The 141,536-nt window shown below is 49.9% G+C and overlaps 3 protein-coding genes and 1 long non-coding RNA gene across 12 annotated transcripts; 2 read left to right on the top strand and 2 right to left on the bottom strand.

Annotated features, from left to right (window-relative positions):
• Positions 1-3,446: 3,446 nt before the first annotated feature.
• PTMA (prothymosin alpha) lies at positions 3,447-8,407 on the bottom strand. 2 transcript variants are annotated; one of them, XM_031452395.2, is made up of 5 exons: positions 8,184-8,407; positions 5,398-5,469; positions 5,039-5,132; positions 4,483-4,556; positions 3,447-4,200 (listed from the first exon to the last, which is right to left on the bottom strand). In XM_031452395.2, the coding sequence occupies exons 1-5, from the start codon at positions 8,226-8,228 to the stop codon at positions 4,153-4,155; spliced, it is 333 nt and encodes a 110-aa protein (XP_031308255.1). In that variant the 5' UTR covers positions 8,229-8,407; the 3' UTR covers positions 3,447-4,152. The 2 variants fall into 2 exon arrangements, with proteins under 2 accessions (XP_031308255.1, XP_031308256.1); XM_031452396.2 differs by having other exon boundaries at positions 5,039-5,135; positions 8,184-8,376.
• A 54,619-nt stretch (positions 8,408-63,026) lies between these two features.
• Positions 63,027-118,738, top strand: NMUR1 (neuromedin U receptor 1). Of its 2 annotated transcripts, none has more exons than XM_064485259.1 (4): positions 63,027-63,171; positions 71,613-71,756; positions 113,755-114,640; positions 117,008-118,738. In XM_064485259.1, the coding sequence occupies exons 3-4, from the start codon at positions 113,917-113,919 to the stop codon at positions 117,388-117,390; spliced, it is 1,107 nt and encodes a 368-aa protein (XP_064341329.1). In that variant the 5' UTR covers positions 63,027-63,171; positions 71,613-71,756; positions 113,755-113,916; the 3' UTR covers positions 117,391-118,738. The 2 variants fall into 2 exon arrangements, with proteins under 2 accessions (XP_064341329.1, XP_064341330.1); XM_064485260.1 differs by lacking the exon at positions 63,027-63,171 and adding an exon at positions 69,789-71,514.
• Positions 82,611-83,687, bottom strand: TEX44 (testis expressed 44). Its single transcript, XM_010985676.3, has one exon. It carries the CDS (start codon positions 83,685-83,687, stop codon positions 82,611-82,613), a length of 1,077 nt encoding a protein of 358 aa, XP_010983978.3.
• Positions 118,739-126,679: 7,941 nt separating the features above from the next.
• Positions 126,680-141,197, top strand: LOC105093749 (uncharacterized). Of its 7 annotated transcripts, XR_010380716.1 has the most exons (9): positions 126,680-126,970; positions 127,416-127,523; positions 127,964-128,051; positions 130,661-131,059; positions 132,063-132,150; positions 132,386-132,524; positions 134,690-134,804; positions 137,451-137,599; positions 138,621-141,197. It is a non-coding gene; the product is annotated as an uncharacterized LOC105093749 (long non-coding RNA). The 7 variants fall into 7 exon arrangements; XR_004136900.2 differs by lacking the exon at positions 127,964-128,051 and having other exon boundaries at positions 127,419-127,523; positions 138,621-141,196; XR_010380718.1 differs by lacking the exon at positions 127,964-128,051 and having other exon boundaries at positions 130,849-131,059; positions 138,621-141,196.
• The last annotated feature ends 339 nt before the right edge of the window (positions 141,198-141,536 follow it).

The following is a 141,536-nucleotide window of genomic DNA, read 5'->3' as shown; positions in this document are numbered from 1 at the left end:
CCTCACAAATCTTCCAGCTTGGGCTCCTTGGGCACCCTGTTCTTGCTTTTGGAGACTTTGGGACTAGGATCAAGGTGACCCTGGACCCTGAGGCCATGTCCCAGGCAGTGATAAACTGTACTAAGCTCAGGACTAGAGAAAAGTGGGTTCTGCTGAAGGTAGCAAGGGCTGTTCTAGGCCGAATCTTTAGAGGGGTGAGGCAATGCAGATGTTACTGGGTGTGCAGGGAGTTAGCACAGATGTGGGACCCTATGAAAGGCAGCCCTAGGCCATGGCACAAGCCGCATGCTATTGTTCCCATAATGCAGAGAAGACTGAGGGCTAGCAAGGTCCAGTTATTTGCTCCATATTAACATATCTGCATGTCTGTTTCTGTACAAGACCTTCTAAAGCTCTGGCCTCCTTTCTGGGGGTTTGGGGGGTTGTAGTTCCAAACTGGGTTAGATCTGATCCCAGCTCCGTATGCTGTCTGTTATGTGGTCTTTCTGGACCCCTTCCCCTGCCTCAGGAACCCCCTCTAGGCTTTGGGCCTTGGGAACATCTGCAGGACTGAGCTGCCCTGAGCGGCAAGACAGAAAGCAGCTGGGCAGTCTTGCCTCGAGGGGCAGCAGCACAGCGTTGCAGACACATGGGATGGACACACAGGTTCAGAGGGTCCCTCCTACCAAAGCCTTGATCTGACCTTGACCCAGCTTGATGTGAGATGGGCAGCCAGGCCTCCATACTGAGTCCTCACTCCACATTCCACAGGCTACAACCCCTGTGAAGGGCCAGGCCCTCCCAGAGCGTGGGCACCTGACAGAAACCACGAGTGTAGGCACAATGAGGTATGGAATGGTGTCCCACCACCAGGAGGTGCCCTGTCATGTGTCTCCTGCCCATTTCTGTTATCTCTGGAGCCTAGAACGGTGCCTGGTACAGAGAGAACCCTCGGTGCGAGTGGATGGATGGATGAACAAATTAATGGAATGGACAGAATACTCACCAGGTGCTGGAGAACTTGGTGAATCAGACATGGCCCCTGACCTCGGTGGGCGACAGCCAAAAAAAAACACAAACTGATAAACACACATGCTCACACTGAAAATTGCTGTGACCAACAGAGAGAATTGGGACGGGCCTTCTTTAGACTGGAGACCAGGGAAGGCCTCTTAGGGAAATCATGTTTGTATTGAGACCTGACATGGAGTGAGTCCTGAGAACTCTGGGAGTCAGGCATTCCTGTGGTGAGAAAAGCAAGTGCAAAGGCCCTGAGGGAGGACCAAGCCTGCCATGGACACAGGAGGTTGATGTGGCTGGTGAGCAAGGGAGGCCCAGCTTGGAGCAGAGGGAGAGGGGCCCTTGTCTTGGAGCTTTCACTTCCATGGAGTGACTGAACCCCATTTGGTGGGCTCCCTGGTATGACCAGCCTTCTGTCTTGATCTGCCCTCTCCCTGGCCCACCTTGGTCACACCTTATCCTTGATTCCCCTGGCCCAGCCCAGGCCTCCAGACCTGTGCACCCAACAGCCTCTGACAGTTTACCTCAAAAGCAGTGAGGCCACCACACAGCACCAAACCTTCATCCCCTGCACCTTCCAGATGGTAAGACTTCTCCCTGGGCTGGAGGGCTCAGGACTAAGTCTGGGATCCTTGGTGGGACCTGCCTCCAACATCCAATTCATCCTTGAGTCTAGACATTTTATCCCATGTGATGATTTAAATATACCTGGTTCTCTCCCTCCTAGCATCTCCCCTCAATCCAGCGCTTCCCACCCCAACCTCTGCAGATGTCACTCCAGTGCTTTCCAGGGATTTTTCCTATTTAAAACCTCTATGGCTTCCCCAAATCCTACCTCGGTACCTGGCTCACAGAATGCCTGTCCCTGGCTGCCCTGTTTGCCCATGCGCCCTCCGTCACCTCTTGCATGAGGGATGCCCACGCACGGCTCATCCTCCCCACCTTTTCTTCATCCTCCTGGCCCTACCAGTCTCAGCTTCAATGCCAATGCCCCAAGGGAAGCCCTCCCTCCTTTGTCACGTCCCCTTGTCCTTGTGTTCAGAGCACCCTTATCAGTGGCCCAGGATAGCAGATTGTCCTTAAGGAGTTTTAATGGGTGCATGGTTATTAACATCTGCCCCTCCTCTCGTCCCAACCCCCAACTTGGCATCTTGAAGACAGATGACTCCTTCATGCAAATGGTGGAGGCCTGAGAGGCTGGAAGGGAGAAACGTCAGGATGGGGTGGGAGGAATAGATGAAATACCCAAGGTCTCCTCCCCTCGGGAGGTGCTGGAGTCCCAATGGCTCGTTCTTGTCATAGGCAGTAATGTGCCCCCACCTGTCAACTCGGTCTAGGCAAGGAACCCCCACATGGCCACAGTGCTGGAGGGTACATGGCTTCTCTGTCCCTATCCCCTCCTCTGCCCACAGCGACTTGCAAGACTCAGAGGTACTCCAGGCTGAGGAAAACATCCCTGAAGAAGTAGGGATGACCTTCCCTTTCCTCACCCCCGTGATTATCTCACTTAGACCGCTTGACACCAGAGAAGCCTCTTTAAGACCATGCTTAGGAGGGACAGAGGCCAGCATCACCCAGCCAGCAGTGGCAGAGGAGGCAGGTCCTGCAGCCTCTCTTACCTTTAAATTGAAGCCTGTTCCCAGCACCCCCACTGCTGTTTCAACTCCCCCTGACCCCCCCGAGAGAAGGTACAGCCACACTATGGTGCTTGCAGGGGGCTTCAGATTTGTGGACCCCAGAAGGTTCTTAGAGGGCTCTTATGTCACCTGAGGGTTCAAGCTTGAGGTCACTTGATCTGCTGTCACTGCTCACTTGTCTGAAAATCAAAACAGCTCATCTACCACCTCCATCTGTGTTCAAAGGGCAAGGTGGCCCACCCCTCAACTAACCAAGTCACTTGTTTCTCCTAGAGGCCAGAGATTAGCGAATGCAGGGCAAGGCTACACTAGTGACCTGGAAGAGAAGTCCTAGAGAGACCAGAAGGTGCCACATGTCACCACCAGGGGGAGCCATTCTGTGGCCAGGACAACCCAGTGAGGCCTTTGAAGGCCACATCAGCTGAGGAGGCGGCATCCCTGAGATCTTTGGACATGGGTTCACACTTGGCCTGTGCCACCCCCTACCTCACCCTCAGGACCCACCAAGGGCAGCCCCTCCAAGTGCCTGTAACTGTGTACACCTTTTTCCAGGGAACCCAATGACATGGTTTTACCAACCTGTCTCCCCCTTTAGCCGGTAACTCCAGTGCCCCCACCATATCCCACTAGCCAACTGCAGCTCAGTCCTTGACCACCATGGTCACCCACCCCTCCCTGTTGTTTTCAATCCACTGTCCCCAAGGACAGCTGGGCCAGGGCCAGAGTTAAGATCCTTCCCTCCTCTCTCCCTGCCCCCTCCCCCAGAAAGCCTAAAAAAACCAAAACAAAAAAAAATCAGGCTCGAGACAGTTTTGTTAGAACAACTCAGCAAAATAAAATTCCGGTTTATTGTTGGACAACATTGTTTCACACATACATCAAACAGGCCAAAAAAAATAAACAGCAACTTCATAGACAAAAAAAGGAAAAAAAAGAAACCTTTTATCTTTGGCCTTTTTAACCATCTCATACAAACCAACTACTTATAGTACAGCTAAGTACATACACAAAAAAAGTTACTGGAATGCTCGGAATAAGATTGTTTTTTTGTTGTTGTTTTTGTTTTTTTTACAAGGTTTTTTTTCTCCTTTGAGATTATAATGAACATGGTCACACCACAAGTAAAGTCAGAAGCAGGACAGAGAACGCTCCGAAGGCTGGTTTGGTCATCCGAGATCATTAAAAATGGCTGACCCCTAACAATATGTACAAAAATATAAAATGTAAATAAAAAATACAAACAAATTTTCCTTTTTAAAGTACTTTAAGAAAAAAAGCAGGGCCTTGGATGTTTTGGTTCTTTTTTCTTCCCCTGTTGCAAATTCACGTTGTGGTTTTGGTTGGGTGGTGGAGAGCGTGTCATCTGCAGGTGGCGCTGCCCGTGGCAGGCGGGTGGGCGGGCCTCTCTACTCGAAGGTGACCACGTTTAGATTCTGAGACGGGAAGTGGAGGGTGAATAGGTCACGGTGGCCTTTTTTTTTTTTTTTTTTAAGTTTAACTTTTCCTTTTTTGCTGTCTAGTCATCCTCATCAGTCTTCTGCTTCTTGGTGTCAACATCGTCATCCTGGGCAGGGAAAGATTTGTCAAGGCCCCTGCCGACCCACCAGGCCCACCCACCAGCCTCAGCTCCTGCTGGCAGAGCAGAGCCCAGGCACAAGCAGCCTGGGGGGGGGGCCCTCGAGAGCTCTGGGAGGCTGGGCCCAAGGTCCTTCCTGTTCCTGCTCAAGATGAGGAGGGAACCACTCAGGACCACACATCACACCAACTACAACTATTGAAATCCCACCAGCCCCTCCAGTTTTTGTGCCTCAGACTCCAACCCTCTCCCAATTCACCCCAGACCCACCTCATCATCTTCAGCTGCCCGTTTGCCCGTAGCTGCCTCAGCCTCCTCATCTTCATCTCCATCCTCTTCCTCACCTGGAGAGAATAAAGCCCAGGTAAACCACTCTGCCTTCCTCAGCCAACCCAGGGGCAGCCAGAAACGGGGACGGGGACAAGACGACCGCAGCTCCTTGGGCAATCTGCCAGTAACAGACTTGCCAGGGTTGAGTGCCCCTGATCTGTCTCTGCTGCCTGACAAACTGGGTAGTCAGGGTACCCACCCTGCCCACCACAGGGGTCGCATTTTCAGAGGGAAGAGGGCCCAAGCTGCTGCACACAAAGAAGCCAAACCAACTGATCTGTCTGTGAAGGGCTCTCTCCAGCAGGAGTGAGAATCTGACTGTGGAGCATGCGGGGCACAGCTTCACATCACTAGCCTAAAGCAAGAAGGAAGATGCTGACCTTACAGGTACAAGCTCAGCTGTAGGTGGTCCACTGGCCCCCCACCCCTGAGGAGCCCCCAATTCCTCCCCATCTGCTGGAAGTCCAGGGGAAAGTACGCAGACAAGGCTACTCACCATCACCTTCCTCTTCCTCCTCCTCTTCCTCCCCACCTTCTTCCTCTTCTTCATCTACCTCATTGTCGGCCTCCTGCTCCCCATTTTCCTCATTCTCCTCGACAGAAAGCAGACCAGAGTATTTACAACGACAGAGCATCACTCTGTCCTCATCCCTTCTTCCAGACCTTGGCCATGCCTCTACAGACCAGACAACCCAAGAGACCATCAATTAATTGGCACCCCTGAATCTCCAACAGGAGATCTTGACGCAGGACTGTGCAAGGCCTTGACCTCCTCCCCCACCACAGATTAAGCTCAAAATCTAAGAAATGTTGCCCAGGAGCTGCTACAGGGTCATGAGCAAAGTAAACACTCACAGCATTCCCATTAGCAGGTGCCTCTCTCCCATTCTCCGCCTCCTCCACAACTTCCTTCTTCTCTTTTAAGTCCTTCAAAAAGGAAGAGGGAACTAGTAAGTTTTTTGAGCAACCCAAGGCTGGCAGAGGCTCCCAGGCCTACACGTAGGAATGACGCAGTGTTGATCTGGATGTCCAAACTTAAGAAGCCTAAGTTACACAGGATACTTAGTGTCTTTGTGGTCAGCATTTTATCCTACTTTTCAACCCTTAAAAACACACTTAAAAAGGGAGGCCCACTACGGCTATTCCCACCGGCCCCATACTCATGCTTCTTAGGAAAGGAGCCATGTGGCACCACAGCCCGAAACCCGTCTGGCCGGGCAGACGAGCCCGGAACACTTCACTCACACACTCATTACAGATTTGTTTCCAACCAGAGGGAGCTCCGCCTCTCACAAATCCTTCTTGGAAAACAGCAGGTATGCGCCATAAATAAGGTAAGAGGGGAGGGCCCTGACACTGCGGGAGGACTCCCGTGGGCGGACCATCCCGGGAAGGGAATGGGAGGGAGCTAACAGGCAAAACTGGGGAGGCCGCCTCATTAGCCGAGGCCCCGCAGCCAAACTCAAGTTCCAGGCCCACGGTACCCTAGGACCTGGCAAGCGCAGGTTTTCTGAAGGAACCCGAATCACACCAGTTCCCCCATACCCTACAGCGGTCCCAGGAGATAGCCAACCATTCCCTAGAAATAGGCGCGAGCTCAGGCGACGCTCTCCTGGGCCCTAGGCCTTTCTCGTCCCAAAGGTGCGCCACCCAGAGCGCCCCGTTTCCCTCCCAACCTCTCTAGCGCCTCGCCAGGCGGACACGGCCCGAGTTCCGGAAAGCAGTGCCGCCATGGGAACCCCGAAGCCCCATAACTTTTTCCATCCGGCGCGGCACTCTGCCACCAACAAAAACAGGCGTCGAGAGGCCCGGGTGCGGGAGATCGCTCAGCCGGGGCACCTGCCGGGCCAGTCCTCCCCATCCGGCCCACCGCGGACCCCGGCGCCGCCCGCTCCCGCCCCCTGGCGGCCGAAGCCCCGGGGAGCTGTGGGGGCGGGGAGGTCGAGGCGCGCAGGCGCGCACCCCCGCCCGGCGGGCTTTGCGCGCGGGCCTCCGCACGCACTGCGCGCGCGGAGCACGTGGCCCGTGGCTGCCGAATGCGCCCCTGACCCTGGAGACCCGGAGTCCGCAGGTTGTACTCGCACCACCGAGCGCGCGCGAGTTGCTTGCCAGTCTCTCCGGGCCTCTGGACGTCCCTGCTGCCTCCGCGCACAGGCCTAGATACGCGGGAGTACGTCTCTGCATTTGGCGGGCAAAGTCCCGCGAGAGGCCACCCCTTAGTCCGCGGGGCTTTTTCAGTCCCGAAGCCTGAAGCCGTCGGAGACACACTCCAGAGGACTGTTTATTGCTCCGAGCGGGAAATCACGTTGGAGGAAATCGAACCACCGCACTGGGGAGGGCCGACCCTCCCCTCCAAACTAGTTCCCGGGCAGGGCCCAGAAAAAGCTGGAGGGAGCCCCTGCGGAGATCCGGGTCCCAAGCTCCGCTCCTCCGGGGAGTCGCCCCTGGGAAAGAACCAAAGGTGACGCCAGGGCCACAGGAGTTAAGGAGACGCCAAGGTGACTCGCCCCCATCCCCGCAGGGACAGGAATGCGGTGCGGACCAAGGCAGAAGGATAAAAAAGCGACCCTGCTTTAAAGCGCCCAGTTCCCGCCGATGGCAGACACTCCCCAGGGCAGGCAGCGGGACCGACGCGGCGCGCAGTAGCAGAGCTGCGCCAAAGGCGCAGAACCTCAAAACCGAGGGTAATGAATCCGCAGCACCGGGCCCCAACAACCCCTGGAGACCCGCTCGACCCCGCAACGAGCCAACTGCAGCCGCAGGTTTTTGTTCCCCCGCGTAGTCCCCGGAGATGCCGCACATTCGGTGCCCCTGGGCAGCCGCGGGGGGCGCCCATCATCGCCCCAGCGCGCCGCTCCTTCACTTTCCGTTTCCTCCCCTCCGGCGCGTGGGCTCGCCTCCTCCTCAGCCAAGCCCGGCACCGCTGGTGAATTATTGAAGCTGGGCGGCTGCTCCCGACACACTCCCCGCCAGGATGCCCACCTCCGCCTCCCCGAGGGCGCCCAGGGCGGAGGAGAGTTCACACCTCTGCGGACACAACCGACGTCGCGGCCCGCCGCCCCACTCAGCCTTATCATAGCTTACTCCAGATAAGCTTCCTCGGACCCACTACAAGGCGCGAAATGGAGCGGCCCGGCGCCGAACAAAGAGCAGCGCCGCCGGCGGGAGCTCGCCGCGGAGCCGCCACTGCCGGCAGCCGACCCACGCCCGCACGCGCGCTCCCCCCCAACACTTCCGATTCTAAACGCGCTCGAGTTTCAAAGTTATTTCCGTGAGCCTCGCGGGCCGACGACCCCCAGCCCGGCCCCTCTCCTCCCGCCGCCGCTTAGACGAGTACAAACAAGTTTCGGGAGCTGTGGAGCAGCCTCTCTTCGAGCCGCTCAGCCTCCGCTCCCGCTCCCCTACCCGGGTCCCCGAGGGCCCCCAGCCCACTCCTCCACGGCTTCACGTTTTCCCGCGGCTCTTCCCGCCCCCCCCCGCACACAAAGAATGGGCTGCCTGGGGACCTAGGCCGGGGGCTGATGGGCTCCCCGCGGAAGAGAGCAACAGAGAACTCGGGGCACCCGGGTGCCGCGCGCCAAACACTGTTTCGGCGGTGGCAGCGCACGGACCCCGAAGGGGCGGGCGGCGTCTACCCTCACCTTGGTGGTGATCTCGGAGCTGGTGTCCACGGCCGCGTCTGACATGATGGGCACGCCGGTGATCCGATGCAGCGGATTAAAAAGAAAGCGAGAGTTCGAGGACTCTGGCGATAAAGCTGCCGGAGTCCGCGGCGGCGGCGGAGGAGACGCGCGGCGGAGGTGGCTGCGGCGAGCGGAGAGCCGGACACAGGAACAATGCAAAGATGGCTTTTCAGAGCAGCCAGTGGGGAACTCACGCGGCGCCAGAACCTTTAATATAGATTAGTGGGCGGCGCTCAGCCTCCCTTGCCCGAATGCTATTGGCTGAGAGCAGGGAGCGGGCGCTCGCTCATTGGCTCGATTCCGAACAATGGGCAAGCGTGCTTAAAGCGGCAGTGCCTTGGTGCGTCCCGCGCTGCGCAGCCGCCGTTCGTACTGTCATTCAGGGCCTGAGTTTGCCGGGTCTCGGCGGCACCAACGCCGCGGGGGAGGGGCGCGCGCGCGCGCTCCGGGGGCGCGCTCCCGCTGCTGTTTTGCCGGGGCTGCTGACGCAGAAAGCCAAAGCGCGGCAAAGCAGCCCGCCCAGCCCCCAGTCCTCACCCCTCCCCGCGGCTGCTCGGAAGGAGGGGGAGGGAAGAGGAGGTGGTGGGCGGCGCACGCGACGGCTGCCAGGAGGGGGAAGGGAAGGCCGGGTGCTGGGCTGTGCTCGCCCGGGGCGGTGCTCTACACAGTGCCCTTGGAGATGCCCACCTCCCGCCCCTTATAATATGCCACCAAGAACTGCCCTAGCCCAAGTCAGCGGAAGCCCCACGATGAGCGATGAGGGCGTGAGGTCAGGATCCGCGCACCTGGGTCGTCCCGTCCTCTACTACGTCCACCCCCTTTGCACAGCTCCGGGCTCCCCGAGTCTTTGGAGAGGTGTACCCGTCGCACACCACCAGCCCCGGTGTCTGCCGCCTAAGCCAGCTGACGAGTGGGCTCTGTGCCAAGCACGCACACTGGGGAATTCGTGCGTCGAGGGGACTCGAGGACCGGTGTGGGCTCCGCCCTCGAGCAAAACAGCCCGCAGGCGTCTAACTAAACAGCGGTCCCCACACTTCAGGATTCTGTACTGCGCCTGCCCCGAGCGGTCACGGCCGTCGCGACAGCCTCTGGGATCCTTCCAGGGCCCGGCCTTCGAATCCCTCTCCCACCCCACTTACGGCGCTGCCAAGGGCACATGAACTTATTCATTGCAAGGGCTATTGAGGGAAAATAATCGTCCCTTAGACTAGTTGGGCTAGTCCTTTGGGGCTCATTGCACTTCGGGACGCTATTTAGGGAACCACGCGAAGCCCCGAGAAGGGAACCATCAAAATGCCACACTCAAGATGGCGTTGGACTTGGCAAGCGTGGCGTGACGTCGTGTCCCATCTCACGCAGACGATCCTAGAACACTAGGCTATAGCCTCCTTATCACCACCGCTCTTGGCTATCGAACTAAGAAACCAGCTATGTGGGAGGAAAGATTGAAATAAGTGGAAAAATGTCACCCCTCAAAAAAAAAAAACTGTGCCACACACAAGATGGCTACAGATAGGGTTCATCCCTGTGTAGCCAGAAGGGGGCGCCCGACACGGAAGGCGGGACTCCGGAGAAGCGAGCGCACACTGGCTGAGAGTGGCGGGCGAACACAAAGTTGACGCTTTGCGTCCTGCCATTGGCAGGTTCCGCTGTCTGTCTCTTGAGGCCGCCGTTTTGGGAATGGAGAAAACCCGGAGCCTGGGATCATGGAGTAAGGATGGACGCCAAGGCCAGCAGTGCTTGAAGTCAGGGGCGGGAGGAGGGACTGAGTAGGTTGCTCTTCTTGGTTTTCTTAGGCCAGGGGCCAAGTGACCCCATTCCCACCGCGAGACCCCCCCCAACTGAGTTCACGCACTCGCCCGGCTGCCACCCGGGACCCTGGACTCCGCTGCCCAGCCGGGAGCGGGTGCGGATTGCTGGGGTGCCACCCGGGTCTGGGCCCCCTCCCACTCTGCCTATGCCTCGCGCGTCAGTCCCGCATCTCGGTTCATATCTGCCAGTCTGGCTGCTGGCTTGTGGTGGCTTTCCCGAGCGAGTTGTCCTTTGGGGAGAGAGAAGCCCGGGCTCCCTGTACTTTGGCCGGGAGAAACGTCGGGCAGGTTCTGGCCAGGGGCACCGCGCCCCGTCCCGCTACCTGGCAGTCGCCATCCTGTTCAGGGTACGCGACGACCAAGGGGGCGCCCGTTGGGTCTCTGCCCTGCCCCAAGGGCTCCCCAATGGCTAGAGGTGGGATTCTCCCCAGGGTGGGGCGCGCGCCAATCCCAGGGACTCGCAGTGGTGTCCCTGAGGACCACGCGTCGAAACCCTTTGTTCGGTCCCCTCCCTCCCGCCGCCAGCTGCCTTTATTGCGACGCGCACCTGGGGCCGCCATTCACCCCAGAAGAGGAAGGGACTCTGGCCGCTGCTGCCGCGACCCTTTGTGCCACATTCTCCAAGCGGTGAAGGGATTCTGCGGCATCATAAATAGGGTAGAAGAGCGCCTTCTATCTGCCGCTCATCCATTAAACTCTGGTTACCGTGGAGAGGATTGTTTAGCCCACAAAACCCGGATGCAGTGAGAGCTTGTTCTGTGCTATATTTAAGCGATTGAGTCTTCTTCCCTGTCTGGATAGTGGCCTTGGGCAGTTGTCTCTGTGTCTACAGCTGAAAACTGGACATGACTGTTCTAGATTCTGGCCATTATGGGCTGGGAAGCGGGGAGCAAATATCCAGGGAGGAACTGGGTGAGTGTGAATTTCCCTCTAAGAACTGCTTTGCCTGACCCTGTCCCCGTGCAGCTGACTTTGCTAGAAGTGGGTAAAGAAAGCTCATGCCCACCTGGTTCTAGAACCAGCGTTTACCTTCACCAGGTACTGACTGAGCACCTGCTGTGTACATGGCAGTGAGCCTTTGGCTCATGCTTCAAGCATTTTCATTTATTCTCTGCACCTTGCAAAGTAGGTAGGACAATTACAGGGTTGAATCATAGGAGACTGATGTTTTTACAGGTCAAAACGAATTGAAAATCGGCAAATACATAGGTTCAAACTCTTATATGATGTCACTCTCCGTTTAACAAGTCAAGAAAGCAGACCAAGGGATTATAGCAAGGGATTTGGAGTAACCAAGTGAATCAGTGACCAGGCTGGGGCTAAAACCCTGCAATGGAGGGAGCTGTGTTGCTAGATGAGCCATGGATCAGAAGTGGCCTTGGACCACCATCTCACCACAGGAGTGTGGTGTTTGACAGCTCATGAGTGGAGGAGTTATTTAAGCTGTAACAAGCCTCATTCCTCCAGTAACAGGCAACCCCTCACCTCCTTTGCTGCTTTTGAACAGGCTGTTCTTCATGTCCCCTGTCACTTACACTTACTGATGCATCTCTGCCCTTTGCTGTTCTTGTGGCCTTTCAAACCCCCCAAGACAAACTGGTGTGCCCCTGACTGCATGCATTTCCTGTTGCAGTTTTGTTTACAGCCTGAGATGCCCTGCACTTAGGTTAGAGTTGCTCTAAGCCAGGGGACCCAAATGGCCTCCAAGCAGGTTTTGTTTATAGGGAATTTGCATTGAGGACACCTCTGGGTTGCCTACCCAGTCTCAGTTGGACAACAACTGCTGGCCTGAGTCACGCATTTATTTCACTTGCCTGGCCCTGTAGGCACTTACGTTTGCAACCCTTGCTCCTAAGCCATTTCCAGTGTATTCCTAATTGGTCATCTCACAATTTTGATTTCCAAAAGACTAGAAGGAAAATAAATGCTGGTAAAGCTGCCTGGGTTCAAATCTCAGCCCTGCCACATGCTAGCTGTGTAAAACTGGGAGAGTTACTTCCTCACCTCTAAAAAATGGAGATGACAAAAATAGTACCTACCTTCCAGGGTTATGGTGGGAACTGAACAAGTTCATATTCACAAAGTGCTTAAAATAGGGTCTGGCACATCCAGAAAAACCATCAGTGTTCTCAGGACCCTATTTCCCAGCTGCTGTCTGTACCTAAGTGGGTTGGTTTCACAGTGTTTGCAGGACTCTGGACAAAGGAACAATGTCTTCAGCAAATTCTTCCCATATTCGGTGGGAAATGAGGGCAACAGCCTAGCTGAGTTTCTGGAAGCCTATGATTTGGTGCCCAACATGCTTGGCAGCCCCTCTGGCCTCAGAGGAATGACAGAGTCTGGGAGGCAGCCTGAGTGGAGCAGGCCTCAAAAAACTCCCGCCTTCAGAAACCCAGGAGTTTCAGGCTGAGGTTTCCTTGCCCAGCATCACGGCCTGGGGAGCTGCCAGAGGCCTTTCAACTCTCCCGCCCTGCCGAGCCCGGATGGGATTGTGTAAGAACCACCCCCACACGCCTGCTCTCTGGTGCAGCACGCCTGGGCCTGCCCGTCCTCCTGGGGAGCTATGCCAGAAGGCCCTGGTACCCACACAGGTCTGGCCACCCCGAGAGGCAACTGCCTGGCAGGGAGAGGGTGGGGAACATCTGTTGAAGTTCAGAGTCTGCCATCAACCGATGCCAAACTGGAATCCTGGTTGGAGAGGAGCTGAGGAGGCCGGGGGAGGTGTGTGTGCTGTGTACACGGCCCCTGCCGCCCTCTGAACACACTCGTGCCTTGGTGTCTCTGAGAATCTTCTGCGCCTGTGCCATTCCCCTGTCCCTCTTCCCTGCATCCATCTGCCTGAGTGCGTGCCTATTTGCGTAGCTCGAGTGGGTGTTTGGCTTAAGCTCTGGTTACCGTTTGTGAGTGCGTGGGCCCAGCATCACCGTAGCAGGTGAAGGTGCCCTTTGGGGGAGCACGCGTGCGGGGACACACCCGGTCACCCTGCCTGGGAGTGCCTGTGAGAGCAGTGCACCTGGTGGTTAAACACCTATGTGACTATGAAGAGGCATTTAACTATGCATCTCTACACCTGTCCCCTCCTGCCACCTGACCTCACGTGGAAACCCAACAAAACAGGAGCCAAGAGCAGACCCCAGCTGAGGATTTATCTGCCCTAGGCAGGCCAAAAATCCCAGCCCAGGTAAGCTTGAAGTTGGGAGAGGCAGGCTCTTTGATATCTTGAAGCTTCCTCTTTCCTCTTCTCTGTTAAGCTCAAATAGGTCTTCTACCTTTCCTTCAGCTCTGGTGGAGGAGCCACCCCCAGGCTTGTTTCGGGGGAGGTATATGGGATGGGTGACACACCACTAGCCAGGATTTGCTCACTCTCTCACACTAAATGGAGTACAGACAAGGTGACCAACTGTCTGGGTTGTTCCAGGACCCAGAACTCTTCATGCTACAACCAGGAAACTCCTGGGCACATGGACACATTGTTCACACTGGTCCAGTCCTTATTCACATGCTGGTTAATGTGGCATTTCTCAAAAAAGCTTTAACACGCTGTCAGGAGAAAGGGTCCTATAGCCCTCAATCCAAAAACAGTTCCCCGCTTAGATTCTGCCTCTCTGCCATGGAGAAGCCGAGGTAACACTGGGAGCACTTGTTTTGCACATGACAGAGCAGAAGGACTGAGGGGCTTAGTGAAGATCACGGAGCAAGCTGGCTATCAGGACCTCCCGCACCCGCCGGGGAGGGCTCTCAGCTGCGCTGTGCAGTGATGTCGTGATCATGGGAATCCTGTTGGTTTCCAGATCCAGGTGGGAACAAGGGTCTATAGAACTGGGGGAGAGATTCAGCTTCCTTTCAGCAGTGTTGTGTCATCCAGGAGCTTTTCTGAGAATCGCACAGAGGAAAAAAAGTGTGGCTCTCACTTGGACTATTCTACAGGAAAATCTCAAAACTGGATGAAACATTACCCCAGAACTGAAACATCACCCCAGAACTCAAACCTCCCCAGGGAAAGGAGAAGAAGGTGGCAGCATCTTTTCTAGGGAAGTGTGAGCTGCTCCTGCCTTGATAGCCCGAGAGGAAAGCCAGAGCTCCCGCACCTGAGCTAAGAGCCTCCCTGGGCCTCCTCAGCTGAGGCGTGTTCTCAACGTGCTGCGTTGTGGCCAGGCCTGGAATTGTGACCATCTGTTGGCTCTCTGCAGCTTTCTCCAGAACAGGCCACTCTAACTTGTCACTTAGGTGCTTGAAGGGTGTTACCTCAAAAGCACTGGCCAGGCACCTCCCCATTCACTTGGCTTCTGGTAAGGCCTCAGTTTCTCCACTTGCTAAACAGAGGGAAGAACGTGGTCTAGGTCCCAGGGAGAGAACAGCATGGTTGTGTGTCCCCACTCCATCCTGGGTTGTTCACAGGGCCACTGCACTTGGAGTTTGGCCAAGACACCAAACAGCAAACTTGGTGTCATGGCCAAACTCTGTTGATCACCTTGGGCATAATCAGTCTCCTCCTGAGCTTCGTGTGTTAGGTTGGAGATTTCCTCAATTAAGATTCTCAGGATGATAAAATGTTCAGAAGTGACCACTACTTGGGGGAGAGTATAGCTCAGGTGGTAGAGAGCATGCTTAGTATGCACGAGGTCCTGGGTTCAATCCCTGGTACCTCCACTAAAAATATAAATAAATAAATAAACTCCACGCTCCCAAATAAATAAATAAAAGAAGTGACCACTACTATTAAACAAGGGGCATTCATGACAGAAGTAAAATGTGTTCTGAATACAGATAAAAGGGAAATCAGAAATTAATGATTAACCTTCATAAGCAGCCTGCATGAAAAGCTCTCCAAGCAGGGAAGGACGAGCGTAAAGAAGCATCCTGGCGGGGAGGGTATAGCTCAACTCAAGTGGTAGAGCACATGCTTAGTATGCTTGAGGTCCTGGGTTCAATCCCCAGTACTTCCTCTAAAAATAAATAAGAAAGAAACCGAATTTCCTCCCCAACCAAAAAAATTTGAAAAAAATCCTTAGCTGAGAACCCCAGCTTAGTTACTAAAGCTTTCAGGGTCCTGGAAGGATGTCACCTGGCAATGGTGGTGGTTCTCCACACTCTCTCTTCAGTCCCAGCCTCTCTTCCTCAGAAGGCCACCAGTGGGAAGGGGGCACTCTAGGGACTGGGGGATCCACTGCTAGGCTGGTTGACACTGCTTCTAAGCAAGTCTCTTTACCCTCCCCACCTTGTTCCCATCATGCAGACTGAGTGAGAGGGGATTTCTGGGCATGTTGTGTAAGTGTCCCCCTCCCTGCAGGCTGGAGGTAGCAGGCACAGGTCTGGTTGTGTCCCCACTTGGCGTGGCCCAGTGCCTTACACATCTGACTATACTTCATCAAGAAATGACCATTCAGTTGCTCGGAATTGGGCCCGACGTGCCACTGAGCCAGCCCCGGGTGTTCACGCCTGCTCCACGCCAGAAGAGAAGAGAAAAATTGAACACACTTCAAACAGTTATGGCAAGATAAGCACCCTGCAGATGGAGAGGATGGGAAAGAGCCTCATTTTACAGATGGAGACACTGCGACCCAGAATAGAATCCTGATTTGCCAGTAGAAGGGCCCCTGGCCGGGAAGAGCGCCCCCCTTGGCCTGGCTGCTGGGGCTTCATGCCACCCACCCTCCCTCCACTGCCTGACTCAGACCCTGGCTGATACCAACTCTCAAAATTCAAAGACCAGGGCAGCCCAGATGAGTTGGGGTGCTTCCTGGAGCAAGTAGGGCTTCGCAAGAGCCTGGAGTCAGGGTAAGAAGTAAAGGAGAGAGCAGGGGCCGGACAGTCTGGGCAGCTCCAACACGGAAACAAGCTGGGCATGCGCGTGAACAGAAAGTGGGCTGGAGGGTCAGTGGGAAGAGGGCCCTTCTGAAACCTGATTTGCCCCAACCAAGCAGAGACTCATTCCAAATGTGCCCTTCCACCCTGGGGCATGGCTACTGAGCTAGACCCCACAGACCTGCCCCACCAGGGACACAGCAAGTGATACAGCTACAAACCAGGACATTGAGACATGAACAGCAGAGAGGCCGGGTGAGAATGGCAGCTGCTGTTTACTGAACAAAGTCTGGGCCAGACATTGTTCTGAGTTCTAGACCCACATTAACTCATTCAATCCTATGAGGAGGTCGTTGTTTCCACCTTACGAAAGAGGAGACTGAGGCACAGAGTGGGCGGGTGTTGCCCGGAGTCCATGGCTCAGTCCAGGTGCAGCCCCGGCTTTCAAAGGAAAAGTCACTGGTCACAAGAAGTCCCACCCCCATCAGCCCGGGCCCGCCCCCACCTCCTCAAAGGTCAAGGGCAGGATCTTGGGCTTTCCTCTGTTGACTGATAAGGAGTTTATTTTCACCAACTGAGGGCCTCACCCCGCAGCAGACATCTCTCAGGTTGCAGAAAGAGCAGAGAAACCTTCCCAGATCAGTGACTTCTGGTTGTGAGGCAAAATTTTTTCTGGTGGGATATGGTGACGGGGTGGAGGGGAGGGAAAGGCATTTTGCAACAGTCTGTTGCCAAGGGCTCACCAGAAAGTTAGCCAACTGAAAACTAAGTGCTCCCAGGCTGTTTCATTGAGCTTTTTTGTGACGTCAGTAGACAATTGGTAACAATGCCTTGAACATTTCTCCAGGCTACCACTGACTGTGGCCTTGCTCTGGACTATGGAAACACAACATTGCACAATATTCCTTTTATAGTGACCCACAGGACAAATTTCTCTCTGGCCTTAGCACCAGCAGGGCACTGTGGCCTGGGGGTTAGGAGCACAAACTTCAGGTCCCTCTGCTGTCTCCCGTGGGGGAAGGCAGGAGCCCATCAGACAAGTGTTCCTCGCCTACCCTGTGACTTAGCGTGTGGGTCCTGGGGCAAGATTTAACCTCCGTGAGCTTCAGTTTTCTCACCTGTAAAATGGTTCTCAATAACACCTTCCTAGGACGTCTTCTGAATAACTTGTTTCAGTTTTTCTTTACAGACCCTCTGCTTCTTGTAGCCAAGCCCCTTTCCCTCTCTGTCTGGGCTGCCAGAAGTCCAGCGCCCACCCCGAGGGCACTTCTGGGTTCCAGAGCTCATCCCAAGGGTGATGGATCTCACCCTCCCCTCTTACTTCCTGCCCTATTTCCCTTAGCCCGGCCTCTTCAGGGATTTTTCTTCCTGTTGGCCTTTAGGTATTTCTATAAACTTTAGAACCAAGGCCTAAACTACAGTGGTAAATAATTAAACAAGCTGGAGCCGTTTATAACCAAAGCACTTTCTCTCAGGTTCTGCCCTTTAAGCCTCACACCAATCCAGGTAGGTGCTTCATTTTAGAGAAGAGGAAATGGAGACCCCTGGAGGGAGCTGGTGGGGTGGAGACAGGTCATCCCACGCCATCCCAGCTGCCCAGCACCAGCCTCCCTTGACCCCTGCTCTGGCTTTATAAGTGACTGCCCCCCACCCTTTCCCAGCCCTTCCCAGCATCCCACCCTCTCCAGGACTCAGCTGGGTGATGCTGCCCCTCTTTCACACTTCCCTTCCATCCCACCTCCATTTCCCTGTTGTCATTCTCCTGTCTTTTGGGGGACTTTCCAAGAGATGGTAAAGTTCATTGCATTATTTAAGGATGAATGAAAAAACAGCCACCCCTCTCCGTGGTACTTACACCAAATAATTCAGATTTGGCTCTCTCCTCACGTGACAGGCGTGTTCTGAGTGCTGGCACACTGCTCAGCCCAAGGAAGTATGGTCCAGCCCTCCCAGGAACAAGCCGCAGGAACTCGGAACACGGGGGCATCAAAGCCCCACTTCCCCTCTCCTGGGTCTGTCATTCTGGGCCTTCCATGGCTGGGCCTAAGTTGGTCCCTCGGAAAACCCAACAGCAGACTTGGAAGAGCCACCACCCAGCCTGGCTCCCCCTCACTCCCTGAACTGGCTTCCTGACGATGGTCCAGGACCCAAGCGGCTCAGATTCCCAGTAAAATGTGGAAGGGACCCTCTTCAAAACCCCAGCTGCCTTCTGAGGCTCAGAGCCTTCGAGTCCAGGTGACACCTGAAGCCCCGGACACACCAGCGTGGGCCTGGAGCTGAGCTGGGGGTCAGGTGGAGAGAGCTGAACTGCTCACAGAGAACAGGGAGCATTTGAACTTTTCCAGGACACTGGGCGGCACTCATTGTGTTCACATCTCAATAACAAAACAACCCACAACTTAGAACTTGTTGGCAACTTTTATTGTTATTACTTGGTGATAAGTTCTCTTCTTGGTGTACAAAACTCATGATTGTTGCCTTTTAAGAAGCTGTGGCAATGTGATTGGTGGTATTAGCCCTGAGGTCACCCCGTTCTGCCCTGAAGGCTCTGATCCTTGCCCTCAGGCCCCCTTCCCAGGGGACTCAGTCCTTATCTGTCCACGGTGGCTGCACTGGTGTGTAAGTCTCCCAGGAGTCAGGGCTGCCTGCTGCCTCCGCGCTGCTGGAGGCTAGAAGAGGCAGAGGGGCCAGTAGGAAAGGCCAGGGAAGAGCCAAGTATCACAGCCTAAAACCCCAGAAATAGGGTCAGGGAGCCCGCACCCTGGTGGCTCACTTGTGGGCTCCCCACAGATGAGGGAGTCTGCCTTCCCTATCAAGACAGAAGCACAGAGTGAGAATGGCGGCCGAGGACAGGCCTGCTGCCGGCCTGGAAACCCTCAGCAGACAGGCACACCCCTGGCCTTGGCCTAGCTTCTCTCTTCTCTGGACCAGGCCTCCCAGTTATGGGTGTGCACATGCATTGTAGTACAACCATGAACATATATCCATGTCTAGCGACATGTTTCATGAGTGTGGGCCAGATGTGTGTTTGCGCATGTGCAGACATGAGCATGTGCCTGTATGTCTGCAGTCATGCCAGCACCCTTCCCATCTAAGGGCTGGGGCACAAAGCTGGACTCTGCAGGTACACAGTGTTTGCTTTATCTTCCTTTGTACTTTTCTGTATTTTTCAGCCTTCCCAAATTTTAGCACACGTGCACGCCCCCTACACACATACACAGAGGCTCTCTGCCCTGGTCATCAGCCAGTGAGGGAGGCAGGCACAGTCAGGAAGTTCCACACTGAGAGTGACAAGGGCCGCAGCAGCGAGGACCCAGAGGAGAGAGCAGACAAGCTCTGCCTAAGCAGTTAGGGAGGACTTCCCAGGGGAGGCATCTTCTGAGCTGGGACTCAAGATAAGGAGGCTGCTCCAGGTGAACTGGAGGCCTTCCTTGCTGATCGCGCCTCCCTGCCGCACCCCCTTTCCTCTGGCAGAGCCCTCCCTGCTGTGGCCCCTTGCTTTGCTGTCTCCATCTCCCATTCTCACCTTCACTGTGCCCTTGGGACAAGTCCATGTACCTCCCTTGTGCCTCAGTTTTCTGACCAAAACAACAACAGCAAACATAAGTAAATCACACAAACGGCTAATAATGCAGCCTTATCTGGGTGAGAATGGATCCTCAGTTCCAGTGCACGTATTTCATTTGGCTCAGTCTTTTTCTAGAAGTTTCTAAGTCACTAAACCCAAGAACAGAAAGGGATTGTGGAACTAACCTAGTCCCATATCACACCCTGGGAGGCATGATCCCTAAATAAGCCTCCTTTAGGGGTCACGTGGTCTCAGCCTAAACACCTACTTCTACACACAGGCAAGCACACAATCCTGCATGGACACACATACACCTAGAGCAGTGCCCACCTCCCCATCAGCCATCAGGTCCCAGGTAGCCTCCTCGCCTCCTGCCTTCCTCTCTCCCTCTGCCTCCCTTCCCCGCCTGGAACTGGGGACACAGTGGCCTGGGGAGGGGTGAGCTCTGCCTCCTTCTGAGTCATCTTAGAGAAGTCAGTTAACTTCTCTGAGCCTCAGTTTCTTTTTGTAAAGGTGATAAGGGGATGAGGGAAAAGTTACAGTCTGTAAACTGTATACTGCCCTGCAGATGCTACTAACTATGAGGAAACCGTTTGAGAGCAATTACAGAGCAGCCATCAAGGATAATAGAACAATACAGGGGAAATTGCACACATATGTGCTAGGGAGGCCCCCCAGGAAGAGCACTTTGAGGGTGTCCTCTATGGCTGCCTTTGGGTGGTATCTCTATGTCCTGCGTTCTCTGCATAAGACATAACGCCCCTAATCCCCAGAGCCAGCCTGGGGGAAGGGATCAACCCCACATGACCAGGAGGACCTGCTGGCTCAGAGAAGTGATCATCCAGCTCAGAGACAACAGGCCGGCCCTGGAGTTCAGGTCTCTGGCCCCGAAATGTGGGTGCTTTCCACTCTGTAGCTGCAGTGGGACAGTTTTCAAGCCAGAGAGATTTGACAAGATGTGAGTCACATGAGTTGATGAAGAGACATCACATTTGCTGTGGGGGAGGGCATTCATTCATTCCCTCTGCAGCACCTGCTTCTGAACACCTATCTCCTGTGGCATAAGTGGGTGAGGACGGGGGTCATTGAAGGGACGCGTGTGGGCTCTTACGGGCTTTTGTGGCAGAGACCATCCCCATCCACCTTAGTTCTAAAGCAGAGCCCAGGCCTGGGCTGGCAGGGACCAGCCCCACACAATTACCAGGAGCCTCCTGGTATACATGGGCAGAGCCTCTGTTTTTCATCAAGACCAGTTAAATGGATCCCAGGGTTCAGTTGAGGGGGGCAGGAAGGCACAGCGGGAGGGAGAAAAAGGATGAGGGGGCTTCCCTCGGGTCACTCAAGGTGCCCAGGGAACAAGGGAGCAGGAGACAGAGCCTGGTGGGGCAGGCCAGGTTGGCGTTAGCAGGGCCGGGTGTGGGTTCAGGGCCACCAGGCTTACATATGGGAGGGGCCAGCGGATGGAGGCAGGCGTCACCTGAGGGAGCAGGGAGCAGCCTGATTAATAGGATGATAGGGGCAGATGGACAGGCAGCCAGGGCTGCTCTGGGCACCAGCCTCCCACTCCCCGGCCTCCAGTCAGCCTCGTGGGCTGGGGGCAGGGATGCCGCTAGCCTCTGGTGGGGGTGAGGCTGTGGTGAGTGAATCATGGGCCGGTGCCAGGAGCCTGCAGGCCTCGGCGCTCACTCCCTGAGGACCAGCTAATTCACTTGGAGCGAGGCTGGCCGCTGACGATGAGAGCAGCCTGCCTGAGCCCCGCCGAGCCCCGTGCACAGCTGACCACTGAGCAGGGAGCCAGGCAGCAGGGGACAGGAGGGCCTACCACTGCCACAGGCTTGGCCAGGGCTCCCCACATGCCTTGAGGAGGGGCAGAAATGTTCCCAAGGGAGGGGAGACCCCTATCTGGGCAAGTCTGAGTCTGGGGGTGGAGTGGAGGCACAGATACCCCCTCCTGAGCTGCAAAGAACCTAATTATGGTGGACAACTGCAAAGGGGGTTAGGAGGAGTGGATGGGGAGGATCAGCCTAGCCCAACATCCCCTGGAGAAGAAGGAGGAGGAACCAGGTTGAGAGTTCAGCCCCACCAAGAATAGACACTCACATCCCCGAGAAGCCAACCACGTGGAAAACATGGGCTGGCGCCTTGCCAAGCTCTCCCTGACACATGGTGTTTGCTGAAGGTGCAGGTGCAGCATTCCCGGGTTGACCCATCCTGTTCTTGTCCCTGGATTTAGTGAGCACATATTGCATGGCTCTCTGCTGGGGTCCAAACGCTGTCCCAAAGGCTCAGCCAGGAAAGGGGTCATCACACAGTAATTACAACAGGGATAACAGCCAACTTCCACGCACTGTATGTCAGGCCCCAAGCCAGGGCTGCTGGTATGTCCTTGTACCCACCCCAAGGCAGGGACTGTTAAGGATGCCCATTTTACAGATGAGAAAACTGAGGCCCCAAAGATTAGAGCACTCACCCAAGGCCCTTAACTTGTAAGCAGCAGAGGCAGGTCTGGAATGACTCTGGTGTGTAATCTCTGTTTAGCACAGCTCCAGGATTCTGGGTTTCAGGGTGGGGCATGGGGGAGATCTTGGGCTTCTGTCCTTAAGGGGTCAAAGGCCTCACCAATGGCTCGATGGGGCCTGAAGAGCTGGGCACTGGCAAAAGGGAAAGACTATAGGGCTTGGGATCCCTGCTTCTATTTCAGTGTTCCTGGGACCCACTCCCAGGAAACAACACAAACTCTGGGAGAGACAGTGTATGTGTTTGGAGGGGTGTTTGTGGCAGGGGTGGGGCTACAGGCCTGTGAGGGGTATGGGCTTGCCAAGCCCTGGGGGCTGCATGGTCCTTCCTGGATGGGCAGTGGGTGATGGACTGGCTCTCCCTCCTTGTGGTGGCTGCCATCCCGGAGCCCGGCACAGGACATAAGCCTCGGTCCTCTCAGTGCCTGGTGCCCCCTCCCAGGCTCATCTCCAGGACCCAGGCGACTGCAGGGTCTGGAAGACTTCATGGCCTTGTACTCCCCAGGCACAGTGGTCTCCTTCCGGGTGAGGGAACAAAAGGGACCTTGCTTGGGATAGCGGGTGGCAACCATGCACTCTACCTCCCGCAGGGGCTGTGCCTGGAGGGAAGGGGCCTCGGGCGCCCTCTACCGGCCTGGGGGCCCTGGGAGGAAGGAGCCGGCAGCTGCGGGCCTAGATCAGCGGTCCCTCCTCCTGCACCTGAGGACTAGCTGGGTGTGCACTGGTGGGTACCTGTGTGTGCATGTGTGTGTTGTGTGTGCAAGCATATGTACATGTCCATGGGGGTGTGCTTTTTGTGAGTGTATCTTGTGTGCATGTGTCTGCAGATGTGTCTGTGGGTGCTTGTGTGTGTATTTGAGTGTGCATGTGTGTCTGTGTGTGCATATCTGTGCATAAGAATGTGTCAATGTGTGTGCACACCTGCGTTTATATTTGTGTGTGCAGATGTGTATGAGTGCCTGAGTGTGCCCGTGTCTCTGTGTGTCTATGTGAGTGCCTGTGTGAGGGTGTGTGTCTGTGCACACATCTGCCCCCAGACTTGCCTTGAAGCAGTTGCTGGTTCTGAAAGCACCCTGGTCAGGTGGTCCTTGGAGTGGGCAGCTCACATGGGCATCTGGGAGTCTGGGAGCAGCAGAGTTGGCCACCGGCCACTCTAATGTTTGTTCAGTGCCTACAAGGAGAAACAGAGGAAGATACTGAGTCCTTCTGTCCTTAAAGAACTTTGCTTGTGAGCAATTATAATCTAGCATGATAATTAGGATGATAAGGACACTAGAGGTGCCTGCAAAATGCAGGGGTAGCCTAGGAGGGCCTAAATTGGCCTGAAGCAATCCCAGAAGGCTCCATGAAGGAGGCAAGACTGAGCTGAGGTTTGAGGGGTAGATAAAGCCTGAGAATTGGACAAGCAGGCAAGGTGGATGAGGATGTGGGGGCCCAGTGGGCTCAAGGTGCAGAGAGCAGAGAATCAGAGCGGAAGGTGGGGGCATGCCAGGCAAACAAAAGATCTTCTGGGAGCGCAGTGGGGAAAAGCAAGGCTGGAGAGGTAGGCCAGGCCCAGGCATCGCAATTCTGCCTGATGGTGGAGGCTCACTGAAGACGTCTCAGCAGGACTGAGACCATCTATTATGGAGTTGGAGGGTAGATGGGGGGGGCCCTTTGCCTCCTGCCAACACCTGGGAAGGAAGGCCCACAGTTTCTCATTCCAAGGGGAATCTGGGCACTGAGTCAGGCACCCCTGCCTGCCACGGAGAAGCATCTCAGGACGAGGATGCCTGGGGCACCCACACTGACCACAGAGGTTCAGACGTGGGCCCTGGCGCCCAACAGAGGCCTGGGAGCTGCAGAAATCATCCTGCTCCCCCTCCAAAGCCCAGTGATGCCCATGCTGCACCAGCTGCAGTAGCCTCTGGGCGCCTCTTTTGCCATCAATGCCTCCTCTGTGGCCTGGGCGGGTGGGCCGGGTAAGGCCTTGGGCCCCAGCCAGCCTGGTCCCCTCTCAGAGTGGCACCGGGCTGGCCTCCTCAGCACTGGTGTTGGGGTCTTAAGTCGGCATTCTCCATCCTTAGGGCTCGGTGGCCCTGAATCCCCAGCTGAGGCTGGTCCTGGGCTCACCTGTGAGATCCCTGAACACACACTCATTCAGGCTCTGCAAAACAGGCACCTGTGCTCACATGCTCCGCATACGGGGATGGGAGAAGTACAGCTCATTTCTCTCAATCCAACAGCCTTTTTCGTTAAGCCCCATTCACCATCTAGAACATTGAGGGGTGTGTTCTTGACCCCACCCCACCTTTTCCCTGTGGCACCCAGGCCTTGGATGGGGGGCCCTGGAGATCTACTCCTCTAGCACCCCTTGTTCTTGCCCAGCCACACACCTGCTCAGGCTGAGCTTGGGCTCAGTGACACATCCTGAGCTTCTGGGCCCCTGCTAGAGGGCCAAGGCCAATGCTGTGTGGCCCCCAACCCCACCCCGGGAGCTCGTCAACATTCTCACAATCTGCACCGCTGCTCCTCCCACTCCCAGGAAGGGAAGCGAGCAAAAGTGCACTCCTCTGACCACGTGGAGGCCACCTGTGACTCAGGAGCCCAAGCACCCAGTCAAGCCACTCTTCCTTCCCACTAGTGACAATAGTTCACTTTCAAGAGAGCTCCCATGTAAATTAATCTTCTAGACCTCCCAACAAACCCGAGAGGGAGGTCTCATGTTGCCCTCAAATTACAGCTGAGGGGGCTGAGGCCCAGAGAGGTTCAAGGTGTGGAATGGAACCCAGGCCTGGGTAACCCCAGGCCCCCTGGTGTTATCCCTACGCCAGGACCACTGTGCCCCCACATCCAGACCCACCTCACTTCCTGTCACTGGACTGTGGCCCTGACTCTCCACTGCCCTGTCCATCTTATTGCTCCTTGCTCAGCATCTTCTGTGGTTCCCATGGACTCCAGGATAAACTTCACATTCACCTTGGGGTTCAGGACCCCTCTGTCATCTGGTCCCATGCCCCCAGCTCACTGTGAACCTCTGCTCCTGTGCTCTCTCAGTCCCGTCGCCAAACCTTTGCCCAGCCTTCGCACCTCCCCAGACTGCCCTATCTTCCCTCCCACTGCACCTGATCTCATTCCACCCTCGAGAGAAGGAGAGTGAACTGCTGAGAAGGAAACAAGGGAACTGCCCCCCTCCCAAATGTGCTCTGGCCTGGGGCTCACGGTCCGCAAGATGGAAGTTTCCTCGCGGCTGCTTCTCATAAAGCTCGGCCCCCTACTCCTTAGGGACTGACCCGCAGAAACCCAAGGCCCCGAGATGTGCAGTTTGCCAGATCCTGCCTCTGTCTTTGGTGCCTGGCGCCAGGCTGACCCCTCTTTTGGAGCAGGTGTTGACAGGGAGCTCAAGCTTTGAGGGAAAAAGGAGGTAGTGGGGGAAGAGGAGTGCATGGGAGCTGCCATCCCCTCCTGGTGCTGCCTCTCCCAGCCCCTGGGAGCTGGCCCCCTGCAGCAGCCACAGGAGCACACCCTCTTGCACAGGCACAGCCCACGTGGCAGGAGCCGGCTGTGGGCAGGGGACAGCTCTTTGCCCAGGGGAGGTGCCAAGAGGCCAGCCAGACCGTGGGGGAGGGGAGATGGGCATAGATGGAGCAGGGCCCTGGGGCCACAGGAGGGGAAGCCTTTCCAGGATCCTCTAGGCCTGGGTGACTAGTAGAGGGTCCCACTCCTGACACCCATTGTCCCAGCTGGTCTTCCTGGGGCTTTGTTTATCTGCATCCTGTCTGATGGCCCACACAGGGGCCCTCCTGGTATTATAGTGGCGGGCTGGGCCAAGGGGCTGACAGGAGCTTCCTGGCTTTCCCCCCAGCCCGGGTCTGCTGCTTTGCCCCTATGGGGAAGCCCCAGGGCCAGCAGACTCTTCCAAGCCTCACATCTGGGAGCCTCTTTACTCCAGGCACTCAGAGCTCCTTTTAGGGCCTTCATATGGACTGGCAGGTCAGAGACCAGGAGTCTGGGGCTGCTCTGAGTCCTCAGGCGCCCTTGGGCTCCGGCCCTTCCTGTGGGCTTCCCCAGGGCTGCTCTCAGGATGTGTGCGGCCTGAGGGGGAGGATTTGACCCTTGGGCTGAGAGGGCCAGATCACCCAAACTAGGCCCTTCCTGCTCTCCCCTGCCACAGTCCTAGGAGCAGATGTAGGGCTGGGTGCAAGTAGTGAGGGCCCAGAGTCGGGGTGGCCAAGGGAGGGGCATGATGCTTCTGGGCAGACTCTTCAGCTGGCAGAAGCTCCTGCCAAGACATTTCCCCACCCCGCCCCCGCCCCTCCACTCATTATCAACTTGAGGTTTGTGTGCAAACAGCAGCTGGTCTCTTTTGTCAGCCTCCCCTCCCCCTCTCTCTCCCCTTCCCCCTTCTCTCCACCCCAAGGCCTCCCTACTGGCTCTTCTGTCTCAGGCCCTGCCCCTCCCCCAGGTGATTTGGAAGCTGAGACTCTGGGGAGTACCTGGGAGGGGAGGCAGCCCTTGCCCATTCTTGGCCTTGGGTTCTAAGTTCTCCTCTAGCCCTTCAAAGAGGCAATATTAAACCCATCGGGGACATGAGAGCCAGAGAAGGTAACAGAGCCAAAGTCACAAGGTGGTCAAGTACAGAGCCAGAATCCAGGCCCAGGTGTGCTTGTTTGCAGAGCCTGCTTGTAGAGCCTGTTTGCTGAGCCAGTCTACTCCCTAGCCTTAGCTGTCCCTCTGATCGCCCCAGTGCCTGGCATCACTCCTTTAGGGGACCCTGGGAATGTGGACCCACTCCCAACCTCCTAGCCTGTGTCAAGGGCTTCAACTGAAGTACTTCTGTGTGCCTATGGCTGACACAGGAAGGCTGGCAGGGCTGGATGGCAAGGCCCTGTCAGTTACACCCAGGAGTTGGAACTGGACACTGACAGCATTGAGACGGGGAATCTTGCAAGCAGTGAGCCCTGCACATCGTGGAGGCAGAGAGCAAGAGGCCAGTTAGGAGAACAGGCAAAAAGTAGATGAGTGTGGGGCAGCCACACCTGAGAGCCACAGACTTGGTCAGAGTGAATGGTGAGTGGGTGGGGATGACACCTGGGTCTGTGGCCTGGGCAACAGCTAGGATGTGAATCCTATACAGATATAGGAGCAGGTGTGGCAGAATGAGGCCCTTGAGTTTGAGACAGACTGGATTTGAGATGCTTGAGGAATGTCCAGGTGGAGGTCTCCAGGGGGCCCAGGAGACAGGTTGGGGCAGGGCAGGTGGAGGTTTGGGAGTGGATGAGTTCCTAGAGGGAGGGGGAAATAAGGGGAGAAGGGGACTGACGTTGGAGTCCTGAGCAGAAGGCTCACAGGTCAAGGGAGGGGAATGCAAAGAGAGGGAGGAAGATCAAGAGGAGTGTCCACTGGAATTGGGAATACAAAAGTGGCAGAGACTCTGGGAGGGCAAGTCCATGGCATGGCAGGGGCTGCGGCCAGTGTGGGTGACGTGGCAGCTTACCAGGCACTCACTCCGTTCTCCCTCCCAGGTTTTAGCTCTTTTAATCCTTAAGCAGGCCTGAGATAACAAGCCTCAGTCTCAGGTGGAACTAAGATTAGGCTTGAAGGTGCTGTGTGACCCCCAAGTGTTTGGGGATGAGGGCTCGTTGCTGCCCCTTGAGTGGAAGTTCACAGAGCACCGCGCTCTGCTGGGTGCGATGGTAACTGAGTTTGAGCCCCTCTGGGGTCGCTGTGGATGCCACAAATCCAGACTAGAGGAGACCACGTGCTGGGTGAGTGGAGGGAACACAGGAGGGAGGCACTTACCACTCCCAGGGGGTCCACAGAGGATGAAACCCCCAAGGTAAGTCTGGAAGAAAGGCCCCGAGGTCATTAGGTGCTAGCATCTGAAAGGCAGCGGGCAGGGAAGCAGCCTGAGCAAAGGCAAGGAAGTGTGAGAGAGTGAGGCGGCCCAGAAAGGAAAGGTGGGGCCGCAGTTGGACCACTGCCCAGTCCTCACCCTAGCCCCCCGCCCCTGGTCAAAGCCCAGCCTCTCAAGAGCTTTTCTGGAGCTTTGGCCAGGCCCTCTAGGGGAAGCTGCGGGCACACGAGTGTGCAAGGCCCGTGCTTGGCGGCCAGGGCCAGAGTGCCCCTGGGGCAGGCGAGGCGGGCCCGGCACACATGCGCGTGCACACACGGAGTACACCGGCGCGTGTACGCGGCCGAGCCCGCGACGGCCGGAAGTCGCAGGGCCGGAGGCCGGGAGCCGGGCCGCCTGGGCAGCGCCTGGGGCCGCCGGGGCGAGCGGGAACAAAGGGCGCGGCGGGGCGGGGGCAGCCGGGCCGGGCCGTGATTGGCGGCGGGGAGCCAAGGGCAGGCCCGGCCCGGCCCGGCGGTGATTGGCCGCGGCCACCGCGGGCCCCTCGCGGCCGAAACCCGAGTCTAGAACCGCGGCCCGGGACCCGTCCGCACACGGCCATCTGCGCCGGGGCTGGGCGCAGGCGGGGCTCAGGCTCCTGCCCAGCTTCCCTCGGCTGGCCCTTGGCGGCGGAGCCCCGCAACCTGTGCGCCCAACCCCACCCCACCCCCAGTGCAGCTGCGCTTAAGGTCCCCCGGGGCCCGGGCAGGGAGGCCTGGGCCACCGCCCCGCGGGGACGCCCGAATGGCAGGGTTCCTGTCAGGGGAGGGCCGGTGTGTCCAAGTGGAAAGGGTCTAGGACTCAGGCAGCTATCTCTTCCGGGAGCCTGGCCCAGCGCCTTGTGGCAGGGCTGGAAGAGGGGTCAGCGAACAGGGGACACTCAGGACAGGCTGGGGGTGGGGGGAGGTGGAGGAGGCTGCAGGCTGAAGGATGGCTCAGAGGAGGGATGTTTAGATAACCTGAGGCCCGGGCGCCCAAGCCTGACAGCTTGGGTAGTCGCTGGAGTTGATGACGGCGACAGAACGCCAGACAGGGTCCTGGCAGGGCTTAGGGCTGGAGAAGGAGTTAATTGAGCCAGGCCAGCGCTTGCTGCTTAAGGATTTAGGATAAGGGGCCGTCTCAACTCCAGCCCTCTTTCCTGGCTGCCTGGGAGGTGAGAGAGAAGGGGTGGAGCGAGGCACCCGGGCCACCAATCACAGCCTCGGCTCCTCTTTGAATCTGGCCTGGCGGGCTCGGGCTGCCGGGCGGCCAGGTGTGCTGGCGCCCTCTTTGTCCCCACTTCCCTGTTCAGGCATGTCTCACTCCACCCCCACCCTTCAGGAGGCTCTGTGCCCCACCCAGTTGGTTCCCCTGTCCAAGACTGAAGCTGGACCTGCTTATGCCAGAGGAGCCCCAGTGACTTGAAATGATGCCTCTCTCCCAGCCCCATTCTCAGCTCTGCAAAGAGTCATAAGCTACAGGGCACAGCTGCCTCCATCTCCCCAGGGACCAAAGTGCTGGGAGTGGAGCGGGTAAGAGCCCAAGATTTGCAACAAAATTCCTGGCAGAGGGCTGGTTCAGGCACAAGCTGTGGGACCCAGGGCAAGCCCCTTACCTCCAAGGTGGCTCCTTCAGTTATGAAACCAAGATAATAAGGGCCTGATAGCAGGTTTTTGTGAGAATTACAGGAGAGCCTGTAGAGGAAGGGGCTTTGTGAGCCTGAAGTCTCAACATGTGGGAGGGGAGGGGGATGTTATCACTCTGTCCCAATGCTGGGGAGCAAGCAGCCAGACACTGTGGGTGGGACTCCTGGGCCCTGCCCTGTAAGCAAGGGCCAGGGTGCCAGGTGGGAAGGGAGAGACCAGTGCAGTCCATCCCGTGGAGCCCAGGCCCTGAACAGAAGGGAGCCAGAGTTTAGGGTACTTGGCCTTCACACCACTCCCAGGCTCTCCAGGAAAGATGGTGCAGAAGGATCTGGGGGCTGCTTTTCCTTTATCTTCAGCCCCAAGGATGTGGAGCCCTCCCGCAGGTCGGGGGCCCACACACTGCTACCCTCTCCCCACTCTGTTTCCCCATCCACTGCTTTCTGCCTCCTTCTCCCCGCAACTGTGGCATGAAATTGGTCACCAAGCTACTAGGCTGCTACCTTCATGTCTCTGAAATCTGTCTTCTCTCTACCCTCCACTGCCGTCCTAGTCATATCTGGGGTTGTGGTGACATCCTCCACCTCCCCAGTCCCTGTACCCAGGCTGGCCCACCCTACAGCCAGCATAAAATGCAAGCTAGGTCTTTTCCTTTTCCTGCTAAAATTCTCTAGTGGCTCCCCACTGCCCCCAGGGACCCCTGATTGGACATACCAGGGAGTTTTAGTAAGTGGGAAAACCCACACTCTGGAACAAGCCTGCTTACCACTGACTGCTGAGGCTGCTCCTTGCTAACTGTGCCTTGTTTTCCCCATCTGTAAAATGGAGATGATAACAACTGGGCAGCGTTTTAAGTGCTTTGCACATAATCATATTGATCCATTTACTCCTTACAATGACTTTATGAGGTAAGTAACTATCATTATACCTGCTTTACTGCACCCGCAATACCCACAATAAAAGGAGAATAATGGAGCACCTAGTTCACACAGTTATGGTTTAAATGAGTTAATGCATATAAAAATCTAGAAGAGCTTGGAGCACAGCTGGTGCTCAGTACAGTCTAGCTGTTTTGATCCAGCCCCTCCTGCCAACGCCTTCCCCATTTAACTTCCCATCCTGCTGAAGCATAGGTACGTGCCTTTCTTTGCCCTAACCACCTGCCCTCCACCCTTTCTTTTCTGGGTCCTATCACCTTGCACAGAATGTGTGCTTAATACATATTTAAGGAATGAATGAAAGAGGTTTTTGGTAGGAGGCTGGGTTGAAAGGGATTATTCAATGCTCATGCACCCCCTGGTGGCCATCCTGGGCATTCCAGGCCTTGGCGCATCCTTTAAAATAAATAGGAAGACAGAAGACAGACTCAGAACCTGGGAAGCTAGGAGGCTGCCATCTGAAGACAGACTGCAGCCAGGGGGTTGATCCCAGGACTTAGGCACCAAATGTCAAAGTGGTTGCAGAGATTTTCAGCCCCCAGCCAGCTTGACCTTTCTTCCTGTTCTCTGAGAACTCTCTGTGTGTATTTGTCAATGTGAGCTGGACTGTGTGCTCAAGAGGCCAAGAGTTCAGCCTGTCTGCACAGAACAGATGGTGGCAGCAGGTTCCGTCTTCAGAAGATGTATGTGTGGGTGGGGCATGTGTGACTGAGCCCACGTTCATGTATGTGTCCCTGCTTGTGTGTGGCTGTCACCAGAACCTGTCTGGGTTAAGGATGCCGGGCCTTGGCTGCCTCTGAGCCTAGGATGGGCTGCAAGCCTGTCACTGGAACTTTCTGGATCTCAGTGTACTGCATGGTGTCCAAGTGTCTGTGTTCTAGAAGGACCAACAACCAAGCCTTGAGCCTTCCTGCTCACGTGGCAGCTATCTGGCCGCCCTGGGTCTGTGTGTGCACCTGGGAACGAAGCTGGTTTACCTCTCCCTTTCTCTTGAGTGTGTGTATTCACTGTGCCTGTATAACTGGCCTCTCGTAGTTCCACCTGTTTCTGCCGAGCCCTGCTGTGTGTGCTCCTGGGGTAGGAAGGGGTTGTATACCCTCATTCAAGAGCATCTTATGAGCATACTTGTGTCCCTCCTATTTATTTTGCCAGATTATCTTCCTGTGCATAGGCAGGCTTGCATAAGAGTAGGGAATTTGGAGTCAGACGTGTTTGAGTTCAAATTCACACTTCACCTGGCTGTGTGATTTTACATCAGGGATTTAAGTTTACGGAGCCTGTTTCCTCATCTGCTAAGTGGAGATAATAATAATGCCTGTTTCCTAGGTTGTGAGAAGTAGGTGAGATGAAGGATGGAAAGCCTGCAGCATGGTGACAGGCACACTGAAGGCGTGTGATAGACGGTGGTGATTGCAGGTGCTGGTGTGCTTTTGGCTTCTAACTGGGCCTCTCTGCTCTGCTTCCTGCTCCCATGTCTGCATCCTGTGACCCTTGACACAAGGCAGAGTGTTAGGCCAGGCCCTGCAGACAGTCCTCCCCCAGTGTTTAGAATGGCTGCAAGCAGTTCCCCACAACCCAGCTAGGAATACTTTACACCTAGACCACATGCATTGCTTGCTTCATACAGATGCGAATACACATCCAGGTGACCTGATTTTTCCAAAGCCCGAATTGGAACACCTGGTCTGATCAGGCAGCTGTATTTATGGGGCTGAATGTGCAAGATGTTTGAAAAGAGCCCTTACCTACTCCCCATTTTCTGGCCTTGGCACATTTGGCCACCTGGGGGAGCCCTCTGTCCCCTTCGGTCAGAGGGAGTGGAGGGGGGATGTGTGAAAAGGGGAGGGGTGCCGGCTGCTCTGGGGACCAAGGAAAGGCCAGGAGTGGAGTGGGGAGCTGCACGCCCTAAGAAGCGTCCCTTCTAGGATCCAGGCCAAGAGTTAACCCATCTGCTGCTAGCCTCCACCCCTTACGCTCCAGGGGCCTCTGGTTCTGGGTAGAGATGCCTGAGGCGGGGAGGGGTCTGGGGGGATTTGACCTCCTTGGGAGCAGCGGCAGCAGAAGAGAGAACATTGCATTCTGTGCAGATGACCGAGCCCCTCAGTGCCCACCCCGGGATGGCTCAGGATGGGTACTGCGTGGGGGGTGGGGGGTGAGTGTGTGTGTGTGACTTCTCAGAGCACTGGGATTCGCAGATGAGCCAAGCTGTCTGAAGCCCTGTAGAGCCCTCTGGGAACCTTCGCCTGGTCATCTGGCCCATGACCGTCTCAGCGTATCAGTGCTGGTGTTCACCAGGCAGAGCCCAGAGCCAGTGCTCCCACCGGCTCCTCTGAGCCTTGGTCGTCCTGTGCTGGCCCCTGATAAGGGAGGTCGCTTGCTTCTAAATTCTCATGGGACCTGGCAGGTCACTTCCAAGTTGTCTTCCCCATTTTACAGCTGAGACTGAGGCACAGAGGATGAAGGCGCTTGCCCAAGGCCACTCAGCTGGTGGGCAGTAAGGCCTCTTGGAACCCAAGGTGTCTGATGCCCCACTCCCCACCACCCTCTGCCACTCTTGAGGGGAGAACTCGAGCACTGAGACCCAGGCAAACAGAGGGACCCACAGGAGGACAGAAGAGCCAGGCGAGCAGGGAAGAGGAGCCTGCTGAGCAGGAAGTGGCACTGCAGAGACAAGCCTTTGAGGGGTTCCAGGGTGGCCATGGGCTGAGGAATGAGGAGGGCAGGAGGAAGGCATGGACATCCTTTTCTGGAGGAGGGCTGTGAGGACAGGGAGCCGAGAGGCAGGTGGGCTCAGGGCACTTGTGTTAACATGGAGGGACTTGGTGGCTTCAGTGTTGATGGGAAGGAGCCAACACTGAGGAGAAAGGTGGAGTCAGGTGCTCTGGAATGGGGAGGGGAGAGGAGGAGCCAGCAAAGCAGCAGAGCCACCTCTGCTTCCTCACTGGGGACAGGGATCTGAGCTGTTTGCAGGTGACAGAGGCAGGAAGTGGGCTGCCCTTTGGAGAGGGGCTCTCTTTTCTCTGGGCCCTGGATGGTGGGAAGGAGCAAAATATGGGGTGCAGAAAGGGGAGGGAGTGGGGCTCTCCAGTGCACTCAGGGCTAAGAGCCCTGAGGGGACAATGCCCAGAGACAGCCTCCCAGGTCTGTAACCGTCCCCTGTGCCTCCTTCCTCTGAGGCTCTCCGTCAGCTCTTCAGGGGTATTCCAAGGACCCTGAAGAACTGAGGCTCATGGATTTGGGGAGAAAACAAGAGTTTCAGTAAAACGAGGACCTCTGTCCTTGTCCAAGGTCTGAAAGGGCTTTGAAACTGCCAGGTGGTCTAGGTCTAAGGTGTTTTTGGTGCTCTCCACTAGGCAGGGGGAGGGAAGAAGGTGGGGGTGGACCCCCCATCTTCTCATGGGGGGCTCTGACTGACCCTCCTTTCCCCACCTCCCAGCAAATTCCCAGGGTTTGACTGGGGCTCATTCTGTACTGAGGTCTTGGAAGCTATCTCTTTCTCAATCCACTCAGCCCCCAACCAAGACCCCCTGGAGCCCACTCCCAGAGTAGTGAGGCCTGGAGGGTGGCCCTGCATGCCAGTGCTTGGAAGCCCCTCCCTGTGGCCCATTCTGCTCCCTGACGCCCGCAGCCTGGGGAACAGATGGCCTTGCTCTCCCTCCCTGACTGTTCCTCAGTAAACCCCATGGGCCCTTTGGCTTCTTCTTGTGGCCTACCCAGTCTCCCCCTCCCACTTTGGGAAGCAACGAGCTGAAAAGAGACAACATCTGGGTCTCCCCAGGGCCCCAGTGGCCCGGCTGCCTGCGTGGGCAGCAGTCTCAGGAACACCGCCCCCTCTCCCAGGGCTGGTGTCAACCTGCCCAGCCTCATGTGAGTGTCTGGCATCCTTTGAGGCAGGGTCCCAAGCTTGGCCCCAGAACCTAAAGGGCCTGGCCTACAGAGACACCTACTCAAAGGCACAGCTGTCCCTGTTATAGTGGGTGGCCAGCCAGTTCCTCAAAGGTCTTTGGCATATGAGCCCCAGACCCACAGGGCCGACTCAGCCCCAGACTGAAAGACATTCTTCTTTGAGCCTGGTTGGGGACAGATGCCACCCACAGTCTGTGGGATGACATGGGACACAAGTGACTGCAGAAGGGGCAGAATGCTGTGCATTTCATTGGGCCAGGGACCAAGGACCCTGGGCTCAGGCAGGGGAGGTATGGCTTCCAAATGGACTCTCGAACCCATCAGGTCATTGCCACCATGCATTGGTGCCCAGTCTACTTCTCTCTTCCAGGACACCCAGGTGCCAGGCCACTGGCACTGAGACATATAGTCTCCCTGGGTCTTGTCAGAAGGAACAAACACTGACTGATTTAGATATTGGGCTCCCATTTGCATTTTACCCAGGCTCTGGCCTTGACCTTCTCCACCCTGCTCCTTCTCACAGGCTGTCTCATCCAGCCCACTCTCTGAGAATCAGACAATTACACATCGGCAGGCAGAGCTAGGATCCAGGGACTGAGGGCCAAGGAGCAGAGTGACCTGCCTGAGATCATCGAGCTAGTGAGGGTCAGAGCTAGATCTCAACCTTGGCCCTGAAAACCCATCCAGGGTTCTACCCCTCTCCCCACCTCCCATGCCCCGCAACCCACAGCCTGCCTTAGATGGGCCACACAAGGTTCCAGAGGGCTCTCTCAGGCTCTCTAAGTCCTGGGGCAGGAGCCAGGGGCCTGGGCCTGAGCCTGTCTGCAAATCCACACCACTGTCAGCAGGCAGGGAGGGAGTCACCTGCCTCCACTTGGAGTCAGCACAGTGGGGAAAGGTTGACAGAGTGAGTGTGTGCGGGAGCTGAGTGGAGGGCAGGAGATGGGAGGTAGTGTCTGGATGTGAAGTCTGCTCTCCTTGGCACATCTGGGCCCTGCCACTGAGCCCTGTGGTGTGGGGGCTGAGTGGGTGTCCTCCTGGAGCTAGGCTGAGCCAGCGGCCCCAATGCCCTCCCGGCCCTCTTCTGGGATAGCGTTGGATTCTGCTGGCCTGAGAGCCTGTGGAGCTGGACGGCCAGGAAAGCCGCCATCACAGGGCCTCTCCAAAGCCTTCCTTTCCTTCTCAGACTCGGGAGAATTTTATCTTCCTTTCAGTTGCCCTGCACTGACCTTGTTGGTTTCTGGGGTTTCCTCTGTGTCACAATGATCCTGCAGTGGGTGTCAGCAGGAACAATGTTCCTGCCCCTCCCTCCTCCTCTGGCCTCGTGCCCCTCCCCCACTGGCCAGGCCGCTGCCTGCGCTCCGCCCACCGCTGGGTCAGGCACCTAAGACCTGGAATGATGCCTGCCCCCTCCCTGGCTGACAGCCATTCCTCTTAGAGGGTAGCCATTCTGGGTGGCAAAAGGCTCCTTCAGGGGAGGAAAACCTCTCTGTACAGAGGTCCCTGTCCTTCCTGTGTGGAATTTGTAGACCTTCATCTGCCTTCTGTCTGCAAGTTCAGGGCAGGCCTAGGCCCAGGTGGATTCCCAGGCCACCAGAGGCAGCCTCAGGGCCAGAGCTGCCTCTGGCTCAGAGCCTCCTCCACCCTTCAACAGATCCACAAACTTAGGACAGGGGGTGCGATTATGCCCTGGCCCTAAACTGCAGTGGGGCGGAGGAGCAGGCGTCCAAGGTGTGGACGCTGACCAGGGATTGCTCCCCATTGCCTAGCTATCCAGGAGTCAGTCAACAAACACATATTAACCCCTAGCTGTCTGTTCACAGCTACCCTGCACTGTTTAGCTTTGCGGGAGGGCAAAGCTGAGCCACAGTGTCCAGAAACCCTGGGGCCCTTGGGACCTCCACCATCATGGTCAGGGGTCTGCTGATTACCTGATTACGAATCTTAGCTGGGGAGAGCCCTGAAGCTTGCTGAGCCAAGGTCACGTTCTGACATCTTTGCCCATAACCAGAGTCTCGGCCCCATGAGCAAGTCCCGCCCAGGAGCCCCTTGAGATGCCACCTGGCACCAAGGGCCCTTCCCAGGGCACAGCACCATTGCCATGTGCAGCAAGGAGCCCTCCCCTCTGTTAAAGTTGTGGAAGTTAAAGTTACAGCTGTGCCACACAAAGGACCAGTCTCAGGCTCAGAGAGATGCAACCACAGTAGGATGCTAAAAATAAGGCCTTGCAAGGTCAGGCCGTGTGGATGAGAATACAGAGCACACATTGAGAGGCATGCCCCACTCTGCTTCAGGCACATCTGGGGAACTGCGTTCACTTCAGAGTCCACTGCTGAGAAGAAGCACTGCCACCAGTGTAGTAGCGGGGTGGGAAGGATGAAAGAGGATTCTGGAAACCTGGTCACATGCGGGATGCGGGGAAAGCTGGTGTGGTTTGGCCCAGAGTGGACGGTTTCAAGGTGGAACTTGGGCAAACATTCAGTATTGCTTCATCATTAATTCTAACAACACATTCACTGAACAACACCCCGCCCTGACCCAGCACTGCGGGGCAGCGGGACTCACCGGGACCTGGTCGTCACAGAGCACACACTCGGACAGACAAGGACCATGGAGATGGACATTAAAGAAGGCAGATTTCAACTCTGTACAAGACAGAACACAGCGAAGTAGTGAGTTCCCTGCCACTGGAAGCAATCCAGGAATTCAGTGGAAGAGATTTCTGCTTCAGGTAGCTGGGGTGAATGAGAAGACGACTAAGATGCCTTCTAATCTAAGACTTGGCCTTTTTATCCGTGTGTGGATCACACAGTGTCTCCTGCTTTTGAGAACCCATTTCCCCATCTCCCTTCTTCAGATTTCTTGGAGATCTCTCCCCAGTGTGAAAAGAGAATCTTAAAACTGGACAGTCTATCCATTGATGTCCTGTCTCAGTGCACTGGGCAACGACAGCCATTGCCATCTTACTGTCAGGATTCTTTACTTCAGCTCCTGGAGCCTCATGTCCCACAGAAGAGTGGTTCTCTAACTGGGGGGCTCGAATCCTGCCGGGTCCCACTGAACCAGGGTGGGGCTGGAGATGACTTTCCCAGTATTGAGCAGAAAGGCGGCAGTTGGGGCATGAGTGCCCCAAGACTCAGGAACAGACCCCAGGGAGCCAGGGATCAAGGGCTGCAGGAGGAGGGGTGGGAGTCTCAGGGAGCTGGTGGGGAGGGCCTGGAGCCAGGCCTGGGGAGTTTCTTCTCCCTCAGCCTGGTGGGGGTGGTGCTGCTCTGACTCGACCGGGATTATTTCTCAGATGCAGCCTCAAATTATACTCCCTGAAATCGGACCAATTAGTCAGTCACTGGGCTGAGCAAGGAACCCACTAAAAGCCCCATTTTAAAAAGATCCCATAGGGAACCTGCCCTGACAGATATCAAAGTCTGCTCAAAGGCTGCAGTACTGAAGTGAGATACTAGCCCAGGAATCCAGAATCGTTCAGGGGGTGAGAACAGACACCCCCAGAACCTGGCCTGCGGGGTGTCAGAGCTGGGGCTGCACTAATCATGCTCTGGGAAGTGGGGGTACCTGCTCAGGTCGCTGTCCCCGTGCCCTTGGCCCCCAGTGCAGGGTCCCTGGAGTCCTGCCCTTGCAGTAGGAAGGTAGCTTCTCCTGCCCCATGTTTTGATGTCAAGCCCTCTGGGAGGGCTAGAGCCTGAAGCCTGCCTGGGACAGAAAGGCATTTCCAGTGATGCAGCTTACCCACTTCCCATCCGCGGGCTGTCCCTCCCATGAGTCACCCTGTTATCCCCCATGGCCAAATACAGCTCCCAAGGCCAAGGAGGGTACAGTATTGTGCTGCATTGTGCAGATGGGTCAGGGAGGGGCCAGGCTGGTCCCCTGTACCATGGGTGCAGGTAGCCCACCCCTCCCTTGCCCAGGCCCGAGGTCTCTGGCTGAACCTCAGACCTCAGGGACACTTTCCCACAAGTGCAAGGGAAGTTGAGGAGAGACAGGATCCGGCAGAGAAGCAGTGACCACTTCCTCTGAGGGGAACGTGGGACATGGTCCAGGGGACAAAGAACAGGGCAGGGGGCCTTTCCTCTTTGTCTAGTCCACATGAGGCCGAGATCCCACTGAGCAGTGGCGACCCTGCCTCTGAGAGCCAGGGTGGCCGCGATCACCCGGGGCGTGTCCGGCTGTCCCCAGCTGCTGCCTCCCCCATCCCGGGCACCGCCCCGGCCCTCAGAGCCACCACATAAGGAAATGTTTGTGCCTCGGCGGCGGCTTCTGGGCAGTGGCTCTGCTGGCTCCCTCCTCCCTCCCTCCCTCCGGGAAGGGGCCCCAGACTGGGGCGGTCTGACCCCAGAGGAACCGCCCTGAGCCGGGGCAGGGAGACCCGCCCAGCCCCGGACTGGCCATCGCAACCAAGGGTCCGGGAGGTGGAGTGTGGAGAACTGTGAGGTGGGTGGGCGGGGGCCAGGATTGGTGGTCCTGCTGGAGGGGGACCCCCTGCCCAGTCGGACACCTTCCCCTCTGTCCCCTCTCTCCCCAGCCAACTGCTTGAGCAGGGCTGCCTGAAAGGGGTGGGGGATGAGGGTGGGGGAGGGGGGAGGGCCAGACACAACTGGGACAACCAGGACCTGGCTTTGCAATCTCAGAGGCACCACGCTCTGGAGTTTCTGACCATAGCCGAGGGGGACAGCATGGACCGATGGTCTCCCTGAAGAAATCAGCCCACTACCCCAGCTCTCCCACCCCTGGAGCCAGAGCAATGTCTAATTTCTCTGGGTTGTGACTTAGGCACCCTGAACCCCAGCCACAGCTTAGAGAGGAAACATTTTATAACCTGCCTGCTGGCTGGCAAGGTCAGGCTCACATGGGCTGACTCCCCTTCTGGAGTTTTCCATTAAATTATTTACACAGAACAAGCCCACAGACCTCTGCAGGAAGTCGGCAGACACAAGGTGGCATTTATTCTTCTGCAAACAGTCACATTTTTCGAGGGATCCATCCTCTCTTAGATGTGACCCTTTGGAGGTAAGAAGCCTTCTAGCCTTCAAGGGGTGGAGCCTTCTAGTTCCCTGTGGTTACTCTTGGGAGCCAGAGAAATTCGCCACCAGGTGTTTCCTGGGCCATGCCCAACACAGAATTCAAAGGGGGCAGCTCTGGCCCCTGCTGAGGGGCAGGGGGTGTGGGGAGCCCACCTCTGGAGCCCATACTCCAGGGAAGTGCCGCTGAGGGATGATGACATCACCCAGATCCTTAGGCCTTTGGAATGTAGAGCAGTGATCCAGCGCAACTTGCCCACTCAGCAGGGGAGGAGGTGGGACCACCTCACCTACTTCCAGGTGACACAGAGTTTATTTAGATCAGATCTCAGGCTTGGTTTCCTAGGAGGATCCAGCCTGTGGCTCTGCTGGTGGATTAGAATGGAGGAAAAACTTGCCCCAAGCCTAAGTGGCAGGAACAACAAACTGCTTATCCCCAGGCCCCACCTCCCAGGCAGGCAGGGCCGCCCAGAAGTGGCTACCGAGAGGGCTCAGCAGAATCGCCCTTAAGGACAGCCCAGGGGTGTCCTCCAGACCCACAACCTGCGCACCCCAACCCTGACTCAAGTCTGAGGAGGGTCCCTCCTCATTCTTTCTGTATAAAGTGGCTGGTGCTTCTGAGCATGTGTCAGCTCCCCCCACCCCCCACTCCCTGGTAACATGGACTATGGACCATGCCCAGGCCTGGGCAGCTGTGAAAAGGATGCAGGAGAGGGAGGCTGTACTTGACAAGGTCACTCCCCACGTGGGGAGCAGGGCATGTGTCCATCCAATCCACAGGCCCTTTTAATTCAAGATGCGCAGGGGCAGCCCAGTGTGCTATAATACACACTGCATGGACTTCCCATGAGCATATCAAGTATGAAGAAACTATTTGTCCATTCTTGGACCCTGGTATCCTGCAGTTTGGGTCTCTAAGGTCCTAGAAGCCGGAAGTGTCTGGTTGCCATATCCCTAGCCCTAACACAGGCCTAACTCACAGCATGTGCTCTGAAAGTATCTTTTGGGTGACGGGGGGGGGGGGGGGCGGGGGGGGGGGCGGGGGGGGGGGAGAAGGCCTTCATTTCAGTTCACAAAGATCTGGATCTCACCAAAAAGGCTATCCTGTGAAACGGCCCTTTCTCCAGCATGAGACATTAGGGGAGCAGGGGATGATGTTGTAGAGGGATTTCCAACGGGAACGTAGAAGTATGTTAGAGGAGGTGGACTTTTATGCCCTTAAAGGGTACCTAGGCATACTGAACACAACAGGAGAATATCTGTAACCATATGAAAGATACACAAAGGAGGTGGTCCTTTGATGGAAAGGAAAGGAGGGCCAGACAAGGAGACTGCTAGAGTCAGTCCACTTCAAATGCCATCATCCTATGTTCACTAAACACTTTGCAGTATCTCCCTCCATCCCCACTGTCAGATGCTTGCCCAGGTACCCAGCGGTAAAGGGCAGTGCTGGGGCTTGAGTCTGTGCCCCTCTCCTGGGAAGAAGTGTGTGTGCAACACAGAAAGGCCAGAAGCAGCAGGAGGTGTAAACTCGAGGCCACAATCCCCCATCCTGCTTTCCCTCCCTGGGGAAGCCACTTTCCTGCTGAGCTGGGTCCCCAAGTCTTTTGCCCCCCTGGGCCCGACACACCCTCCTCTCCATCCCCTGTGCTCTCTCAAATAACAATTTGGTGGCACCTCCTGTTTAAATGCCTCACCTGAGTCGGAATCTGGGGCTTGACCCCTGATACCCTCTTCAGTTAAGGCCTGGCCAGGCTAGACTGGCCTTGACTCATGGCTTCCTCCAAGAACCCTTTCCTGACCTTTGTGGGCCTGGCGCTTCCTTCAGAGCTGCATCATGATGCCCTTAACTGCCCATTTCTCTGTCAGTTTCCTCACTAGCCATTAGTCACTACATCATGGTCACTATGTACCCCCAGTGCAAAGTCAGGTCCACAGCAGGAACCCATAAATGGGCGGAAACAACAGAGAAAAATTTAAGAATAGCATAGGGTAGCGGACAGGTGGTGATGATTTACATATAAACCCAGCAAGAGTGAATGAGTTCAAAATAGGCCAGAGACAGTGACAGTTTTCTCTGATGCTCCAGACTGCGGGAGGCTGGGACTGCATTTCTGGGTCTGCAAACATCCTGGGCCACGCAAACAGATTGGTGTGGAGCCCACAGGCAGTCTCTGAAGCCACCCCGCAGTTCATGAAAACCCCTACTCCTGGGCTCTCCGTGTGCCTGGAGCCACGGACACCTTACCCCCTACTCCGCACTGCAGGACCCTTTGCATACCTGCATCTCTGCAGGATATAAAACATCTTCTCTTGATGTGTGTTAACCCTAACAAACTAAATACCCCAAGGAACAGCCCATCTCACAATGCCTTAGGCAGACAGGCCTCATATCCTGCCCTTATTAGAGTTACAAATCTTATTGTTTCAGAGAAGTCCCTGACAGATCTTACAACTAATCAGGTACTTGCTCACGAATTCATCACGCAGCCGCCTACTCCTCGTGTGCACAGCCCTCTCCCCACAATAAAAGACCCTGCATGGCCCACTGTTGCCTATAGCAGGGTATCTACTAAGCTTTCCTGAACTCTTCTCCGTCTCTGATAATTCTACCAACCCACGTCACTGGCCCACGGCATTGTGCCCAAAACAGTTGGAGCATACACCAGATTCATCTGTGCACGATCTGTGCACACAGCAGGTTTGTGCAAACACAAGTCCATGCACACCTGGAGCTGTGTAAGCAACCAGGTGATGCAAACAAGAGTCCGTATACTCAGGTGCGAGCACATTCTCGAGGTTGTTCACACAGTACATGGAAAATCCACGGGTTGGTGCATGCTGGAGGGCGCAAATAGGAGTTGGGGCATACTGCAGCCCTGCAAGCTCCGGAGGTTGAGCATACACGGAAACGTGCACACCCCTGCTTGCGCACACACGACGCCGTGCGCGCCCCCAAGGCCAGTTTGCAGGCTCAAACGGAGGAAGCAGAAGCGCCCGTTGCCCCCACGCTTGGGCACAACCGCAGTCCCTAAGCGCCATCTTCGCCGGCGGGCAGCGGAAGGACCTGCAATCCGCGAAGCCCTAGCGCTCAGGCCTTTGTTGTCCCGGTTTCCGGGCATCCATCACGCGGTGGCCGCGCGCGCCGGAGCACGAAATGGCGGCCGGGAGGCGGAGCGAGGGCGGGGCATCCGGGAGCTGCACCCACTCCCAACTCCGGGTAGGGCGCGCCGCCCGCCCTCTGGCGCAGGCGCACGGCGAGGCGCGCGTTCCCGCGTTCCCTCTGACGCGCGCCGGGACACAAAGGGCTGGAGGGAAAGCACGGATCACGGCAGAGCCTACGGAGTGGCTAGGGGTCCGGAGCGGCCTGGAGCGGACTGTCGGGGCTGGAGCCGGGCTCGCCGGAACCGCGCGCTTGGGAGCGGGGTGGGGCGTTGTGTGGCGCTCCTGCCCCTCCCCTCGCCTTCCCTCAACGGCCGGAACGGCCTCGCTGGCCGGGGCGGGCGCGCAGGGCGCAGGCGCCGCGCTCGTGGCCGTCGCGGGGCGGGCCTGGCGCCTCCATTTTCCCTCGCGCGCCCTGATGGCTTAACTGGTGGCACCTTTGCCCCAGAGCGGCAGCAAGGGCTCTCCTCCGGGAAAGCCCGAGGCCTTCACGAATTTTTCCCTCGGTCGGCGCGCTTCAGCTCAAAAGCAGGGCGTTGTGGTTCTTTAGAAAGTTTTCGGAATGTGATTCCCATAGTTTTTCGTAAAAGAAGAGGCAGATGCTCTCCGCAAGTTACTATAGTTTGCCACTTGCTACGGCAAAGTTGGAATGTGGATTTTCGGGAAGTGTGAGGACACTGATGAACAAAAAGTAAATTTTTTTTTCCATTAAGGAGAGGTTTATTATGAGCAGTAATCAAACCTTTATTAAAAATTAATAATACATGTCCTTGGTAGAAATTTTTGGAAGAAATGATAGCTGACGTTCCCTGATTAGTTATATGCCAAGCCCTGTTTTAAGTTTAATTTTCATAATCAGGTTCAGATGGGGAAACAAGCACAGAGAGGTTAAGTACCCGAAAGCACTTAAAGTACAGGAAAGTAGAAAAAGTAGTAAACCCACCTTCCAAGACAACCACTCTTTTAATAAGCTGGCATGGTTCTTGCCAGTGTTTTTCTGTACCTTAAGTTTGTTTCATGTTACACATGCAGCCTATGGCATTTTTGATTAATTGGTAGAGCTGCTGTTGAGCAAATGGAAAAGAGCTCAGAGGCTTGGAGAAGTTCCTGCTGCTTCTAGTCCTCCTTTCCCTCATCTGTGGGGCGTCTTGGTCCTGCGCAGTTCTGAGATTGCACTAGGTGATGTCTGAGGAGCACCCCAGCTCTAGAATGTTGGCAGCCGGTGACTCTAGACAATTCCTGTGACTTGTGATCATTTCTGGGAGTTGGGAGGAAAAGCCTTCTTACTCCTTGATCCCTTTCTTCCCTGCTGTAGCACATTCTCAGGTGATAACTGCCTTACTTGGGTTTCCTAAGCTCATTTGACTCTGAGGAACGTATTTTTGCGGATCAGAATGGGTCAGTTCAAAGTGGAGAAGGCAGGGCAGGGATGAGTCCTCCTTTGTAAGTGAAGTAGCTGAGATTGAGGGTTATGAGTCTTGCCCAAATTTATCAACTAATCGACAGTGGAGCAGAGATGCTTTATCCAACTTGAGGCATCTGTCTGGCAACGTCCGTCTCCAGGTCTGACACTTCCATAGGATCTATAATTATGTCCATGTTTATTTGTCTAAACTTTAACAAGGCGGGAATCCCAACACCCAGCATTACTGATAAGTGGTAGGTGCTTCTCTTACTAGGTAAAAGTTTGTCTATTCTTAACAGCTGCGGTAGGGAGGGGACAGCTCAGTGGTTGAGTGCCTGTCTAGCATGCACAAAGTGTTGGGTTCTAGCCCCATGACCTCCACCTCCCCAGCAAAACAAATCAGAAATACAGTTGAGGGGAAGGCAGCTATAGCACTTCCCCAACTCCCACATTAATCCTCTGAGGACTCACCTGTTTATCAAAACTTCTTATGTTTAATTTTACTACTCTAAATTAGCCTGGCCTCTGAGTAGTTTCTTTTATTGCAGTATGAATTGGATTTTCTTTGCCAAGTAGCATATCACCTACTTTTATTCATTATTGCTTCATTAATATGAGGAAACTCAGCTTTTAATTTTGGAAGTGGCAAAAAAATAGGAAGTAGAATCAGAATACAATTTTAGGTCTGACACACAGAAATATCCTGTCTTCTTGTTCCCTTTGTTGAATCACAGATTCCTAACAAGCATTTGATCCTAGAAAATTAAAAACTTCCAGCCACTGCAAGCTTTCTAGCTAATTGCCTTTCCTTACGTTTGTTAAAAAAAAAAAAAAAAGGTACTTTAAAACTTGCTAACTTGTGGCTTTGCCAAGTTAACTTACCTCCCGATTCTGTCTTCTCATCTGTAAAATGTGGAAAAGAATATGTCTTGCAGAGTTTTGGGGGGATGATTGGAGAACAACATATTTGTACAGATACTTGGCCCATAGTAGGTACTTGATATAAATCAGTGGCAGCAGTTGTATTTGGTTCCTCTACTATCTTAAGAAAGCAGCAGGATGCACTAGCTGGTTGCCTTTGAGAAATCATTAATAGAGTTCCCTTCAGGTCACAGCTGTGTACCCAGTTCCACTCCAAACAACATCTAAGATTGCTCAAAACTTTAAATCAAGGAAAGAGAACTTTTTAAGTTCACTTCAGAAACAAGTCGGTTGCCTGCTTGATTAATCAGTCATAGGCATTATCTGGAGTAAATAACAAAAGGGCTTTCTGAAATGGACCCATGTAAGGCCCCCTCCCAGCTTTGAGAGGGCTGGAGAATGGGGTTCAATGTCAATTGCAACCCTGAGAGGGAAGGACCCCTGCCCTCCCAAAGCAGCAGGGCCCTCTGAAAGCCACAGTGCTCTCTCTCTGCCACTGGGCCTGTGCTGTCTGTTCAGCAGATGTAAGTTCCTCGTCTGTTTGGGACCTGGTAGCAGGCAATAGAATAGTGAGCAAGACAACCCCATCCTTGCCCTCATAGAGCCTAGAGTTTAAGAAGGAAGCCAGACCCGTAGCGAATTACCAGGGTGGCAAGTGTAGGATGGTGGGTGCTGCACAAAGTGGTGGTGGCCCTGACCTAGGGAGAAGGCCAGGGAGGCTTCCTGGAGGCAGTGATGCTTCAGCTAAGCCCAGCATTCTCTTAGACTCTGAAGAAGGAAGGGGCACGTCAAAGTTGAGGAACTGAAGAAGTCCCGAAAGGCTGGACATGGGAGGTGGGGGGGCATGAGTGACTGGAACTCCTGGTATGTCCAGGAGTGAGACAGAGAAAGGAGCTGGACAATGGAGATTTCTGCAGGAGTAGGAGAAGAAAAAGAATCTTTTTCCTCTACCTGTAACTTAGACTAACAAAAGACAGATTACCAAGAGAAAAATAAATGGAAGGTTATTAAAATGTGCATGACACATACACGGGAGCACCCAGTGAGGAGTAACTCAAAGGGGTGGTTAGACCTTGGGCTTACATGGCACCTTGACACAGAACGATACATTTTTAGAGAAGTGTCAAGAGAAAGGAAAAGGACTTTGAGTTTCCAGGGGGGAACTGTGGGAAGGTAAATATATGGGGGAATTAATGGTAGATAAGAGCTAGTTTTAACAAGGTTTGTTATGCAGATTCCTCTGTTGCCATTTCCAAGCTAAGTGTCTAGAGTTGTTGCCAGTGATTAACTTCTGTCCTTCCTGGTAGAGAGGAGAGGGGCCACCTCTGCAAATTTATGTCCTTCTTTTAGGCAAGTAGGAAGAGGGCAGAGAGCTTCTCTTGTATCTGCTTCTTCTCAGTTGCCTTTAGCTCAAAATAATCCTGCTAAAGTGGCATATTTGGGGGATGCATATTCTGCTACCCTTCACCAGTTTTCATTTACTAAATTGTTAAATATTCTCCACGTTAGATTATTGAGAATCCTCAAAAGACCTTTTTTTTTTGAGATATAACTTACATACCATAAAATCTACCCCTTTAGAAGTATATAACTCAGTTGTTTCTAATACATTCACCAAGTTGAGCAATGACCACCACAAATTCCAGAACATCTCATCACCCCAAAAAGAAAGCTGGCACTCATTAGCAGTCACCCCTCATCTGCCCCCCCAACCCCTCCACTAATCTACTTTCTGTCTCTGTGGATTTGACTATTTCATATATTTCATATCAATGGAGTTCACAATATGTGCTCATAAGTATCTGGCTTCTTTCACTTAGCATCATGTTTTTAAGTTCATCAAGGTTGTAGCAGGTATCTGCACTCCATTCCTTTTTATGGCCAAATAATATTCCACTGTGTGCATGTGCCTCAGAAGACTTGAGAGTTGGGTGTTTGTATCCATGTCAGGACGAGTGCTGGGGCCCGGCGCAGCATGAGAAGCACTGTGCTTAGAGCAGCAGTGGACTCTCTTCTTAGGGTCTGTGTGACCTCAGCAAATCATCTAAGAGCTTCATTTTCCTCTCATAAATGGGGATAATAGTAGTAACTCTCTCAGTGTTGATGAATTAAATGAGTTAATACATTTAAAGGGCTTAGAAAAAAGCCTAGTGCAAAAGTCCTGTGGTTACTATGGGGAAGAAAAGACTGGCAGATGCAGAACTCCCTACTGACTACTTAGTGAGCACATTGCCCCTTATTCCAGAATCTTCCAAATGGCTACAGGGCTACTTTCTAACACTGGAAATTACAACTAGGTCTGATTATAAGAGGGAATAAATTGAAGATAGCAGTTTCTGTGCCTTCCTTAGGCATCTAGGATTTTGTAGTTCTGCAGAATTTCAAATTTGTTGTAAGTAATGATGAACCAAGAGACATTTTCCATTTATGTACTTTGTTTGTTTGTTTGTTTGTGGTAGGGGGAATTGGGTTGATTGATTGATGGATGGATGGATGGATGGAGGTACTGGGGATTGAACCCAGGACCTTGTGCATGCTAAGCACACATTTCACCACGGAGCTATACCCTTCCCCAAAATATGTACTTGTAAGGTCATCTGCCTTGAGAATAAATTGCTTTATATTTTAAAAAATTTATATAAATGTTCAACACATGAAAAAGTGGAAGACTATGATTCCACATGTACCTTCAACAACATTTTTTCCCATTTTCCAATTCTTGACTGATGGTTTTTTGTTCCACAACTGGAAGGGGGAGGCACACCCAATAGGTAAGAACTACCTTGCAAGGACCTGGGGAAACTGATTTTATGGGCAGGTTGAGAGACATATGCTTGCCTAGGTTGCTGAGGCTTTTCTTGGAAGGTACAGGTGGGGAGGGAGGGCTGCAGTCCCCCTATGGGGCCAGGCACTAGTAGCATGATGAAGTTGTTTCCAGACTCTGTTAATCCATCAGGAGTAAGGGATGTGGCCGTCCAGGTTATATTGATGGCACCGGGAACTGTCTGGCAGCCACATTTTAATGGACATTGACAGACTGTGAATATGCAAAAGAGCAAGATCAGGAGAGTATGGGGCCCTCCAGGTTAAGTACTCCAGACCCTTCCTACTCAAGTGAGGCCTGGGAGCTGGTTAGGAATGCAGAGTCTCAGGTCCTACCCCGACCTACTGAAACAATCTGCATTTTAACAAAAGCCTCTGGTGATTCCTTGCACATTTCACACTGGAGAAGAGCTGCTCTAAAGCACTCAAAGTGTGACCTGTTGTAGGGAAGATTTGGGATGCTGGAATCCCAGCAATGCTGGGTTGGCAAGCAGCTAGTCTAGCTCTTACCTGAAGATGCATAAATTCCTTCAGCAAGATCCTGGAGAAGTCTCCAGATATTCCAGCAACCCCTCCATTCACAGGCAACTCACTCACTGGGCAAGAGCTTTCGTCTTTGATAAATTACCGTTGGAAGGGCGGGCTGTGGGTTCACGTTACATCCGGGTTGGCACTGGGAACCTTCTTAACTAAAAAAGACCCAGCTGAGAATATCCCTTTCTGTTGTCCCTGTGGGAAATTCCAAGCCCTCAAGCTAAAGTTTGAAGAAAACTTCCTGTGTTAATTATAAACCCATTTTCAGCCCCACGTTCAATGGGCTAATATTTGAGGAAAAGAAGGTATTTGAAAAAGGCTTTTTCTTATTTTAATAACTTTTCGTATCCAACAGTAGTACATGCTTGCTGATTTTTTTTTGAAAAATGCTGACATGTATAAAAATAAAATGTGAAAGCCCTTGTCTCAGCTCCCTGCTCCTGCCACCCACCAAGGTACACACACCTTTAGGAGTGTGCTGTGTCTCTTTGCAGATCTATTTCTTTGCATTTAAAAAGACCACACACACACACACAGGCTTCCTGAAATCTTCCCACCTTGATCTAACTCTTCTCTTTCTCAGACTTTTCCACTTTCTTCTTAAGAGATAACTACTTGAGTAAATAACCCTCTATTGGCTAAACTCATTAACTGATTTTCAAAAAGTGGGTGAGTCCTCTGGATTAAGCAGCTTTAAGGGAGGGATGCACAGAATGCAGCGTTTTGTAAAAACATTCTGTGCTAAAATTTCTATGTGTGTAATTCGTTAATCCTCACAACTGCCCCATGAGGTACTATTATTATCTCCATTTTACAAAGGAGAAGACTGAGGTACAGAAAGGTTAAGACGCTCGCCCAAAGTCACCCACCTAGTGATCAGCTAAACTGGGACTTGAACCCAAGCAGCCAGTTGCCAAGTCTGTGCTCAGGTTACTCAACTATATTCATGAAGATTTGTAAATCTTGGATCATGCCTCACTGTGTGTCCTTTCCAGAGTGGACTTTTCAACCTCTGGGCTCCTAGGTCTTGAAGCGGGACCTCTTCTGCCTGCCCTACCCCTTCCAGTCCTGCTGGAAGATCAGTTCCATAACTTTCTAGCTTTGTGAACTTAGTTAATGTTTACTAACTCTGAGGAATGGGATAACAGTACTTACCTCCTTGGGAAGACTAAATGGTCAAATGCAAAGTATCAGTAGCTTTTGATTTTGTTACGCATATAGTTTCCAGGATGGGAGAAGAATGCGGGGGAGTGGAGTCTGGGCGATGAGAGTTCCTTTGTTAAATTCCAGCCCAGAGCTGGATAAGGAAAAATGTGTGATGGAGCAGAAACATTCTGCCCAGGACAGCTTTTCTTGGACGTTGAAATTCTCACGGACCCTAGTACCCCCTATGAAAAGCCAAGGGGCTGGGTGAGGGTGTGGACAGTCGGCTGTTGTTCTGGTTTGTTCCAGTGGGCAACAGCGTCCTGTCAGTGATGTGCAGAGATGCTCCCTGGCAGGACATTGCTGTAGGCTGGGGCCTTGTATCCTGGCCTCCGTAACAGAGGTGAGTGGTGGGGGTAGGGGGTGTGTGGGGAGGCCTGTGGAATTCCAGCACTGGAGGGCCTATAGGGCTGGCCCTGGGACCAAAGAGCTCTATCCCAACAAGATGGCTCCCAACGCTGCACACTTGCCCACAGACCATATCCATCCTTGGTCCCCTGCTGCGCCTGGCCCTGGGCCCTGCACATAGTCCTTGCTCAGTAACAGTGCTGGTTTTATGGGTATTCTCTGCAGCCTCTCATATAGATGCAAATGTGTGGGAGGCAGAGAATAAACACAGAGTTGTGAAACTGGAACTCCTTAAACCCCGACTCCTAGGACCCACCTCCCTGTCACGCCCACACTGGCCATTTTAGACTCTAAGGTCTAAAATCCTAGGTAAGATGGCTATATAATTGTCTGTACAAGTGCTCCTCATTGGTTTACCAGTATGCTTTTTGGTAAGTTTTTCTGAAAATAATTCCAAACCTACAAAAAAGCTGCAAGAATACAAATAGTGCAAGAACACCCACATATCTTTTACTCAGATTCACCTATTTTAACATTTTCCCTGTTTATTTTCAATCTGTCTTTATATCTATATACACACACACATATATATACACAGGTATGTATATACAATATACATACATATGTTTACATGTACATATGTATACATACGTTTTTCTGAAATATTCGAAAGTTGGTTGCATACATCATGGCTCCTTACTCCTATTTATTTTCTAAGAATAAGGAATACCCACAGTTTTTAAAATCAACCTCAGTAAATATAACTTTGACATAATATTTCTATCAGCTCTACTGTTTATGTCCCAATTTTCTCAATTGATCCAAAGTTGTTCTTAATAGCATTTTCCCCCTCCATCCAGGATCCAGTCCAGGATCAGATATTGCATTCAGTTGTCCAAACTAGGACTTTTGGGCATGATAATTATTATGTTGGAAAGAGACAAGTAAAGCCAGTGTTGCAAAAACGCTGATAATTGTAGAATATGAGAATCCATTTTATGTGCTTTAGTATATGTTTAAAATTTTTTGAAACACAAAGTGGAAAAGCAAACCAAATAAACAAACTGAAAGAAAAAAAAAAAAAAGCCAAGCCCATGGATCCCAGTTCGTAGGTTCAGACTCAGCACCTGTTTAGTTTAAGGCAGAAGTGAAGCAGAGGGGAAGGACTCCTCCCACTTCCTTGTTTTTGGCCCATCATTGATGGGAAGTGAACCACTTTCCGAGGGAGGAAGAGGGGCTCTGTGGGCTTTTTTGGCTTCAGTATTTAGGCATGGTCTCCCCTGAAGTGAAGTGAACTGGGGTGACCTTGGAGGGGAGATAGAGGAATGAGAAGGACGAGGGCCCTGATTCCTTTTGTCACAGGAGGGCCTGGAGGCAGAGCATCCATCCATGCAACGTCTACAGCTGCTTTTAGCCGAAACAAAGTGGCAGCAGCTAGACCAGCCCCCAGGCCTCCTCCATCTCCCAGCCCCTCCTATGCCTTCCAGTCTCTGACACTCAATTTGAATGGCAAAAATAAACACTGGTTTGGGGAGATGGTCAAGAAATCCATCCTTTCTTCCCAACTTGGTGCCCCTTCAAACCTTTACTCAGATTCTTAGCCTGCGGTTAAGGTTCTAGGAGTTATTGAATTTGGACGGGAAACATTTACAAGTCTAATTTCAATAATCTTTAATAAAAATCAAGCATTTCCTTCTGTTGTGCCTGCAGGCATCTCACCAAAGTAGTATAGGTGGTTCTTGGACCTTGTCACATTAGAAGTCACAGCTATTTTCATATCACACCACAGTCATTGCAGGTAGTTTGAATATCATCTACATTTATCGTGACTTCAGAAGCATGGTAGGTATCAGATCCATCACCAGATCTGGTCATGATTTAACACACTAATGAAGAATTACCAATCACACGTGGCAGTTGTATTTCAATATAACTTGCTTCCTTTGTATTTTGTTAAATCCTGAGTATTTTACTTTATGCATTTAAAAACCTCACTCTGAGAAGGGTCCAGAGACCTCACCAGACTCCAGAGGGTCCTGTGGCACAGAGAAGATGAGGAAGCCTGCCTCATTTGCACAGGGCACCACCTGCCCTCACAGTCACGCTGCCAGCCCCCTCTCCAGATGTCTAGTCCCCACTGCTGTGTGCTGTGTGAGGCACCCTTCCTTGGTGGGCTGGCCACATGCTGTCATCTGCTGGGGTTGGCCTGCACGGCGGCCTGGTGGCTTTGGTGAGATGCTTGTGGTCCTCCTCCTATTCCTTCTGGGCCTTGTGAGGTATACATGAAGATTCATACCCCAAACTTGCTGGAGGACCCCGGGTGCTGCTCCTGCACACCTACTCCCTTGCCAGGGTCCCTAAGTCCCCATGCCATGGACGTTTGGTGCTGCCTGACCCACGATGAGGACCCAGGAGCAGGTGCACAGAACTGGGTCTTAGAACTAGAGGCAGGAGCCTCTGCGGTTTGTATCAGGCCAAATGAAAATGTAAATACAAATTGTTCCTTGAATTGATACACAGGGACATGCGACAACAGTCAAAAGTTGAAAAGAGAATGTGGTAAGTTTTTCTCCCTACCCCTCAGCTGCAAACTTTACCAGCTTCTCATTCCTTCCAGATCCCAGGCCCATCCAGCAACGTTCTTGCTGTAGTGTAGTTTCCTGCCAGACTCACACACTAGGAGAGACTGTCCAGACCTGCCCATGTGAGCATCTTTTCGGCTAGGTGAAATAGGAAGATAACATTCTGATTTTTACATCAGTACCTGGTGAATTTGGTTAGTGTGAGTCAGTCCTGCCAAAAGGTATCCCCTCTGGCCACAGAGCTAGGGGCTGCACCACACAAACTCACCTTCCAGTAAGTGCCCACTTGTCCTCTGAGGGCAGCCGGCCTGCTGCTTGGGGCAGTGGCCCTTCCCAGTGGTGCCTTTCTTTCAGCTAGAAGCATGTTAATGAGGCTGAGGGAGCAGGTTCCAGTATATATTAACTTTCTGTGAAAGAAACTCAGTTGCAGAGGTTATAGTGTCCTCTGATGCACAGTAACCAGGCAGAAGAAAAATTAGCACAAATCCACCCTGACAACCAACAACCAGTCACGGGTCAGCAGGCCCCTTCCCATCTGGAGGAGGGTACCACCAGTGTTTCTCTCTCCAGATCTAACGAGCATTATCTGGGAGGAAAATGTTATAATTTACCCTCTCAGGTTCAGTATTTGGAAACATGCAAAATTGAAAATTGGCAAAATACAGATTAGCACAAGAAAAGACAGATTTTTAAATTCACATACATGCATGGGAGTTCAAAGAAAAACGTGACTCAAAGAGGTGGTTAGAATTGAGGGCTTATATATTGTCTTAGTAGGGGAAGGAGAGGGGAAGAAAGTCACTTATAAGAAAATACATGGCTTTTAAGAAAGAGCCCTTAGGAGAATAGCTGAGGGATGTGATAGTTTTGTGACAGTATCTGTTCTTGTGATATCTTATCCCAGGGTAGACTTGTCTCCAGTGATAAGAGTCAATCTTCCCTGGTTGCAAAATTTCTGGGGAGGGGATTTATGACAGTTGAGTGCTTTAAGGAGGCTCTGCTTTTAGATAAGGAAAGTTCAGAGGATGCAGGGGTATAGCTCAGTGGCAGAGCGCACGCTTAGCATGCAAGAGGTCCTGGGTTCAATCCCTAGTACCCAAATGAATAAACCTTATTACCTGCCCCTCATAAAACAAACAATACAAGGAAAGTTCGGGGGGAAAAAAGCAAAAAACCAAACCAAGTCAAACAAAACCCCCAAAAGCCCTCTTCACAGGGGCGTATTCTGGCTCCCTCCACGTGAATGCACCTCTTGTTCCCCTCCAAAGGCCACGCTGGTTAGGGTGAGCTGGCGGGAGCTAGGGGTTTGGCTCAGCATTGCTGAGGCTGGTGCTGGGAGCTCAGGCAGCAAAGGCTGAGTGAGAGGGATGATCTCCCCAGCAGAGGATGTGCAAGTCCTGGAGAACATGGAGAACAAGTTCATGTAGTGGTTAAGGGTATGTGCTGGAGCACAGGCTGCCAGAGTCAAACTGTGTGTTCTTGGGCAAGATTCTCAACTTCTCTGGGTTTCATTCGCCTTCTTGGGTAAAAACCCTCACAGGATTGACCTGAGAATAAGATTAGATGACGCATTTAAGGTACCTAATACAGTGTCGGGCACATAGCAAGTGTTCAGTTAATATAGCTAACTTCTCTGAGTGCTGGGGATACAGCAGTGAGCAAAACCACGTCCCTGCTCTCCTGGATCTTCCATTCTGGAGAGGAACCTGTTAGACAAAGAACACAGGCCATTGCCAGATGGTGGTGTGCACTAGGAAAAAAGGAAGAAAGTGAGGGACAGAGGGGGAGAGGTGCGTTTATTTGGATGGCCAGGAAGGGGACATCTCCGCAGAGACCGATGTAGTGGTAACCATGGGAACCGTGGTTACATTATGTTGATGCCCCTCCTGAACGTTCCCACGTGCTGCACTCAGTCCTGTTCTTACCTGATGGTGAACAGGGACTGAGATGTGGACGTAGGGGCCCCAGGTTTGGAAATATGACTTAGGGTGGTGGATTTTCCTCCCTTTGACCTTTCTTCCATTCCTCTCTGCCTCACAGTTCCACAGCGCCACAGAACAATTATCTGGACACTCCTCTGGGAGAAGAGCTTACTACCCACTCAGCCTGAGAGGAGCAGTTGTCCTTAGGGAAACTGGCCGGTTCTATGGTTCCAGGGTGAGGTTGGAGCTACAAGGACCAGAATAGAAGGGCTAAATTTAAACTGTATCTGGAGGCTTCAGGGAGCCAGGGGCCTATGGGCCTTGGGGCGGCTCCCTTCCAGGCCGGCCTCCAGGAGGACAGTTTGGGCCTCCTGCAGCAATGCCCTCCCCCCTCCTCCCTCCCCCCTCTTCCCTCCTCCCTCCTCCCTCCCCCCTCTTCCCTCCTCCCTCCTCCCTCCCCCCTCCCAGGGTGGAAACTGTTTCGTTTCTGGTGGCTGAGAGCTGGTTTCCTCCCAAGGAAATAATGTCTCACCGCAGCTGAGGCAGGATCTGCCCCCCTGGAATTTCCCTGCAGTGGAGAAGCTGGCAGAGCGGCTCTGAGATGGGACACACCTAGAGCCTGCTTGTGCACAGCCCGGAGGGGGCCACGCCCAGAGACACACAGATGTAAACAGAAACAGAAACACTCTGGGAAAACCCTCGGGGACCCTCAGGAGCCCGGGTCTAGTTCCAGCTCAGTCTCCACCTCCCTGTGTGGCCCGAGCGAATCAGCTCCTTTCCTGAACTCATTTTTTTCACCTTGGCAGTATTAAAATAGATCTCTTGAAAATCAAAATAGAACAGAACTCCAAAGGGATCACCCTAGAAAGTTCTTTCCTTCAAAGATGTTGCTTTCATTGCGCACAATATTTTTGAAGGCTTTCCCCCCCAATTTCCTTTAGAGCCAGTCTTAAACACTCACAAGTCTGCTTTCTTACATTTCCAGACATTTCATTTTAGCCTAAGAGGGATCACTGCCCGTAGTACTGAGAGACCTTGGGCTGGTTCCAAATATCGAATTCAAAAGATTCCTGGGAGGATGGTGAGAAGTGTCTGGAGCAGCTAATCCACTCTCCAAACCCTCAGCCACAAGCAGGGTCCTGCTGGGGCCTTAAACAGTCCGCCATTCAGACGCTGGGGGTCTACTTTCGCAGGGCCAAATGGAAACTTCCAGTTTCGGCCCAACCTCCGGAGGCAGCAGCTTGGGAGGACCCAAGCCATGCATTGTATGTGCTTTGGGGCATTTATTCACTGAGACCAGAGGACAGGGGCTGTCACAGACCTGATCACCTGGGGACAGTCACAGCCCAGATGCCCACACGCAGTCTGTACCCATAGAGCAGAGTAGGGAGAGCACGCTAAGGGGACACACCCAGACACACTCGGTTGCCTGGCAACACGGAATGCCAGGCCCAGGGACACACCAGCACTAGGGTGACACATATTGTTTCTACGCGGGCAGAATGCATGAAGCAGGCTGCTGCACGCACACCCTCTTGCCACACAAATATGCCCCCTAGGGGTAAAGCCTTCCAGCCAGAAATGGCTGTGTAACTAAAGAGCCTGCTCACCTACCCTGCAAAACGCTTACCCAGATTTAGCCTGTGCTGAGACAAACCCCCTAAAACTTCCGGTCACACCTCAGAGACACACACACTCTTCTGAGTGGCCAGAGTCTAGAAGCCTCAGCTCCTTTTGTTTCCCCTCAGAAAGCCTTTGGCTTTTCCATTTTAATCAGCCAGTGACCAAATGGTCTATTTCTGTAACTTCTTAGCATTAGCCAAAGATTGTTCTTTTGAAATGTCCATAGTAAGTTACAAAGAATGCCCCAACCTTCGTTTTCAAATTCAGCTATGCAAATGCTAAGCACACAGTGTGAAAACTTAGAGGATAGTTTTTAAAATTTAAAATTCACAAAGTGTGTTTGAGATTTTTCAGCTTTTGGATGTAGGTGAAAGGCAAGTTTACCAACTTTTCAATGATTCTTAAAATTCCACCCTGGTAAACAGGAAAACAGCAACAACTTGGGAGTCTTTGCAAGTGTAGCTTGAGCAACAGGAAAAGTCTCCTTCGGGCAGCACCCCTTGCTAATTAGGAATGGGTAAACTGAGGACTTGACTTCCACCTGGTTTTCACACCCTGGCCTCATTTGTAATTAGGCAGAACTTCCAGCATGGTGCTTGGACTGCTTACGGGACAGCTCCCTTGGGTAGATTCTGTCCCGTTCTCAGGACGTTTCAGACGCTGCATTGGTTTTTGGTTGAGATAAGCTGCTCTCTCCTGCGCCGGCAGGCTTCTCTCCAGTCCCAACCTAGAGACAGCTTCGGATCTATGCACTGGGTCTGACCAGGCCCTCCCCTGCCGTGGGAATCCTTTCCTCTGTCTTCCCTCTACCAGCTTCCCTAACCTCTGACAGGAGTGCCTGCGTGAGCCTGGAACAGCTCCCTTTAGTGAGCTGCGGTCTTGCCCCACTCAGCCTCTCCCAGAGATTGTCACCCTCTCCCTTAAAATTCCCGTCTATTCTTACTGTTTATACCTCAGTGCTTGAGATATTAATCAGTGCCTTACCCAAGACAAAAATAAAGCCAAAAAAACCCTATTAGGTTCAATTTTTAATGAAAAATTTCTATATGTCAAAAACACAAACAAAGCAAATTGAAAAGGCAAAAGACAAACTTGAAAAATATATTTTCCGGATTAATATGGCAACGGAGGCAGATATCATTAATATACAAAGGGCTTTTATAAAGTATAGAGCACCAAAGAAAAAGATGGGGGATGCGAACAGGCAGATTGATCAAAAGAATGAAACGGTTAGTAAGAGCAGAAAATTTTCACCCTCAATATGTAAAGCAAGGCTAAATAAAACCATTTGAGATAACATTTTCCCTTATTGTGTATCAGACTAACAAATGAATCCCCACTGCTGGGCAGAGTTTTTCTCATTAATTACTTCTAGGAAGGCCCAGTAATTGGAAGAGCCTTTTCTGAAGGAAAATTGAAACTTAAAATTACTGGTGTTTTTTTACCTGTCAATTCTACCTCTAAAAGTTATCTGGAAGGAATATTCACGGTGTCCAAAATGCATGGCCAAACAATGCTCATTGCAGTACTGTTGTTAAAACAAAAAAGGTGCATTTATAATTTTTCCCTCTCTTTCTTGATTGTATATCCAGTGCTCCTGGGCCTGTCTTATGTTACTGTTAACTCTGAAAATGCTGTGCCAGAACATTATTTTGTATTTTAGTACCTTAAGAAAAAAAATGCAGTTGATAACATTGCGAGCCGGGGTGAATCTGAGGGCCCCTCCCTGACTTTGTCACCTGTGGAAAGGGTCTTCCCCTTCAGTTTCCTGCTCTAAGGGTGGGACCTTGGGTTGAATGAGGCCTTTGAGATGGGCGGGGATGTTGTGTGGAGAGAAGCTGGCAGAAGAGCAGGAGGGAGGCTCTTGGGAAGTAGCTTGGAGGTTGGATTACAGGTAACTGGAGCTGAGATGCTGAGCCATCTGTCTGGGGTGAGAAGTCCTTTACAGGAGGGGATGGGGTCAGTACACTGTATTAGGGTCTCAGCCTATGCCTCCCCCAACACCCACCCTGCTGTCACCATGGCGCTGGGCTGTCCCAGGACTTCCCATGGTGAAGGTCTCCTGGGAAAGAAAGGGGACACAGAGAAAACTCTTTTATGGGAAAGCTGCCACATCATCTGAACTTTCCTCTGTGAGTTCACTAAGTCCCCTCCCACTGTCCTTCTTGAGCTCCCTGACGGCTCAGGGCTCTCCAGGGACCTCGCCCCAGCAGGACAGCTGCATCCTCAAAGTGGCTGTGAAAGCAGATTTACCCCGGCCTAGGGTTTGAACTGCCCTTTCTCATCATCCCCTAATTTGGAAACTTCTGCCACATATGGTGGCCTCCATATGGACAGGTCCATGTGACAAAGCCCAGCTCTGAGGCTCGGGCTGAGGGGCCATCTTTTTCATCATCCTTTGTCCATCCCCTATAGAGTCAGTCACTTCCTCTGATTCTTCTCCTAAAATGTCTCTTGGCCTGGCCATTTGTCTTCCACTCATCTTCCTCATCCTGGCCCTCCTTCCCTAGGGCCCACACTACTTCAAGGGTTGCTTGGCTGCTCAGAAATGTGGTCATGCTGAGTACAATCCAGTTTACTTCAAAGGGACACAACCACTTTCAGTCTCTTGTTCTAGCCTAGAGGTGTTCACACTTCATTTTTAGCAATAGATCCAAGTTTTGGCTGCCCCCATGCAAAGCATAAATACTAAGTTGCCCTGGTTGAGGAGGGAGTGAGGCTTGGACCCCTCCTCCAACCCCAGCAGAATCCTTACAGAGGTAGGCCCATTACTTGGTTACCCATCAGAATCATCTGAGAAACTTTAAACAAAGAGGAATTCCGGAGCCCCTGCCAGGCTTCGTGTGTGTGTGTTGGGGGGGGGGGGTGAGGTGGGGGTCTGTGGTTTTAAACAAGCCTCCCAGAGTCTCTGAAACAGCTGGGTGGCATCTCCTCAGTGGCCATTTCCTCTCCTGTAGGGGCCTCTCTCAGGCCATGGGGGTCTTGCCGCCTTCACGACCTGCCACACTTCCTTTCACTCCTCTGCTCTTCCCTGGGATGTCCATTCACCTGGTCAAATCCCACCCAGCCCACTCCTTCAGTAATCCTATACCTGCCTGACCCTTCTCCAAACAACTAGCACCTACTGTCCCAGCTGCTAAGAGGGTTTAATATATTTAAGTTTATTTTTAATTTCACAAGTAATGTAGGAACACATCTTCATTGTCAAACAATTCAGGTAATCCAGACGGAGTGAAGCTTTGTGATCCTCCCGGTCCCCCAGGCCCACACCGGGGTGACGCTGGGGCAAGGTGGGGTGTCCTTCCAGACCCCTGTCCATGGATTTCCTACCTAGTTTCCAGATCTGGAAAGAGAATAACCATCTTTCCTCCCGCCCTAGACCACTCTTCTGCCTGTGCTGTGATCTGGGCCCTGCAGCCTGCCTCACAGCCTGTGGCCTCCACCACCCCCATCTCTTTCCAGCTTCTCCCAGCTGACAGCCCCCTCAGCCAGGGCGGCTGTGTGTGCACGCGCACACAAATAAACACAGGTGTTACTGTTCTTGAAAATGATCTCTTTCTGGTTCCTTACATGCCTCTTATCCCCTCTCCTTTCAGTCTCCTCCCTGTTGAGCCCAACCCAGTGGGCCTCCTTCCCGAATGCCATGCTGTGTGTCACACCCGCACAGGCTGACCCCAGGCTGCCTCACTCTTGCTGCGTCCTCCCTGGGAGGGCGCTGACCCAGGTCGAGGGGTAGAGGCTCCCGTTAGCACAGTGCTGTCCACCCCCCACCCCCAAATGACAGAAGTGCTTTGGCCTTGGAGCCGGGCCTGGCCATCTAATATCTGAGGTCTTCCCTCCCAAGTGAAGCCCCTTGACATGGGCCAGCCCCCAAGCAGTCGGTTTGGCCTCTTCAGGAGGTGGGTGAAGGGGCTGGGAATGTCTTAGGAGCTTCTTATTGCAGCCCCCAAGTTCATATTTGCAGTCACCCTCAGACTTCTGTGAGCTTCTGGCAGCTTTCCCCACCAGGGCGGGAGGGACCAGCTCCAGAGGTTCTTCTGGGGTGCAGCACTGGGGCTTCCAGGAACCCAGGGCCCACCTGAGATGGGCATGCAGCTCACTCAGCCTCTTAAAAACAGAGGCCGTCTGAGAAGGGCTCCTGAATAGCTCTACCTCCTTTGAGGGAGGAGGAGCAGGAAGACAGGGCTTAGGCCTCACCACCGTTCTAACATAATATCATAAAATGAAAGCAAAATTTTGAATTATGAAACATTCCCCCAAAAGTACTGGAGTAGTTTCCTATTGCTGCTATACCAAGTTACCATGAATTTAGTGACTTAAAACAACACTGATTTGTTCCCTTACAGCTCTGGAGGTCAGAAGCCTAAAATCAGGTGTTAGCAGCACCGTGTTCCTTCTGGAGCCTTCAGGGGAGAATCTGTTTTCTTGCCTTTTCCAGCTTCTTGGGCCCTTTTGCATTCCTCAGCTCTGGGCTCCTTCTTCCATCTTCAAAGCACATCCCCCCCGCCTCTACCTCGTCTGTCATGTCTCCTCTTGATGACACTGACTCTCCTGCCTCACTTTCATAAGGATCCTTGTGTTACATTGGGCCCACTGGGGTCATTCAGGATAATCTCCTTATTTCAAGAGCCTTAACTTCATCACACATATGAAGTCCCTTTAACCACGTAAGGTAACATATTCATAGGTTCTCGGGATTAGGACATGGATGGACATCTTTGGGGGCCATTACTCAGCCTACCACAAGTACAAAATGTAATACGGATAAACATCTGTGTCCACCACCAAGATTAAACAGATGCTAATATTTTGCCTTATTTTCATTATTTTTGTTTGTTTGTTTTTTAAGAAATAAAGCTTCAGAGAAATAGCCAAAGCCCTATGTTGCCTTTCCACTCCCTCTCTCCTCAGAGGTAACCACTACCCTGAGGTTAGTGAAAGTAACTCACATGTATGATTCTATTCTTTGCTGCATATTATAAATGCATTTCCAAACAGAAAGGTACTTTTTTTTTGGTGTGTTTTGATGCTTTATGTAAAAGGAATCACTGTGTGTACCACTCTGCAACCTGCTTTTTCCACTCAATATGGTTTTGAGGTTATATATGAAGATCTAGTTCATTTATTCTAACTGTAGCATCAAATACCTCCCATGAACAAGTTAGAGTTCATTGTGTCCTTCCTTTTGCTGAGAGACCGATTGTTTTCACTTGTTTTGCTATTCCAAACAGTGTTTCAGTAAGTATCTCTGTACTTGATTTCTGGAGCACCTATGCTGAAGACCTCGGTGGGAGACACCTGGGAGAGAGTACACGGCTGGGTCTAGAATATGCAAGCCATCAATTTAGTAGGAGAGCAACCCCTCCCAGCAACAGTGTTTAAGAGGACCCATTCCTCCCCTTTCCTCAGCAGCATCTGGTATTTTCAAGTTTACTATTTTTTTAAATTTATTTTTTAAACTTTAAATTAAAAAAAAAATGAAATACAATTACAATGTGTCAATTTCTGGTGTACAGCACAATGTCCCAGTCATGCATATACATACATACAGAAGTTTACTATTTTAAAAAAGTGATTCTCCTTCCATATTTTCCAGTCTCTTCTGCTCCCAATCTTTTCTTGAATGTTATGCAGCTGGAATCTTTCCTCCATCTTGACCCTGAAGGACAATCCACCAAGGCTTTTCTGTGCTCTGCTGGCCACCCACCCCCAGATTTCCCCTCTGTGGAGTTTCATCTGTGCCAGTGCTGGAAGAGCTTTCCCCTCTATGGTTGTGAAGCTCTGCTGTAGTGAGGCTCCCGCTGGGAGGAGTGAGGGCTTCTGCATTACTCCCCTTCAGCCTAAATGAATGAGGCGTATCTAACTCTGACGATGCGAGTAAATCAGTCCTGAACGCCAAAAAAATAAATGGTTGCGTTTTTCCTGTCCCCAAGGATATTCTGAAACATATACCTGGCAATGAATGAAAACCACATCTTGGAACATGGCAGGATCGAGGAATAAATCCAAAGACTGAACTTTCTTCCTAGGACAAGCCTCATTTCTTTCTTTTTCTTTTTTTAAATTTAAGTGCAGTCAATTACAACATGTCAATTTCTGGTGTACAGCACAATGTCCCAGTCTTACATATACATACATTTATTCATTTTCATATTTTTTCATTAAAGATTATTACAAGATATTAAGTATAGTTCCCAAGCCTCATTTCTTTATCAGCTTTTATCAGTTTTAGATTCCAAATCTCCTTCCGTTTTAGATTTTCAACCACCACCCACCTTTTATGATCCAGTTAAAGTGGTGAACTCTGTCTTGAGAGTTCTCAGGCACAAGGGGGTCATCTCTGATTACCTGGCCCTCAAAATAATCCTTCCTCCTCCCGCTACTCCCCAAACAGAGGGATTGGCCCTGTATCTATCTCAAGCTGAAGAGATTTCTCAGAGATCTGGTTCCGACCTTACAGTCTTTTGAACTTTGTGTTTACCTATTAGCTGTGTGTACCCATTTTGAGTATTCCCCTATGCCCATTAGTGATAGCTTTGCCCAAAATGTATCCCTGAAAAAGATGGGGCCTCGAGGACTGCTTCCCATAGAGGCTGTCAGCTACTTCAAGGGGAACCCCAAGTGCTGTCTTCAGTCATCCATAACCTCCTGCTGCAGAACAATGGCTGTGGGATGTGTCTCGGGACCCCTACCCTGCACATTTTAGCATTTGGAATGAGACTGTTGCTCAGTTCTAGGCATAAGATGGCATGAAAAGCTATCCCTTTCCCATAAACTAATGGTTTGTGCTTCTAATGCTCAACCGTGTGCCACCTTGGAGGTCCCTTCCTGGGCCTGAGATGGGAGAGGAGGGTTAACAGTGGCCAGCATGGCATGGGTCCCCTGGGTCACCTTCTGTCCTCTGAACGGCACACAAAATTACATCTCAACTGTCCAGGAGAAGCAGCTTTTCAGAGAATAGTCCAGACCAACAGAGCCCAGGTGGACATTATCCTCCTGACAAAGACTGTTGGAAGCTTGAAATGCCAGGAGACAGAGTGATAAGCCAACCACAGAGGAAATCACCCAGAAACCCAGGGAGCTGAAATCCTCTTCTCAAGTTCTTGTTTGAAAAAAACAAAAAGACCCGAAAAAACAAATGTTTCGTAATGGAGCTCAGAGGAAGTCCTGGGCAGCCACTAAGGCAGATCATTTGACCATGCCACACTGGGCTGTCCATGGCTTCTGAGGAGGACCCAGGACCCACGCCTGCCTGTGACAGCTCTCATTAGGCCTCACTCTCCAGATTTTGTAGATTCCTGAATTCTCTCTGGCTGGGAAATTTGATCAGTCATCTGAAGTTTTAAAAGGAGGTAGGTGAAGATATTTTTTTCCTGACAGAACAGTTTAAATCCTGTCCTGAATCAAGGATTTGCTTAACTCCTAATTACTTAGTTAGAAATTAAGCTACGGTTTCTTCAAACCAAAGTTTTTAGTCTTCAGAAATGACATTCCAGGGGGTGAGGGTATAGCTCAAGTGGTAGAGAACATGCTTAGCATGTACGAGGTCCTGGGTTCAATCCCCAGTACTTCCCTTAAAAAAAAATACACCTAATGACCTCCCCTCCAGAAAAAAAAAGACACTGCACTAATTAGTTTCTTAAAATCACTTACGCCATAGTTTACCTGACAACCCTTCACAGTTTTCTGCCACCCAAACGCTTCTTAGTGCCTGTAGCACAGACCCTCCCAATCTATAGTCTTATATGAGCAACAGTTGGGTCTATACATCCACTCCACTGTGGTGCTTGCTATACTTCGCTTCATCTTACTGAGAAGTTGATTAGGTACAACGTAAGAAGCAAGGTGTCACGTGGTTGCCTCTGCGCGTCCCTCGATGACGTGCACATACCTTTGCACTGGCAAGCTGAGCTGGCTCTCCTCCCTTGCCGGTCCTGTGCATTTCTTCCCAACTCTGTATTCTCTGACATCACATTGGTAGCTTGACATCAGCCATGCTAGTATTTACACCAGGAAAACTGGCAAACACTACAAATCAGGGCTTTTTGTTGGGTGGCAGGGGCGGGGTGGAGAAAATGGCGCTTAGAAAATGTCTGGAAGAAACAAGAAACCCAAAATAGTTACCTGTGTGGAGTGGAACTGGAGAGCAACAATATGGGAGAGACTTTCTTTTTTCGCCTTTTGAATTTTTTATCATGTGAATAACTATTTTTTAAAAAGAGAACTTTCTTTTTTTAAGAACAAAGGCTTCCTACAGTTTTATTAATCCCACATCATCAGCTAGAAACTGCCTAGGGCTGAGCTGTCTGGTTGAGGAAGAGATCAGAGCCTGGAGACAGTCATCACAGTGGCCTCAGTGGAGCAGCATCCATCCTGGGGATGGAAGTGGGGGCTGGGCAGAGGCAGGGCCTGAGGACGGACAGAGCACAGGGCAGGCAGTCCTTCTAGAACCTCACGTCAAGTCCGAGAGGGGACCCAAAGTAATGCCAGACCTCTAGCCAAGATGTCAGGCCAAAGTTTGGGTTACCAAATCCCAAGGATCAGAAAAATGGGTGTGAAGACAGGACACCCAAAATGGTGCAGCTCCAGGGAGGAGAGGGGAAGCCGAGACTTGCTAGAAAAGAATACAAGGTTCACAGGAGGAGCTTTTAGATTATGGGGCTGAGGGGCAACTTTTTCTTTAGGCCATTTCCCCTACAGCTTAAATTAAAAGGGGACATCAACTCTGCCCAGGAGGGAAGGAGGGCAAACTAGGGCAGTGAGGAAACAGGTAGAGACAGGTTCCTCAGGACTGGGGAAAAGGCTCCTCACAACCCTCTGGGGGAGGCAGCGATAAACAAGTTCCAGGGAATGAACCGGAGCTCCAGGCGGATTCCAGGAACCTCAGCCTCCTGCAAAAGAGACCTTGGTCAGTGTCGGGGCTGGGGTAGGGGGTCCCACTGGAAGATTTTGCAGTAGTTTGGGAATTCTGAGCAGAGATCATGGAGGCCCCACGTACAAGGGTGGACCATAGCCAGGAAAATCCATCCAAGATGCAGATTCAGGTGGGCAGCCCTAGAAAAGGCTGGCAGGACCCCACTGATTGTGGAGCTTGGGGCGGCTTGGCATCGCTCCCTGAGGGGCAGATACTTGGGAAAGGAGACTGTCCAGAAAACTGAGCACAAAGGGACCATACATTGCCTAGGATGGCCAGAACGTCAGGGGAGGGGCAGTGGGAGGTTGGAGCAGGCTCCTCCCCAGAGCAATAGCCAAATGCCACAGTGTGTGCCCTCCATGGCCCTCAGACATCTCCAAACTCCACTGACAGTGCAGGCAGTGCCCTTTGAAGTCTTGTCGAATAGGGCTGCCACTAGTTACCAGGGACTTGAATATCCCATTTTATAAACACCTAGGGGTGGTGATGACAACAAGAACTATTAGGCCCCCTTTCTTTTTAAGTTGCTGCTAAAATCCTTCATTTTTTAGATAAATTAAATGCATAAATCTCCTATCACTGGCACAGGATGTCCCCTGTCTCCTTCCATACTGCTGAGAATTGAGCAACCTTAAAATGCTGCTGCATCTATTGATTAACTACAGTCAGCCCCACATCAACTACAGGGAAACTAAGTCAGTTTCTGCTGACATTCACTGTCAACATGTTGAATGCTGAGTTCACACAGACATCAGTAAATCATAAGTTCCAACAGATTCAGCTATTTGGGGCATATTTTACAGCTAACACATGCCCCAAAGCCTGTCAAGAGGCCAGCAACCCATCAGGACATAATCAGAGGAAAGCCTGCCCAGCCTCAGTCACTCATTAACCAACACTGAAACATATGGCTCCTGTGTGTCGTGCAAGGATGCAGAGGAGGCCTAGCCCTAAGTGGAGGAGAGGATGGGCCCATGACAGCCATCCAACTAGCAGGCTGTAAGCCCCAAGGACAGCCCTGTGCTGTATTTGTGACTGTATCTCTTGCACCTAACAGGAGGCCTAGCACTTAGTAGGTGCTCAACAAAAAATTAGAAATGAATAATATGACATGATGCTTTTGATAGTAAAGATTTGGGAGGAAGATCAGGAGGAAGTGGTTAATTCTGTTAGGGAACTGAAGAAGCCTTCACAGAAGAGGTCACAGGACAAAGCTGGTCCCTGAATGTAGGAGTCAAAGGGCAGAAGAGAGAGAAAGGCAGTCCAGGAAGAGGCCAGTGAATGTGAGGGCATGATGTGCCAAGAGGTCAGGCAGGAAGGAAGGCAAGATGAGGAAGGTAGGCAGACCCAGGCCCTCCAGACTCTACTCTGGTCCATGTGACACGTTCTCCTTAGAATCAGGAGCCAAGCTGCCTCTTTAGAAATATTTCCTTTTGTCAAAGGGTGAAACCATGCTGTGTTCCCTTTCTCACCTTGACTGCCTGGGAGCTCCTGAAATGCTAGGTTCCTTATACTTCTTTGTGACCCCTAATAGTCCCACACAGGACTTTTCACCTAGTAGATCCTGTATTAGTTCTCTGTTGCTGCATAACCACATAACAACAAATACAGCATCATAATTTTTTTTTTTTTTTTGTGGAGGGAGGCAATTAGGTTTATTTTTATTTATTTATTTGTTAATGGAGGTACTGGGAATTGAACCCAGGACCTCGTGCAAGCTAAGCATGCACTCTACCACTGAGCTATAGCCTCCCTCTGCATCTTAAAACAATACACATCTATTATTCACAGTGTCTCACAGGAGTCTGAGCAAGGCTTGACTGGGTCCTCAGTAGGGCTTCAATCAAGGTGTCCTGGGGGCTGGCAGTCTATCTGAGGCTTACAGGGGAAGAATCTGCTGGCAAGCTCATGTGGTTTTGGCAGAACTCAGTTCCTTACAGGTGTCAAGCAGAGGCTTGTTTCTTGCTTGGTGTCAGCTGGTATCTCAGTATCTTACCCTCTCTATAGGCAATCCCCAGCATGGCAGCCTGCTTCTTCAAAGCCAACAAGGGAGGAGGTATCTGAGCAAGACGGTTGTTCTGATCTTGTGTAACATAATCACAGGCACGCAATCACACATCTCATCACCTTTGCCCTGTTCTATTGGTTAGAACAAGCCCTCCTCCCTCCTACCCATACTCAGGGCATGAGGACCAGGAGGAAGGATCATGGAGCCACCTCAGATCTGTCCACAAGTCCTCATTGGATGGATAGTAACTGTTAGTTACTTGAACCACTCCTTTTGGCAATTAAGGATATCATGTCACATAGACATTCATATTGTTTCCCCAAGAAGACAGTGAAGTGAGCTCTCTCCCTACCAAGAATGCTCTCGTTGCCCCCACAGCATCACTACAATGTTGGGCACAGACAAGTTGATAAATATGACATGAAGAAACGTTATAGGATTCACATTACTGCCAGAAAGACCTGGTGTTTTCTACCATCAGGGTGATTATATGCTTGCCATAAATTTCTCAACTGACATATATAATTCTTAAAAAGCCATAAAACAAATTTAACAGCTATAAAGTGGGACCTCAGTCAGACATCACTGTTACGACGGTGGCCCTTCCCTGGAGAATGTTTCCTAACCCCCAGCACCTATTGTTTCCCCCTACTTTACAGATGAGCTGTGTACATTGTCACCGCTTCCAGATTCTGTTAGTACAAAATTTCATTAGCACAGTATGACAGCCTGGGCTTCGGGGTCAGGTGACCTGGGTTGACATCAAGCTCAAGCCACTGATTGTGTGACCTTGGATAAGTCGCTTAACTTCCAATAAAGATAGCAAATGCTTGTTTAGTATCTGCTATAAACCAGCCTCTTTGCGTATATTAAACTCATATAAATTCATTTAACCCATATAACCACCCTGGGAGGTAGGCACCACTATTAACCCCATTTTATAGATGAGAAAACTGAGGGATGATGGTTAAGGCCAGGGCTTAAGATTCTCAATGTGAGCAAGAACATGGAGATTGAAGGTAAGTGGTGATAAGACAACTGACAGAGGAAAAGCAAACAGGACACACCAGGAGATTCTCTTTCTAACCTGCTGTTCTCACTGCTGACCCTGGCCAAGCAGGACAAGTAGAAACCGGGTGGTTTACCATTTGAATCACTAGTACTGACTAAGAGCTTAAACATGACTTGCACCCCTGTGCAGGGTGTGGGGAGAAGAAAGGAGAAGCCATCATTTTGGAAACTGAATTGCATCCTGCTTACAGCTACCCTCACTTCAGTATTTTTAGGTGGGTCTGGGAGGCCCTGCCTGTCTGACTGTCCCTATTAGGTGGCGGTACTGGGTGAGGTGCTGTACACACTGAAGGTCTGTGGCCATGGCAAGGTGGGGACTGGTGTTGGAGGACAACTGGTATCTCAGTGAAAGTCCCCCTTATGTGAGGGGCTGGGGCAGGGCAAGGGGCTCTGTCTTAGCTCCTGGAACCTTCCATCAACTCCACAAGGACAGGGGCATCTGAGTTAGCCTGTCAGCAGGAGGGAGCTCAGGGACCAAGATTTCCAGGCACTGGGATGACTTGGGGGGTGGGGATGGACAAAGTTCAACCTCTGAGAGCAGAGAAGAGGGGAAGGGGTCAGAATACAGAAAAAGCAGGCACAGCTGACAAAAGATGCACTTGGAGAAAGCGCCCTTTCACAACAGCTGGGCTCCCCCGTTCCTGCTTAGGACACAAGCTAATGCGCCAGGCAGGGGCTAAAGACGGTGGCACTCAAAAGGATCTAGGGTCTTTCCCTCCCACTCCCCTCCGGGAGAGGGCTCTGGGCCTCCGTCTATCTCCGCCTTACCCTTCATCCTTCTTCCACTCTCACCAACGGATCTTTAGCCATTTGAGGCTGCCTCCAGTGCGGCTGTTGGGAGGGGACCCGCCAGGGCTTTTAAATCCCCCACAGAACCAGACATCCCTTTAATCCAGGACCCCCTCCTCTGCCCAGACGCCCCACTCACCCCTGGACCAGTCTGGAGGCCACCCTAGGAGTCTGGCTTCTCTAGGAGGGCTTAGTAAGTCTCACTCGGAAGCAGTGTTTCTTACACTTTTCCCACCAACATGACCGGGTAATAGCTGGGAGTCTCCGCTGGTGCGCAGACATGTACAAAATGAATGCAGCTTAGCGCGGACAGGATCCAGCTGCAGACTATCCCCACGGGGCACATGGGGATCCCGTGCCTGTCCTCACTCTCCCGAACACCGTCCCCGTATCTCCCACCTCCCCCTTTTTGCCTGCCTCTCTCCCCTTCCTTCCTGACGGCGGGGAGGGGATTCCAGAAGCACAGAGGAGCCCCCCGCGCTCTGGTGCTTACTGCCCGAGAATGTGCCCACTTTCCCGTGGGGGCGGGTGCGTTCTGCCTGGCAGCTGCCCGTGAGCGGAGGGGACACACGACGATCTCAGGTTGTGCCGGGCGGAGTGCGCGCGCCTGGGTGCCCCTCCGCGGTGGGGACGACGGGTCTCCAACCGCGACTGCGCCGCTTGCCCGTCGGGAGAAACGTGAGGCCCGAACACAAGCAGGAGGCAGAGGCGGCCGGGCTCTGCAGACTCTGCACCCGCCTGACCCCCGCCCCGCAACGTGCAGTCCCGGGAAGGAGTCTGGGCGCCAAAAGCGCCTCAGGAAGCGCGGAGGCGCTCGGGCTGGGTGATGGTCGACTTTGCGCACAAATATAGGGCTCGCGGGGCCGCAGGCCTCCGCGGCGGGGACAGGACGGACGGAGCGGTGCGAATGGAGAGAGCTCGGCTCTCCGCAGGGGATCTCGGGGTCCCGCGGAGAACGCAGGAGCCAGAGGCGGGGAGGGGGCTCCGCCAGGCTCCTGTTGAGCCCTGGAAAAACCCCGGCGCGCGGGGGAGAGGCGGGCCAGGTTGCAGGCACGGCCGGGAACGGCGGGAACAAAGACGGCCCGCGGCCGGATGCAGTCATGGAAAAACCCATCGGGGCGCCGCGGCGGGGGCGGCAGGGGAGGGGCGGCGCGCGCCAGCAGCCTTGCCACCCTCGCCCGCCAGCCCGGACGGGGCTGCTGCCGGACCCCGCCCCGGAGCGCTCCTCGCGGGCGGAGGGGAGGCTCGCGAAAACAGAAAATGCCGGTCGGGGAGGAGAGGCCTGAGGGCCGAGAACCAGAAACCCCCTGGCTCCCGGTACTGAGCGCCAGCTTGCCCGCCCGCCCGCGGTGCACGCCCCGTGCTCTCCACCGGGAGGGGAGGGTGGCCGGGCTGCCGCACGTCGGGTACACGCGACGCTGCACACGGCCACTTGGCAGCTGCTGCAGCGGGTGGTGGCCGGCCCATAGGGGGCGCGCACAGACCCCGGCAATGGCGCGGACGCGTGTGCGGCGGCTCACAGGCTCCTGCACACACATGATCACTTAGACGCACGTGCGTCCAGACACGCTAGCTGCCCCCAGTTCCCAGGATAGAAGGGAAGCGTCCGACCCCGGAGGGGGGGGTGCGAATTAGTTACTCGTTAGGCAGCCCCCGGGGCTAGTGACAGACCCTCAGGAGCTGGGGGGGGGGGTCCTTAGAAAATGCTAGGTTAGGGCCCCTCTATCCTTCACTTTACAGGTGCGTGCGCAGGGTTCGTCCCAGGGCTGGCGTTTCCCTCCTGTGCAGGACTGCCCGCCCTGTCCTTGTTTTACAAACCTGCCTAAGACCCGGCGTAAGGACTATTTTTTTTCTTTAGAAAAGGAAAATGTTGGCGCGAGTTGGACTCTGACTCCTGAGGCTTTTTCCAGTTATGACTTATTATGAAGAAGAAACTGGACCCAGAGGCCATAAAAGGAGTTGGTGGGACTGAGAAAAAAACATTGGTGCCTGGTTTGGCCTCAGCCACAGGCTCAAATGTCCCCTTGTTTATTTGTGCTGCTGCCTGCTGTGGGGTGCCTTGGGACAAAACCTGAACCCCTGGGGTCCCTGCTGTGGGGAGGGGATGTAGAGTAGGACATAGTTCTGGGGGCCCAGAGCCAGATTCTGGAGCATAGGAGACCCCGGATTCTGCCCGAATGAGGAGTCTGCTGGGTTGGGGTGGCAGGTGGGGGTTCTTGTTCAAGAAGAGGGCTGACTTTATGAGGCCTGGCTGTTGGAATTGTTGTGGGAAGATAGTTGTGGTGGGGGTTCTAGCCGCTATTCACAATATAGGGTCAACAGAAGCAAGTACGCCAGCGACAGGCCAGGGCCAAGTGAAAGGGCATCTCCTCGTGGTCCCTTTGTGAACTGAGGTTGGAATCAAATGACCCAACCCTGCTGCCTCTCCCTTACTTCTTGATTTGGAGGATCTTATCCAACATCTTTGGGCCTCAAATTCTTTGTCTGTAAAATGGGGACAAAAACTCCTCTATAGGGCTATTTTGGGGATTGAAAGGGGTATAAGTCTCCCATCCTGCCTTCCCTCCTTTTTCCACTCCTCAAAGTCTCTGGTGGTTGCTCACTAGGACTCCTAACAAGTCCTAGTTTCCCAAGAGCAGGTGGGGTCCAGTGGGACGAAGGCTGGGGAGCAGCGCCCCCTGGTGGTGATATCGGGAGGGCTCGGTCAGTCCGTGAGGACACGCCCGGGCTAACCTGCTTGGTGCCTGATGGCGTTTGGCAAGTTAGGGCCTCCGTGAGCTGATCTTGGGGCTCCACGCAGGGAGGCTTTTCTTCCTTGCTTCAGTTACCACCTTAAGCAAGCAGAGAGAATTCTGCTTTTCCACAGCAGCCTTTTTCTGCCCTCTGATAACCCAGCTTCTCCGTTTTTAACAGGTTTGTTTCCCTCACTTCTGTCCTGCAGGAATCCATTTGGCATTTATACTGTACTTAACAGCTTACAAGCACTTTGACACATGTTACTTGTCCCTAAGGTGTGCTGTTTCTGGATGGTGACGGTGCTAGATGGATAAAGGATCGTGGTTTGGAGCGTGGCTGGGGCACAGTGGGCTGATTTGGATCCTGCCTCCTCCATCCAGCTGTGTAACCAGGACGACGTTCAAAACATTGAATAACCGGTAAGACTGGCAGCGACCAATCAGAGCAGACCCTGCCCTAAACACCAGGTACAGCCAAATGTGTGTTCCTGCTGAAGATTCTGGAATAATCTCAACCTCACCAGGCCTTGGTTTCTCTATCTGCAATATGGACACAGTGACTCTAATAGTACCATTTTATAGGGCTGTTGTGAAGACTAAATTAGTTATTGCATGTAAAAGGTTGAGAAACCATTTTCTGCACACAGAAAGCACCCAGGAAGAGTTAACTTTATTACTAATCCATCCCTTCTCAGACTCAGTGACTCAGGGTGACTGGCACTCTTAGGGGAGACTCCCCAGATGAGCCCACAATATGCACCTGGGCTGGCCTCCTGGCTCACCTCCTACTTCCCACACCTCTTTGTCTAGCCCTCGAGGTATTCTGCTCTCTAGAAGTGCTTCTCAAACCTGACCACATATCTGAATTCCTGGGAGGCCTTGTTAAATTGCAGATTCTAATTGAGGAGGTCTGCGTTGGGCCTGGGAGTCTGTATTTCCTATGAGCTCCCAGGTGGTGCTGATGTTGGTCTAAGAAGCAAGACTCCCATAGATCATCGCAGAAACAGAAGTATCAGCTGATCGATCTGTAAATGTCTGTTGAGCACCTGCTCAGTGCAAGGCTGTGTAAGGACCCAAATGGGCCAAGGGCTGGGTTCCAACCTCAAGCAACAGACAGGTTATCACACAAACGCAGGTTAAAACTAACAATCAGGCCAAAGGGCTAACGTGTGCCGAACAGGAGGTGCATGCAGTGAATCCTTTTCTTCCCGGCAGCCAAAGTGATGCTTTAAACAGGTAAAGATCTTCACTTTGGCCAAGGTGTTTTATTTCCTTCAATTGAGGTTATCTCTAGAGAGGGCTGACAGCTGAGGGTCCTGGTGTCTGCAGCCAGCATCCCCAGCACTGGGGTACCCCCCTGCAAGGGGCCTGGATGGGGCAGCACAGTGCCCACACAGTGGTGGGGGGCTCGCTTTGCCAGGAGGGTAGGGTTCAAATAGGCTGGTGGAGGGAGCCCAACAGACGGGTTTGCAGGGCCTGATCCCCGGTTGGAGATGAACCAGATGGGCTGAGGCAGTTCTCTCTCCTGGTTCCCTGAGGACAGAGAGGGATGAATCATGGTTGTGATGTAGACCTTAGGAGGCCACAGACATGTCCTTGATTTTTGTTCTTATATATTGTTTTAGTGTTGGTCATTGCCAAAGTCTCTCATCAATCAGCTGCTATACTTCATGGTTCATCATCTTATGTAGCTGACCCTCAGATACTTTTTCAAGAACAAATGTTCTTTGGCTGAAAATAGAGACCCAAACATCCAGTGTTTGCAGAAATGATCATTTCTGGAAGTGTTCTGTGGTTCTGGTTCTTTGATTAAAAAACACTGGGCACGTCCCCCCCCCTGCCCCCCACCATGTGATATTTGGTGGGCCTCCTTGGATACCCGGATTGTGCTGAATGGATGTGTAGGACAGTGGTCCAGAAAGCAGCTAGCAGCACCATGGGGAGAGGTCAGCAGATAGACCCTGAGAGAGGGAACAGGTGGGCTGTGCTGAGGAAGGAGGCTTGCTTGGTGTCGAGGACGCACCAGCTGGGCTGGCTTCATGAGCCTGCAACCTCTGCTGTCCCACAGGGCCCCATGCTTGGTTTAGTGCTTTGTGGTCACTGGACAGTCTTAGTACTTTTCTAACAAGGAGGCTTCCATTTTCATTCTGCCCTGGGCCCCATAAATTATGTTGCTGGTTCTGTTCACCAGCTCTGGTTCCAAGGCCCAGGGCCTGTTCCCGAGGGATCATATGGGAGACACTAAGGAATCGGGGGGAGGGCAGCAGGGAGGAGATGGGCCTGGATGAATTTAAACAGGTCCTATATGTGAGACTGGGATCATGGCGCCTGCTTCACCCAGAGGGGAGGAGAAGATGAGGGCTGGCGACTTTTCTCAACTGAGACCAGACTGTGGAGAGTCACTGCCTGGGAAAGCCAGCTCCTGGGCTGCTCTTCGTGAGATGCCAGATGCCTCCTGCCCTCCGAGCCCCTGGTCAGCTGTCAGACTGTTGACAGGAGACATGAAGGTTCACAGGGATGGGGCAGATGCCTTGGTTGGGTAGGACAGGCAGAGCAGAAGCACGCCGTGGCTCCTGGGCCAACAGCTGGTCTGGGATGTCAATGCTGGGCCCATTCTCTGTGGCCTGGGTTCAGATATCTGTGTCCCCAGTCCAGCCATTGGGCAAGGGGAGGCTCCAGGGAGCCAGATTGTGAGAGGCATGGATGTAACCCTGTTGTGACAGGTGCCATTAGGAAGGAGGAGCCTGAGAGGCCTGGATAGACCGCCTCCCTTAAGTCCTGAGACCCAGTTACAGTGCCGAGTCCTGAGCGGTCCCCCAGGCGGGCCGGGGCCAGCACTCAGGCCCAAATTTAGGTCATTGCTGTGTCTTTGCACACCTGATGTTCTTCCTGCTCCTGTTGTGTCTTGTCCCTCACCTTATTCCACTCCTGGTTCGAACATTATCCTCTCTCCTCTGTGACTGATGCCACCTGCCTCAGTTTGTTTACACAAGTACTTGTCACTTTTGGTCTCTTGCAGTTTACTCTCAGTGGGCAGGACTGAGGCCTGTTCCCTACCTTGTCCTGCAGTCATTTCTGAGCAAGAGGCCTCTCATCTTATTTTTGCATTGTGGCCTCCAAATTATAAAGCCGATCTGCTCACCAGGCAGGGAGGACAGGTACGTAGGCTCTGGAGATGAGAACCTGACAAGGGGTTCTGAGTGCTGGAGGCGTCTCGCAGCTCCGAAAGGGCAGCAAATGTCCACAGTCCCATGGGAAGGCCGTGCTCAGAGTCCCATGAGAGCCTACTGTGTGCTAGTGAGGGTGACTGTGCGGGCCGGCCTGCTACAAACAGAAGCGCTTTTCTTCCAGGAGCTTACCCAGGAGACCGTTTACAAGTAGGACAAAGCCTGGAGGTCCAGGGGCCTCCCCAGCAGGAGTGGGGAGAAAACCGGGGCGGCAGGGAGAGGAGGAGGGGCGTCCTGCTTTGGGCGCAGACCCCGCCCCGCCTGGGTCACGGGCCTCCGAGGGCTGAAAGGGCCTCTGTGTTCCGTCCCCCGCCTGCCCCCGGGCCAAGAGCGCATTTCCTCAGCTGCGCCAGACCCCGGAGGCTCCGCAGACCCTCTGGGGACAGACACAAATAGTTCCCGGCCCAGCTGCCCGGCCAGTTACCTTGGGAACCAAACTCAATCGCCTGACGTCACCGGGCCGTTGCGTAGCAACCGGCAGAGACTCTCCCTCCAGCTCTCCCCGCCTCCGCGGTGAGGTCGCCGTCGCCGAGGAGACTGCCGGACTGGGCAGGGCGGAGGATGCCCCCGCCCGGCCACGCCGTCCCCGTCGCCCCTCTCCCGCCAGGCCGCGCCCTCTGTTCCGCCCCGGAGCGGCGGCCCCGATCCCGGAACAGCTCCTCCCCGCGACGGAAGGGGACCAGCCTCGGCGGAGGAAACGGCGCTGCCTGGCCTCGGACTGGCTGGCGAGGGCCCCGGGGTGGCCTAAGCGCGCCCCGCAGCCAGCCAGGATTTCTCTCCCAGAGAGAGGCCTTTGTTCACCGTCACCCATCTGACTGTCCCTTTTCAGTTCCAGTCTCGTTTCTCACCAGGCCTCAACCTGGGCTCCTGCTCTGGTTACAAGGAGCAGGTGGCAGCGTGGGGCGTTTCCACTCCCCTCCCTTCCAGTCGCCCAGGACATCTCAGCCCTGCTTGGCCACCTGCCTTGGGGGAGGAGACAGTGGGCCCTGCTCACGCCACTCTGCTCCGATCCCTGGTTCCTCCTCCACTCCTGCGCCTTCCCCTGGCGTCTGTGCTGTGACATTCACCTCTATGCATGTCGTGCCGGGTGTGGTTTGGCAAAGCCACCCCTGGGTGGTGGGCGTGGGGAGGGAGGGGCCTACCTGACCACTTAGCAAAGTTTCTGGCATGGGTGTTCTGAGGCTGCTGCATCTCCCTGCCCATCTCTGTTTTACACCATAGCTGCATCCCAACACCCAGAATCATTCAGGGGCCCGCAGCCACCTGCCACCAGGCCCTTCCCCACCCATCTTTGGCCAAGGGTAATCGTAACTACTACTTCTAGCTAGAGGACCTCAGTTGTCTTTATTCACGTTCAGGGTGGTGGAGGCCGTCTGTAGGAGGTGTTTCTCCTCATCAAAAACTGCTTTTGACAAGCACTAATACAATACAGGTGATCAGAAACATAACCAGGTGTTTAGGTGAATCCTATTTTCTCATTGATCAATGTTTAAAATTCAGAGATCCAAAGGAATAATTTTCAGTCTGTGGAATTGAAGGGAGAACACTTCAGAATGCCTCAGATCTTTCCAAGGCACATTGTTAAGGGAAAGTTCTGACTGTAGGCAGAATATTCACAGACAAGCTTATGCATGTGGTGGTGGACACTCCCCAGGGCTTAGAGCCCTAGGATTGGGCTCTGTGTGGCCTTGTGCAAACATCCAACCTCATCTGGAGTCTTGGCCTGGTTTTGTTTGAAAGATGACCTTCTGTCTACTGGGGAGCCTTCAGATACAGGGCTATGCCATGTACAGTGGGAGACCCAGGGGAGCCAGGAGAGGACAAGTTGCCTGGCTCCCTCCTTACCCTCTCTGAGAGGGGCGTGGCTCAGGGTGCTCAGAGCTGCCTGCTCGGAGAGGTACCAGGCACACTGGACGAGGGAGGCCTTTCCAACATGTGATCTAGGCCAGGCCAAGCGGAGTCCCTCCCCTTGGGATTTATCAGATTGGAGCAGGGAAACAGACCTTTCCTCTTGGTCTTAGAAGTGCAAGCCTGTGGGCCTGAGCCTCCAGGAGCCACATTCCCCACAAGGAGCAGAAGCCTGGAAGAGAGGCAGAGTTGCCATGGGAGGTAGAGGACACAGCGATGGAGGTATCCTGACAGCTTTGAGTCCCTGACACCAGGCGTCTCCAAAGCCAGTTCCTTCCCAGCCCTTTTCTGCCCAGTCCATCAATCTGTGGGGTTTTGTCATTTCCAGTTAAGAGACTTCTGACCAATAATAGACAATGCAGAAAACCCTCAGGAAGGAAGAAAACTGACATTTGTTACACACCTACTGTTAAATGCTTACTTGTTTCCTTCCTTCCTCTCTCTCTCTCTCTTTCTTTCATGCATTCTTGACCCTAGCATCCCTGGGAGGTATTTTATAGATGAAGAAATGGAGATTTGGCCCTCACCTAGGACCATAGTACAGGTTCAATGGATACATCCCATCCAGTGACTCCTTGGCTAAGCCCTACCCTTGAAGGCCTTTGCCATGGCCAGGTCCTTCTTAGAGGACTCTGGGCCTTCTGGAGCTGAGTCTTGGAGCGCTGTTATGCAAATATTGCCATGATGTTAGGCTCCAGCAGCTACTCCAGTTGGAAGGTGTTTGCCCTTCTGCCCTCCTGCCCTTGTTCCTAAAAGCTTCCTAGGGACGTTTCCAGCCTGAGTCAGCTCAGCTGGTGGTATCTCGGGTTATGTTCTGAACCCCTGTGACATAATAAGAAATATATATTGATTTCTGCCCCTGGCTCCTGGCACAGAGTTTCTAAAACCCTTGGAATTTCCTGAATGGTAGGGGTGAGAGAAGCCTCTTTTGTTATTCATAATAAGCCCTTTTCAACCATACCTGAGTTGTACTAGGAAGGGACTCTTGGAGGAAGTCACCAGAGGAACCACCATGGGATTAGAGGGTTGGAACTTAAGCCCCACTCCCACCTCTGGGGCAAGGAGAGGGCCTGGAGATGGCGTTAATGACCAGTGGCCTATGATTTATTTCATCAGTCATGCCTACATAATGAAACTTTTATAAACCCCCTAAACAATGGGGTGCAGTTTGCTTGTGGGTTGGTGAATGCATCCATGTGCCAGGAGGGCGTTCTATCCCAGCTCCGCAGAGACAGAAGGTCCTGTGCTCCAGCTCTTTCTGGACCTCACCATTGTACCTCTTCATCTGTATCCTTTATAATAAACTGGCAACTGTGAGTTTATTGCCCTGAGTTCTGTGAGCTGTTATAACAAATTATCCAACTTGAGGAGGGAGTCATGGGAACCCCTGATTTGTAGCCAAGTCGGACAGAAGTGTGGGTAACCTGGGGACCCACTGCTTGAAATTTGGACAGTCTTGTGGGAGTGAGCCCTTAACCTGTGGGGTTTGTGCTGACTCCAGGTAGCTAGTGTCAGAATTGAATAGTAGGAGATCCAGGTGGTGTTCGCGAAGACTGGAGCATTGCTTGGTGTGGAAAACCCATACATTTGGTGTCAGAAGTGTTGTGAATAGAGAAACTATTTTCTCAGATCCTCAAGTGTGCGTCCTCACGGCTGAGATGCGGTCTGGGGCCCTCCTGGTGCGGGCAGTGTGCCCTCCTGCCAGCAGAGGGCGCCTTCCCATTCTTAGGGACTGGAAGCTCAAGATCCAGGACCAGAGGGTCCAGTTTTTCATTTAAATATTTAAATATATACTTAAGAGCTCAGTTTACTTCCACATTTTATCGCACCTGGCTGAGGGGACTGCTCTTACCCATGATCTCTTTCTTCTGGAGACACTAGTTTCTGGAAAGAATCTGCCTCACCCAGACAACCCTATAAACTTGACTGCAGTACATGCTGACTTTTAACTAATTAGCCAAGTGGCCATAGTCTAAACAACAATATTGTCCTCACAAAACAAATAAAAACAGTGACAGAGATTTAACTTTTTCTTTTTACCGTTCTCTAAGTGGCCTCCCATTTCTAACTTTTCTTACAACAAAGATACTTTTTAAAAGTTGTTAAACTTTTTCCAGTCTTTGAACTTGGAGTCCCCTCCTTTCCCACAAACACACACACATCTCAGATGGGAAAAAACAACAGCCTCTGGCCACAGGTTGGGTTCTCCAGGATGCAGGTGCTGAGCCAGGAGAGTGAAGCCAGAGTGGGTGGATGGGGAATGGAGCCTGTGATGCGGACCCCATATCACTCTGGTCAGCCCCATGGGCAGCACTCTGGTCCTAGAGTTGTCCCACACTGGCCTAGGACATTGGGGCCTTAGACTCCTGTGTAGACCAGTTACTGAACTGGGCCACTTGGGAGGCATGACCTTGGGCAAGGCAGCTCTCTAAAGGGGCTGGTGCTGAAGGTTGTCCACTGACAGCACTGAGCTAATGGAACACGTCCTTCATTGGTAGGGGATTGGGCGGCCCATCACAGTGGGTGGAAGGCACAGTGTTCCTCTGCCATCTGCCAGGACTTGTCACTGGCCTTTCCTTAGCCATGCTCCTGCCGGGCTCAGGTGTTAGGATGTTACATCCACCCCATGGCTCTTAGACCAGTCTAAATGTTTCTTTAAGCAGAACCTCTGCTTACTGGCCAGTCTCTCAGTGGCAGGACACACACCCCAAAAGATGGTTGGTAATCACAGAGAAACACTGATGGTTGATGTTAACCCTAACATATAAACAAGAAGGGGTGAGGAGGCGCCAGCTTTGTTGGAGTGAATTCATAATTTTGTTGGGCCTCAATTCTCAACACCAGCAAGTACTCCGCATACAGCCACCCTGTTACCCTGAAGACTGCACATTCTTTTTCCTCTTACAGACCACCTTCTGTCCCTACTAACTAACTACCTCTCCCCATAATTCAATAGTTGTTCAATTTTTATCCATTCAACATGGTGGCCCATGTGCCCTTGTGGGGCCGGGTCACTCCCACTTGCTCATGGCTCTGTGTCATGAATTGCTTCCTCTTGCCTGTAAAACAGGGCATTTCCCCCAGCGCCTGTCTCTGGGTCTTTCCTTCCTCACTCTGGCCAGAACTGGGGTGTACCTACTTCTCTCCACGTTGGACTTCTCAGCCCTGAGCGCACAGCCCTGACCTTCCGCCCAGATGCAGTAGCACCTGGATGTCTGGGGTCCCACCTGCAGAGATGTGTTGCCAGGCATATTTGCCAACAGCAAAGAGGAAGGCTGGGAGCAAGCGGGGAAAGTCTGTCGTTGGCACATAGCTCCGCAGAACCCTTCTGTCCTAATAATCACAGTGATCGCTAACACTCACATAGCACTCAGCCACAGGCCCGGCACTGTTCTAAGCATTTGACTCATTTAATCCCACAATGGTTAAATGATAATGGTTAAATCCCCAGATGATAAAACTGAAGCACAGGGAGATGAAAGTAACACAGCTAGTAGGAGATAAAGCCAGGTTGAAGGTAACCTGGACCCCAAGGCTATGCTCCTTACAACTCTGCTGGCTTCAATACACAAAATAGTGTTGGTCCAGCAGCCCTTCCTGTGGAGAACCCCCAATTCTGGGCTGACCCTGGCCCCAGAATTGGATGTGAAGCCCAGGGCAGGTAACAAGGGATTTCAATCCTGTGGCCTCGGTGATTGGTTCAGCAGAGAGCACAGGAGCCAAGCCAGGCCTGGGACTGTCCTGCCAGAGCCAGTGGAAACAAGGGCCTCTCTCTTTCCAGGAGGGTGGCTGAATGCCAGAAAATGGACCCCACACAGGAGGGCCAAGCTGGAAAGACAGAGCCCTGAGGACAAGGCTGAGCCCTGGGTCCAGCCACGCCCGCAGTTGGCAATTGTGGTAGCTGGCTAATCCTTCCGCTAATCTGGGTTAAGCTTGGTTTCTTTCTTTTTTTTTTTTTTTGTCTTTTTTTTTTTAATTGAAGTATAGTCAGTTTACAATGTTGTGTCAGTTTCTGGTGTACAGCACAGTGCCTCTTCGGTCATGCATTAATATACATATATTCGTTTTCATATTCTTTTTCACCATAAGCTACAAGATATTGAGTATAGTTCCCTGTGCTATACAGTATAAACTTGTTTATCTATTTTATATATACCAGTCAGTATCTGCAAATCTAGAACTCTCAATTTATCCCTTCCCACCCCCTCCCCCTCAGTAACCATAAGTTTGTTTTCTATGTCTGTGAGTCTGTTTCTGTTTTGTAAATTCATTTGTCCTTTTTTTTTTTTTGCAATTCCACATATGAGAGATATCATATGGTATTTTTCTTTCTCTTTCTGAGCTTTGTTTCTGTTATTTCCAACTTTCATTCACTTTGCAGTCGCAGTATCTAGCATTGCCTGGAGCATAGTGGCACTTACCTGTCTAAACAAATATTGGTTGAAAGTGTTTGGGGTTCACCCTGGCAACTCTATCACCTGTTCTCTGCTCTGGGCTCCGGCCAAGTTCAGCTGCTTGGCCTCCCTCCCCAACCAAGCACCCATCACGCCTGCCTCGGCTTTCGTTGTCGACACCTCTGTTGGGGACACCATCTCTCCTCTCCTTTTAGGTTTGACTCAAGGAGGCCCTGATACTGGGATCTGAACTGTCAGTCTCACTCCTCTGAATTCTTTGCTTTCACTACATGGGGACAGTTCACGACTCACTTACAGAAAGTGGCAGCTCCTTGAGGGAAGGGGGTGGACACACTGGGTTGTCTTTTCATCCCCTTGGGATCCCTGGGCATCAGACTTCCTCACATGAGCCATTTGCTGGCCCAGGAAGGGAGGTAAACGCGTGCCTCTGTGGTCAGGCAGGTGACCTCAGTACTGATGTAGACCATGTAGCTCCTTCTAAGGGGTCAGCTCCGCTGCCAGTTGCCCTGAAGAAATAAGGTTCTTAGGTTTTCAAGAGAAGCAGAAATCCGTATTTTTATTTAAAATCTCCTGGCTTTGAAATGTTGGTAACTAATTCACAACTTAAGAAACACTATGTGGGGCAAATAAATCCATCAGTGTTATGGTTTCAGCCAAGAATTTGGAGATTCTGCGGGGAATGAGGAATGCACGAATGAACAAATTCACAGCCAGGGCTGCAGCATGAAGGTGTGTGGGGTGTGACCTATGTAAGGCGTCAGCTGAGGGCAGGAGTCAGGGCTGGTGTTGGAGCGTCACTCACCACATCAGGCTGCCAGATGCACTGTGTCCAGCCAGAGGGTAGGCTGGCGGCTTTCCAAAGCTCCCTTTCCAAAATGGACAAAAATCACAAAAAAGAGTAAAAAGCATGTAGAGACCTGGGTCTAGGGTGACCAACTTGTCCTGGTTTGCCTGGTTTTGAATCTCAAAGTCCCACATCCCAAGAACCCTCTTAGTCCCAGGCCAGCTGGGACGGTTCGTCACCCTGGCTAGATCCTATCCCTCTTCCCACCATGTCCCCAGCCCACTGGTGGACAGTCATCATGGCAGCTGAAATATGTGAGCTTATTAAGTACCAGACATCATGTGTTAGGAGCTGCATTGTTTCCCTCACGTCTCATAACATCTTCATGGTGTGGATTTGTTACCTGTTCTATAGATGAGAGTTGGTGTTGCAGAGAGTGAAGTGATTGGTCCACGGCCAGTAGCCTTGCTGGGATTTGAGCCTACATTGGTCTTGCTCTGTGCTCAACCCCACTCCCAGAGGGCGCAGCAGGGTGGCCTGAGCGTGACGCCCCGGGGAAGGGTCAGGTTTCAGCTCCCCAGAAATGCACTTGCCTGGTTGGAGGTCCACCCAGGATCAATTTTTGCAGGTCTGAACCCTCCACGCCTGGCCTCTCAGACCTGCCCAGGCTCTTGTCTTTCTGTACTTTGGCCCCTAACCCCTGAAAGGGACAACCCAAGAAGCCCTCAGGAGACACTTTTCTGTTTCCAGAACACCCCCGCCCCCTCCTCTCCCTCCATCCTGTGCCCACTGCACAAACAAGGGATGAGGCTGGCGCTTGGAAAATAAACGCTGACTGGTGATTTATTGCCCAGTTTGGGGAGAGCCGTCCAGGGCAGGGTGGGCAAGATAGCAGGACATGAGTGTCCCTGGGGTCTTGGAAGGTCGTGGAGTGCAGGATCTAGTTGAGGTTGGGGCTGGCCTGGGCCTGGCTTGGGGTGAGGTGGCTGGTCAGGTAGCGCACGGCTGAGCGGATGCCCTCCATGGTCCTCCGCTCCACTGATTCCAGGATGTGGGTGACGGTGCGCAGGGCTGAGATGGTCCCTTCTGCCAGCCCAGAGGAGAAGGCGGAGCTGGCGCTCCCTAGGATGCTGGAGACAGAGTGCAGGCCGGGCCCCGTGGTGTGCAGCAGGTCTGTCATGGAGCCGCGGCCAGAGGCCAGGATGCCTGTGGCCATGCTCATGGTGGTCTCAGACCACACCAGGATGTCTGCCAGCGAGCTGAAGGACCCCTCGCCCCCGCCCAACAGGCTGGTCATGGAGCGCATATAATTGTTCTCGCTGGCCTCGTAGTCTGTGGGCCTCCTCCCCAGAGCCACCCTTCGGGGCCCAGGCAAAGTGGGGGCTGATGGCAAAGCGTAAGTGTCAGGGTTCAAGGCTTCCAGATCCTCAGGTTTCTCAACAGCTTCAGCGGTGTCAGAGGCCCGAGTGTCAGGCTGGCTGTTGGCATCCGCAGTGCTCAGAACGGGCTGAGCCTCCACATTTTGGGGGGACTGTACCTGAGCACTTGGGGTAGATGGAGCTAGTTCCTGCCCCCTACCTGGGACCCCCGCTGTTTGTGGTGTCTCTTCCTTAATCAGGGAGTCTTGTTGGAAAACCTGAGGACCCTGAGTCATCCTTGAATCTTGCCCCGGTCCATTCTGCACTGAGTCCTGGAGGCCCATGGATGTTTGCAGTGCGTCTGGGGCCGGGTGATCAAGCAGGGTGGTGGCCTCCTTGGGCTCCTGGCCATGCCCTGCAGCAGCTTCATGCTTGTCCTTGTCTCCAGACCCTGACTTGTCCTCCAAGGTGGCTGGCTTGATGGAGGCCTGGTCTACATCCTGCTGTTCAGCCAAAGCTGCAGTGCTGAGAGCTGCTGGGACATCTGCAAGGAGGGGCACCGGACTTTGGGACCCCACGGTTGGGATGTCTGTAGACTTGCTGTCACCATGTGTAGGGGTGCTGGTGGCTCTGGCCTCTCCTGAGGGCACGGTGGTCATCTAGGCCTTCTGTCACTTGTGCTGGTTGAGGGAGTGACCACTGCCTTGCTGGGCTGAGTTGTTCAGGTGGTGACATCACAGGGGGCTGTTGAAGCTGGTGATGTCACAGGCACCTGCAGAGCAAGGGTCGTGAGCTTCCAGAGTGGCTGCCCTAGGGCACTGAGTCTCTGGGACTGTTCATGGCCAAGTTTGCTAATGTCTAAGGAGAGCAAGGCAAATGTGGAAAAACATGGAAGTTGTACACAGGTGCAGTTGCCCACAAGGAATCATGATGGCCATGACTCTGATGAAAGAGAATGGGATACAGATGTTGATTTATAATAATGTCGTAAGGGACCACTCCCAGCACCTCTCTGTCCACACTGTTGACTGATTTGGCCAAGTCTTTCTGCAGAGAGTGACTTTTGCAGCAGTGGTGAGTAGGAACAAGTGAAGGCTAAGGGCCTGGGCAGCAACTGGCCCTGATTGTCTTTGGTTGTGGGAGCTATAGGCGGAAGGTGTGTGTCCCATCCTGAAATTTATATGTTGAAAGCTAATCTCCAGTGTAATAGTATTTGGAGTTGGGGCCTTGGGGAAGTGATTAAGTCATGAGGGTGGGGCCCTCATGAATGGGCTTGGTGCCCTGATCAAGTGGACCACACCAAGTTCCCTGGCCCCCTCCTCCATGTGAACTGCAGCCAGAAGATGGCTATCTATGAACGAGGAAGCAAGTACTCACCCGACACTGAATCTGCAGCCTGAATGGACTAAGACAGGGGTTAGCCCTGTGAGGCAGGATAAACAGTCTCCATCTTCTCCCTGCTTAACTAGGTTGGGAGGGCAGAGAGTAACAAAATATCTGTAAAGCCCTGAGTGTTCTTTGGAGAAGCGTAGACCCAGATGAATGTGCTTGTGCTTGTGATTAAGACGGTGGTTAGAGGGAGAGTTCCAGTCTGCTGTGCCTGTGCTCCCCTGCGGTTATCACCTAACGTTTAGAGACTGTTTATCATGGGCAGGAAAAGAAGCTACACATCTAACCTCCAACAACCCCATCATCTCTAGGTAGGTGCGGATCCATTATCGGGAAGCCGAGCCTCAGAGGGAATAAGTGACTTCTTTAAAGGCACACTATTAATAAGCGCTGAATCTGGGATTTCAGAGCTCAGGCTCTCCAGCACTACCTTATATCCAGAAGGGATATTAAAATATTGAATGATTGTCATAGGAAGGATATTGGCTAATGCAGAGAAAGGCTTACCATAATCTCACCGCATCAGTATATAACAGTTGCTGTCACTTCTCCGAGCACCAGGCTCAATGCTTAATGAGTATTTCTTCTCCCCATGAATACTCTGGCCATCTCAGAAGTCACAGGGCAAACCCAAGTTTGTCAGTGTGGGATGACCTTGTACTTTGTAAAGGAATCACGGAAAAGACTGCTAGTTGCTCATCTTAGTAGCCGTTCTTCCTCAAGATCAGAAGTCCAATTTTATTTAGGGTGGCTATGTGCTCAGACAAAAGAATATATTTCCCAGCCTCCCTTGCAGTTAGGTAAGATCTTCTGGCCAATGAAATGTAAGCAGAAAGTATTGAGTGGAACTTCAGAAAGAATTCTTCAAAGAGCAGAACACCTTTTTGCTCCTTCTCCTTTATGCCATCCTGTTATCAAGAATGTGAAGGCTGGAGCACCAGCAGCCATTTTGATACATGAGGTGACCTTGAGGTTGGAAGGCACACACTAAATGCCACACAATTTGTGGAACACATAGAAGGAATCTGGGTCCCATGGTTGGAGCTACCACACCAGCCACCAGATCAGACCAGACTGTTGCTATCCTCCAGAATTCCTTTGTGTGAGGGAAAATAATTACATATATGCTCAAACCATTGTTATTTTGGGTTTTCTGTTACATGCAGCTAAACTTAATCCTTATCCAGTTCTGACAGTTATGACATCCCTGTCAGGTAGGTGGTTGTTCAGTGTTTGTTCAAATAGTTTCCTGTCTTAAAAATCAAGGTCAGCACATTGCATTAAGTGCCTGGCACTGTACAGGTGTTATTCCCCCACTATTCAGATAAGGAAACTGAGACTTAGAGAAACTAAATACACAGCAAGTTAAATGCTTGACTCCAAAGCCCTCCATACCCCCACTGCCCGCTGCTTCTAGTTAGAAAGTTCTTAATGTCACCTCATGGGCAGACTGTGACCCACTACAACCATTAGACACTCTTCTTAGGCACCGAAGCCAAACTCCTTGTCCTCCTTGTCCTTCCATTTGGAATTCGAGTTTTAATTCAACGTATTGCACTTCACACTTACCCTTGTTAAGTTTCACATGCCTTAAGAATCTGTGCCAAGATGTCAAAGAGCAGAGAAGATTATTAAAATTGGGGTAAAAAAATATTGTTTATTTATAAATAAATATTAGATATTAGTATAGAACACAATGTGTATTTATTCTATTGTTACATGGAATATATATATATATACACACACATATATATATACACATACACATATACAAAAGAAAATATATCTAAACATTTTTTTCTTAATTTAGTTCAAAAGTTTCCTGCCTTTATTAAGTAGTGTTCAGAAGAGGAAATTAGTCTGAAAAATTTTGCCTTTGATTCCTTTCAGCCCCTGTCTTGTAGAGACAATGACTCTCCTATTAAATATTCTTATTTTAGGGTAAATTCAGTTTATGGAATATTATGCAGCTGTATAAAGCCTACATATACACATGGGAAAATGCTTGCCATATACTATCACCCTAAAAAGCAGGATACAATATTTTATGTACATTATGTATATTTGCCAATACACTCAGCTGGAGGTAATGAAAACCCAATTCAAACTGGGTAAGCAAAAGTAATAAAAATAAAAGTGGAGCAGGGAGGGTGTAGCTCAGTGGTAGAGTGCCTGCTTAGCATGCACAAGGTCCTGGATTCAGTCTCCAGTACCTCTGTTAAAAATAGATAAATAAATAAAAACATATATACATACATCCCCCAAAGTAATGCAAATAAAGGGATTTATTGGTTCACAGAAATGTATAAAGTCTAAAGGGATGTTTCTGCAGAGAGTTCAGTAATGCTGTCAAGATTCAGTCTTCTCTTTCTCCCTCTCTCGGTTCCCTTTTCTCACTGATGGACAGATTTTTAGGAATAGTCCTCTGTATCCAGGTTGCTAGCAGCTTCAGGTCAGTGTAGACACCCTGGTCCTCAGTAGTTACAGCAAACCTCAGGCCCTGAGTTTCATGGGTTCCTGTGTTTTCCTCTGAAAAAATCAACTTGGGGACAAAATCCTGGTTGGTCAGGCATGGAATGGGGACATGGGGTCAGTCTCATTGAAACATAAGGCCTGCAAATAGTAGTGGAGTTGGTCCCAAAGGGAACTGGGGTGCTGTTACCAAAAGAGGGCAAAATGGACTCTGAGCTGGAAATACAGACGAGATCTGCTGTATGGTGATTACAGACATTTAAAGAAAGTCTAGTAGGAAAAGCCTGGCAGAGAGCAAAATGCCCACAAGAGATTCTGATTATTGTAACAAAATCACAAAATATACATAAGCAAAAATAAGTAATAATAAAGACAAAAATCCCCCTAAGCAACATGGTGGACTGAGTGTGTGGGAACCTGCTACCCCAGCGTACTCACACTTACTCTCACACTGACACACTCACACGCTGACACACACTGGCATCTTTCAGACACAGAGATGCGGGGTAGCAACACAGCCCACAACAGGTTAAGTGTATAGCTAAGCTGCAAAACATGGGAGGGCGCAGGCTCCAGAAGGGATGGAAGTGGGGACTGGGCTGGGTGTCGGCTGAGGTCAGGTGCTGGGGATTTTCTAATGTCCTTCTCAGGACAGCCCCGCTGTGGCCCTGGGCGGGCCTCCCTGTCAGTGAGGAGGGCTCCCCCAGAGCTCTGCCCACAAGCCAGAGAGAATCAAGGCTCAGCCCAGCTCTGAGCGGGGGTTGACGTCACACCGTAGGAGGACGCTTCCACCTGACTGTGCTGTTGCTGTTGGAATTGGGTGAAACCATGGGAGCAGCTGCCGCCCCAGGACCTCAGACTTGCTGGGAACCCCCTATAGGCCCCAAACCTGTAGAGCCGTCCATCGGAGTGCATCGGCTGATAGACCCCTCTCTTCCCGGTGTCAGCTTACTAGCTTAATATCAGCTTGGGGGGATTGTTTCCCCCATGGAAAACGACTAAGAATCAGGGCTTTGTTTTCCCCAGTAAATCGGTGGTTCACCAGCACACCGCTGAGTCTGAGTACACTCTCTTTCCCTGGCAGGGGGCTGTTTGCCCTGCCCTCCAAAGGGATAACCCTCAGGGCTCCCTTTTGAGGATGGCCTCGCCCCATGATCCCCCAGCGTCCCACACAGCAAGGCAGCTGGTGCTGCGGCTCCCAAGTGGCCTCTGGGACTGAGCTGCCAGGGTTCAAATCCTGCCGCTGCTGTAACCAGCTGTGTAACCCAAAGCAAGTTACTTCACATCTGTACCTCGGTTCTTCCGACTTTTAAGTGGGGCTAATAATAGTCCTACCTGTGGTATAATGAAAAGTAATATATATTTGCTTTTTGTCCTGGCACAGAGCTCCTAAAACCTTTGGAATTTCCTAATAAGAGTGTCTTGTGTTATTCATAATTGTTGACCATGCCCGAGTTTATGTTAACGAGGGGACTAGTAAGATTCTGGAGGGGGACTGGTTGCCAGAGGAACCAATCTTGTGGTTAGAGGATTGGAACTTTCAGCCCCACCCCCACAACTCTGGGGAGGGGGAGGGGCCGGAGGTGGAGTTAACCAATCACCAATGACCAATGATTTAATCAATTGTAACTACATAATGGGCTTTGTTTTTCCCAGTAAATTAGTGGTTTACAGTAAATGGGCCTGGAGCCTTCTGGAGCTCTGCAGCCCTGCCCACACTCCTCCCCCGACCCGCACGCCCGTGGCCCTGTCCACGATAAGGGTGGTGCACACGGCCCCTACCTGCCAGTGAGACCACCTGGGGGCCCTAGTCTCTGGTGGCAGCTCCTCCCTCCCTCTGTCCCAGTTCTCTGCTCCCCCTTCCCCCGCCCCCCCCCCCCCCGCAGCCCTTCTGAATATCAGCGCTCTAAGGGGGTGCTCCAGATTCTGCCTCTTCCCAAAGCTCCTGCTTCCTGTGTTTTCAAGACCTTTAAGGAGTTGAGCAACCTGGGCTCCATTAGCAGGTGGTATGGGAACTCCACTTAGAACACACTGGGTTTGTTTGGAAGGAATAGGTAAATAAGCCCCATGGGGTGGGGGCTGAGACCCCGAAGGCATTCTCAAACGACAAAAGGTGATGCTACTCTGCTTTCTAAGGAGATGGATGCTGTTACCCCGAGAAGAGAGACTTCGTTTGGAAAGAGCTGGGTTTGGGCCAGGAGCCCTCCAGCCCAGATGCTCTGCGGGAGAGATGGGGTGAGGGTTTTGAAGTTCTTCGGTTGCACTGAGAAGGGGAGAAAAGGTCAGGCCTTTCTGGGAGCAGAGCAGGTGAGGCTTGGGGAGAACAGAAATGTCTAGAGGGAATTTTTAAATTGTTTGTGTTGAGCTCTCCAAGGTACACCCGTCACCATCTCTCCACAACATCAAAAATCACACCTTGTTTGCTAGTGCTTTTGTGTGAGCGCTGGTGGCCAGGGAGCTGCAGACCCAGGGGACTAGTTTCTCCCTGAGGTTGGCAGGAGCAAACTGCCCTGGGGACGTGGAGCAGGGACAGTAGAGGGCTGAGTTACAAAATGGTGCTGGCACAGTTGGTTAAGTATCTGGAAAAACATTGGGTTAGTTTCTCACTTTCACTTAAAGAAGTAAGTACAAAGAAAGAAAAAGAGAGAGAGGTCCTAAGTAAACTAAAAATATTTGGTTTTGGGGAGACGTACTTTCTAAACATAAAAGAAATTCCAAGGAGGAAAAATAGACATAGGTCAAAAAGCAATCTAAAAAATTTAAGAACAAACCACGAACTGGGAAAAAATACTTGCTACAAATATAACATAGGATTAATACCTACGCTATATGAAGATCCCAAACAGATCAATAAGACACCATTATATACCAAACACCACAGTGTGCAAAAGATGAGCACAGATCATTTACCAAAGAAATCTAAATAACGAATAACCATGGGACAATGTTCAAAGGTATTAAGAGCAGTACAATTTAAGAAAAACAAGGTATCTTTAGGTAATGGGATTATAAGTGACTTAAATTGTGTGTGTGTGTGTGTGTGTGTGTGTGTGTGTGTGTGTGTGAAATGAATTTTCTAATGTTTCTCTAGTAACATGTATTACTTGCATCAAGATCCTAAGAGTTAAAAACACGGTTGGGTCAAATAACAAATGAGTAGCCAGCATCAGAGACTTCCAGTTGTGGTGGACCGTAGGCAAGTTTTTTCTTTCAAGCTTTTGTGCATTTTGAAATTTATACAATTCATTTGCCCTTTCAACAATGAGTAAATATTACTTGAAGTATTAGAACAAATTTGCAAGTTAAAATAAATTCCTTCTCCCTAAACTTCCAGAAGCCTGGGCCCTGTATGCAAACAGGATTCAACCCAAACACCCACTCTGAGTGGGAAGGCAGTTGAACTGAGAGACCACCCCTCCCACCCCCATCTCTAAAACAAAGCAGTGCTTCAGTCCTCTACCCACCACATACACACCCCCTTGGGCTGCCGCAGCCCTTAGGATGCCTTTTCTAGTCCGGCCCCCGTCTCCAGGGTCCACCTTGATCTCTCCCCACCCTCAGGTTTGGCCTGCCAGCTGCTGTGAGAGGACTCAGGCCCCTCAGAAGCCTGGTTGGGGGCTGTGCAGTGGCCGGAGGGGGGCCCTGAGGGGACTCTGGTGCAGATCAGCCTTGAGAAGCTGGACCAGCAGACCCCTGAAATTCACCTGCCAAGCGGTGAATTATTCTTCTGCTCACGTGTGCCTCCACTCATCCTTACTCCTGGGTGTCTGCCCTTCAGAGTGTGACTATATTAGGAGACTGGGCCTTTAGAGAGGTAATTAAATTAGAATAGGGTCACTAGGGTGGGTCTTAACTCAATATGACTGGTGTCCTTTTAAGAAGAAGAAATGTGGACCCAGACACACACACACACAGAGAATGCCCCGTGAACATGAAGACAGCCATCCATAAACCAAGGAGAGGAGCTGGGAACAGCTCCTTCCTTCACTGCCCTCAGGAGTAAACAGGGCCGACACCTTGATTTCTGCCTTCTGCCTTCAGAACTGAGGAAACGCGTTTCTGTCATTTAAGCGCCACTGTCTGTGGCACTTTGTGTGGCAGCCTGAGCAGACGGATACAGTGCTCTTGAGCACAGGATTAGGCCCTCGAGTAGAATCCCAAAGAGGGTAAAGATAGGTATCTGCTTGCAAAAAGTGTAATTTGAGAGACAAGTCATCAATCTGTTGTCACAACATGGCCTAGTGGGCCAAATGCACATTCCCTGAAGTGTGCGGGTTCCCAAGATCTAGGCTGCTGGAAAGACTTAAGAAGGCTGCTAGAGGCCAAACCATGGGGTAGATTGGGGGGTGTCACAGGGTTTTGCCCTCAGGGTCCCCAACTGTCTCTCAGCTCCAGAGATCTGATAGTCACAGAGGGTGGGGTGAGGAGGGTGGAGGGGATGAGGAGATGGGGTGGGGGTGGGGCAGAGCCACCTCCTGCTCCAGGCTGGGACTCTCTGCACCGAGCCAGCTTCACTCCATTCCTAGGGTGTCCTGTGGATGCTCTGTGCCTCTCAGGCCCGGGACTCACTGCTTCCCCTTCTCTCCTCCCACCAGGGGCTTCTCAACCTGGAAGGAGTGGGGAGAGGGCGGGTTTCCCCAGAGTTATCACTCTAACAAAGAGTTGCTCACTGAGCCTTTGCTCTAAACTAGTGGGTTTTAGCCTCCTTAGTCTGGAAGGAACAATTCGGAGAAGGGATGAAAGATATGGGCCCCTCTCCAGAAAAATGCACATGCACAGCTGCCCCACCTCTAAGATCTACCTGTGTCTGGTTATTTGCATTCCAGGGACCAGCAGACCCTTGAAATTCACCTGCCAAGAGGCTTGTAGGCCCAGAGTTGTGCACAGGTGGCAGGGATGGTGGTCAGGGATGCAATCCAGGTGGAAGGCACCAAGGCAGCCAGAGGCGGCCCTGTGTGGGGAGGCAGTGGGAACACACTGGCTGATCCCGGAAAGCTGTCCCTGGAGGCAGAAGGTCTCACTTTCTTCTGAGGCTGAGAGAGTGGTGGAGGGTTCTGGGTAGGAGAGAGGCACAGAGTAAGTACGGCTTTGGGAAGGTTTGGGGAGGAAGCCTCTAAGAAGCACAGCCTTGTAAGAGCCTGCCTGCCACATTGCAGCACAAATGAGAACTGCATTTTGCAAACGTTCCCTAGAAAGACAGGCACTGTCTTCCAGAACGAAGCAGAAGAGCAGGGTCAGGAAGCCCAATCAGGTTTTGTTTGTTTTTTTTGTTTGTTTCCTTGTTTCTTCCTTTTTTTTTTTTTTTAACATTTTTTTTATTGAGTTATAGTCATTTCACAATGTTGTGTCAAATTCCAGTGTAGAGCACAATTTTTCAGTTATACATGAACATACATATATTCATTGTCACATACTGTTTCATTGTGAGCTACCACAAGATCTTGTGTATATTTCCCTGTGCTGTACAGTATAATCTTGTTTATCTATTCTGCATGTGCCTGTCAGTGTCGACAAATTTTGAATTCCCAGTCTATCCCTTCCCAACCCCTGCCCCCTCAATCAGGTTTTGAGTAAATAGAACAACAAGTCTTGATCTGCCCCGAACAGGAATGTATTCATGGGGGTTGGTCAGCAAAGAGTTTAAGAAATGAGGATTTGGGGAACCAGCATTGTCAAGGGGAGAAGGGGTGTTCTCTGTAACATAACCCCAGGAGGGGATGGACCTTCAGTTTGCAGACACCTAGAGGGGTCCCACTCACCCGCACACCATGTCCACACTCAGCCAGCCACTTTGAGTGTCCCCTGGCTTCTGTAGTGGATTGAATTGTGGCCCCCAAAAGACATGTCTACCTGCGACCTCAGAATGGGACCTCATTTGGAATAAGAGTCTTTGCAGATATAATAAGTTAAAGATCTCCAGATGAGGTCATCCTGGATTTAGGGTGGGCCCTGCATCTAATGACTGGGTCCTTATAAGAGAAAGGGTAGCTGCTGAGATGGAGCTGCTGAGATGTGAAGATGGAGGTGGAGATGGGAGTGAATGATGCATCTCCAAGCCAAGGAGCTCTAAGGGTTGCTGGCAGCAAGCGGAGGTGAGGGAAAGGCATGGAACAGATTCTACCTCAGGGCCTCTAGGAGAAACCAACCCTATTGACACCTGGATTTCTAAGGTGATCATACGTGTTGGGAAAGGACCTCATGCTTAAATAAATTTGGGAAACACTGGGTTTAACTATAGGTTTCTTTGCTGAGGAATTTCTCAGAGCCTTTAGTAGGCTATGAGCTCTGTGAATTTCCCAGCAGGGTAGGGGGTGGGGGTTGGGGAGCCAGTATTGAACACACATCTCCCAAAGTTGTTTAACCAAGGAACACTTGTGTCAGCTCGGGCTGCCATAACAGGATACCACAGACTGAGCGGCTTAAACAACAGACATTTGTTTTCCACAGTCTGTAGCTTCAAGTCCAAGATCAAGGTGTTGGCAAGGCTGGCTCTGGTGAGGTCTCTTCTGGCCTGCAAATGGCTGCCTTCTCACCGTGTCCTCACATGGCCTCTTATCTGTGCGCACACAAGCACACGCACACACGTGTACACACACACAGAAACTGCACTCTGGTGTCTCTTCCTCTTCTTATAAGGACGTAAGTTCTGTTGGATTGGGGTCCTTTGCTTTTGATGTCATTTAACCTTGATTACTTCCTTAAAGACATCTCTAAATACAGTCACCCTGGGGGGTTAGAGCTTCAACATATGAATTTGCAGGGGAACACCTTACTTCATGGGACTGGTTTTCTCCGAGGCATCTGGGGAAATGCAGATTTAACTGCCTTGAACTTGATTCCAGGGACATGGGGGTGGGAGGGGGCACTTTGTTGGCAAGTGGCTGTCATCCATCCCTGCCTGTATAACAATATCCTTGATATGGCAGGAGAGGAGAAAGAGCTTGCGGTAGATTTTTTAAAGGTCACAATATTTTGCGGCTCCTCCTGTCTTTTCTCTGTCTCCTGAATCAGGGTTAGCCACGTGACTTGCCTTTGTCAAGGGGACAGTAGAAAACATGACACAAGCAGAGGCTTAAAAAGTGTTTGTGCTTTGGGGCTTGGCTTCTCTTACTCTTTTTGGAGCCCAGCTGCCAAGCAAAGAAGTTTGGCCAGCTTGATAATGAGATTCTTGTGGCCCGGTTGCCCTCATCACCCCAGCCAAATGCCAGACATGTGAGAGGGGTCAACAGTGACACAGACCATTCAGCCCCCAAACCACTTGCCTGCGAATTTTGGCCCCATAGTGAACGCAGGTGAGACCAGCAGAAGAACCACCCAGCTAAGCCTAGCCCAAATAACAATAACAACAACAACAACAACAACAACAGTATTTACTCTGAACTACTCAGTTTTGAGGCATTTTCTTACATAGTAGTAAAGTCATCTTAGAAGAGACCTGTGACTGCTTTATACAGAATAGTCTTCTCAGGGTGCTGCTGTCTGAACCAAGTTAACTTCTTAGTGCTGTGGAAAAATATCTTTGCTGCCAATCTTGTATTAAAGTTTTCTAATCTCTTAAAGATATTAGCATGATGAATATCAGGTGAAAAATCTTAAATTGATACCCCACAAAAAATAGGATGTGAGTTTTATCAGGTCGATCCCTGAAATTGCCATAATATATTGGCTATAGCAAAACTGAAAACATGTTTTAAATGATAGTATGTCTTTAATATGTAAAAACTGACCAATCTTGAATATTCTTGAATATCCCACTGGAAGGAGCTGGTGAAACACTTAGGTTTACTTGCAAAGCAATTTCCTTTTGAGAAATGGTACCATTCTCTGAAAAAATCAAGCTGAAATGACTGTCTTGTTTAGTCTTGGTTAGCTTCGGAGAGTCAGGGGCAGGGAAATGGGGGAGAGAACAGTGGATATGGGGACAGCTTCCAGGTGCCCTCCCAGCCTGATCTGGCTCTCTGCTGCCCCCCAGTGCTGGTTCTGTGGCATCACAGGAGGGTGCCAATCCCTGATTTAGGCTCCTGGCTCTGTAGGAGGCAGATCTCTCTGAGGGTCTGCCTCTGAGTTCCAGACCCCATGTGACAAGATGAGAAACAGGTTTGTGTTCCATACTCACTCCCATCCCTACCTTGAAAGCTACACATTCACTGTCACTCTAAAAGTGTCTAGTGACAGGAGAACAGAGATCATTAGCAACCACTGCCTCTTCTGGGCTGATTTTATTTTGGGGTCCCACTCACATCATATTAGGTACACAGAAGATCACTCAAATTCCACATTAAATGTGAGTTCCATATAATTATATAAGCGTTGACTTGCGTTGAAGTTGAGGGGGTTTTTTCCTGGTCAAATACACATAATATAAACTATACCATTTAAACCATTTAGAAGTGTGCAATTCAGTAGTATTAGGCACATTCACAACATAATATGACCATCACCACTATGTAGTTCCAGAACTTTTTCATCACCTCAAATGGCAACTTGTACCCATTAAGCAGTCACCGCATTTAACTTTTTAATGTGTGGTCACAAATTTTAGACATTTAAACATTAACTTTTATTATTAACATTTACTAATCTAAAAATTACACTTTTATTTTTATATTTGGAACCAATGAATCTTTTTTTTAAAGTTATACATATTCTCATAGGACATTAAGTCTACTAGATGTAGCCCTGTGCCTGGGGTATCTGGGTATAAGGAGACCATGAGAAACCTCCGTCCACTCCCACCTCTGAGCCCTACCAGGAACTATTGGGACCCTGGGCTGCCTTCCCAGGGCTCCCTGCCCTCTGCACTACCATCAGCAATGGATTCTTTTAAACATACCTGTACAGCATAACTGTTTACCTAAATTATAAAAGTATGACATGGCCATTATAGACAAGTTGGAAAGTGCAGATGAGCATAAAGGGGAATAACTACCCTTTCTAATTCCACCACCTTGAGATCACCACTGTTAACATCTAGGTATCTTTTTTCCCGCAATCCTTTTATTTCTAGGCAAAATTACCATCCAACTTACCTCAAGCAATACGTACATGATATATTTTTACTTACAAAACTGGGATCGCACGGTACTTTCAGTTTGAAACTTTGCCTTTGTCCACTTATTAAAAATGCTCCTTGGAGCAATTTCCTATATCCTTAACTATGATTTTAATAGCTGAATACATTCAAATATAAACTTTAATTGAAAATATAACTTCAAATGTAACAGTTGCACGCTCATCATTTAGACACATTATACTTTATTTAGCTAGGCATCTTTTTTTTTTTAAATTGACATGTAGGTGATTTACAATGTTAGTTTCTGGTGTATGGCACAGTGATTCAGTTATACAAATATATATTCCTTTTTATATTCTTTTTCATTATAGGTTATTACAAGATACTGAATATAGTTGCCTGTACTATATAGTAGGACTTTGTTGTTTATCTATTTTATATCTGTTAATCCTAAACTCCTAATTTATCTCTCCCCCAATCTCTAGATCCATCCATGTTACTGCAAACGGCATTATTTCATTCTTTTTTTGTGGCTGAGAAGTATTCCGTTGTATATATATACCATATCTTCCTTATCCAATCATCTGTCAATGGACATTCAGGTTGCTTCCATGTCTTGGCTACTGTAAATAGTGCTGCTGTGAGCATTGGGATGTATGAATCTTTTTGAATTAGAGTTTTTTTTTTTTTTCCTGGGTATATACCCAGAAATAGGATTGCTGGGTCATATGGTAACTCTATGTTTAGTTTGTTAAGGAACCTCCATACTGTTTTCCACAGTGGCTGCACCAAATTACATTCCCACCAACAGCATATGAGGGTCCCCTTTTCTCCACACTGTCTCCAGCATTTATTGTTTGTGAACTTTTTAATGATGGCCATTCTGATCCGTGTGAGGTGACACCTCATTGTAGTTTTGATTTGTATTTCTCTGATGACTAGTGATGTTGAGCATCTTTTCATGTGCCTTTTGGCCATCTCTATGTCTTCATTGGAGAAATGTCTATTTTGGTCTTCTGCAGCCAGGCACCTACTGCAGGACGTTTTTTAGTCGGTTTTCACTAGCAATAGCTGCAGGAACAGCGTATCCCAACATCTCAGTAGCTCGCGACCATCTGGGCATATTCCTTGCCCTTCTTACATTTCCTCCACAGCTTGGATATGGCTTGACTCCTTTTGGCTATGGGTCAGCTGTGGCTGTGATTCTCCTTTGTTCAAGCCGAAAAAACAGCCCCCACCAGGGACATGTCAGTCTTGGGCAGAGGACAAGAGCAAGTGAACAGGTGGAAATAAGCAATGGCTCTTAAAGTCGCTGCTGTGATGTGCCACAGGTCCTGTCGGCACACAGGCCATTGGCAAAGGCAGTCATGGGGTCAAGGCCAAAGTCAGTGGGGCTGGATTAATAGTCTTTCCCAAGGCGGCACCACAGGTCACTTGGCAGTGGGTGGGGCTGTATAATCCTCTTGCAGGAAGCAAGAGTGGATAATTGGGAACAATAATACAACTGTCTACAGATGTTTTGTGTTTAAACTATTAAATTGCTTTTGAGCTCTCTTTTTTAATGATATTAAATCTTATGCAATTAAAAAAATTAAATTTTCATTTTAACCAAGGTTGCACAGGTACATGTTTTAAAAAGTCAAATAATTCTTTATGGCTTATAAAAAAAACAAAATCCCCCAAATAGCAGCTTCCTTCCAAACAAATTCCCACACCTCAACCAACTGAAGAAGAACTTTCCCCAGTCTTACTATGTGCCAGGAACTATGCTACATAATTTACTCAGATTATCTCAACCTGATCCTTACAACCAGCTCAGGAGGTAAAGTTTATATTATTACTCTCTCTAATAGAGAAGAAATTTAGGCTGAAGAAGCCATTTCTTTGGTATAAGGGGCCATGTGCCAGCAGGGGACATCTTTGCGATTAGAAACTGGGTTACCCAACGCCAGAAACTGGGAGTGGAACATCCCTGGCAGCGTCTCTCACCCTGTGGTCCTCACCAGCAGCATCAGCCTCATCTGGAACCTTGTTAGAAATGCATGTTTCCTGGGCCCCAACCAGCCATGCTGGCTCAGAAACTCTGGGGTTACAATCAGCAGTTAGGTGACTCTGATGGACACAAAAGATTGACAACTGGGTTCCACCAGCCTTGCTCCCTCCTCCTGAGAGCCAGGAAGGTACCTGTGCCCTGTTACCTCCCCTCCCCTACTCTACCCCTCCCCTTTCCTTTCCCTCCCCCAACCCTTCCCCCTCCCCTCCCCTTTCCCCCACCACTTCAGTGATTTGAGGCTATTAAAAACTTCCCTTTGGAGCCAGACTTATGAGCCCCTGCCCTTCCATGGTCCTCCCCACTGGCCCTCCCTCACCCCCAACATGCCCCCCATGTCCACCTCCAACCAGACTGCAGCCACAGCCACAGATCTCCTCTCTTTCCCCTTTGAGAGGCGAATGTGTGCATGTGTGGCCTGGGGCCCTGGCTGGTTGCTCTGGGAGGTCTTTCCAGCTGTGACATGGGCCCAGAGTTGCCTGATGTCTGGTCTGGAACCAGCTAGCTGGGATCTTTGCACTTTCCATCTAGGAAATAGATGGAAAGAAGGCCCAACCCTGTATAAGGTATTCATGTCCTCCACCTTCTAGTCAGGGGCCCAAACCCCTGAGTAGCTGAATGCCATGGCTCCACTGTCAGTCACCAAGGGACAGGATGGGGCCAGCCCAGAGCACTGTGGGAAGGCAGGGAGGGGCCCTGACCGTACGTGGATGAGCTTAGAAGCTGAGGAATCATTCATTTATTCAATATGTATCAGGCGCTGCCTCCTATGACCTGGTATTTGGAAGACACTAGAGAATGAGTTGTTCTCCTGGAATTTCCAGACTAGAGCGGGGAGATAGGCAATAAACAAGAAAACAAGTAAATAAAATCGTTCTGGACTGCAGTAAGTTCCATGTAGGGCATAAACAGGGGATGTAATAGAAGGTTTGGGGGTGGAGAGGGGCATGCCAGAATGTGTGGTCCGGGAAGCCATCTCAGAGCTCTGAAGGATGAGATGGTGCCAGGCAAAGAGCCAGAGAAAGGGAGTCTTACCAGAGCAAACAGCACATGCAAAGGCCCTGAGGTGGCAGAGAGTGGTCTGGCCAAGCACAGGGAAGGAGAATGTGAGCTGAGGTAGGCAAAGCTCAGCAGTAGGCTGAGTTAAGCTTGGGTTTATTCTAAGAGCCTTAGGAGGATTTTCAGCAGGACAGTCGTGGTATTTGGTCTGATTTATGTGAGATCTGGCTATGGGACCTGAACTTCATGAGTATTTTGAGTGGTTTTTGTAATTTTCCGTTTGTAGTGTTGTGTTGGGAAAGTCTTAATGAGGGCTATTTTTGGTTTTCTGGCCAACTTGGTTAAATCAACAACAGAATGCATGTTATGCATGCAGAACAGCAAGGCAAGTCTCAAAACCTCCACCTGCTTCTTTATGACCTTGGGGTTGTCTCCCCCAGAATAGGTCCTCATGCTCGCTGAATGGTGGACCATTCGTCCCTGACATCCTGCCACTCAGCACCCTCCAGGCCTGCCTTCCTCTGTGAGCAGATGCATCAGTCAGGGCTCCCTAGGGAAACAGAACCAATAGGAGATAGATGATAGATACATAAATTGGTAACAAAACTTTTGACCTGCTCTGTTGCTCTGGGCAACTCTGTGTGTGTGTGTGTGTGTGTGTGTGTGTGTGTGTGTGTGTGTTAGGAACATTAACATCCACCAACTATCTTTTGCTTGAAGTTGAGGGCATTAGGCTGAGGCTGAGCAGGCCTGAGTTGGGGAAAGAATAAAATTCTGGGCACCTGTTTCCCAGCCTGGGCCTGGAGCCTGGTGTGAGAAGCAGGTCGAGCCCAAACCTCTCCCCTCAGCTGTTTGACTCTCAGCCTGAGTTCAGTGACCACCGATGAGGTTCCCGGCCAAAGTTACTTGGGCCCCGCTAGGCAGGAGATGCCTCACTACACTGGTCCCTTTGCTCGGGGCGGGGCGGGGGGCAGTTTCCCTAATTTCAAGTCTGGCTGTGCGATCTTTGCTTTCCCTTAATCGGATACCTCAAGATCAAATTCGAAGGGTCTGATCCTTCCCACAGAGTCCACTGAACTCTGCCCCTACAGCCCTTCATAACCTCCTGCTTCTCTGTCTTGGTGGTTTGTGTGGTCAGATGACGCCCAGCCGCAGAGACAGGCAAAATAAGCCCAAGGGGAAATGAACACGTCCCCCACATCCCAACTCTGGGGTAAAGGGCAAGGAAAGGCCCTGGTTAACAGTCCCGCCTGAAAGGGTATGTTTGTGTCAGCGTGTAGGCAGATCATACCAGGCTCATGCCCGGTGTGCTGGGGGGAAGGCGGCCAGCTCTGTAACTATTCTGGACTTTGATTCAAGCCTTTGCCCTGGACAGTCAGCGAGGGGGCAGTTTCCCCTGCTTCAGAATCAGCCCCACCCCCGGGGACCTTGACCCCCAGCACGAAGAACATGATTGATTTATCTTGAGTTCCCTCAAAAGCAAAACTTGAGACAAGAATTGGGCGAAGTCATGTATCTGATGTGATCTCGAAGAGTATGGGGTTGAGGAATGAGACAAAGATGAGAGGAAAGAAAATCAGGTGTGTATTAACGGGCAAGTTCTGGCCTTGGGAAAGTGGGGTTGAGTCCTACTGGGGAACCCTCTGAGAGACTCTGTGGAACATACCTCACAGTTGTCCCACCAGGGGGCAAGAACGCTGTGGTACATTCATTATCTGTTTTTTAAAACAGTTTTAATAGGATATAATTGTCATACGATACAATTCACCCATTAAAAGTTACAATCCAGTGGTTTTCCATATGTTTACAGATATGTGCAACCATCACCATAGTCAATTCAGAAGATTTTTATAACTTCAAAAAGAAATCCCACCCCTTTAGCTATTACCAGTCTCCACCACCACCCACCTCAGCCTAAGAAACCACTGCACTTTCTGTAACTATAGATTTGACTATCCTGGCCATTTCATATGAATAGAATCATTAATATGTGGATTTTTGTGACTGGCTTATTTTACTTTTCATCATTCAGTCAAGCTATAGCGTGTATCTGCACTTCCTTTTTATGGCCAAATAATATTCCATTGTATGAATATACCACATTTGGTTTCTCCATTTGTTCACTAATAGACATTTGGGTTATTTCCACCTTTTGACTATCATAAATAATGCTGCCATGAACATTTGTGCACAAGTTTTTGTGTAAACATGTTTTCATTTCTCTTGGGTGTTCTAGGAGTGGAATTGCTGGGTCATATGGTAAGGCTATATTTAATCATTTGAGGGACCCCCAAACTGTTTTCCAAAGTGGCTACCCTATTTTACCTTCCTGCCAGGAGTGTATGAGAGTATTAGCTATTGCTGCATAACAAATTACTCTAAAACTTAGCAGCTTAAAACAATAAACATTTATTATATAACGCCGTTTTTGAGGGTCAAGAATCCAGGAGTAGCTGAGTTGGCTGGTTCTGGCTCAGGGTCTCTCATGAAGCTGGAATCATCTGAAGATCTGCCTAGGGCTGGAGGATCTCCTTCCAAAGGGGCTCTTTCACTTGCCTGGCAAGTTAATGCTGGTTCTTGGCAGGAGTCCTTCGTTACCTCACCACACACACACATACTTATAACAAAGCAGATGGCTTCCACAAAGAGCAAGTGAAGCAAAAAAGAGTAAGGCAGAGGCTGCAAGGCTTTTATGGTTTGGCGTTTGACACACTGTCATTTCTGCAATATCCTATTGCATAGTTCAACCCTATCAGTGTGGGAGGGATCTACCCGGGGTGTGAATACTGGGAAGCAGGGCTCATTGGGGGCCATCTTGGAAGCTGCCAACCACATAAGACATTTATCGGTCCATTTCCATCCCTCCATGGGAGGGTGGTCCCTGGGGTGTTAAGTCCCTGATGCTTCTGGCCTAAGCTAGAACACCCTGGAGACACTATAATGCTAAAGAACAGTCTCAGGCAGAGAGAGCGAAAGATTCAGGAAGCTGTCAGTTTGTATGAGCTGTATTTGCAGATGTCTACAGGAGACAAGGGGAGGGCACTGACTTCACCTGCTACAGTGGTCACACCTGCCTGTATCAGGTCTCCTGTGTCCCGCTTCCTTGCTGAGAGGCCCACTGCCACCCAGCATTTGTCCTGATGCCAACATCCCTCCCCTTCCCTGCCTGAGTGTGCCCACCCCTTGGTGTGTTTCCCATCCTGTGGTGGAACTTTGTTCCAGCTCTTATCTGCTCCTCCCTTATTCGGTCAACAGCTATTTCAGCAGATTCCTCAGACTTCTGTAACTACTTACTTAACTGATTTTTTGTTTGTTTTATGATTACACAAGCAATACACACTGATGAAAATTAAAAGACCAAAAAACATCTAACTTAGAAAGTGGAAGTCCCTTGCAATCCACTCTCCAGATATGGCCACTGTTGCTTGATTGACGTATATTCTTCAACAATTTCCGAGGCATAAAAACCCACCCAGTAATTTACGTGCCTGCTGCTATGTTCCTTACAGGTTTATCTTGGCAACATATCTTGCCTGGGTGCCTTTCTAGGACAACAAGTGTTGGCAGCCTTCATCTTCACATGCATGCACAGCGCTACTTAATATGCACATCTCACCATTTATTTTGCTGCTTCCTTAATAGCAGGTGTCTTTGGAGTCCCCTGTCTCCTTCTCTTGGCCTGACTCTGATTTCAGCTGCAGCTGGGGAGGGAGGGTCCCTACTCGGGTCCATGCCCTGCATCTTCTGATTTCTGCTCCAGAACTTTCTCTGACACAAAGGAGCCCTCTGGACTCTTGTGCAAACATAGTCAGGAAGTGCCACGGAGCTAAGAGCCCTGGAGGGAGTCAACTAGCAACGAGTTGTCTGGTCCTTCAGGCAGATGGCTCAGGAGGTACCCAGAGAACTCTGCTTTCAGGAGCTAAGACAAAGAAAATTTAGATTGTCTTCAAGGCAAAATTACAAAACTAAAAGGATAAACCTCAATAGTTTGGTAGTTATTGTGAAATTTGTCTTCCAGAAATGTTGTAATTCCTATCCATGGTGAGGGAGCCTGTTTCCCTCTATCTGGAGGCTGGGTGCAGGGAGGAGGGTGTCCTGCATGCCTCTTAGATAGAGGTGGGGAGGGGGAGGGGACAGCTCAGAGCTAGGCTTGAGTGGGTGAGGAGGGGTCTTTAAGATTGATTACATACTGGAGGGAGTCTACGCAATAAGTAAACATGTTGAAAATAACAGAAGGCACTTTTTCACTCTCAAGGTGGGGTAGAAAAAGATGAATGCTATGGTGTTGGGTTGGAATTAGAGGTACTGATGTCAGTTCATGTTTTTCAATATTTACAGATAGATATAAAAGTAAATCTTGATGTGTGCATATGTGTGTGTGTTTATATACACGTGCATTTATGCTTATACGTATATTCCCTAGTTCAGGTCGCTGAGAGGGCCTGGGGACAACACTCCAGTAATAATGAGCACACACGGCACCCAGAGTTTGGTTTCTAAACTCTAGTTTAAAAGGAACGAGAGCTCCTGGGAAAATGGCTGATTCCATGCCGGCCCAGGGAAACACATGATGAGCCAGGAATATGTTTTTTGTGCCAGAAAATACAGAAATATTTATGATGCTATATGAAAAGGATATAGAAGGCAGCTTGAAGGGGTTCCCACTGGCCAAATCTGGGACAATTTAAACATCATAAATAATGACAATGGATAACGATTCATTGAATAAAATAGGAAATCCTGAGTCCACATGGATATAAATAAATAATGAGAGGCAAAAAATTTTTCTCACAGTAAAATGCCAGCTAATTAATGAAGGGATGATAATATTAGAATCACCATTTGGCAACCAGTAATTAATTCATCTAAGAATCATAAATGAATGCTAAAATTAGTGGGTAAGAGTTTGGGGAGAAATGGGATATTTGCATAATCTCAAAATACCTTCCACGAAATACAAATTAATTCCAAAAGGAAAACTAGTAGCTTTCCAGAGGAGAAACCTGGCAGGTACCACCGTAATCGGGGGAATAAAATTACTATTTTTAGGAACAGGACCTGGATTCAGGCTCCTGGCCAGAGGCTCCTGTGTGCCCTTGGTGGTCAGGAAATGTCCGTTCTGGGCCTGGGCCGAGATTGCTCTTCTATCCCAGCATCTGCACCAGGACCAGGAAGGGGACCATAGGGCAGAAAGCCCCACACTTGGGGTGTGAGGAGTGGAGAGGGGAGGAGGCTAAGGTGGCCTCTGGCTCCTCACACAGGGCCTGGGGATCCTGGGTGCATGATAGGGGTGACACAGTAGAGGATGTGACAGTTGGGGTGACAAAATGGCAGTAGTATGGAGGGGGCCTCTGGTGCGCCAGGGTTTGTGACCGGCTGGAGTGCATCTCTGTGTCCAAGTTTTCCCAAGCTGTCCTTGGAAGGCTTGTGACCAGACTAGGCCTGACCCGAATGATGGTTTGAACAAAGGGCTTGGCCAGAGATAAGCCACTAGGATTCAATGAGGAACTGCCTTTTAAAATGAAAAAAAAAAAGAAAAATAGAAGTATATAGTTATTATAGGAAGAACAAATGTTGACTGTTGAGAAAAATCTTTTAAACTGAAAACAAAAAGAATTAATTCCCCTCCTCTTACCCTAATCTACTCCCCAGAGATAAGCCTGTTAACTTCAGAATTGAGGGCCCCAAGAGACATGGCCGCCCCTCCTGCAGGGCTGCTGGGTGCCTGGGATGAGCCCGCCCAGCTCCACTCCCCAAGGGGTACATGCCTCCATTCTACAGACTGGGAAACTGAGGCTGCAGGAGGGAAGGGACTTGCCCAAGGTCACACGACTTGTCCCTGTCCCTGTCCTTGCTCTCGCTGCAGCCACCCTCCCTCGCTCCAGAGGAGGCCCTGTCCCCTCCCTGTTCAGGGCCTGGGGCAAGGTGGGGGCTGTGGTCCTCCTGGGGCCCTGTGAGGTTGGGCGCCTTTGCTGCGGCAGGGGCTCAGCCCGACTGAAGTGGTTCTGCCCTAATAAAGTCCTGCTGGTTGCACCCCACTCTTCCTGTCCTTGTTTACAGCGCCTCCACGCAAACACTTGAGACTTTTCTGGGAACTTGAGAGCTTTCTGGGAACTTGAGAGCCTTCATGGGAAGGCAGGATCCCAGAGAGAGCACCTGCGGGAGGAGGAGGGCTGCCCCAGCACGGCAGACGACTGTGTGTCCTTCCGGTTCACTCTCCACGAGCTCCTCTTCCCAGAGGATAAAGAGAGAAACATCTATATTATTTTCTCTTGCTGTCTTGGAAGGAAAATATTAAAAATCTCTTCCCCTGGGTTCAGAAATGTACCAAGCATCTAAGACATGCACTTCCTTTCATTTATTTGAAAAATAGTTCTTATGTGCTGGCTAAGCACTTTCTGGGCACTCTGCAACCTTTATTTCATTTACTCCCCAAAATAACCTTATGAAGTAGGTCTGTTGCTGTCCCCATTTTACAGATGAGGAAACTTAGGCATGGAAAGTCTAAGCAACATGCCCCTCCAAAAGACTAAGGACGAAGATTAATCAACTTCTGTTCCTGGAAATGCATCTCACAGTGTCTCTGAGCTGCGACCATGCATTGTACCCCGTTGGAAGGCACCAAGCCCTAACTTGGGAACTCTTGAATTTTTACCAAAGTTCCAGATTGAACTGGGCACCAACACCCTAGGGAAAGGCACTCAATGGCTTGGCTTGTCCCCACGGAGCAACTGCTTGTGGGCCAGAGCAGACTAGCCCGAGGCAGGTGCCACCCCCAAGCCATTCAGGGCCAAGAAGAACAACAGCACCCAGGCAGGGCAGCTCTGGGAGAAAACTCACAGCCCAGGGAAGGAAAGGCAGCGTGGGCTTCAGAAAGGCAACCAGGCCAGACATGTCTACAAAATTCTAGTCCCGGAGGGGTTAAATATACACATGGATTTTTCTTTTTCTTTTTTTAAATTTAAGTCTAAACTCTTGAAATTTGACCCTCTTTGGAAATGGGGGAACTAAGGTCAGAACTGTAAGGTGAAAGGTAAAAGTTTTTACTCAAATAAATTTAGTTTCAAATCTTAGCTCCAGCATTTAGGTATGGGTCCTTGGGCAAGTTACTGAACATCTCGGGCTTACTGCTTCCTTGTGTTTAAAGCCAATTTGTCATAATCTCTGTCTCAAGGCAGCTGGGAGAATTAACATTCTCTACTTGAGAATAAGCTGTTTTTAAGTCTGCTATTTTTTTTTTTTTTTTTTTTTAGTCCAAATGGATCAAGAAGGGTTTAAACTTTCAGTTCCCCCTGTGGTTCCCTCAAATAAGAGTGTGAGCTGGTCCTTCCAACTTTGAAAATCTGAAATCTTTTATCTTCTTTGCAGACACATGTTCTCCTGGGCATTGTTTTCCAAAAAAGTTTTGTCAACACTTGGGAGCCTGTTGGGATAAGCACCCCCCACCCCAACACCAGGTTCCCCGTGTCCACATGAGGTGCACCAGCTTCCTCCTCTGATGCTGGTGCGTTTGAAGGGGCCTTGAACCCCTGGGCGGCAGGGAGTTGCGTGCTTTGTTTCAGCTGCTTGGCACCTGGGCTGTCTGCCAGGGGCTGTGGATGCCCCACTGCGTGGGGAATCTGCCTTCCTCCGCTCCAGAAGACCCGAGGGCTCACCAAACCGGAGACGGGGTAGGATCCGTGGCATCTCAAGTCTCACCCAGGGCTGGGGGTCCATCAAGTGCCTCAAAGAAGTAGGGACACGGTTCCTGCCTGGGGCTCATACCCAAGGGCCACATTGTCAGCCCTTTCAGCTGCAAGGGGTCTTCAGCTACCTGATGATCTTCAGGAAATCCTGCCTAAATTAGCCAGAGCCAGTTTTTGTTTGTTTGTTTCTCATTGAAGTATAGTTGATTTACAATGTTGTGTTGGTTTCAGGTATACAGCACAGTGATTTAGTTATATACATATATATGTTCTTTTTCAGATTCTTTTCCATTACAGGTCATTACAAGATACTGGTTATAGTTCCCTGTGCTATATAGTAGGTCCTCGTTGTTCATCTATTTTATATATAGTAATGTGTATCTGTTAATCCCAAACTCCTAATTTATACCTCCCCTGCCCTTTCCCCTTTGGTAACCATAGTTTGTTTTCTATGTCCATGAGTCTATTTCTGGTTTGTAAATAAATTCATTTGTATCATTTTTTTAAGATTCCACATATAAGTGATATCATATAGTATTTTTCTTTCTCTTTCTGGCTTACTTCACTTAGTATGATAATCTCTAGGTCCACCCATGTTGCTGCAAATGGCATTATTTCATTCTTTTTTATGGGTGAGTAATACTCCATTATGTAAATGTACCATATCTTCTTTATCCAGTCATCTGTCGATGGCTGTTTAGGTTGCTTCCATGTGTTGGCTGTTGTAAATAGTGCTGCTATGAATATAGGGGTGCATGCATCTTTTCAAGTTATAGTTTTATTCTGATATATGCCCAGAAATGGGATTGCTGGATCATATGGTAACTCTATTTTTAGTTTTTTAAGGAACCTCCATACTCTTCTCCATGGTGGCTGCACCAATTTACCATTTTTGTTATTTTCAAACCAGAATTGTCACCTGGCACCAGAACCCACTGTCACTTGCAACAAGAATTTCAGCAGCAGCATCTTCTGGCACTGTGCCTTCTAGTGCTCAGACTCCTGGCCCTCTTTTAACTTTGGACCAGCTGTGCCCACCTTAATGCCTAACACCCCCCACCCGCTCTCAGTGTCCCTGTGTTCTGTGCCCTCCCCCAAACTGAATGGTTGCTTGTTGACGCACTCAGCACTTTTTACTTACCTTGTGATAACCTTAGAAAGACATTGCTCATGCACCAACAACTGTCACCTTGTCACTACTTTTAGATCCTTTAATTTATTTTCTCCAATTTCCTTTGTAATCCTGAGCCTCTTTTTACTAATACTTTGAAAATGTCTGCTTTTGTATCTATTGGCTGTGGAAGCAGTCTGCCTTGGGAATGGCAATAACTGGGAAGAAACGTAAGGTGGTAATCAGACCAACTCAAAGTGGTCTGCTTTCTATTATCACAGCACGCTGAGTGGAAAGATGTTACTCCTGCCAGGCTGACTGCTCCCTCTACACCCGCCCCTTGGTACACCACTGCCTATGGGAAGGCAGGATTAATAAATATTTACGGAAGACTTTGAAACTAAACCAGAACTGAAGTATTAAGTGGTAAAGGGGCATTATGTTTGCAACTGACTCTCAAACAGTCCAGAAAAATTATGCGCATGTTCACACACATTTCCAGAAAAGGATTCAGGAAATATAAAAGTTTAACATTTGGGTAATCAGAGTGAAGGGTGTATAAGAATTCTTGGTTCTATTTTTTCAACTTTTCTGCAGGTTTGAAATTGTGCCAATATAAAAAGCTAAAAGGAAAAGCAAAAATACCACTGTGGACTAACAAATTCCCAAGCCCTTTGACGTCAGTCACTGGTGGGTGGTCCGGGGGATTTGGTTCTGAGCTCACCATGAGCGTTCATAAAAGGGATGATCTTAAGAGGGGCCTCTATAATGCATCTGAACGTGGTTTGGTAGCTGGGAAGGTGTGTGGATGAGCAGGTGCCAGAAGTGCTCTGTGGGTACCTGGTAACGACTGGCCCCACCCTGAAGTGGCATAAGGGACACAGTCTCAGGACAAGACAGGACCAGGCCTTTTCTGGCCCTCTCACTGTGTGACAGTGTCGTCCCCTTGGCTACAAGTGGAGGTTGGGGCCTGGGGCACCAGCAAGCAGCTGGGGTAGGAGGTGGCTGACTCTGAGTCCCAGGCCCTTAGGGACCTGAGAAACTGGGGTAGCTCAGAACCAGGGTGCAGGACCCTGGTGGGGCAAGGGGCTGGACAGTGCCAGGTGGCCCTCTGCACTAGCAGGAGAGGAAGAGGTGAGAATCGCTGGAGGTCTCCAAGGTCCGCCCGCAGAGCCTGGCCTGCCTACACCGTGGCCGGGTTCCCCACGGCTTCGTGTTCTCCTTCCCACTGGGGCACAGCTCTCTGGCCCCAGCTCGCTGGGGACCTTCCCTTCCAACCTGCTAAGGGAAGCTCTTCTGTCCTCCAGCTCCCACCCCAGCCCTGACTCCTGGCATTTTTCCAATATCTTCCAGAGAATTCTGAACCACCATTATGGCCACCATTTCTCGAGTGTGTCAGCCGTAAGTGTTTTAACCCGTGTTATCCTGCTTAATCCTGACAGCACCCTGAGAGATCGGTGCTGTCCTTGCTGTCTTACAGACCAGGAAGCTGGGGTCTGGAGTGCACAGTGACTTGTCTGAGATGGCACAGCCAGCTCGCTGGCAGAGTGGGGATTCTCACCTGGGCCTCACTGTCCCCTGCCTTTCTTTGCCATCTCTCTTCTTGGGGGTGAGCCAGTTTCTGTGAGCGGAGCCAGGCCTGAGAACTCGGGGAGTACAGATGGCCATATAATGCACCCAGCTTACTGAAGTGCGTCCCAGCCCCTCACCACCCTGAGGGACTCAGACCTTCCTCCTCTCTCCTGGCTTGGCATGACTTGCTCAGTCCAGCCAAGCAGAGCCAGGTGGAAAAGTCTCTGGCCTGGGGAGGTGCCCAGGTAAGCACAGTGACTCTCCCCACCACCGGGTGTTTGCTGTTCCCAGCTCTCCATGTTTGCTGAGCCTGATTACTGGTAGGTCCTGGACCGCCCCGTTTTCCAGGCTGCAAGGCTCCCTGGGCCTGAGGTACATGACTAGTCCCATAGCCCTCCTCATCCTGCTGAGTCCTGGAAGGTCCAGAAACTCCCATCCCCAACCTGCTTTACTGCTCTGGGGGAGGAGGCAGACAAGGATGATGCGCTGGGCTTGGGGACACTGAGGCAGCCAGCTGTAGGAATTCCTGACAAGCAGGAGCCATTCTACGTCTGTAAGGCAGAGATAAAGTTCTTCTCCGTCCTTTCCTGGGCTTTGAGCACCTCCAAAGGGTCCACAGTGGGTTTCAGGCTGCTCAGAGTCTGTGCAAAATGGTCATGGCGGTGTGTGTGAGTGTCTGAGTGTTCCAGTGAGGGGGGGTGGGGTTGACAAGGCTCATCACACGCTAAGTGCTGTCTGTGACCCCATAGTGGCTGTTTCCAGTGATGCTGCCTGCCCCTCACTGCTCATCTGATGTGATGGCAAGCCCGATCTGAAGGTTCCGGCCAGGCTTAAGCATCTGAGGCTTAGTTAGCTCTCTAAAGGCACCCTAGAAGCCTTTCCCCCAGGGACATGGGGACTATGTGCCCCTGTGCTGCCTGCAACCTCCCTGTGCCTGGGGCTGTGTTTACATGTGGAGTTGCTGGGAAGGGAGCCTGGTGGAGACTCAGAATGTTTAACTTCTAGTCTCCAAGGCCACACATTGACTCATGAGGAGGAGGGAGGGGCAGTGAAAGTCTGAAGGAAGAAGGTCTTGCTTCCAGTTGTCATTACATGGATATAATCAAACCCAAATCCCACCAGAATCCCATGCGATATTCTTGAGTGCTTGCTGTGTGCCAGCCTTGTGCTAAATCTTGGCATTCAGTGAATCACAGCACACTTAGAATAGGAGTAATGATGGGACACATTTTACAGGAAGAGGAACAGAGGCACAGAGGGGCTCTTTCCCACCACACAACTCACCAGCAGATTTTCTGGGGCCTGGGGCTTTGGACTTAACCATTCCCATCCTTCTCAAAGTGTGATGATTCTGGGGCCTGGGGCTCTCTGGAGAGGGTGTGTATGTGTGTCAAAAACAAGGATTTCTGGATCTTGCCCAGACTAAGTAAATCAAACTCTGGGAAGAGGCCCAGGAGCCACCATTTCAGCCTGTGCAATTCATGCTTCTAGGCTCCCTAGCAAGTTCCTGATGAAATAACTTCAGCTAAGGAGCTAGATGGAGGGGTGAGCTGAGCAGGGAAGGTGCTCCCTGCGGAGTTTACACGTGCATGGTTTGGAGGAGCGGAAGGAGGCTTGGTGGGGTCCTGGCATTCACTGCTCTTCACTCTGTGCAGTTCCCTCCCTCCTGCAGACACCCCAAAGTAGGGTGAGAGGGGCAGAGGGCATGTTTGAATGGATGAGAGGTATTTGGGGGGTGTCTGGGGCTGGAGAATATAGCAGTGGAGAGGCCCAGAAAGTCAAGTGGAGACAGGGAGGTCCAACACCAGGGTAGACTTCAGAAGGGAGTGGGCAACTCTACAGTAGGTTTTCAAGTAGAGGAATGTCATTGTTGGGGGTTCAAGAAGATGACTGTGCTGTGGGAAGTCAAACTGGAGGGAGAATGGAGTTTCCTGCAGCAGTTCTGGGAAGGGATGAGGACCTGGACTCAGGGACTGGAAGGCTCTGGAAATGAGAAGGTGGAGACTGCTGTCCTCGGACTGAGATACAGAGATGGGGGATCTCCATACCTAAGAGAGGGAATGAGATCCTTTGGGGCTTGTTGACTAGGAGAGGTTGGTGGGACATCCTTGGAGGTTTGAAACATGGGGCAGGAGAGGGTGGGATCTGGAGGGACACCATAATAAGGGTTATGCTAAGAGTCAGACTGCTGGAGCATGGGTTCAGCATGTGAGATCCCAGTTCACTAGGACTTCACCTCTCTGATGCTCAGTTTTCTTATCTGTAAAATGGGTTGTTGTGAGGGTTCCACGAGGTAACAGTGCTTCTGGAAGCGCTCCATCAAATACTTGAAAACACAATTGCTACGGGCTGGGTGGGTATGAGGGGCCTCAAATGAATGTGTCTAGGTTCAGCGGCCGGGTGGCCTGTGGGGGCGCCACTGCCGACTATTGGCGGTCCTGGCCCGGGCGCCCTGGGCCCCGGACAGGCGGGGCGACCCCGCGGGCTGCTTGTGGCTCCGCCGCCGTCAGTCCGCCTGTCGGCTCGCTCCTGGCGCCGCGTCTGCACATCGATCGGTCCATGGACGCCCGCCCTACGCTCAGCGGGTGGGCTCCTGGCCCCCGGATCTCGCTGGCTGCAGATGGCATGGTAAGTGAGCAGGATGCCGGCGCGGGCAAGGGCGCAGCGGCTGGAACGCAAGCGGCCAGGCGGGGAGAGCGCGCGGGAAGGGTCTCCCCAGGGCAGTAGGAATCGGGGAGCCCGTCGGGGCTCCCCCCTCCCAGGGGGACTCGCAGCCTCCCGGGGTATTTCTGTCTTTTTTGCCCGCCACGCGTGCAGCGGGGCTGGGGGGCTCTGTGCGACGACCTTTCCCGGGGGCGACGGAGTCTCCCTCGAACCAGAGTCGGCGCTTGCGAGCTCTCAACTCATCTCCGCGGTCTCCGCTCGGATCCCACAGCAGCCTGGGTAGGGAATGCGGGTGTGGTGGGGCCAGAGGACCACTTGAATGGATGAAGATAAGCCTTGATTCCAAGATGCGGGATTAGGTGTCGGAGAGGCAAGGAGGCTGGGGGAAGCTTCTGGGTGGGGGCTTTGGTGAAGAAGATACTCAGGATTAAGAACCCTTGGGATCTTGGAAAAAGAAGGACCTGAAAAAGAAAGTTGAACGGTGGGTGTACAGGTACTTGGGGACCGGGAGTTCCCAAGCCCCCACCTGAGGACAGGAAATGAAGCCTAAGAGAGGATCCAGGGAGAGGATCCAGGAACCAAGCTTGAAAATCCGTGGTTGCTCAGAGGGGAGGGGACGTGGTGGTGGCGGTTTGGGGAACAGGCTCAGTAAGACAGCTCCTGGCTTTTTGAGTCAAGCCACATGCCCAGTGGAATCCCATTCAGCCCCTGGCCCAGTCCCCTGAAGTGTCCTTCCTTTGCCTGTGGGAAGGAAGGATCATGTTACTACGCACTGAAGTTGAGCACCTAAAATGTCAGGCACACTCCTGAGAACTTACTCTCTCATTTAATCTTCCAAGAAATTATGAGGAAGGCTCTATCGACTTACCCATTTTATAGATGAGGAGACCAAGGCACAGTGAGGGCCTGTCACAGAAGAGGGTGGCAGAGCTAGCATTTGACTGCAGGCCATTAGCTTCATGGCTTGGGTCCTTAACTACAATATCTGGTGGACTAGCAAAGAGAGGAGCCTGAGAGAGGAGAGGGAACCTCAGAACTGGCAGTGTCAAGGTCTGGCAAATATTTCAACTCCAAACAGTTCAGGTGATAGAAAACAGAAACAAGAACGAACTTTCGGATCTGCATTATAGCTTTTGGACCGTTCATGCCTTTGCTTGATGCCCACAGTGAATCAGTCCTCACAGTGAGGTGACGTAATCAGGCCCTTCTGTGTGTCAGGCAGGGCCCTGTGTTAATGCCTTTCATGGGCTAAATTTCTTTATCTTTATAATATGGAAACAACTGCAGAGAGGTTACCATGAAAATGGCCCCACAGCCCGGAATTCGAGAAGCTGGATTTGAATCAAGGCAGCTGTTTCCAGAGCCCTTGCTCTTAAAACCATATGATACTATGTATTGTGCCCATTTTACAGATGTCCAAGCTGAGCGTCTCTCCCAAAGTCAATGGCTTGAAATGGGAGAGAACCAAGGAGAGGCTGCTGATAACAAAGCCCATGCTTGAAATCAGGCTGCATCACTATTCAAAGGCTTTACTAGATCTTGAAATTTAAAATTGAAGTCCCGCTTTTTACTATTTTTAAGATGTATATATTTATATCTCTGAAATTGTAATGCCATTTTAAAATGTATGGCAGAGTTTGTCCTTCTCTGTGTTATATAAAATAATGGCCTCCTTAGTATCTATTGATGGCATTTTTCGTTTGATAAATTATGACAGAGCCAGGTTCCCTGAGTGGCTTTTTCTGGTGTCACTCTTTTTTTTGTTCCACAGGCTCCTCTTTGCCTCAACTGCTCCATCCTCCCTGGAAACAGGTCCCTGGGTGCAAAGAGCCTGGTGCCCTGCAATGGCAGCAGAGCCTTGGAGTCCTTTGACCCTGAGGACTTAAACCTGACTGATGAGGAGCTCAAGTTCAAGTACCTGGGGCCCCAGCAGATGGAGCTGTTCCTACCCATCTGTGTCACATACCTGTTGATCTTCGTGGTGGGTGCTGTGGGCAACGGGCTGACCTGCACTGTCATCCTGCGCCACAGGGCCATGCGCACGCCCACCAACTACTACCTCTTCAGCCTGGCCGTGTCGGACCTGCTGGTGCTGCTCGTGGGCCTGCCGCTGGAGCTCTACGAGATGTGGCGCAACTACCCCTTCCTGCTGGGAACCGGCGGCTGCTACTTCCGCACGCTGCTCTTCGAGACGGTCTGCCTGGCCTCGGTGCTCAACGTCACTGCCCTGAGCGTGGAGCGCTACGTGGCCGTAGTGCACCCGCTGCAGGCCAGGTCCGTGGTGACGCACTCCCACGTGCGCCGCGTGCTCGGGACCATCTGGAGCCTCGCGGTGCTCTGCTCTCTGCCCAACACCAGCCTGCATGGCATCCAGCAGCTGAATATCCCCTGCCGGGGCACAGTGCCTGGCTCGGCCGTGTGCACTTTGGTCCGCCCAAGAGCCGTCTACAATCTGGTCGTGCAGACCACCGCGCTGCTCTTCTTCTGCCTGCCCATGGCCACCATCAGCGTGCTCTACCTGCTCATCGGGCTGCGGTTGCGGCGTGAGAGGCTGCTGCAGCTCAGGCAGGAGTCCAAGGGCAGAGCCAGAACCAGGGACAGCCGCAGGCTCCAGCGGCTGCCGAATAGGGGTCGGACACAGGTGACCAAGATGCTGTGTAAGTTTTGCTGCTGGCAAGAGGGGCTGAGCCAGGCACTGGGTATGAAGCTGGGGCTTCCAGGGGCCCTGGGGAAGGGGCTGAGTGTCTGGGTTTATGATGGAGGCCGAATGTGAGGTATGGAGTAACACCACTCCCACCCACTGTGTGCGCGCGCATGGGCACACTCTCACACTGCAGGTGTATACTTTTTTAGATTACCTTGTGAGAAACCGACACCAAAGATAAATGCTAATGGTTCACGGCAAGATCAGCTACATAATTTGTGGGACCCAATGCAAAATGAAAATTTGTGGTCCCCTGTTTAAAAAACTCAGTAAGAATGACAAAACAGCAATAGCAGAGCTGCTCTCTTGACCCTTCTGAGGTGCGGGCCCTGTGCAAATGCACAGGTGGCACCCATGCAGCCAGCCCTGGCTCATGGAACCAACCACAGGCAGTCCGGAGGCATGTGGCTTGGCTGTTCATGGGATCTGGACCCTCCAGGCAGGTCTCTCACCTTTACTCCTAAATATATATTTCTAGGCTCTGTCCTTCCCTAACCAGCCAGGGTAGGGGGCATGGAGCTCCCCTTTCCTGAGGAACTGTTCTCTTCTCTTAGTGGCTATTGAAAAGGCACAGAGCTCCCCTTTCCTGAGGAACTAACTGTTCTCTTCTCTTAGTGGCTACTGAAAATCCCAGGGAAGGATTCTGATTAATGGGCTTAGGTCATGGCCTGCCATTTGGCCAGAGTGGCAGGATGCTGAGGTGAGCAGCCCCCACAGACTCACATGGTGGGATCTGGGGGAAGTAAAGTTTGAAAAGATGGGGAGCAGGGTGCTGGAAAGGCAAGATGATGAATTTTCTCTACAGTATGTCTGTGGTTCCCTGGGGACCACAGGAGTGACCATGATCTAAAAGAGGTCATCAGGAGGCATGTCTGTGAGGGTCGGTGTGCAGAGCCCAGGAGAATCAGGGCAGAAGTGTGGATGGGGGCCAGCCGGGGGAACACTCAGCTGCCTTGAGGCTCTGGATCTTTCTGTGGCCTAAGCCTGGTGCTTCTTCAATGACAGGGGCCCTGGGGAAGCCAAACTGATGCTCAGCCAATCACTGATTCCCTCCCTATCTCATCCTATCACACAGGACCTGAATCAGGTAGGTGGGGTGAGCCAGGGCAGGACAGGGCTGGTGAGACCTTGATCAAAGCCATGGGATTATAGCCAGCTAACTGGGGACTGCCGCATTCCCAGAGAGACTCACTCCTCTCACCCCCCAGGACAGTGCCCAGGAGGCCAGGGTCACTTGTGCAGTCCCCTAAGATGGGAGTGACCTTGACACTTTGTGCCTGCCTCCTGCACAAGACCACCTGCCCCTTGGCTGTCTCCACTGCCTCCTGCTCCCCCGACCACAGGGGCTGAGTCTGCTCATCTGGGACAGCTCTTGTCCTGTGAAGGTGGGGTGTTTCCTTAAGGCTGCCTTGCTTGCTGGCCCGGGGCTCTGGCTTTTCCTCTCCTTCCTCCATCTTTGCTTCCCGAGGGACTACTGTGTACAGGCTGTGTGCTGGGGATGTTGTAACCAACGTCCCGATTGATATCTGGGGTTGTGAGGAAAACCATGCTGGGGTGTGAGGTGGAAGACATTGCAGGGGAAAGATTGTAAATTGGAGAAGCAAACATGAGGAACAAGAAACAAAAATCAAGGCAAACCTGAAGGCAGAAACCCAAGGAAGGGCGTGGTTAAGACCAGAGCTGGAGGGAAGCTTGGGAGAAAGAGTGAGGGCTCAGCTGGCCTGTCCTGCTTTTTGCTGGTGGTTGGGGTGGGGGGTTGTCAAGGAAGGGGGAGTTAATGCAGGGCAGGATATTCAGCGGGGCCTGGGAGAGCTGGGGGCTGGGAAGGCTTCTAGGGCTAAAGCAGGCAAGTGTATGGTATGTGTGTCTGCCTCGCTCTCTCTGGCCCCATAAGCTCCCTGTCTACTACCATCTGGCCATGGGCCCCATTCTCCTGCTTACATCAGCAAGCATGGCCCCGAGATGTCACCCAGAGTGGGCTTAGCCCGGCAGTCTGTGTCACGCTGGGGCTCAGCATCCCAGCTGAGTCACTCAGTTCCAGTTCCACGGGGACAGAATCAGACCAGGCCAGCTGGGCTCGGGTGTCCATGCCTGGTCCAGGGCACACACCCACTGCCCAGTCAGTGACAGTGGTGAGAGTAGTCTCTCTAAAAGGGGCGCGGTCAGGGCAGGCAAACTTCCAGAAACTTCCAGATGGATGGTGGGCAAGGGTGGCCTGTGGGAGAGGAGAGGAGGTGAGACTGGGCGGACCAAATTGAAGCCCAGGGCAAGCCACTGAGAGGGCTCTGGTGGGTATTCAAGTCTCTTTCTCTGCCCGCAGTTGTGCTGGTCGTGGTGTTTGGGATCTGCTGGGCCCCGTTCCACATCGACCGCCTCATGTGGAGCTTCGTGTCCCGCTGGACCGAGGGCCTGCACCTGGCCTTCCAGTATGTGCACGTCGTCTCCGGCATCTTCTTCTACCTTGGCTCGGCCGCCAATCCCGTGCTCTACAGCCTCATGTCCAGCCGCTTCCGCGACACCTTCTGGGAAGCCCTGCGCCTGGGGGCCTGCTACCACCGCCACAGACCCTGCCACAGCTCCCACAGCCTCAGCAGGGTGACCACAGGCAGCACCCTGTGTGACACGGGCTCCCTGGGCAACAGAGCCCACCCTCTGGCTGAGAATGGTGGCCCAGGGGGGCAGCAAGAGACTGACCCCTTCTGAGAGGAACCTCGAGGCAGCTTCACCCCAGGGTGCCGGAGCGCCATGCCCAGCTTTGGGGGCCACATGTGCCTCCTCTGCAGGGATGTCTTCATGGCCTGTCCCCTTTGTACCTTGTCCCATTTCAGCCTAGAAACTTGGGCCATCACCTCAGTGACCCCTGCCCCACCCATGTATCAGAAGGAATTTAAGGTCTTTAAGGGTCCGCCCTCCAGATCCCCAGGCCCCCAGTTACAGGCCCACCCCTGTAGGGACGTCAGAGTTGGTTAACTGGGCACAGTGACTCCATCTGGGGACTCCCCTCCCACTACAGTTTCTGAAGTGTTTCCACGCGGCCCAACCTTTCCTTGCCATTTCTCCCTAAGCTTCTGCAGGTTCCGGCCCATTCAGTGCCTCTCTAGCTCTTGGCCTGCACCTGGGACCCTCCTCTGCCCTGACTCTTCCCTGGCTCCCAGTCGGCTCGTTCTGCTCTGGGATCTCCATCTGGTAGAGGCACTAGGTGGCAGGTATAGCAGGGATCCAGGGGACCTGGTTCCAATCTCAGCCCTGCTGCCAGCACCGTGCCCTGTGGCATCAAGGAAGTCACCTCACCTTATAAGCCTTGGTCCCTTGTTTGCAAAATGAAAGGGGCCCTGACATTCTACAGTGTCTTGCTTTGACACCTTAGCTGTGGTTTTCTGTGTGTGTGTGCAGAAGTCACTGCTTGTAACAAAAGAGATACCCTCAGATTAACAAGGTAGAAATTTTAGGAAATCTTTAGGTCCTCATCAACCCCCAACCCTTACTCCCTCCCTGACACCCGCATGCTCCCCACCCCACCCCCTCGAGAGCCACTTGTCCTAGGGCAGAGGGACTGCATGTGAGCAGAGGTCCCTGCTTGCCTCTGGACTCATCTCCTCACAGGCTGGCTTGGGGGTCTGAGGTGAGCAGAGCATTGGGACTGACTGGCCAGAGACTCTCTGGGGGCAAGAGACATGGGCAAACCAAGGGCAAAGAGTGACCCTGTGAGGACTGCTTGGGGCTCAGTGAGGTGAAAAGAGAGACTGGACAAGTATGTCCTGAAACAAAGCCCCATCCCCAGTCCCCGTGGGCGACTTGGTGCTCAGTCAGGACTCAGTTAATGGCCGGAACTTGTCTTGCTGCAGTCCCTGGATGCCGTCCTCCTCCCGAGAGGAGACTGCAGTACAAGGAACCCTGGCCTCCCTGGAGGGGAGCTGCGGGGTACCCAGGGTGCTATGGGGCCTGCGGGCCGAGTCCTCCCTGCAGACTCTCCCCTGCTCAGGTCTCAGGTTCCCTGCCTGAAAAGTGGAGGAAATTGTACAGGGTTGCGTGTAATGTTCTGGAGTTTTTGCAATTCAATTGTAAAAATAATAAATATTCATTTTAGAAAAATTGGAAAGTACAGATGAGCAAAAGTCAAAACAATTTAAAATAATTAAAAACCACCCTTGCTGGGGGAGGAGGGGAGGGGGAAATGGAGAGTTGTTTAATGGGTACAGATCAGTTTTCCAAGATGAAAAAGTCCTGGAGATTGGTTGCAAAACAGGGTAAGCATACTTGAACAATACTGAATTGTACACTTACATAGTTAAGATGGTAAATTTTATATGTATTTTACTATAGTTTTTTTTAACTAAAGGATTAAGTCAGGAAAAGAAAAAATTAAAAACTATTGTGGCTTACTCTCTGGAGGAAACCACTATATACAAGATGAATGGGGGATTTGTGAAAGGAGCTTGTGAAAAGAGTCTATGCAGAGTTATGAGTGCCCAGTGACACCTCGGAAATGAGCTCCCAGGAGGCCTTGAGGTGGCGTCGGGGGAAGGGGCGTGGTTGAGGGGAACGGTCAGATGCCAAGCTTCTGGCTGGAGCTTGAAGTTGAGCTAAAGACTGGACTCCCTGGGACCTCTCTTAAGTGATAGTCAGGAACTTTGGTCAGTGTGCGTTTACAAAGGGACTACTATGCGCAGAGAAGCACTGGGCAGACTGGGGAAGGTGAAGGCTGTGAGTTGTCAGAAGGCACCAGATCTTAGTGTAAACTTGATGTATGTCTCTCAAGGGTCTCCACAGCATGTCAGTGGCTAGGTCCCATTTGCCATGAGTCACTGGTTACCATGGAAAGTAGAAACAGCAGCTCTGGGCTCAGCCTTGGAGAAAAAGGGATGGAGGTGGAAAGGCCAGCCAGCAAGATCCCGCTCTCTCTCCTGGAAGCAGCATCTTCCGCTACTTGCTCTCCTGCACTGGTCAGAGTGGGGACAGCATTCCCAAATGCCCAGGGCTACTTCCAGGACAGGAGTCCTCAACTCCTAAGTGTCTGGCTCACCTGGGGCTCAAGTCACCTCCTGTCCCAGCTGCAGTCACACACATCCCTCCTTCTCCCATGTTCAAGAGTTTGGGCTCTACTTCTTGTCTGCTCCACTCCTGCGTGGGTGATGCTGAAGTCCACGTGGATGGCCTGCTGCCGCCCTGACATCAGCTCTAGATCTTTCCTGCAGCTTCTGGAGACTCTCCTCCACCCCAGCCTCTCGGTTCCTGGTCACCTCCTCACTCCCAGGACCTCCAGTTTTTCCATTTCTGGAAGTGTGAACTCTTGACTGTGACTGCCTCCTTCTTGCTCTGTTGCTAAGTGATAGGTTTATTCTTTAACTTCATCTAGCCTCTTGACTGCTCTGTTTTCTCCCAATCCATCAGCTTCCTCAGATCTTCACTTCCTTTCTAATGGGTCCCAGATCCCATGGTCCATCACACACAGCCCTCTCTGCCAGTATTGCTGAGGTGAACATACTGGAATCACCCTTTCCTTCTCAGAAAAAAAAGGTTTATTTTCTTTGGGAACTACAAGAATTCTTGGGAACTTCTTGGGAAGTCCAAGATGTCTCATCAACAAAGCTGCGTTTGCCCAGCCTTCCTTCTGTTAAGTACCGACTCAGGAAATGGAAACGATGCAGCACTTCACAGCTAGTCTTACATGGTCAGATGGCATTTCCAGACCAGTCCTGACATTTAAAAAAAAATTGTTATTACTTTTTTATTTTTGGTGGGGGAAGGTAATTAGGTTTACTTATTTATTTATTCTTAGAGGCAGTACTGGGGACCGAACCCAGGACCTCATGTATGCTAAGCATGTGCTCTACCACTTGAGCTACACCCTCCCCAGTCCTGACATTCTTGTCTTCTAATGCATCCACCAAGTTTTCTCTGTCCCAAGTTTTCTTTGTAAAGAGGAGTTGCCTTTTTGGAGGGCTCCCTATATTTGCACTTCCTTCCCCTTGTGGGGAATCCCTCAGTGGGTGACTCTTGGTGGGAGACCAAGCCCAGGCTCCCACTACAGAAGCTGAAAGGGTTCTGGACACTCTTCACCCATGATGTCACTGTGTGGCTCATGACTTGCACTTGGCCAGCTGGATGATGCGACCTGGGACTTCCATCTGGAGCAAGTGATACTAAGACCCACGACAACAGGGACAGATGTGTCCAAGGCTGCAGTACTAACAGCAGCATCCTGTCCAGGCTGCCCTGGGGCTCCTGCTGCCCAGCCTGCCTTGGTCTCCACCCATTTTCTCTGCTGGGTTTTCCAAACTTCCTGTTCTTCTGAGCTACCAAGAGCCTTTCAATCAATTCCTTTTCTGCTTAAGTTGACCAGAATCTTTTGCTGTTGTTTGCAACCAAGAACCTTAACAGATCCATCAACCACTGATGTGAAGGTTACACTTTCTATTTGTTCTACTAGTTGTTATCTTTACATTTTTCTAAGATGAGCAAATATTATCACTGATTGTTTTAAAACCCCAAACTATAGTCTGTAATACTTAATAATTATTTTCATTCTCTCTCACTCTTTTTTTAAAACTCTTTTTTTAAGAGGCAAGAACAATGAGGACAGATTTAAGGAATTTGATCCTAGAAACATATTTATATTTTTCTAATAGTCTAATTCTCTCCAGCACAAAACTTTTGGTGTGCTTCTTCAGACAAAGCAGCAAGGACTCTAGACTCAGGCTACCAGGGTTCAAATCCTGGTTCAAAAGTCAGAACAGCCTTAGGCCAAAGTCAGACTGGACTGAAAGGTATGGACATTTCTTAAGAAAGAACGTGCACCCTGCCTGCACACAAGTAAGAGACTCAGAGGCCAGCACTGACCACTGCATTCTTCCAAAGAGTGTCCTAAATCTCTAAGGTTCAGTCTGAGGATGATAGTTACTCTCTAAGGTAAATGCCCCTTTGTGTGGCCTCTTTATTTATTTTTAAAATGATGTCATTAAGTATTTATTGAGCACTTCTTCTACGCCAGGCACCGTTCTGGGAATTAGAGCAACTACAGACAAAAAGAGGCAAATATCTCTGCCCACAAAGAACTTTCATTCTTTGGACTAAATTTTGAATGAAAACTCACTGTGCTCAGACATTGAACTAAACAGCATATATGTTAACAATGAAGAAAACACAATCTCACCCTCAGGAAGTGGCAATTTACTTGTTTTTCTCTTGCTAACTTTATTTTTGTCTTCTTTCCCTGTTTTTTACTTTTCTAGAAAGAGAATCCTAGGATACTTAGGCCCAAGGTAGCCTGCATAACAAAATATGTTGATAATTTATTTACCAAATTTCAAGAATTTCCTTTAAAAATTTTTTTCGACATTTATTTTGAAGTTTTAAATTGAAGTATAGTCAGTTTACAATGTTGTGTTAGTTTCTGGTGTATAGCATAGTGATTCAGTTTTATATATATATATATATTTCTTTCCATATTCTTTTTCATTATAGGTTATTACGAGATATTGAATATCTTGTTGCTTATCTATTTTATGTAGTTAGTATCTGCAAATCCCAAACTCCAGTTTATTGCTTCCCACCTCTTTCTCCTGCTGGTAACCATAAGTTTGTTTTCTATGTCTGTGAGTCCCTTTCTGTTTCATAAATAAGTTCATTTGTGTCTCTTTTTTTTTTTTTTTTTTTTTTTTAAGATTCCACATATAAGTGATACCTTACAGAATTTTTCTTTCTCTTTCTGGCTTACTTCACTAGGTATGATAATCTCTATTTCCATCCATCTTGCTGCAAATGGCATTATTTCATTCTTTTTTATGGCTGAGTCACATTCCATTGTGTAAATATATACCACATCTTCTTTATCCAGTCATCTGGATAAAGATGGACATTTAGGTGGCTTCCATATCTTGGCTATTGTAAATAGTGCTGCTATGAATATTGGGGTGCATGTATCTTTATGAATTAGAGGTCCCTCCAGATATATGCCCAGGAGTGGGGTTGCTGGATCATATGGTAAGTGTATTTTTATTTTTTTAATGAATTTCCATACTGTTTTCCTGTGTGGCCTCTGCCTGCCTGCCTGCCTGCCTTCCCTCCTTCCCTTCTTTCTAAATTTTTTAAATTAATCTTTTTTTGGGGGGGAGGAGGTAATTAGGTTTATTCATCTATTTATTTAATGGAGGTACTGGGGCTTGAACCCAGGACCTTGTGCATGCTAGGCATGCACTCTACCACTGAGCTATACACCCCCCACCCCAATCCCCCCAGTGTGGCTTCTTTAAATGCAACACTCCAACCTCATCCTGTTTCAAAGTTCTGCACAGGGCAGGGTAGGACAGTTGGGGGGTGTGGGAAAAGAGGCTATGGCCCAGGTGAGGGACAGTGGGGATTCAGTGGGTAAGAGTGTCCTGGATCAGAAGAGGTGGCCACAGGCTAGGGCTAGACTGGAGGGCCTGGAAGCTGCTGCCACAGTCTCTGGAACATCTCCAAGAGGACCTGGGATATTTTAATCTAATATTCAAGTACCTTCATTAGCTCTAAGCAATGTGGACATCATTCATTCAGCTACCATCTATTGGCCATGTACCAGGCACTGTCCAAACCTGGGATGGGGGACATACAAGTGCTCTGACAGCTGGAACTCTGGGGCACAGAAGAGAGGCACCTGCCTTAGTGGAGCAAAGGCTTCCACGAGGAGGCAATGCTGCTCAAGACTCAAAGTTCTGGGAGAAAGGGCCTGAGTGGCCTCTGAGCTTTGGCAGGGGGAAGGGTGGAGCATCTCTAATGACATGTATGGAGCCTGTAGCAGTACAAATAAAGTGTTTACAGGAGAAATAATAGGATGCCTAGGAATCACATTAAATACTCAAGCCAAAGAAGCAAACAAACAAAAAACCAAAGAAAGAAAAAAAAAAAAAAAGAAAAAAAAGTGAGACAGGGAATAGTTGAAAAACGAATGGCAAAAATATTGAAGTGATTAATTATGGTAAAAAGGGAATCATTATATATTCTCTCTATTTAATAATGTGTGTTTGAGAAACGTCCATAATTTTTGTAAAGGTTGCAGTAAAGATTCACATATTTGTCTCTTCATCAGCGCGATCACTTATCGCTGGGTGAAAAGAGTAGAATTCCTAAATGTAAGGAATGAAAATTTTTACCTCAATGGAAATTGCCAAATTTCTCTCCAGGTGTTTGTAATGAGGGGGATCAGGCTATGCTACCCCAAGACACAGCGCCTTGGCTCAGTGAATAGTTTAAGCTGAATGCACTGGAAAAAAGCAGGTGCAGGAAGGACTCTCTGACTTTCCCCTGAAGCAGATTACAAGACCCTCCCTCCACTCACAGAAAAGGAGCATTCTTTTCTCCAAGACTGGGGAACACCAGGAGGAATCTGGGCAAACAGACCTTGTCATTTCTCCCAGTGAACCACTTACCTCATCACCCTTTCTGTCCTATCACATTTTTTCACACCCTCCACTCTTCATCAGACCTAGCATGAAGAGCAGGGTATAGCTCAAGTGGTAAGCTATATGCTTAGCATGCACGAGGTCCAAGGTTCAATCCCCAGTACCTCCTCTAAAATAAATAAGTAAATAAACAAACCTAATTATCTCCATCCCTTGCTAAAAATAGAACAAAATAAAAATCTAGCATGAAAACACCAATTCTTCAGGTTTTCATTTCCTTACGAAGGCTCTGTGACACATACAACTTAAATAAGTTTATATGCTTTTCTCTTGTTAATCTGCCTTTTGTTACAGGTCCTCAGCCAAAAATTTAGACAAGTAGAGGAAAAAGATATTTTTCCTCCTCTATAGTAACAAGTTGCCTTTTCACCAGTTTCCCCACAAACCCAAAACACTTGTTCTATGCTTTAATTTCTGTTAATCTGATGGATACAAAGTGGTATCATATTATTGTTTTAAATTAATTCCCTGGCAGTTCTGAGACAGGAGGGAAGAAGGCAGGGCACTACCATTAAAAGAATGACACAGCAATTGAGGATAGGATATAAACTATACTGGTCAGAACAAAGATGCAGAATATTTGACTTCCAGTTGATCTTAAACTTCATTATACGTTCACCGTAATGTATTAGCATGCTAACTGGCACTCCCCTGTTGCACCATGACAGTTCCAAGGCTGGCCATAAAAGCCCAAAAAGTGAGCAATAGTCCAATTACTGGAAATCCTTGCCCCTTTCCCCAAAATAGTTGGAATAACCCTCCCACTTGTTAGCATACAAAATCACCCAGCTCATGAAAACTAACAACCCTTCACCTCATGATCACTCTTCCTCTCGCCCTCTGAGGTGGCCCAAACTCTCTATAGAGTGTGTATCACCTGGAATAAATCTACTTTCGCTTTCCTACGGCTCAGTCTTGAATTCTTTCCTGTGTGAAGCCAAGGACCCTCACTTGATGGGGTGTGTCCCAGGGACTCGAGGGAGACCTGAGACAGGACCATTCTCTCACACCCCATTTTCCTGAACAGTTGTACAGTTGAGCATCTCTTCATAGCTTTATGTGCTACCTAAATTTCTTCTGAAAATTGCTTTTCATATCCTTTGCCTGCTTTTTCTTACTGTAGTTTTTTTCATATTCTGATACAAAATTTTTATTATACGTTATAAATATTTATTCCCAATTTGTTTCTTGTATTTTAGAATTGTTTATAAAGACTCATGCATCCAAAGTTTTAAATTGTTATCATGGCAAATCCGTCATAATTTCACTTATAGATTTTTGCTTGGCGTCTTAAGAATGACATTTATATTCTAAATTCTTATTACTGATTTTAATAAGAATGCTTCTTAATTTTTGCCATCAAAATTTTTTTTTACATTTTCACAGATAAGCTTTATCTAAAATGATATAGTGTTTTTCTTCCTTTAGCTTGTTAGTTTAATTGACATTATTTCTTTACCTTGAAGCATCTTGCATTCCAAATGTAAATGCTATTGGTCAATATTCTTTTACTACATTCAGTGAGGGGCTAAAATCTCTGAACTATGTAGGAAGATCGATCTTCCTCTTCTTTCCCAACTTGGAACTTACTCAGGGCCACCCTTCCCCCACACGCCCCCCCCCAAAGCCCTTTTCCAAATCCCAATATGGGTATAATTACTAGAATTTTCATCCTGCTATTGGGCCTAACTGTGCTAATGATCATAAGATAGCACGTTAATGATGGTTTAAATCAAAGAAACTAGGAGACTATATTAAGTAACTGAGGATGCAAATTAATGGCCTCGGATGAGTTCCTTAACTTCTGTGAGCCTCAATTTCCTTAAATGTAAAATGAAACTAGTAATAACATCTAAGTCACAAGTTTGTTTCTAAAAGTCCACAATAAAACGTATAAAAAGTAACCAGTACAATGCCTTGCGCAAAACATCTATCAGTGTATTTTACCTATGACCATTACTACCGTCACTACTTTGATGGCAGTTTCAGGAGCCAGTGGGCAGTGAAGCGGCGATGCCTGGGGTCAGAAGGCCAACTGCCAGGCTCTGGCCCCCGCTGCGCTTGGCTGTTAAGGCCTGTGCCTCCTTCTAGGCTGAAAATCGCAGCAGGTCTAACACACACTCCAGTGAGTGCGTGGCTGCCTAACCAGGTTAACGGATGTAAGCGCCTGGAACCGACCCTGGCTCACAAGCCCACAACGAAAGACTGTTTTTATGACTGCTATTTACGTTTTACAGCTCCACCCGTAGGTTAGCTGTGTGACCTCCCGCCAGGTCCCCGAACTTAGCGAAACCTGCGCCTTGTCCCCCGGCAACTTGGGGCTAATGCCGAACGACCTCCGAGAATCCGGACCATGGACACTACCGGCTCCCGCCCGCACTAAAATGTCCTCCCCGCGCGCAGGCGCAGCACGTGCTGTCCCAGCTCGAGTCCCCGCCCCCTCTCTGGGGTCGCGGTTCGGGATTGGCCCAAAGGCATCACGGGCTCTGATTGGGCGAGGCGGAATCACGCGAGTGCGGCCCCCTTCCGGGCTGTGTTTGGCTAGGTTCTGGAGTGTAGAGCGGCCGCTGGGAGGTGTCGGCGCCTGCGGGCCTAGTTCTGTTCCGCTGGGGCTTGGCGTCCGGGACTGCGGCCGCGCGGTGGGCGGGGCCCTACCTACACCCGCGGTACTATTAAAAGGAGAACTAGTCAGGGAAGACACTGTGCAGGTTAATTTGGGAAGTGATGGTTAACGGTTCTGGCTTGAGACTCCTTATTTGTGTTGTAAATTTTGGTGGGGGCAGAGATGGAAGCTGCTCCATTCAACAGAGTTTTCAGTCTGGAGACGTAAAGACACTTGAATTGTAGGTACTGATTTTGTTCCGGTGTGGTGTGCTGTTTGGCTCTGTGTGCTTCCATTTGAGCAGTCGGTGGTGGAATTACTGATTTTTTTTTTTAAAACCATCACAGTTATTTGAAAACGCGTGGTGAAAGGAGCAGAATGAAGGGAAAAGGGAGGGAGGAATTCCTGGGGCTTGCCTACTTTTACCTTGAGGAGGTTCCATTTCTATATCGTGGCAAAAGACACGAGAGACCTAGCCTACAAACATATACCAAAAATTATCTTTTGCCATGTATATTTATATTAGCTGGTGTGAGTAAAAGATATCAAATGAAAATAGCTTTAGAATGAGGCCTAACACGGATTTATTGCAAATGGAAACAACTGCAAATATTGGAGGCAAAAACATGGATAGCATGGACTGTTGAAGGCCCTGTCATGTGCCTAATGATCTTGTCCATTTTAAGCAGAGAAAAAAATCAAGGAAACTGAAGAAAAAGAACCTTTCCCCAAAGGAGATAGAAGATGGGGAAGATGAGATGTCTGAAGATAAGGACAATGGCAGTAGAGATAAGGTAATTGTATGTACAGCATGGAGCATTAATAGCTTATTAATGTCAACAGTCAAAATCCAGAGTAAAGCTGTTAAACTGCACTGTACAATCTAACAAGTGGTATTGTGAACTCTTTCCAACTAGTTTCGCAAGCCCACCCTAAACTTGGTACCAGAAACTGACAAAGCCATTTTTAGAAAAGAAAATTACAGACCACTCTCATGAGATGCAAAAGTTCCAAACAAAATATTAGCAAGTTGAATATCAGTGTTCTGTAAAAAGAATAAGACATTGTAAGTATGGTTTATTTTGGGAATGTAGAAGTGTTTTTTGTTTCAACGGTGATATTGATTGCCTGGAAATACTGGTTTGAAAGAAAATCTCATGACTTAAAAGTGCTTCATTAAATGTGTGCCAACCAAACATATGTTTATATATTTATTCTTTTCACGAATATTTAGATCCCTAGTATGTTCTGCTTTTGACGTGGAGCCTCTGCATTAGTATTTGAATATAGATGGGCTTAAGTTGTGTCCTAAAAGAACTGAGGTGAGTGAATGGGTACACAGCTACTGAATACTGAATGCTTCATGTGTGCAGCCACTGTGCTGGACTTTATGCATTATCTCATTTCATCCTCCCAGTGATCATATTTAGTAGACATCCTTAGCTCCATTTTACAGACAGGAAAACAGATTTAGTCATTGACTAACTTGCTCATGGTTTCTTAACTAATGACAGAATTAGGATTCTGCCGAATCCAAAACCCTTGCTCTTTCTTGGTTCACTCCTCAGTCTTCGCCCAAGCAACTCTTTTGGAGAGGCAGATGGTGGATATTTATTGTCTGCTTTGAGCAGCTAGTTGCATGGTAGAAACTAACACTATTCAGTCTAGTAGTTTTAATCAATCAAGGGATAGAGCACTGTGCTTAGCATGCACAAGGTCTTGGGTTTAATCCCCAATACCTCCGTTAAAAAATAAATAAACCTAATTACCTTTCCTACACCCCCCCAAAAATAAAACAAATAAAAAAATTTTTTAAATAAATTATCTAGGAGGGTAGGGGTATGGGTGAAATAGATGAAGAGGATTAAGAGGTACAAACTACCAGTTATAAAATAAGTAAGTTGCAGGGATGTAATGTACAGCACAGGGAATGTAGTCAATAATATTGTAATAGCTTTGTATGGTGTGTCATCTGTAAAAATATAGAATCACTGTGTTGTACACTGAAACTAACAATATTGTACAATAATACTTCAAAAAAGTCAATTATTCATGCATACTTTTTGATTTTAACTTGAAACATATTAAATATGTATTCAGTTGCCAATCTTTTGGTGTGGGATGAAAGCCTTGTCTGCATTCACTGTTGCAGTAACTTACCTTCTCTGTATAAAGTACACCCATAGTGCATCTTCTGCATTTTAAAATTTGCTTCTTTAAAGCAAAGCAAAACTTTAAAAACCTAGCAAAGCAATTTGAATGCAGACTTCCACATTTTTACAATTTTCCCCATTCTTTTATGGTTGCTTACCCACACCTGATTTGACTGCAGTTTTTAAGCTTTATCAAGTATGTCCAAAGTGTTCAACTTTGTTTTCATAGATTCAATAACTTTCTGCATTAATTTGATCGGTTACCGTGACATTTATTATGTAATTGAAACTGCACCTACAGTGGTCATATACAGGTTTGCAAACAAACACAACTGAGGCTTATTAAGGGTACATTTCAGCTCATGGGAGCAGAAATGCCCAGATGTGCTGGGAGTTCCACATAGTAGCCCATTAGCCACACATGCTTTGCGTTTCATAGGCATCAAGTTAGTAAATCCTGGAATTGAGGCAGTCATTTACTCTAGCCACATAGTTCAGTGTGGCATAGTTAAGTGGACATAGTAGACACAGTTTAGAGAGCACCTACTGTACTGTGATGTCTACAATACAGTACATTAACACTCCATAGCCGTCAGAGCCAAAAAAGTCTTGGTGAATGCAGCATTTGTTTTGGAACCCAGACTGCTAGCTCAGAGGAAAGTAGAAGCAGTCACATGTTATGTTTTCCTTAAACTGAGATGCATGTGATATGGTTCTAGACTGTTCCCACTGGCAACCTTTAGTTATTCCTCTTTAAAATGTGATGTCTGTAACAGTTTACTCTAATTGGTGCAGCAAATAATGATACTATCACAGATTAACTTTTAGGCTAACCATACCCTACTGTTGGCCCATCAAAATTATTCAATTTAAACCCAAGTCAGGGCAGAGTATAGCTCAGTGGTAGAGTGCATGCCTAGCATGCAGAAGGTCCTGGGTTCAATCCCCAGTACCTCCACTAGAAGTAATAAATAAATAGATAAACATAATTACCTCCCACCCCAAAAATATTTACAAATCTTAGTCTTTTTCACATATCTTCCCTGATCCCACATCATTCCCAGGTCAGATGAACCGGTCCCTCATCTGTTTCCCTGTCAATTTTGTTCATTACCAGTAATGCTAATCACATCATATTATAGTTACTCATCTCTTCCTGTGATGTGGGTTGAGATATACATACCAGTTGTGTTTTTGCTGGGGCTGCCGTAATAAAATATCTCAGACTGGAACAACAGAAGTTTACTTTTTCACAATTCCAGAAATCAAAGATCAAGTTGTTGACAATTTGGTTACTTCTGAGGCCTCTCTCATTGGCTTGTAGATGTCTGCCTTCTCACTGTGGTTTCACATGGTCATCCACCGCCCATAGTTCTTCATTTTCTCCTTTTGTATATGGTGAGACTTCATTTGGTGTTCTGCTAAACTTTTCATCTTTAGTCATTTAGTTTTGTAATACTGTGCCCCGTTATCAGTAGCCCCGGGATGGGAATTGACAGGGTAGACAGGAAGCATGAAGTCCAGTCTTTGGGGCCTGGCTCTCATTCCTGTGTATATTCCACGTGGCTATGTGGGGCCTTCTTTGGTGTTTCACTTGTATGCAGAGAGCTGGGACTCCACAGGCACGTGGAGCCTCCTACATAGTAGTTGCCTTGGCGTACTTTCCTTGGGCAGTGCTTGCATATTTTTAGAAACCTAGATCCTTCCCTCTGGAGATTCTGATTTGATAGCTCTTAGTGAAGTACAAGAATTTTCTTCTCTTCTTTTCTTTTCCTTAGACAAGCATGCCAGGTTATTCTGGTGCTGGGAGCTCATTTCCTGCACGTTGAAAAATTCGTCCTGGAGGAGATCAGCACGGATGTTGACACATATGCCCGAGCAGATCTTGCACTTGCTGACTGTGCAGTGTGATCGTCACCTCCTGGCCAAAGGGGAGACCTCTTCACTGCTGCTCTCCCTCCTCCAGGTTGTCATCCCTCAGAAGAACCATAGGAAGGTTACCACTGCTCCAGGAAATAAAGTCGGGGGAAAAAAGCATCTGGCTCCCATGTTTGCTGAGAAATTAATACCACCACGCAGGGAGGGAGCCACAGGGGCCAAGCTGCCAAGAGATAGGAGGAGTGCCAAGCTCGAGGGGGGCCATGAGGAGAGACGTGAGGACTCTGACGAGAATGAAGGTAAGAACAGTGGGTTGGATCAGGGCCAGGAAGGTAGAGACCCCTTCTGGGGACGTCCCTGGTGCTGGCTATAAGGTGGCAAAGTTCAGCCCTGCATGCCATCCCACATGGCTCTGGGACAGGTTCTGTGAAAATCCCAGCCCTCAGAACTGTTGCCTCGGTGGTCCCCAGCCGATTCTCCAGGCTTGGCTTGAGGAGTCTCAGTGAACATTTGACTTCTGCTGTCCAGAATCAGAGAATGACCAGAATCAAGGTTTTCTCTTTGACCTTTATACCTTGATTGTTTCTCTCTTTGTGCTTATGAGCCAAGCAGGTGAATCATCCCCCTAACTTACTCTCAGTGATTTTGTTTTTGTCTTGACAGAGTCTGTGTAACATTTTAAATGGTATTGCTTCCAAAGCAGTAATTCTTGGCATTTTTTAAAAAATACAATGGCAAAACATTTTAAATTATTTCAAAATAAAAGTTTAAAATGACAGTGAATTTTTTCCCCTTAGATTTGTGTATATAGTCAGATGTATGAGCAGTTTCTCTGAAAGAACAGTTTGTCATTTACATTCTTAACAAGTCTGTGAGGCAGTGATTGATTAGGAGGGTTTTCATTTAGATTCTGAAAAAGAAGTCATGTGAGAAAAGCCTTTCCTGTGGGGGTGAAGGAAGATGAGCAGGATCGGGAGGGTGGTGACAAAGGCTGCCAGGAAGAGGAGGAAGAGGGAGGTCAGAACGACCTGAACCAGCTCTGGGAAGTGCTGGCCGCTATCAGGGAATAAGAGAGATAAGGGAAACCCTTGGCCAGGGCTGTGGGTTTCTTTTATGAACTTGGACTTTCTAATTAATTTATAAATGCTTTTAAAAGTGTTCTGACAGACCTAACCCAGGCGTCTGGTGGAGAACAGGCACCACGTATGTACAGTGTTCGTGGACTTTGTAAAAGCTTCCACTTTACTCATTAGTGGCACAGACAGATCATTAAGAGTGCAACATTCTGGCTTTCACCCACAGAGTCTATGCAAAAAAACCACCTGATAAACAGAAGAAGGAAATGGCCAAAAGAAGGCTTTCCCTGAAGCCAAAATACAGAAATTAGAAGGTAACCTCTTTGCTGTGTTTTAAAGCACAAGAGACACGTGGAGAATTTCATATTGGCAAAACTCAAATCTCTGTTAGCCCAAATGATGAACAAAGGAGTTTTAATTGCAGCCTGGTGTTAAAATATGCCAGTCTTTAATGGAAATTTCTTTTGACATCATTCTGAACTGTTTATTTGAGTTCTTTTCTTTTTTTCTTTCTTTCTTTTTTTTTTTTTTTCCCTTTTTGTATGGCAGCTGAACCACCTGTAACTTTCAGACTATTTGTTGGAAACCTGAATTTCAACAAAACCGTTGCTGAACTAAAAACTGATCTTAGTGAATTTTTTGCTAAAAATGATGTCGCAGTTGACGGTGTCAGAGTCGGCTTGTCCAGGTAAATAGATTGTTGTTAAGAGTTTATCAGCCCAACAGTGATTATTCAGGTCAGACCGTCTTGTGACTTGCTCCTCATCCCTCAGTAGGACATTACCTTGGTCTCTTGCAGTTCAGAGCATTTAAAACCCTTCAGTGGCTTATTTAGTAAATCCATTATATTAATTTTTGCTATCCCATTTTTCCAACCAGAATACTAAAGTAATCTGAAGATCTTCCAAGTCATTCCAGAGACACATTTTCGTGATTTTTCAGCTGTGAACAATGCCATTTGCCTTAGAATTATTTTAAACTAATCACAAATTTAATCATCAAACCCCTAGCTTCAGTGGCAAATATAGGTTCTGTATCAGTTCCGGTTTTTTGCTGAGTTGAATTTCATCCTTTCTTACTTCTTTCTCATCAGAAGCACATGCCTTGGGCATGGGCATGTTTATTTTATGGTACTCAGAATTTCTTAGATAGAGTTGAGAAGATAATAGTAAACATTCACTGAGCGCTCAACTGTTCCAGGCATTTTCTTAGTTCCTTGTTTATTTAACTTCTTGAAACCATAAGACAATCCTCAGTAGTAATTTTTGTCATTATTCTCATTTTACAAAGGAGGGAATTGAGGCACAGAGAAGTTAAGTGACATGCCCAATATCCCACAGTTAGAAAGTGGCGGGGGCAGGATTTGAACCCAGCGCTCTGACTCCAGAACTTCTGCCAAGACTTTTGTCTTATTGCTCTTTTTACGGTTTTTGTGAACTATATTTTGAAATATTGTCGCATTTGCAGTAAATAAAGATTCCTTTTGCATTAGAAAAATATTCTGACTGTAATAGCCCTTGAGTTTGCTAACATATTCTGTATTAGGATTGATATTTTTGTTCCAGTTCCCAAATGCAATGGCTGTTTCTTAAAACAGAAATTCAAAAGCTTGTCATTTCAAGCTTCATTTTCTGTAGCTTTTGGTTAAATTTGGTCAGTTTTTAAACAGAAAACTAATAAAGATTGCAACGGGTAAGTTTGCACTGACTCTCCGTCCTTGCCCTGGAGGAGGGCTTCTCAATTTTGGCACTATTGACATTTGGGGCCAGATAATTCCTTGTTATGGGGGGCTGTCCATTTCCTTGTAGGCTGTTTAGCACATCCCTGGGGACCTTCCCATTGACACTGGAAGTGCCCCCTCACTAGATGTGACAGCCAAAAATGTCTCCAGACATTGTCAGACTCACCCTGGGTGAGAACCCCTGCTCTCTGGTTACTTCATGGCACTGCTGTTGCTAGTTGGTGGAGCCTTGGTTTTAAATTGTAAATTTGGCAGCTGTGTTTGACTCAATGCTAATTTTCACTCTCTTATCCAGTGCACTTAGCCAACCAGAAGGCATGTGCCTCTTGATTTTACCTGTTTTTTTTTTTTTCCTTTTCGGCTACATCTCTGTTAAGAGATTTGGTTTTGTGAATTTTAAATCTGTTGATGACCAGGAAAAAGCCCTGGAACTTAGTGAGTTGGAGGTCCTTGGGTATAAAATTAAATTGAAGAAACCAAAGGGAAAGGAAACAAAGAAAGGTATGCAAACGAGGTACCTTGTTCATAGATACCTGTGCATCTAGAAGATTCTGCATCAGACGGGGATATCACATTCTTTCTCATCCAGGGCAAGTACTCCTCAGTTTCTGGCAAGTCACCGGCCTCCACAGCACAGACTTTCTCACCTTGAGGCTGCATTGCTCACCTGCCCTGTCGTCATGTTCATGACTCATTCCCTGGCCACTAACAGCCCCTCCAGAGAGTCTCAGCTTAAAGGTCACTTCCTTAGATCAGAAGCATTTTCCCTGACCCCTCAAACAGTTAAGTCTTCTCTCCTCCATGTTTTCATTTCCCTTTTTATTTACTCTTCCTTCCTGGCACTTACCACAGTTTGTAATTATGTGACTGTTTACTAGCCTTTTCCCCAACAAGACTACGTTCCCAGGAGTGGAGGCCAAGTCTGTATTTTCACCACCAGCACATAGCACAGGCCCTCACCCAGACTCTGTGTTCAAATATTTGTTCAGTGAAGGAATATGTACTGTTTCCACTCTTCAACTATTTGAGAAGTATTTTTGTCTCTGTTAGAGCACTTTTGATGCTTATGAGATCTAAACTCAGACTAAAAATACTCTTTTGTGTATATACAGATGGAAATGCCAGAACGCCTTTGATCAAGAACAGAGTCACTCAGCATGAATTAATAGAAGTGTTTGAGGATACTTTTCAAATCAGACTGGTGAGCAAGGATGGGATGAGTGAAAGGTATGTTTTGTACCTTGTACTGAAAATATATGTCTACTGGATTCTAATGTAACAGAATTTCATTATATTCTCCCAAATCACTCATACCTGATTTTAGAGAAGAGTAGTCATCCAGCCTTTCTACCGGCAGACATAAAAAGCATCATAAATGGATAGCCAAAGGCTTCTAGAAAATTGTAGTAGTGTCACAGACAAATGAAGACTTACTCTATCAAGTATAAGATTGAAGACTGGAAGAATCTAGTTACAGGTTTTTGTTTTGTTTAATTTATTTTTATTGAAGTATAGTCAATTTACAGTGTGTCAATTTCTGGTATACCTCACAATGTTTCAGTCATACAGGAACGTACATATATTCATTTTCATATTCTTTTTCACCATAAGTTACTACAAGATATTGAATTTATTTCCCTGTGCTATACAGCATAAAATTGTTGTTTATCTACTTTATATGTATTAGTTAGTATCTGCAAATCTCAAACTCCCAATTTATCCCTTCCCACCCTTTTTTCCCCCTGCTAACCATAAGTTTGTTTTCTATGTCTGTGAGTCTGTTTCTTTTTGTAAATTAGTTTTTTTTTTTTAGATTCCACATATAAGTGATATCATATGGTGTTTTTCTTTCTGTTTCTGGCTTACTTCACTTAGAATGACATTCTCGAGGTCCATCCATGTTGCTGCAAATGGCATTATTTTACTATTTTTATGGCTGAGTAGTATTCCATTGTATAAATATACCACATTTTCTTTATCCTTTCATCTGTTGATGGACATTTAGGTTGTTTCCATGTCTTGGCTATTGTAAATAGTGCTGCTATGAACATTGGGGTGCATGTATAGTCATAGGTTCTCTTCATTCCACTTTATTCCAGTCACTCCAGGGCTAACTCCAATAAAATCACACACTTGGTGATTTACCTGTGCAGGTACTAAAAGAGAACATTGAATTGGTCTGTTAGAATGATGTTGTAAGCAATTAATGAAACACTATCACTGTGTATCTAGGCTTTGGTAGCATAAGAGGGTGAATACGGTGAAATTAGAAAGGATGGCCTAGAATGCATTTTGAAGGGATTCTCAATGAGACGAAAATTGGAAATCAGGATTACAGATACACTTGAGCTAAATTTGTTGGTGTCAGTTAACTCTAAAATAACCTCTACTGTATATTCTTTTTTTTTTTTTAGGTTTCTCTATTTTTATTTTATTTTTTATTGAAGTATAGTCAGTTTACAATGTTGTTTCAATTTCTGGTGTACAGCACAATTCTTCAGTCATACATGAATATACATATATTCATTTTCATATTCTTTTTCATCATTCTGCCATGTATTCTGATGAACATAATCTCTAGAAAAGACTCCTGCAGATTTAGAAAACAAGTCTGAGAGGATAAATCCCAAATTGTTAGTGGTGTTTGCTGTGACAAGTACTGTGAACACTCTGCTGGGCTTGCAAACTATACAGAAAAATTAACTAAAATAGATGAAAGACCTAAATGTAAGCACTACGATGAAAAGACAGAAGTAAATCTTTGTGATCTTGGATGAGGGTATTACACAAGCCGTAAAAAAGAAGATTGAGAAATTGGGCTTTATCAAAATTAAAAACATTTGTACTTCAAAAGACACTATCCAAAAAGTCATAAGAAACTCTGCATCCTGGGAGAAGATATTGCAAATCATATATCTGATAAGGGACTTATGTTCAGGATACATAAAGGACTTGTACAGCTCAATAATAAAAAGGCAACCCAATTTAAAAATGGGCAAAGGACTTGAATGGACGTTTCTTCAAAGAAGGTATACAGACGGCTAGTGGACATGAGGAAAGATGCTCAGCATTAGTTGTTAAGGAAATGCAAATCAAAACCGTGATGTGATACCATTGCATATTCATTAGAGTGGCCATGATAAAAAAGACAGACAGTGACAATGTTGGCAAGGAAGTGGAGAAATCAGAACCCTCATTCATTGCTGGTGGGGAATGTAAAACAGTGTAGTTGCTTTGGAAAACAGTTTGGCAGTTTCTCAAAATGTTAAACATAGAGTTGCCATATGATCCAGCAATTCTGCTGGAATTGAAGTACTGATACATGCGACAACGTGGATGAGTCTCCAAAATATTGGGCTGAATGAAAGAAGCCAGACACAAAAGATGGCATATTTGTATAATCCCATTTATATAAGATGTCTAGAATAGACAGATCTGTAGAGACAGAAAGTAACGTAGTGATTGCCAGCAGCTGGGGGACGGCAGTGAGTTGAGGGGAATGAGGGGTGACTACTGATGGGTAATTTGTGGGATGCTGAAGATGTTCTAAAATCAGATGGTGGCAATGGTTCTAGAATTCTGTAAACACACCATTGTACACTTTAAATTGGTGAATTTTATGACATGTATATTATATCTCAGTAGAGCTTTAAATAAAAAAAGACGTGTATATGTGTATACATTTGCTTTTATATGTACAGCATGTTCGCTCTAAGGATAGAAACTGGGCAGAAGGAAGACTTTGCTGTATCTTTTCTATCTTTTGCATTCTGAGTCTTGTATGTTCATACCTGATTCAAAAGACAAATAATTAAAAGTGCTAAATGTTGACCGTTCTTTCTTCTCTCTCCTATCCCAACCCCACAATTGCAGGATCGCCTATATTGACTTCAAGTCACAGGCCGATGCAGAGAGAGCCTTACAGAAACAATGAACTGAGATCGGTGCCATAGTTCTGGACCATGTTGGAAAGAAAAGCCAAAACCAAGAAGAGAGAGATGGAAAAAACAGCACCTGGAGAAGTAAGGGTGTTAAAACTGTAGATGGAGACTTGCCAGGGTTGTTTGTCAGCAGGGCCCCCAGGGAGGGACTGGCAGGAGGTTAAGGGAACTTGACACTTTTAAATATAATTTCTCCCTATATCAGAATGCATAAGTCATCCTCATAATTCTATCAAGCTAATGGGTTTTGTCCTAGTTAACTGTGACTTTGATGTCTGCAAAAGGCGTGGCACTTTGAGATACATCAGTTCAGTTCCCCTTTTTGGGGTATCTTCTAGGATTCTGTTTGAACAAGCTCTTGAACCTGTGGTTTCAGAATTAGATATTTAATTCTCTTCAACATTTAATTCTCTTCAAATAGAGTTTTTATCAAGTTTAAACCAGAGATTCCAAACCAGTGTCCCTAATCTGCTTAATCTGATTGGTAGACATGGTGCCTACACAGTGTTTAGAGAAAAAAACAATAGAATTTACCATGAATATTTTTATTTAAATATCTTTTTTCCTTTTATAAAACTTAAATTTTTTTGCTTGTTCTAATTTATTTTATTTTTTATTGAAGTGTAGTTGATTTACAATGTTAGTTTCAAGTATACAGCAAAGTGATTCAGTTACATATATACATGCATAAGTATATTTTTTCAGATTCTTTTCCATTATAGCTTTTTATAAGAAATTGTATATAGTTTCCTGTGCTATATTGTAGGTCCTTGTTGTTTATCTGTTTTATATATAGTAATGTAACCATGAATATTTTTAAAAATCAAGAAATTTCACATAAAAATCTGGATTTCTAGCTTCTTTTGCTACATCAGAGAATCTGGTGGCCCTGGGGCCACACTCTACGTGTCCACAGGCATCTGCTCCCTCTTAGCTGTTGGCTACAACCCCCACTGTTCTTGACGTTCTCCCCAACTCTGAAGGAGTGACCATACTCTGACACTTTGAAAAAATAGTTAATACTTTTTTCTTCCAAAGTGGTACTTTTTTCTTATTGATAAAGATGACATTTTAATATGTCTTTTGTACTTGTCTTTTAAAGTGGGAAAATGAAAGTTAGAACAAGAAAGCCATACATTTCAAGAAACATGGGAGAAAACTTATTTCTTTGTGGAGGTAAAGAATGTTCCTACATGTTTAATATGCAAACAAAGTCTGTCTGCGTCAAGAGAATGTAGCCTAAGACAGCATCATGAAACCAGCCATAGTAAGAACCATGACGGGTTTACGGAAAAGATGCGGGATAGAAAACTCAATGAACTGAAAAAAAGACTGAAATTTCAACATGATTTTCTTTTGAATGTGAGTAAAATAAGTGATGCTGCTATGAAATGTAGTTAAGTGTTAAGTGAGAAAATTGTCCGGGCATCAAAACCCCCTACAGATGGCGAGTTTATAAAGGACTGTCTACTGAGTGCGGCGGAAATCATGTGTCCTGAACAGAGACAAGCATTTGCCAACATCAGACTCATTGGTGATATTGTTGCGCAGCACGTTGACAACATGACTGAGGACTTGCAGGACAAGTTGCAAGAAAAAGCCAGATCATTTGTGGCTTTCTCCATTGCAGCTCAGGAAAGCACTGATGGAAAGGACACCCCCCACATAGCTGTCTTTATTCATGGTGTCAATGAAACTTTTGATGTGACCGAAGAACTTTTGGGTGTGGTCCCCATGACAGGCACAACATCAGGAAATGAATAGTTTCTATTTGTTGAGAAAAGTCTTAAAAAATTTAACATGGACTGGTCAAAATCAATATTAGCACAGATGGTAATTCTGCAATGGTTGGTGTTAAAGAACTAGTTACAGTACTGAAATTGAAAGTGCCGGGGCTTTGCCAAGACACAGCACCTAAGTCTGTGCGTGGCCTCATTCTCCAGGAGTCACTTTAGGCTAAAAAATTTAAAATGGACCACGTCATGGACATAGTAATTTATACCATAACCTGGATACGTTGCCATGGCTCGGACCACAGAAAGTTCAGTGCTTTGTTTAATGAGTCAGATGCACAATATGGAAGCATGTTCTGCTCCATGGAACTTAAGTGACTAAATCATGGTGAGATCCTCAGGCACTTTTTTGAACTATTGGAAGAAATTGACTTTTTCATGACTTCTAAAGGAAAAGCTGTGCCTCAGCTTATGAGCAAAGACTGGGTCAGAGACAGCCTTTTTGGTTGACATTATGACGTATCTAAACACGTTGGATATTTCTCTGCAAGGATGTTCACAAATGGTGACACAAATGTATGATTCACTTCACTCATTCCTAGCGAAATTGTGTCTTTGGGAGACTCATTTGGCAAGGAACAGTCTGGCCCACTTTTCTACGCTGAAATTAGTTTCTGAAAATGAAAAGGATGGACTGACCTACATTCCCCAAATTAAAGAGTTGAAGACTGAATTCCAGAAAAGGTTCTCTGATTTCAGACTTTATGAGAATGAACTAATATTGTTTAGTTCCCCTTCTCCATTAATATTAATAATGTGAATGAAGAGCTACAAATGGAAGTTACCGAATTGCAGTGCAACACTATACTGAAAGTGAAATATGATGATGTTGGGGTCCCAGGATTCTACACATACTTTGGGAATGGTAACCCTAAGTATAAAAACCATTGTGCAAAGATTTTGTCCATGTTTGGAAGTACTTTATGTTTGTGTGCAGCTATTTTCTGCTATGAAGCTGAATAAAACTAAATACTGCTCCCAGTTAAAGGATGTTGCAACACAAAATCCACAACCTTAAGAAAAAAAAATCTACAACCTGACATTGATTGACATCTTGGGGCATAAAAAAGGAATGTCAGATTTTGAATTTCAAATCTGAGGAGTAATACTTTGAATAATTATTTCTATTTCCAAATTATGTTTTTTCAACATCAAAGTTAAAGTGCAATCTCTGGCATCATATGTTTGTGCCTTATAACATATGAAATAAAGTTTGATAGTTTCCTGGCAGTTTATTTTTCCTGTAGTTTACCTTTCTGGCCCTTAGATTATTCAAGTCTATAAACCTCTGTCCTAAAAGCAGCCACATTTTCCCTAAAGGCACTTGGGAGCCGGGGATGTGAACCAGGGAGTCAGCTGCGTGAATGGACTGTTTAGATGCCTTTTTGCAACCCTATCCCCAGGGATGACAGATGTGCTACAGTGATTGTGGAGCTTGGGCCAGAGTAGCCCCTTCCTTGGACGGAGCTGGGATGGCACAGCCAATAGTGGCCTCTGGGCTTCTTTGTTGGTGCTTCCATTTTGCATTTAAACACATTTCTTTTGAAATTTCAACATCGTTGGTCAGCTCACAATCAGTTGTGGCTGACCCAGGAGCCATCCTGCCTCTTACAGATAGAGATGGGCATTCCTTTGGCATTTGGGCCACCTCAAGGGGATGAAGAACGGGGTGTCAGTGCATCTAAGAGGTTATGACCATTTTCCCGGGGAGAAGGCCCATAGCTGCCATCCGAGTCTTAAAGAGGTCTGCGACCCAAAAGGTGTTTTTCCATCGTGAAATTGGGACAGGATTGCTCACTCATACAGAAGCTATCAGAAACTTTGTCAAATTACAGAACTGATGTATACTTATTGTAGAACATTTGGAAACTAAAGAAATAAAAGGAAAAACCTATAATCTCCACAACCCACGGTAACTCCTATAAATATTTAGGTATGCTTTCTTTCTGTTAACTTTCTGTGCATTATTTTATATGGTTGAGTACATTGTGTGTTCTGCTCCCTTCCCCCTCACTCCCCTCTAAACATCTGTCAGCCTTTCAAGTTCAAGGTTGAGTTTACTTGATTCTGTCAGGTGTGCACCAGTGGCCTTTGCCCGCCAGAGTGAGTTCTCTTAGCATCACGTGAACCATAAGGTTGATATCCAGGGGTGGGGCTCCTCTTCCATTCTGCCAGGCTCTGAGAAGGCCAGAGAAATACCCTGTTGTCTGGGAAGGGAGAGGTAG

The sequence above is a fragment of the Camelus dromedarius genome, chromosome 4 (assembly GCF_036321535.1).
Source record: "Camelus dromedarius isolate mCamDro1 chromosome 4, mCamDro1.pat, whole genome shotgun sequence".
NCBI classification, from domain to species: domain Eukaryota; kingdom Metazoa; phylum Chordata; class Mammalia; order Artiodactyla; family Camelidae; genus Camelus; species Camelus dromedarius.
Note: the sequence above shows the minus strand (reverse complement) of the source record. Positions and strands in the feature narration are given on the sequence as shown.

Excerpts from the sequence above, each read along its gene's own strand:
- PTMA (XM_031452396.2), bottom strand. The coding sequence starts at position 8,228 with ATGTCAGACGCGGCCGTGGACACCAGCTCCGAGATCACCACCAAG. Across the intron at positions 5,470-8,183 it reads GCTCCGAGATCACCACCAAG|GACTTAAAAGAGAAGAAGGA; the intron begins GTGAGGGTAGAC and ends TCCTTTTTGAAG. Across the intron at positions 4,557-5,038 it reads GGAGGAAGAGGAAGGTGATG|GTGAGGAAGAGGATGGAGAT; the intron begins GTGAGTAGCCTT and ends TATTCTCTCCAG.
- NMUR1 (XM_064485259.1), top strand. The coding sequence starts at position 113,917 with ATGGAGCTGTTCCTACCCATCTGTGTCACATACCTGTTGATCTTCGTG. Across the intron at positions 114,641-117,007 it reads ACAGGTGACCAAGATGCTGT|TTGTGCTGGTCGTGGTGTTT; the intron begins GTAAGTTTTGCT and ends CTCTGCCCGCAG.
- TEX44 (XM_010985676.3), bottom strand. The coding sequence starts at position 83,687 with ATGACCACCGTGCCCTCAGGAGAGGCCAGAGCCACCAGCACCCCTACA.